This window comes from Dipodomys spectabilis, unplaced genomic scaffold, assembly GCF_019054845.1.
Source record: "Dipodomys spectabilis isolate Male_0828 unplaced genomic scaffold, ASM1905484v1 ptg000262l, whole genome shotgun sequence".
Classification (NCBI taxonomy): Eukaryota; Metazoa; Chordata; class Mammalia; order Rodentia; family Heteromyidae; genus Dipodomys; species Dipodomys spectabilis.
In genome coordinates, this window is record NW_024870939.1 from 79,969 (window position 1) to 224,147 (window position 144,179).

At 42.4% G+C, this 144,179-nt stretch overlaps 2 protein-coding genes and 1 pseudogene across 2 annotated transcripts; 1 reads left to right on the forward strand and 2 right to left on the reverse strand.

Moving 5' to 3' along the window:
- Nucleotides 1–10,879: 10,879 nt before the first annotated feature.
- On the forward strand, nucleotides 10,880–12,877 carry LOC122125178 (heterogeneous nuclear ribonucleoprotein M-like). Its single transcript, XM_042699746.1, has one exon. It carries the CDS (start codon nucleotides 10,880–10,882, stop codon nucleotides 12,875–12,877), a length of 1,998 nt encoding a protein of 665 aa, XP_042555680.1.
- Nucleotides 12,878–19,557: 6,680 nt separating this feature from the next.
- On the reverse strand, nucleotides 19,558–118,076 carry Tgfa (transforming growth factor alpha). The gene is made up of 6 exons (XM_042699745.1): nucleotides 117,962–118,076; nucleotides 83,133–83,186; nucleotides 32,311–32,428; nucleotides 24,553–24,702; nucleotides 21,817–21,926; nucleotides 19,558–20,274 (listed from the first exon to the last, which is right to left on the reverse strand). Exons 1-6 carry the CDS (start codon nucleotides 117,999–118,001, stop codon nucleotides 20,267–20,269), a joined length of 480 nt encoding a protein of 159 aa, XP_042555679.1. The 5' UTR covers nucleotides 118,002–118,076; the 3' UTR covers nucleotides 19,558–20,266.
- Nucleotides 46,816–47,262, reverse strand: LOC122125177 (annotated as a pseudogene).
- Nucleotides 118,077–144,179: the final 26,103 nt, after the last annotated feature.

Genomic DNA, 144,179 nt, shown 5'->3' on the forward strand with positions numbered 1-144,179 from the left:
GAGAGACTGTGAGACTCCTATCTCCAATAAACCACCAGAAAACCGGAAGTGGAGCTGTAGCTCAAGTGGTAGAGCACTCGTCTTGAGGTGAAGAGCTGAGGGACAGCGCCCAGGCCCAGAGTTCAAGCCCCATGACCAAAAAAAAAAAAAAAAATCATTGTTTGTATCAATATTTTGATGTTTCCCTATGTTTCCTTGTAGTAAGTTTAGTTTTTGAAGTTGCTTTTAGATCTTTTGTCTATTGAGTTTGTGTGTGTGTGTGTGTGTATGTGCCTATAAAGTTTAGATCTGAAATGTCCTCCAATGACCTATGTATTAAAGGTTTGGACACCAGCAAACATTGAACTATCTTTGCATCTCTGGGATCAGTCCTATTTGATTTTTATGTATTGTTGAATTCAACTTGCTAGTATTTTGTTGAGTTAAGGGATATTGTTCTCTTTTGTCTGTTGTTTTATTTTATTTCATTTTGATGTCTTCATGTGGTTTTGGTATCATGGTAATGCTAGCGATATAGAATAAGTTTGGAAGAATTCCTTCTCTTACATGTTTTTGAGTCACCTGAGAAAAATTGTTACTAGTTTTTTAAAAAGTTTTGTAAAATTCAGTAGGGAAGCCATCTGGGCTCGTTACTGTGTCCAGGTTTTCCATGTCTTCACTTTTTGTAGATTTTATTTGCCAAGAATGTATTCATCTCTTTTAGGTTTTTCTATTTGTTGGTTTATGGTTGTTACTCCCTAATGGCCCTTTGTATTTGTCATATCTTTTCTCTCATGTCTGATTTTATGCATGTGAGTTTTTTTGTGTCTTTTCTTTTTTTTTAATGGGTAGTCTGGAAAAAAGTCTGTTGACTCTGAATTTATTTTCAAAAAACTGACTTCATTTAATTGATAGATTATGTTTTAAAGTCTATTTTGTTTATTCATATCCCAATCTTTGTTATTTCTTTTCTTTCTACTAATTTTGGGTTTGATTTACTCTTGCTTTTTTAATTCTTTGAGTGATATCAGTAGATTATTTGAAACCTCCCTCTTTTTCTCTCTTTCCTCTTTTTTCTCTCTTTCCCTCCACCCATCGCTTAGGCTAATGTATTCCTCTTAGTCCTGCTATTGCTATAGCTAAAAAGTTTTGGTATGTTATATTTTCATCTTCATTTGTTTCAAGAAAAATTTAAATTTCCCTTTTGATTTCTTCACTGGCCATGAAGTCACTTAAGTGCATGTTCTTTTTAATTTTTTTTATTATTTTTAGGCAGTTGTACAAAGGAGTTTCAATTCAGTATGTCAGTTTATGAGTATAATGTATCTTGAACAATGTCCACATATGTACATTGACTATTATGAGTATATTTGTTTATTCTTCCTCTCTCCTTTTTTTTTTTATGTTTATGTGGTGCTAAGGAATTGAACCCAGGGCCTCAGGCATGCAAGGCAAGCTCTCTACCACTGAGCCAACTTCCCAGCCCCTAAGTGCATGTTCTTTAATTACTATCTCCTATATAGTTTACAAAGTTCCTCTTGTTGATATCTAATTGTTTTCTATTATGATCAGAGAAGATTTTTGATTTTTTTTCTTAAAAAATTGTTGAGATTTGTTTTGTGACCAAATATATGGTTTATCCTAGAGGATGTTCTATCTGTTGATGGATAGAATGTGTATTCTGCAAATGAAATGTTCTGTAACCATGTATTAAATCCACTTGGGCTATACCATAGTTAATTCTTGCTTCTTTATGATTTTTTAAATGATCTGTGTCCACTGGTTCAAATGTGTTGAAGTCTCCACCTATTATTATATTGAAGTCTATCAGTTCCTTTAAGATTGAATGGTGTTTCAGTGTTAGGCATATATATATATATATATATATATATATATATATATATATATATATATATATATATGCTTATAATTCTTCTGTTTCTTAATTATTATATAGTGAGTTTTTGTCTCTTTTTACAGTTTTTGACTTAAAGTCTTATTTGCTTGATATAAGTATTTACTGTTGCTGCTGCTCATAAATAAGCTGCTCCTCAGGGTTTTTTTTTTTTTTTTTGTCCGGTCGTGGGGCCTGAACTCTGGGCCTGGGCGCTGTCCCTCAGCTTTTCAGCTCAAGGCTAGCACTCTACCACTTGAGCCACAGCGCCACTTCCGGCTTTTTACTTTTTGCTTATGTGGTGCTGAGGAATCGAACCCAGGGCCTCGAGCATGCAAGGCAAGCGCTCTACCACTGAGCTACCTTCCCAGCCCCTCAGGGTTTTTTTTTAAAATTTGTTTTTGTTTAGTTTTTTTAAGTACTGGGGTTTTAACTCAGGCCCTCATACTTGCTAGCAGCTTGTGTATAATTTGAGACACAACCCTATCCCTTCTACTTTTAATTATTTTTCATGTGTTTTTGTTTAGCGCTAGCTTCAGTCTGTGATCTGCCTATGGCCTGAGTAGCTTTTTTGTGTGTGCCAGTCCTTGGTCTTGAACTCAGGGCATGGGTACTGAACCTGAGCTTTTGTTTCTTGATCCATGGCTCCACTTCCAATTTTCTGGTGGTTAATTGGAGAGTCTCACAGACTTTCCTTTCCAGGCTGGCTTTGATCCTCAATCCTCAGAACTCAGACTCTGAGTAGCTAGAGTTACAGATGTGAGCCATCAGCAACTTTTGATAACTTTTAAAAAAAGCTTTTAAAAGAGTTATTGTATTATTATTTTCAAATAATTGTACAAAGAGGATTCAATTTAACAAATCTACTTATATATATGATGCATTCTGATCATATTTAACCCTTCTATTAATTTTCTTGGGCTGGCCTTAACCCATGATCCTCTTGATCTCTGCCTTCCTTGTAGCTGGGATTTACAGGCATGAGTCACTTTGCTATCTTACCACTCACTTTTGCTTCCCATTTGTGCATGATATCTTCTTCATCCCTTCATGAACTTTCAGTAGATGTGCATCTTTATTAGTCAAGTGACAATACCCCAGTCTTCATTTTTTCACTGGGGAATTGAATCTATTTACATTCAAACTTATCGTTGATAGGTTAGGACTTCTGATTTTTTTTCTGGGGTTTTATATATTGTTATTTCTACTTCTCTGTTGTTTAACATTATGGGTAAGTTTCTTTATTGATAAAGTTTGATTTTTTTTATCCCTATCTCTTTTATGGATCTTTTCTACTAGTGGATTTTTATGCTTTTAATATGTTTGCATAGTGGCAATCATCACCAACCTTCCTCTTCTAGATCTAGGGCTCTTTTAAGTATTTCTGGTGAGAACAGAATGGTGATCAGTTCATTCCCTGTTTTGCTTATCTTTCCCTTCTAAAGGACAGTTTTGCTGGGTATCATATTCATGGTTGGCTCCCCTGCCTTCCCCTCCTTAGGACTTTGGATGTGACATTCAATTCCCCTCTAGCCTGTAAGGTTTCTGCTGAGATATCTGGTGTTACTTTAACTGGGAGTGGTGTTCTTGTATGTGAGTTGGTGCTTATTTTCTTGTTTTAAGAATTTTGTCTTTGACTTTTGACAATTAGACTATATTGGTCTCAGAGTTGCCATTTAACAAAGCAGTTTATGAATATATCTTTTTGGGGGTTGGTTTTTGAGCTTGAACTCAGGGCCTGGGTGCTGTGCTCTTTTTGCTCAATGCCAGTGCTCTACCACTTTGAGCCACAGCTCCACTTTGGGTTTTCTGGGGGTTAATTGGAGATAGAATCTCATGAACTTTCCTGTCCAGGCTGGCTTTGAACTGCAATCCTTAGATCTCAGCCTCTTGAGTAGCTAGGATTACAGGCATGAGCCACCAGCACTTGGTTTATGAAAATATCTTGATCATTGTCACCCCTTTAACATTTTTTACCCATTCCACCCCTACCCACCCCTTTGTCACTCTTTTTTTTTTTTTTAATAAATTTCTTATTGTGAAAATACTGTACAGAGGGGTTACAGTTACATGGGCAAGCTAATGAGTACATTTCTTATCAAGCATTGTTGCCTCCTCCTTTGTTTTTCCCCTACCATCCCTTCCTTCCCATCTTGTCAACTATACTTTCTCCTCCCCCCCACCACCTAAATTGTAAAGTTTGTTTTTCGACATAGCGTCTTGTACATCTCATTGTTGCAACGGGTCCACCTGTATCCCTATTTAAACAATTTGTTTTTTCCCTTCCCCTCCTGTCACTCTTCTTAATTATTATTCTTTTTGTATGTGTGTGTGCCTGAACTCTGTCCTTGAGTTTCTTTTTTTGCCCTACCAAAAAAAATCAGTCTATATTTGAGCCACAGCTTCACTTCCAGCTTTTTCGGTACTACACTGGAGGTAAGAGTCTTTTGTACTTTCCTGCTGGGCTGGCTTTGAAACATGATCCTCAGACCTCAGTCTTCTGAGTAGCTAGGATTACAGGCATGAGTCACTGGGACCTGACACTCTTCTTAAACATTGGATTATTGATTGCATTCTAACTCTCTTCTCTTTCTCATTTATCTACTTCTTTCCCCTCACTCCTCTTGAGTACATACTTCCTAGTGTTTATTTTGCTGTACTTTGAGTTTGCCTTTCTAAGGAATTACACTACTTGAGATCTCCCTTAAATCTACCATATTTCAGTTAATACATTTGAATGCACTTGCATACCACCCAATGTATTTATGAGTTTGTAAGCTCAATCTAGCTTGGCCATGTAAGAAAAAGCATGCATCCTTTGTCTCTTTGGGCCTGACTTTCTTCATTCAACATCATTTTCAAGGCTTTCCATTTCTTTACAAATGGTACAATATAATTTTTCTAATTATAGATAAGTAAAATTTCATTGTGTATCTATACCATATTTTCTTGACTCATTCAGTCCATTGTGGGGCATCTGGGCTGATTCTATATACCTTGGCTATGGTGAATAGTGCTGCAATAAACATGGTTGTGCTGGTGGCTAAATGCCCAACAGTGGAATTGCTGGATTGTAGTGTAGTTCTACATTTAATTTTTTGAGGAACATTACACTGCATTCCAGAGTGGTTAAACAAGTTTACATTTCCATTAACAGTGTAGTAGGGTTCCCTCTTGGTCACATCCTTGGCAGCATCTATTATCATTTGTTTTCTTGATAATGGCCCTTGTAACTGGAGTGTGGTAGAATCTTAATGTTGTTTTGATTTGTATTTCTTTTATGGCTAGAATTGTTGAGCATTTCTTCATGTGTATTGGCCATCTTGTGGAAGATTCTTTTTAGTTCATTGACCCATTTATTAACTGGGCTGCTGGTTTTATGAGTGTTTAATTTTTTAAGTTCTCTGTCTATTGTGGATATTAGGCCATTGTCTGATGGGTAGCAAAATTCTTCTTCCATTCTGTATATTGACTTTTTAGCTTCTCAGAAAGTTTCTACATGTGCCCAGGAGCCCTAATATTTTCTAATATCACTATCTTTATTTCCTATATTTTTTTCTTGTAACAGTTTATGGTTTCAGGTCTTACATTTAGGTCTTTGATCCACTTTGTTGATGCTGGTGTGAGGTGATACATGAGGATCTATTTTCAGTTTCCCATACGTGGACTTCCAATTTTTTTTTTTGGGGGGTCCGGTCGTTGGGCCTGAACTCTGGGCCTGGCCGCTGTCCCTCAGCTCTTCAGCTCAAGGCTAGTACTCTACCACTTGAGCCACAGCGACAGTTCCGGCTTTTTTCTTTTTGCTTATGTGGTGCTGAGGAATCAAACCCAGGGCCTCGAGCCTGCAAGGCAAGCGCTCTACCACTGAGCCACCTTCCCATCCCTGGACTTCCAATTTTGACAATCTTCTTTGTTAGACTATCTTTCAATCTATGTTTTTGGCTCCCTTATTGAATATTAAATGCTTGTTGGTCTATGGTTTTATTTCTGAGTTTTCTATTCTGTTCCATTGGTTTTTAGGCCTGTTTTTGTGCCAGTAATGGGCTGTTTTCATTACTATGGCTCTGTAATAGTGTTTGAATTGGTATTGTTCTTCCTCCAGGACTATTCTACCTGCTAAGGATTGCTTTTGCTGTTCAGGGTCTTTTGTTGTTTCATATGAACTTTTGAATTTCTTTTATCTCATTGAATAATAACCTTGGGATTTTGATGAGTATTACATTGAATTTATAGATTGCTTTCGGCACCATTGCCATTTTCACAATATTAATTCTTTAAATCCAGGAACATGGAAGGTCTTTCCATTTCCTTAAGTCTTCTGTAATTTCCTTCTTTAAAATTTAAAAGTTTTTTACTCTAGAGATCCTTTACATATTTAGTTAATTCCTAAGTATTTTATTTCTTTTTAAGGTTCTTGCAAAAGGAATTGCTTTATCTTCTCAGTTTTGGTATACAGAAAAGCTACTGGTTTTTGTCGGTTGATTTTATACCGTTAGTTTACCAAAGTTTTGAATCAGCTCTAGTAGCTTGGGGGATCTAGGAGCTTGGGAGAGGAGCAGGGTCCTTTATGTACAGATCATGTCTTCTGCCAAAAAGGATAGTTTTACTTCTTCCTTCCCTATTTGGATCCCCTTTATACTTTTCTCTTGCTTTATTGTTCTTGCTAGGAATTTCAATACTATATTGAAGAGGAGTGGAGTTAACAGACATCCTTGTTGCATTCCTGATTTTAGAGGGAATGGTTTTAGTTTTTCACTATTAAGTATAATGTTAGCTATAGGTTTGTCATACACATCCTTTATTATATTGAGGAAAGTTCTATGTATTCCCAGTTTCTCCAGAGATTTTATCATAAAGGGGTGTTGGATATTGTCAAACACTTTTTCTGTATCTATTGAGATGATCATGTGGTTCTTGAGTTTCTGTTGGTGTGTTTTATTACATTTACATTTACTGATTCCGTGTGTTCAGCCAACTCTGATTTGTTCCTGGGATGAATCCTATTTGATCAAATTATGATGTTTATTTGGTCAGTTGTTGAATTTGGTTGGTCAGATTATTATTGAGAAATTTTGCATCTATGTTGATCAAAGAGATAGGTGTATGGTTCTTTTTCTTTGATGGGTACCTATCTAGTTTTGGGATGAGTGTAATACTATCTTTATAGAATGAGTTTGGTATTCATCCTTCCCTTTCTGTTTCATTGAAGAGTTTGAGTATTGGTGTTAATTTTTCTTTTTTTTTGCAGATTTCCATTTTTTAAATTTTCAATTTTATTTTATTTTTTATTATTGTGAAAATACCATACAGAGGGGTTACAATTACATGGGCAAGATAGTGAGTACATTTCTTATCAAGCATTGTTGCCTCCTCCTTTGTTTCCCCATACCATCCCTTCCCCTCTCCACCCCTCTCCCCCATTGGTGTTCTCTTTGAAGGCCTTATAGAATTCGTCTGTAAGCACATCAGGTCCAGAGCTTTTCTTGGATGTGAGGTCTTTTACTGCCATTTTAAGTTTAATTTCTTGTTATGGGTCTATTTAACTGATTTATATCTTCTTGGCTCAGCTTAGGGATACTGATGTTCTCTAGGAATACATCCATTTCTGTCAGATTCCCCAATTTATTGGTGCAAAGGTTTGCAAAGTGTTCCCTTATATTCTTCAGTTTTTGTTTTTGTTTTTGCTTATTTCTGTTGTGATTTTACCTTTTCATCTTTAATTTATTTGGGTGATATCTTTTCAGTCAGGTCAGTTTTGTTAATTTTTCGCAAAGAACCAACTTTTTTTTTTGTTTTGTTCTTTGTATGGTTAAAAAAAACCATAATCTCTAATTGATTTGTTTCTGATATTTCTTATTTTTTCCATCTACTGGTTTTGGGTTTGGCTTGTTTTTCTAGGAGCTTGAGGTGCATCATTAGAGTATTGATTAAAGACTTCTCTAAATTGTTTATGTATGTACTCATAGACACAGACTTTCCTCTGAGAATTGCCTTTGCTGTGTTCCAGAAGAGCTAGTATTTCAAGTGTTCATTTAAATTCTAGAAACATTTGAATTTCCCTTCTTACCTCTTTGATGACACAATGATCATTCAGCAATGTATTGTTCAGTTTCCATTTTGTGTGATGGTTTTGCTGTTGAGCTCTAATTTTATTACTTTGTGGTCTGACAGGATATAGGGAGTAATTTTTCTTGGATTTTCTTTGTCACCTGGGATATGGTCTATTTTGGAGAATGTTTCATGGGCTTCCAAGAATATCTTTTGTGAGCTTTTGATGTTGCTGGATGAAAGATGCTATAGATGACAGGTTTAGCTGGTAAATACAGTTTTTTAGTTTTGAGGTTCCTTTGCTGGGTTTTTGCCTGGAGGATCCAGAGGTGACAGTGATGTGTGGAAGTCACCAACAATCAATGTGTTTGGATCTATGTGTGTTTTAGGTAAAGAAATATTTGATGAAGTTGGGAGCTACAGCATTCAGAGCATAAATATTGGGAATTTTTATGTCTTTCTGATGAGTTCCTTTTATTAATATATAATGCCCTTCTTTGTCTCCTCTTCCTAATTTTAATTTTAAGCCTGTTTTATCTGAAATTAGTATTGCTATTTTGGTCTGTTTATGAGGCCACTTGCCTGAAAGATTTTGTTCTTGTCTTTAACCTTAAGTAAATTATTTTTGTCAGCTGCGTCTATTGTAGGCAGCAGATAGGTGAGTCCTGTCTTTTGATCTAACTAGCCACTCTGTCTTTTCATTGGCAAATTGAGCCTACTAATATTAAGTATTAGAGCTGAGAGATATGTGATAGCTCTTGCCATGTTACCTCTCCTCTTAGGAGTTGTGTCTTTTCTTACAATATCTATATGCTCATCTGGTAGAATCTTTTTTCTCTGTCTATATCATGTTAAAAGAGCCAATCCTTGAACTTGAATTCAGGTCCTGGGTGTTGTCCCTGAGCTTCTTTTTGCGCAGTGCTAGTGCTCTACCACTTGAGTCACAGGACCACTTCTGGCCTTTTCTAAGTAGTTTATTGGAGATTAGCGACTCATGGACTTTCATGCTCTGGCTGGCTTTGAACTGCAATACTCAGATCCTAGCCTCCTGAGTAGCTAGGATTACAGATATGAGCCACCAGTGCACAGCCATGTGATTTTTGTATGCAGGACATCCTCTGAGTATCTTCTGTAGTGCTGGTTTGATGGTGATAAATTGTTTTAGTTTATCATGAAATGTTCTTATTTGCCCTTCAGATATGAATGAAAGTTTGGCTGGAGAGAGTTCTCAGTTGGTGGTAGTTCACATTCAATGCTTGGTATACATCATGCTAAGCTCTCCTTATGGTTCAGGTTTCAGCTGAGAAATATGCAGTTATTCTGACCAGTTTTCCTTTCTAGGTAGTCAATCTTGTTTTCTCATAGCTTTATGTAACTTCTCCTTGTTTTCTACTGAGCCTGTTTGAATCACAATGTGGTGGTGGGAGGTTCTTTTCTTGTCTGTTGGGTGTTCTAAATGCCTTTTGTATTTGGATGGACATTTACTTTTGAATGTTTGGGAAATTTTTGCTATTATTCTGTTAAATACATTTCCTATATCCTTAGTTGACTGCTCTTCTCCTTCCTTATTACCTTTCAGCTACAAATTAGGACTTCTGATAAAATCCTAATGTTCTTGTAAACTCATTTCCTGTTGCTTGGATTTTTTTTTTTTTTTTGGTTAAGATTATATCCTCTCCATTACACTACCCTGTCTTCAAACCTCAGACTCTGTCTTCCTTGTCATCTATTCTCTACCTTCTGCTTGGTTATTTTTCAGGATTTCTCTCTATTGCAGTCTTTAAAAAAAAAGACTGTATACTTCATCAATTTATCTGTGCCTTCTTTTATCTCTTTTAGTTGGGTGGCTGGTTTTTCATTGGACTCTTGACATCTTTTGGAATTCATTTAGCTTTTTGTGTTCTCCACGAATTACTCAATTATTCTTTGGTCAGTCTCATTACATTCACAGAATGTCTTGTATAGGTTTTCTGTTATCATCAATCATCTTTATCAGTAGTTCTTTTAGTCTTATGTGTGAAGTTTCCTCTAGATCATCGTCTTTCTGTTCTATTGTATGATTGCTGTTTTCTAGTTTTATATTTCTTTGATTTCTCATATTTCTTGTATTCTTAGCTTTATCCATTTGAAGGCCCTTTTGGTATTGACTTTCAGGTGCCTGACATCTTCCTACTGGTTTGTTTTCTGTATTCTCAGTTGACTAGGCCAATGATGCTTTGATGGGAATGCGTCTCTACTAGTATGGGGCATATGTCATCTTTGGTACTTTATCCCAATCTAGAATAGGTGAAATATAATCTATAGTAGGGCACCTTTTTTCACCTTTTCTATCCCTCCAGTCTTGATATGTTTATTAGACTCTCCTACTTGTTTAAGGCTGGGGAGGGCTAGACATCCACTGCATGAAAAGCAGACCTTCAGGCTCTATCTTTCTTGTGCAGATCCCAGTGGGAGCAGGCCTTTGGTTGCCTTCTGTGACCAGGAGAGGTCTTCAGCCTCTGCCTTTCTATGTATGATGCAGAGCTTGAGGCTGGAAGCCTGTGATTCTCTTAACTGTAGAAGCTTAGGTTTGGGGATAGATCTCTGAGATTAGAACCTTTTAGTCCCTGTCCCTTTTGGTTTGGAGCTCCACCAGAGACTGGCTCCTTACTCAGCACTGAGCTTGGGGGCTGGACTCAGATTCAGAGCACTGTTTACTCTGTGTCCTGTTTGCTGGAGGTCAGCCCCTCACTCAGCATTAGGGGCAGGCCTGGTTTGGAACACTGTCCTTTGGTCCCTATTGGCATAGAGCGCCACTGCAAGCTGGCCCCACACTCAGCAGAGAATATATTTTGATCAAATGTATTAGGAATCTTTTTATATTTCTTGGATCTGGATATCTGTATCTTTCCCAAGATTTAAAAACTTTTGTGCTTTCTTAAAATAATAGAATTTCAACAAAGCCCAGACACAGAGGAAATGGCATCAGGGGTTGAAGCAGCAGCGGAGGTGATGGTGACGGAGCCCAAAATGGAAGAAGAAAGCAGCGCGGCCTGCATGCTAAGTGACCATGGGGCTCTGGGTCCAAAGGTTGAAGGAGAACAATTGACTCAGAATGAGAAGAGGGAGGAGAAAAACATACAAGGAGGAGGCAGCCCCTCTGAGCCCTGTGCCAACCCAAGAAAAAGATACAGTGCTTTCGTTACCAACATGCCTTTGGATGTGAGATGGCAGTCACTTAAAGACTTGGTTAAAAAAAAAGTTGGTGAGGTCACATACGTGGAACTCTTAATGGACGCTGAAGGCAAGTCAAGCGGATGTGCGATTGTTGAATTCAAGATGGAAGAGAGCATGAAAAAAGCTGTCGAAGTGCTAAATAAGCATCGCCTGAGTGGAACACCACTGGAAGTCAAGGAAGATCCTGACGGTGAACATGCCAACAGAGCAATGCAAAAGACTGGAAGTCTTGCAAGCACAGTGTTGGTAGCAAATCTGGATCATAGAATTCGCTGGAAGAAACTGAAGAAGGTGTTTAGTAAGGTTGGTGTGGTGCTCCGAGCAGACATTCTGAAGGATAAAGACGGGAAAAGTCTTGGGAAAGGCATTGTGACTTTCAAGCAGCCCCTGGAAGCTCGGCAAGCGGTAGCTAAGCTTAATGGCCGGCTGCTATTTGATAGACCAATGCACGTCAAAATGGAGAGGGCTTTACCAAACAAAGACTTCTTCCTTCCTGAACATCCCCAGCAACTTCCCTATGGACTTGGTGGTATTAGCATGGATTTGGGGCCAGGAGGGCAGCCTATTGATGCCAATCACCTAAGCAAAGGCATTGGCATGGGAAACATAGGTCCTGCAGGAATGGGAATGGAAGGCATAGGATTTGGAATAAATAAAATGGGAGGCATGGAGGATCCCTTTGGTGGTGATATGGAAAACATGGGACGATTTGGATCTGGGATGAACATGGGCCGGATAAATGAAATCCTAACTAATACACTGAAGAGAGGAGAGATTATTGCAAAGCAGGGAGGGGGTAGAGGAGGTGGCAACATCCCTAGGATTGAGAGGATGGGCCCTGGCATTGACTACATTATGGGGACTGGCATGGAGTGCATGGGTGCTGGCCTGGGTCACGGCATGGATCGAATTGGCTCTGAGATGAGGCGCATGGGCCTAGTCATGAACAGCGTGGGCTCGGTCGAGCGCATGGGCTCTGGCATTGAGCACATGGGCCCCCTGAGTCTCGACCACACAGCCTCCAGGTTTGAGCATATGGGCCAGACCATGGAGCACATGGGTGCTGGCATGGGCTTTGGCCTGGAGCACATGGCTGCACCCATTGACCATGCGGGCCAGATCATTGAGCCCATGGGCTCCGGTGTGGAGTGCATGGGTCCTGCCATCGACTACATGGGCCTGAGCATGGAGCGCAGGGTGCCCGTGGGCATGGGGGCTGGCCTGGAGCACATGGGCCCCGTGATGGATCCCATGGCCACTGGCCTGGAGCGCATGGGTGCCAAGAACCTGGAGTGCATGGGCCTTGAGCGCATGGGCGCCAACAGTCTCCAGCGGATGGGCCCTGCCATGGGATCAGATTTAGGTGCTGGCATTGAGCACACGGGCCTGCCCATGGGTGGTGGTGGCAATGCCATTGGGATGGAGTGTGGACACTTTGGAGGAAGCTTTGCAGGATCCTTTGGTGGAGCCAGAGGCTATGTTCCCAGGGTGGCCAGAGAGGCCTGCCAGGTATTTGTAAGAAATCTCCCATTTGATTTTACTTGGAAGTTGCTAAAGGACAAATTCAGTGAATGTGGCCACGTGCTATATGCCAGCATCAAGATGAAAAATGGGAAGTCTACAGGGTGCGGCGTGGTTAAGTTTGAGTCACCAGAGGTAGCTGAAAGAGCCTGCCGGAGGATGAACGGCATGAACTTGAGGGGCCAGAAGATAGATGTTCGAATGGATAGAAATGCTTAAGCTGTTGCCTTTTTTAAACATCAATACCCGAATTTGTTTACTTGTTAACCATTTTAATGTTTTTGGCTGGGTGTATAAAGATGTTTTGAAAATTCAGTTGCTTTTGGGGGCAATTTGAATGACTTTTTAAATGACTGGGGTTCCATTTGACTGTTTGCATTGAGATTGCAATGTGTGCACTTGTTTTTGTAGTTGTGGCATCTTGACATCGAATATGACTTTGATAATAAATACCAGTTCCTGAGAAATTAAAAAAAAAATAGGATTTCTATAGTTAGTCTTTTCTTTTACTTTCAGAAAACTAATAATGCAAATCCTTGTTCACTTAGTGGCATCCTAAGGATCTCCCCCCCCTCCCCCCGCCCCCCGCCAGCATTGGAGGCTCTGAAAGGATAGCAATGCCTTAGCATAGCTGACAAAGCAGGGTTGCCTCCACACCCAGGCTTTGGCCTCCAGGTCTCCTTTCCTACAAACACCAGAAGCCCTGCACCCTGGCTGGTGAGTATGTGTTCAAGGGCTGAGGGGTCTTACTGCAGATGAGAAGTACAATTAGGGTTTCTATGATTCCATCTTTCTGTGATGTCATAATCCCAGAATCCCTCCTTACAATGTGCAAGGCAGACCGGCAGCTGATGGCCCAGCCTCAGGCTAGTGGAGCATTTCTCAAGTCCGGCTTTACATTTCCTCTCCCTTTTAGGGGCTCCTTGGCAGGGCTCAGATAGATGACTTTGTAACAGCAGACCCTGTCTGGTTCCAAAGCATCTTTGCAGCTGTACACCATCCTTGAAGCTTCCCTTGGAGCCAATGCCATTGCAAAGATGTTCCCTCTCCATTTCCCTTTCAGTTTATTTTTTATTTTTACTTCCCATGTTTGTTTGCTATGGGTCTACTTCTGCACATCCTCCAACACCAGCCACGTGGCTTTCCTTACAGAATCCTGTGAGTTTTCTCACTTCTGTACCTCAGATGAACCCACTTAAAAGGAAGACCAAGCCTCTATATCTCCCCAGGGGCTAACTTCTGCTAGACATTAAGGAATATAATTAAAGCTGAAGCAGGGTGGGATGTCCAGAGTGGGTACTAGACACTCTGAGCTCCAGACATACCCCTTTTCCTATACCACCTGCTCCCTGAGGCTTGGTGCATTCCAGAGGGCAGGAGAGAGTGAATTAGAATTATCTGGAGAGATTGATTGCCAAGCTCCACCTCCGTGTATTCAAATTCCTCACTTATCTGGACAAGAGCTACTACCCTAGTGGATCAGGCTTTATGATGCCTAGCTTCTGTCTGGGTGTGATTACTCTGTGTTTCTGGAGGCAAGCATCTGCAGCAGAGACCTCAGGGCCTGCTGCAGGTAGCATGTCCTGCAGAAAGCCAATGCAGAAAGTTTCAGGAGACAAGGTCAGTGCTGGCGCAGAGATTCCATGTAGCTGTTAAAGAAAGGAGCTCTGAGCTAGAGAGGAGGTCTGGCAGCCTGCTCTGACAGTATAGACCAAGGAAATTGGAAACAAAGCTTGGGCTAATTGGATCCTAAGAGGTGGATCCGAACATTCTAGAACATGGGTTTCAAGTTGTCTTCTGCATGTCACCTGTACAAGTAAGGAAAGATTTGGTTGTCTCTCACGTTCAGAGTTTGAAGATACTTGAAATTTATAGGTACTTTTTCCTGGAATAGTTCCTATTATAGATAGTCCAGTATACCAGGGGCAGCCCCTGGATCTAGGTTCTGGAAGGCACGCAGTCTCAGCAGGACTGGAAACAAACAGGGGAAGTAGTAGAGTCACACAGGTTAGAAACAAGGCCCTACAGATGTTCTTAAAGAGTGAATAGAATCTTGAGGAGAAAGACCAGCAAGAGTAGCAGGCTTTTCTCTTTCTTTCTGGTAGTGCTGGGGTTTGGACCCAGGGCCTTACACTTGCTGGGCAGGCATTCAACCACCATGTCCCCAGTCCTTTGTATTTTAGTTATTTTTTGCATAATATCCTGCTTTTTTTCTCAGTCAAGACTGGATTTCAATCCTATTTATTGTTCTTGCATAACTGGGATGATAGGTGCATGCTACCATGTCCAGCTCTTTAATCACTGAATGGGGTTTTCTGTATTTTTTGCCCAGGCTGGCTTTGATCTGTGATCCTCCTGATCAATTCCTCTTGAGTAGAATTGCATGTGTGAGCCACTGTGCCTAACTCCTTCTGTTGGGATGAACAAAGACAGACTATGGGACTAGGGACAAAGAATTGTTGGGTTTCCTTTAGCAAGTTAGGCTGATCTAAGCCTTCTGGGTCCTGTACAATGGGGTCTATGTGCTCATCACTTTCTACAGAACATGAACCTCCTTAGGGAAGGTTCATGCCATTGAGCTGTGATCTCCCCCTTAGCTTCCTTGCCATAAGCTGCTCATCTGTTGCATGCAACTCAGCAAGACCAGGTGGGAAGTGTGGAGGACTTATCATATGAGCTCAGATATTAGGCTGACAGTGCAGAACAATTCCTTACAGGGAGATCCTGGTAGTGGGTGGAGGTTGATGGGTTATGGCCAGGCATGTCTATCTTTCTGCTAGACTGATCCAAATAAATGCAGCTTCAGAAATAAACTTTCATTTTTATCCATGAGGAAGTGAAGTTTGCTTTCTTTGCAAAGGCTCAACAGAGCTTTTCCTAAAGTCATAGCCCCATGCAAAAATCTATCCCTATATGGAAACCTACGGCATGGTGGGTCTCCAGTTCAAGCATGTATCATAGCCAACCTTATTAACTCCATTAACACAAACTTTCTACTTTAAAATTGCATGATTTTTTTGAATTTTGTCAAGAATAACCCAGAATGATTTTATTTTTACAAGTCGCCTGCCTTCCCACTCAGATCTCAATTCCTGTGGGAAAGGGATTGTGTGTTGTCTACTTTCTCCATATTAGTCAGTATTGTTGGACACACAATCAATGATATAAATTAAGAAGAACTTGATTAAGCAGACAGGAGTCAATGATGGTTAATTTTTGGATTTCCACATTTTTGCAAAAGCGTATCAATTTTTTTCCTTACTCACATTTACAGAGAAAAATTTTCATTTTTTCTAATAATATCCTAAGTCCATGAAAGAAAAACTCTAGTCTTGATTTAGGAAAAAAGAGTTCATTCCTTCATCCTTCCAAACAAGGTACAGTACACAACTGAACAACAATGTATATTCCTGAAAAACACAACTATATCTAATATTGCTCTACTCTTTAAGTAAAATTCAGATATTAAGGAAAAGAGCCACTAATCACATGGACACATTACAGAAATCAAAATTAACTTACCACACAAAATAAATTAAAACATTAAATATTAACCTTTTCAGTGCAACATATACAGAAGTCAGAGTAATAAGTTCTTAAAAAAAACAGGGTTGTTACAATAAAGATAATGAAAACTTGAACATTTCAGTAAGTTATTACACTAGGAAGAAGAGCTGTTTTTCACCACACACCACTGGGTCTTCCAGAAAACTTGGTAATATCAATGGCTAGAGAGAATAGGTCTTAATGTGAGAAACACTAAAAACAGTCAGGCATGGTGGCTCAGGCCTGTAACCCCAGTTATATGTGAGGCTGACACGAGAGGATGGAGAGTTTGAGGCCAGTGAGATCCTATTTAAAAAACAAAACAAAACCACAAACAAACAAACCCCTAATACAACCCTAAACATGTGCTGTTTGTTGAACTTCCTTTGGTTCTGGGCTTTTGAACCATTTCCCTCTCCTTGACTTGGGAGAGATGAAAGCCCAGAACCTGCAAAGGGGTTTTCTTCTCCTGAGCAGCATTCAAGTGTCATTGGTACATCCTTGTCAAACTGCCTGGAAAAGCATCCAGTGGCCCGCATGCTTGGGAAAGTTGCTTGGAGACATCAGGCAGTTTTCTACACCTGTAGAAAACAACGTGCCCTGTGGGTGGTGAGCATCAGTTCCTCCTTTCTCAAACAGTGGGGTCCGGGGACCAGAGTGCTGGCTGCTGCTGGGACACTTGTTAATCTCACTCCTTGCTTGGTTCCATATGCTTCCAGGTGGGGGTCGCCTCTTCCAGGCTAGGGCTGGCTGGATTATGTCTTGCTATGTAGAAATGTTTGCTATCCCTATGCTTAAAGTCACAACATGAAGAGCACTGGCTAAATCCAGGCTCCCTAAAACTTTGGAGGCCTTTTATATAATTCATTCCCCACCCACACCCCCAATGGGGGATTTTCATGGTTTCTGAGCTCACTGTTCAGTGTGTGGCTGCTGCTTCTCAGCTTAGTTCTCTGGAATGGTTTTCTCTAATTATAACAACTTTTAAGAAACATTTGACTTTCTGAAGGGCAGGGACACAGGAATTCTGCAGAGATGGCCTAGGAGATACCCTATTTGGGGCGTGCCATTCCTAGGGCACTGTCTCTGAGCCTTTTTTGTTCAAGGCTAGTGCTCTATCACTTAGGTCACAGCTCCATTTTTTTTTTTGGGTCCAGTCGTGGGGCCTGAACTCTGGGCCTGGGCGCTGTCCCTCAGCTCTTCAGCTCAAGGCTAGCACTCTACCACTTGAGCCACTTCCGGCTTTTTCCTTATGTGGTACTGAGGAATCGAACCCAGGGCCTCAGGCATGCAAGGCAAACGCTCTACCACTGAGCCACCTTCCCAGCCCCAAAGCTCCATTTTTTTTGAATGGTTAATTGGAGATGAGTCGCATAGACTTTGCTGCCTGGGCCAGCTTCAAATTGTAATCCTCATATCTCAGCTTCCTGAATAACATAGATTGCGGGCATAAGCCACCAGTTTTTAGCTAGGAGATGTACATTTAACTTGGAAAGATAATTTTTTTTAATCTACCCAAAGAACTACCACTGCCATGAACGGTGGATTTGATCTCTAAAAGAGAAACCACCAAAGAAGTCAGATTATCATATACTGCAATGTGGACCATGGTTCAACCAGGTTATCTCAACCCAACCTCAGCCTCTGGCCCTTTTCAGACCTTCTGGTGTACCAAGTACTGATTTGGGAGGCACTTGGGAGGTCCATATTTGAGCCTAATCACCACCTGAATGTACTGGCATAAAGAGGGGCACTGGCAGCTGTGATTGAAAGCAGAGTACTGAGACACTCAACCTGAGATCCTCCCAGGAAAGGAGGATCCATCCCTGTGGGCTCCTCTGCAGAGTCTCTTGGATGCCAATCACTGGTACAGCCTTTACATGGGACATAGATCCTTTCATTTGCTAGGTGAAGAAAGCCCCACAAAGCATTTGCATATCAGTATACACTCTTTAAAAGCAATGGATCTCCAACAGACTTGAAAAGATCGTCTTAAACTCCCAGTGTAAACTGAAGTTAAAAACACATGATGCTCCTCCACTGTCAGTGATCTTTCTAAGCCAAGACCTCATACTCAGCAGGGTTTGATGAGAAGACTGAGTGTGAATTGGAATCTAAAACCAAAGTTAGCTGACTGGTCTCTGAACAGTTGTCTACAAGTCAAGTCTTGATCTATAAATCTTTCATGGCAGGATTTGCCCAAGGAATACAAAGTTAAATCCATTTTTGGATAATTTAAAAACCCTGCTGGGCATTTTAAAATATATTACATACCTGTAATCTCAATACTTGGGGGCTGAGATAGGAGGAAAGCAAGTTCAATGCTAGCCTGAGCTAGCCATAGTGAGATCCTGTCCCCCAAACAACAAACCCCACCCCTGAAGCCAAAATACATGGTGCTATGTTAAATATATATGTCGGGGCTAATTCTGAACAAATTCAATTTCTGAACTTAGTGCTTCAGGTATAGTAATGAGTGCCAAAGAGAAGACATGGGTCAGACAGAATATTGCCTGAACTGGAAAAAAAAGGCAAATCACATGATAGTTCATAGGAATAGAACTGGGAAGAATTGGAGGAAAGATAATATTTTCTGATAGAAACTTCAAACCAGCTTTCAGAGGTAAATTAGGTACACTGAAGAGCTACAGTAAGTAGAAATCTTTCATTTGTCAAATATTTGTGGATAGCTTCCTCATAAGAGTTTATATATTATTTCACTGTTATTCTAAGTTTTAATGAATATCTGAAGGGCTCCACCACTTTATACAGACAGACTCCATGGGTCAAACACTCTGATGCTCAGGAGAGCAATTTTGCCTTCTTCCAAGGGGAAAAACGAGAGGCTTAGAAGCATTTTCATTAAAAATGTCAGCATCCTGAATGGCAAAGGTGGGTGGGGTGGGGACACTGGAATAGTTCTCTTAATGCTTGAAAATAAATAGGAAAGTTAAATTTCTCCTTTAAAAAATAAAGCAACAAACCAACCAAGCAACCACATGGAAAATACAGGACTGGTCTCCTTTCATGGATTCAGTCTGAAATGCCCACAGCTCACTGCCCTAGCTGGGTGCATGAGGATGTGAATCTGTTTAATCACTAAGCAATGGAAGATGGATTATATTTACCCTGTGTTTACACACAGGCGGCCCTGTCCTCTCTCCCAACAGAAGGGACAATCTCTGCCACTGGGCTTCCTGGCCTTTCTACCAGAACATATCTGGAGATTGACCTGCTTTGTGTCTTAGATGGCATGGCCTCTGATCCCCAATCTCTGTGATCATATCATATCCTTAGGTTCCATCTCCATAGTTCCCAGGAGGTTTTCCCAAGCCTTGGATTGTCTCAAAGGCCATTCTCACTTTTCAGCCAGCCACATATATCATTAATACCGATGTTTGATGGAGTTTATCCTTTTGGCATGGGCTTAAGAGATGAAAAACAAAATCATTTTCCATAATAAATAAGACATTATCTTGGAGGGTGGTGATATCTGGGAAGATGTTCGTGTATCCATAGAAGACAGCCAGCTGGTTGGGGGTCTCATGACCAGAGAACATGGCTCCACTGACACTGTTATCTTCATATAACAATAGGATGTTTCCTTTTCTACTTTACTATGCCACTTAGCAGATCAGAGAAGGCAGTGGCAACAATAGCACCTCCAGGGTTCAGCAGGATTCTCTTGCCGGGAGGTGGCCCATTGGGAAGAAATACAGCCCAGAAGCTATGATGGACAGGAGGCAACTTGGCACATCTGCACTCAGCTGCTTACAGATGTGCATACCTGACGCAGGTAAACAGGAAGGGCACCCTTTGCAGTTCTTGGATGACCAGTCTTTAAGTTTGGACCACTGATTTCTTCTTTAGAGTCCCAAATGGACAGCGTTTTCAACACAGTCTCGAAGGCCTACAGTACACAAAAGGCTGTGCAGGTGATTGTAGGTGAGGAGGAGAGGTCTGCTGGCATGTCTCAGGTGTCCCCAGTGTTGCTGTCCTGAAGAAGGCCTTTTTTTTGTCTTTCAGCGGACTGCTTCAGGCCAAGTTCCTCCTCAGAGTTCCTCAGACTACTGGCAGGAAGGAAAAATAGGTTTAGCACTGTGGGCTAGCCCTCAGCCATACTGGGAAAACAAGCTTAGACATGGCATCAACCAATGTCACCACCTTCTCTTGGGAAGCTAAGCCCGAATCCCAGGTCCTTTGGTTCAACTTCAGTTACCTTTAATAACTTCTGAAATGGTGCTTTCGTGCTAATGAAAGCCAGCCAGGTCAAGAGGGAAATGAGTTGTAGCAGTGGGGGATGAGGTGGGGTGAGGGTGGATGCAGCCCAACTGAAGCTGTGAGGCTTCAGTTCAACCTAGCTATAGCCAGGGTAGCTCACAAGCTGGTTCAGAGCCTGGCATGGCTTCTCCCAAAATGAATATAGACACACTTCTTTTCAGTGTGTAAGTCCTGAGCGTCTTCTCTGTGGCTGCATAATGAGGCGGTATGGACATAGCCCTCAGCTTCTGAGTCCAGCTCAGCCTGGACATCTGTCTGCTCTGTTTCTTTTGGAGGTGTGCAGGAGAGTGTATAGTCTGGGGGTGAATCACATCAGTTCTAGGCCCTGCAGGCCCAAAGGTGGGCACACATATCAGGGACAGGAGCCTCAGTCTTGGAGGCCATCTCTGAATGGACCAGACCCTCTCCTGCCCCAAACTTCTCAAATGTGGGAAGAGAAGGGACATTCGCAAATAACTGCACTGGAAGTTCAGAAAAATGCTACAAATGACTACACATTTTCTTAAGAGACTTAAACTGTGTGTGTGTGTGTGCGTGCGCACACACGCGTGCGTGTGCACGTGTGCATGTGTGCTCATGCACGTGTGCCAGTAGGTAGGTTTTAATTTAAGGTTTCACTCAAGGCTCTTGCTCTACCTCTTGAGTTACACCTCCACTTTCAACTGGAAATAAGAGTTTCTAGGATTTATCTGCGTGGGATAACTTTGAACCAGGATCCTCAGATCTTAGCTTTCTGAGTAGGTAGGATTATAGATTGTAAGCACTGGCACCTGGCCTAAGCAATTTTTTATTGGTGGTATAAGAAAAAAAGATACCTTCCTTAGCACCTTTAGTGTTTCCTTTCCTTAGTGTTTCCTTTTCTTTTGTTCTTTTCTGGTTGTTTGTGGAGCTTGAACTCAGAGCCTGGGTGCTATTCCTGAGCAATTTTGCTCAAGGTTAGCACTCTACCACTTTGAGCCACAGCATCACTTCTGGTTTTCTGGAGACAAGAGTCTTACGGGCTTTCCTGTCTGGGTGGGCTGGCTTTGAACTGTGATCCACAGATCTTAGCCTCCTGAGTAGCTACGATTTCAGGCATGAGCCATAAGTGCCTGACTTACCATGGGTGTTTTCTCATGATAGTAAAAAGAGAAGCGAGTGGGGTCTTCAAAGGCCCTGGCTCTCACTCTCACATTCCCACTAACTCATGGTAGAACCCAAGCAGGCCTTCAGGGGACTCTGATTCCTCATATCACTCCTGGGTCATACTCCTTTTCAGCCTCCTGGCATGGGTGCCAGCTTGGAGTCACTTTCTCCAACCAGAGAGTTCCTTTCTCAAAGCAGCCCTTTACCTGTCTCTGAATGGCAGCAAGCAGTCCTTCCCTTCAGGAGGGCACTGGGTTTTTCATGCCGGCAGATGAGGGCACGGCACCAATCACAGTGTTTTCGGACCTGGCAGCAGCTGTAGAGACAGGAAATGATCTCAGGAGAGCCTGGCCTAGCAACTCTGGGATCCCCATCAATCTTCCTTTAGGGGTCCAGGTACAGTGGGGGAGCTCAGCGCCCATGGTGGTGGCCCACTGGGACAGATGCTGGCCAATAACAGAGACACCAGCTGGCTGCTCCCAAAGAACCAGTACCATTAATGATTGTAGCTTCTTGAGCTGGTAGAGGGGACTGGCTCCCACCCAGCTGCTAGCTCAATAAAATGGGTTTAGAAGTTCCACCAGTAAGGTAGGGGTCCCAGAACAGCCATCAGGCCTAGGACCAGTAGACACATCTGTCTTAGGGCCACAAGGTTGCAGGAAGAGTCATTTTTCAGGCCTGGCCAGTGGCAAAAGAGAAAATCTGGGTGGCTTGATCGAGTTGCCCATAAAAGACTGAGAAAATGATATCAACAGCTTTGACTACTTCTTTGAGCATGAATAGTCTAGTTTTACAAAATCTAACCATGTTGTAAAGCTATGGGTTTAAGGGGCTCTTGATTTCCTTTGTGGGCAGCAATGAGGACCATTCAGAGTTAGCAAGAAAAAAAAAACAAAACCCAAAAACCAACCAACCAAGGAGCCTTAAAAGAGTTGGGAAGAAAGCACCAAGATATCACTTACCTAAAGGCCATGGGATATAAGAAAGGATTTCATTCCAAGTACTCTAACATTATTGTAATACACACAAACACAACACAATATGTATATTCTATATATCCATGCACTGGGGCTGGGAGAAATTTAAAAACTGACATATGACAAACTGACAAATGAGCATCTGCGCCTTTCTCTTGGTGCTGGTGGCATTTCAAGATCCCCACCCCAGCTTTCTGCAATCTGGCTCTGCCTTGGAATATAAAGTTGGTTTCATATAATCTCAGAGAATGGACTTGACCTTCTTGCCTAACCTGTTCCTGATGCAGGTGGAAAATGTTAGGTCGGAGAAGTTGGCTGGGGCTCTGGACCCTCCTGAGCTACAGCATCAGGGTTAGAACCTGCTCAACACCATAGCAGAAAGATGGATAGGTCTAGATTCTAGCCCTGTCAGTAGCTCTAGCTTATAGCCAGGTACCTAGAGAGGACTTCCATGCTTACTTCCAGCTGGCAGTACCCTAGGTCGTGGGATCAAGGCCTCTAGACTCCTATAGCATGGGGTGAGCTGGTCCCAACCAGGATTCTATAACTCAGCAGGGCCCTAATATCCAGGCAGCCAGGGTGGTTGAGGGTTTGAGTGTGGCTTTTAGTGGAGTGGAGCTTAGACTCTGGGAGGGACGTGCAGGGAAGGTACAGAGGAGGGGTGGTTCTGGCAGCCTCCTTGGGAATAAAAGATGCTCTTTCGGTGTCTAGATTGTTCCTGTCTCTAGAGAAGCTAGCAAAATTAGTGTTTAAGTCCCTCCAAGAAGGTCCATATGGGTCCTAAGTCTTGTTCCTGAGGAGCTGGTACCCTTTTGGTCATAGGAACAGGTCTATGGTGACAACACACAGCTAAGCTGACCATGGGAAATGAGACCAGTGTCCTATTAGTGGCTCCTGACCACTTGAGGCTTGCTTCTGCCCTGTTTGTCTATGCTATTGTAGACATGTGTTCCTAGGACCCTTACAGGCAGAATGGATGTTGCTTAGGGAGGAAGGAAAGGCTTTCAACCTTTACCAGAGCTGGTTTGGTCTAGGAGAAGGGTATGAGCAGCCTGTGGCTAGTGGCAGGAGCTGGGTTTCTAAGATATGATCTCACTTATTGTCAGATCCAGAGGCATGTGCTTCAGATGTCTCAACAGCAGCAAACCAACAGGACAGAGTCTCTTATTTGTCTATGTGAAATCTAGGTAATTGTGGAGGGCACAAGTCTGGCTTCTGCATTGACACGGAGCTGTTTACTCCAGCCTTGACACAATGGCCCGTCTATTTCCTGTCTCACCATGAGCCAGTCCACAGCCCAGCAGCCTTTAACTGACCTATGAATTCCCTGTGCATCCAATTAGGTATAAAGAGCTCACTCTGTGACTTAGACTTCAGCTAGTTCCAGGGAAGGGAGAGTCGGGGGTGAGGGGGTAAATCTGGCCTTGGGCCAGGTTTTGGGACAAGAGCTCCGTGTTGCCAAGTCACTGACTCTACAGAGCTGCCTGATGGGTAGATGAGGCCAAGCAAATGAACTGGGTATGGGGCTCAGTAAAAGCTTCCTGGAGGATACAGGATTTTGAAGGACAAGGAGAGGCCAAGTGATGAAGGGGGAAACGGCTGGGAAAAGTAATGGTCGCCCGTCTGCAGTAATAGCAATAGTGGCCTTTGAGGTGACTTTGGGTTTTGTTTCTGTCCCAAAGAATGGTTTCTAGCTCTTCAGAGCATCTATCTGTTTAACTCACTGTTTCCAAGGTTCCAAGAACAACAGCAGAGGGGGAAGTGAATCTTTGGTTTGACACTGGCTTCCAGCAGTGCACAGGAACACAGCTGGGTCTGGCTGGGGATGGCCTAGGCCTTCGCATGGCCTGGCTACCACATTTAGCTTAGAGTGAGACCTGACAGCCGTGTACTGGGCTGACAAGGCCCTGTCACGAGCTCATGCTGTAGATGTCCCTGGTAGGGCTGGGGGCAGCAGATACTCACTGTATCAGCACACATGTGATGATGAGGACAGCCAGGGCCACAATGGAGACCACCACCAAGGCGGTGATGGCTTGTTTCTTCTGACTGGCGGCCACCACGGCCAAGAGGTCCGCGTGCTCACAGCGTGCACCGACGTACCCAGAATGGCAGCTGGAGAAGAAAGGAATGTCAGTCCACTTCTCCAGGGTCTCCTTTCCCCAATTTACTGTGCCAAATCTTGGGAGATAACACAGCTAATGTGTTTAGGTCAAGAAAGTCATCTTGGCAATTGAGAAGAAAAAATCTAGGTTACTATTTTTTAAAATTAAATGTGTGTTTTCAGAATTTCTGATGAGAGAAAGAAAACATACTTGTCTAATTGAAGACATCACATGACTTAGCCTTTCTGTCTTCTCCATCAAGTTTAATTAGCCTTGCCAGGATTTCCTGGATGGCCCAGTGTTCAGGGAACATTCAGCAGGACATGGGCAGGACTGGTGGTCACTAGGCTCCTTGGACCCTGGTGTCTGTGCATCTAGCAATACTGGCTGACCTCCAATAAGGAAAGGAGAGGCATGGGAAGTCATGAATGGCACTAGCACATTTGTTTTATCAATGCCAACGCTCCCCCTCCCCTGCTCCATGATTTTCCTCAATAGAGGCTACTTAGAATATGCACGGATCCCTTTTTTATTGCCATTTGAAAACATTTGACCTCAGAAGTCCCATAAAGGACTTCTGGGAGGGGCAGTCCCATATCACACTCTAGGTTTAATTGTTTCTCCTTTCAGAGATAACAATGCTAGCTATTTTCTTTTCTTGTTATTTTTTTAAATGACTCCGTTATGATTAGCTACTCTGTAACTTTCACTTGTAGATTAAAAGGCCTTGGAGAACAAGGAACTCTGAAAGAGGATTACTGAGCCTGGGTACCTGCCATGGTGCCAGGCCAGTGCCAGGACCTTTATATGTGAGATTCCCCTTAAGCTGGCCACCTCAGCTACCAGGCTCCAGGTATCATGGGATAGATGTGGTCTGTTTTCTGAGAGTCTGAGTTTTTCCCCGTGTTAAAATTTCCAGCATTTTGAGAGTGTAGAGAAAGGTATTATATAGGTTTAAGATTTATGGTAAGCAGGGATGCTGAAAAGTTGCTGATGGAGGAGTATCCTGGGATATAAGAGTAGACAAAGGAAATGTTTAAATTCAGGTACTGGTCCTTTATTTAGTGCCTGTACTAGGACTTGAACTCAGGGCCAGGGTGTTTTTCCATAGCTTTTTCTCAGAAGGCTGGTGCTCTTACCACTTAAGCTATAGTTTTACTTCTGGGTTTTTGTTGGTTAAAGAAAAGAATCTCATGAACTTTTCTGCCTAGGCTGGCTTTGAATTGTGATCCTCAACCTCCTGATTTTTTCTCCTCTGTCAGAAGCTGGGCTATTGTCAAGGACCAGGGCAGTCTCGAACTCATGTTCCCCTTTTCTGAGCTTCCCAAGTACTGGGTCACAGGCATATGCCATCATACCTACTTTTGCTAAAGCTTATTTTATTCTTAACATGTTTTCTCAATTCATCCTTGCATGAAAAAAATCAAGTCCTTCTGGAGACTTGAGTTTATAGCCAGGTCTGCTGCCTGAGTCTGGCTCTCACATTCTCTAGGCTGATTCACCTGTTTGCTAGGGAGACTGGGGCAGAAGTGTCTCAATCAGACCTGCTTTTTAGGTTAGCCTCTACGCTTGGAAGGGTAAAGTATTTGAGAGTTTTGAGTGCAGCGTGAAATGCTTGTAGTCTTTGGTAAATCAGGAAGCTGAGGAGGGCATGGGGGTGGAAAATGCTCATCAGTGTCTCTACAGCCTGGGGAGGAGAGACCAGGCCCTGGTAGTGGAGGCTCCGATGGGAAGACTTCTCTTGTTTTTTTTTTTTTTTTTTTTGGGTCCAGTTGTGGGGCCTGAACTCTGGGCCTGGGCGCTGTCCCTCAGCTCTTCAGCTCAAGGCTAGCACTCTACCACTTGAGCCACAGCACCACTTCTGGCTTTTTTCTTTTTGCTTATGTGGTGCTGAGGAATCGAACCCAGGGCCTCATGCATGCAAGGCAAGCGCTCTACCACGGAGCCACCTTCCCAGCCCTGGAAGACTTCTCTTGTAAACTGGGATTGGGATCTCTTACGTCTGAAAAACACTGACTCTCATAGTTCCAAGCAATGGGATGGGAAAGCTTTTTGTTTATGTTTATTATTATTATTATTATTTTGGTGGGGGTCCTGGGACTTAAGCTCAGGGTCTGGGGGCTATCCCTGAGCTTTTTTGCTTAAGGTTAGTGCTCTATCACTTGAGCTACAGTGATACTTCCAGCTTTTTCTGAGGAATTTATTGGAGATAAGAGTTTGGTAGACTTTCCTGCCTGGACTGGCTTCAAACTGGGATCCTCATATCTAAGTTTCCTCATTAGCTAGAATTACAGGTATGAGCCACCACTGTCCAGCTGTTTCTTTTTTTTTTTTTTTCCTGTGAAGTAGAAGCAGAAGCAGAGAAATAGCTTCCCAGGTTGGCACTGGCCCTTTCCCACTGAGGGGAGGAGGAGAGCTCCAGGGGACCATAGTGGAGGCTGGGAGGTGATCTGCAACTGTCTCAGGCATCATCTAAGCTGTCCATGTCTAAACAAAACTGCAAAGGGTTCCTCCAGCCTATCCTTAAGTTTTTACCTTGTAGCCAGATGCCTCTACCTTCCAGAGGAGCCCTATGAGGTGAGATTCCTCTGTGTGTAATACCCATTTCCTGCATGGTCCTAACCCCTAACTATCTAGGTTCCAGCCAGTCCAAGTCCTTTCTCCCTCATGCTCCCAGCACAGTGTTAAATGCACACACCAGACCTAGCAGAATACACAACCTAGGCACCTAGGATACACCTGTGGAATGTGCCAGGGGCTGCTGTGCACCTGCCCACTCAATGTCTGGTATCCTCTTGGTGTGGAATCTGATTCCTCTCCATCCTTAGACTGTGTGTGCATATTTGCGTGTGTGCATGCGTGCATGGGCACACATGTGTGTGTGTGTGTGTGTGTGTGTGTGTGTGATGCTGGAGTTTGAATTCTGGACTTCACATTTGCTAAGCAGGACTTCTACTTACTATTTGAGCCATATCTCCAGTGAGTTTTTTGAGATAAGATCTTCCTTTTTTGCCAGGACCAACCTGGCCTGCAGCCCTCCTATTTATACCTTCCACAATACCTGCATTCTAAGGCACATACCATCATGGCTAGCCTTTTCTGTTGAGATGGATGAGGAGAGGATTCCAAACTTTTCCTGGCTGGCCTAGAACTTTTATCCTCTGAATCTCACTCTCCTAAGTAGGATTACAGATGTGAGCTACTGGTGCCCAGTATTGTTTTTGGTACTCAGGAGCAAATGCTGTGGTTGTAGTCCCTCTATGTTAACACAAAGAACTAAATTGCCCATGAAATACCATTTTTCTCCTCTACCCAGAACTTGAGGGATTTCTCTAAGTCCCTACTTTACCTAGTTCACAGTATCCTACATTGTCATATATTAACATAAAGATGATGCATGTAAAGATATTTTTTCAAGCTGGGCCCAGCTGCTCACACCTATAACTCCAGGAACTTGGAAGGTAGAAATGGGAGGAACATTGGTTTGATGCCAAAAGGTAGCAAAACCTCCTCTCAACAAACAAGATGGGCATGGTGGCTTGATCTGCAATCCCAACGGTGAGGCAGGGGTAGGCAGGAGGATTACCACATGAGACCGTCTCTTGGTGTGTTTTGATAGTTTATATTACACTGGGATGGTCTGTGGTAGGGACCACTGGGAAGGTTTTCCTTGGCTGACTGTAATTTGTTGTCCTACTTCACTGTGAGAAAGCTGTCAGGGAATTCCAACACTGGAAACCTTTAGGACAGGTGAGAAACTTCTAATATGTCCTTCGATGACAACACTGGAACCCCTGACAGAGTCATGTGGGTGGCTTCTTGCAACCCTCTCCCTTTGTTTGCAGGCTTTGCAGCCAGCAGCCTGAGGAATCTTCCTGAAGACAAGAGTGGACTCCAAGCTGGCCTTTCCTGAGCTCTGCTGATACGCTAGGTCCTAGCGAGATTATCCAAGATGGTCATAAATGCTCACATCAACCATACGTGTTTGAGGATGATTTTCACAGCTTTGACCATTTCTGACTAGTGATTTTGTTGTCCATTTTCTGATTTTATAGGTTAAGTTTTCTGGAAACTTAAAAGACTATTGGTATGGAAGACAAAGTCTAAGAATGCCATTATTTTAGAAAGAGCATCCTCTTTTGAGACTACGGTCTTGACCCACTGTGGCTTCTGTATAAAGCTGTGACAGATGGGACCTTGCCTCAAGGTTATGTCAGTTTTATTGACCAGAATGTTGTCTGTGTCAGTTTGGGGTGGTTCTTAAGAGCAGGGACAGAATGTTCTGGCGTTCTCTGCACAGACCCAGAGTTTCTAGTCTGTTGGGAATTAGTTAGAACATTCTTCTAGTTGCTGTCAATACAAAAAGGTATAAGGTGTGGTCCTGTCTTATGGAGCCTCTGAGCCTGCAGGTGAGGAAGGGAGGTTAACGAAGCCACTCACCATTGCTAGGGGCTTGGCTTGCTGGGCTATATGCCCTGAGAACACTGCACAGGGGGATGGCATTCTACACTTGCCTCCTACCAACCTGCACTTTCAGAGCAAGAGTGATCTTCAGATGACCTTGTTAGGGGCTGGCCATGCAGCCTTCAGGGTCATGCATGTGAATGTAGGGGGCCCAGCCAGCTTGCATCAACATGCCATTGCTGGCAGCAGTGATAGAGACCAGCGTTTGTGTCAGGCAATGCAGGGGGAAGCTAGGAGTCAGATTCAGAGAGGATGGACTCTTATCTGGGGTGATGGGCGGGTGCACTTGAGTCCCAGGCCAGTGGCCCCATGTGAGAGGCCAGGCCCTGCATTGTTACTCTTGTGCTTATTGAAGAGTAGTTGGGCAACTGCAGGGAAGCCTGAAACCTGATGTCTGCCATGCTGATAGCTAATTAGAGCCACTAAAGAACAATGTGGAGCATCACCTACTGTGACACATCTGTCCCTGGGCCACCAAGATCCAGGGGACAAATGAGGTAAAGACTCAGGCACAGCCATGCCTCCCCCATGTGGTCAGCGTTTTCTAATTGCCAGGGCGTGTCAGTTGTCTTATTCTGTGCATATGGCCTATAGGAAGGACTTGCAAAGAGTCTGCAGTCAGAATCCTGAGCAAGAGTCACCCTAACCTTTCTAGAGGAAGGTTTATCTGCAGGGATATATCTTGCTTGGAAACAGGGGCTTAGTGATTTGAAGTGAATTTTGTAAGCTGATGATATGGGGTTGAAGGCTGGACCAATCGGACTGGATCCCACCTCTGCTATCAACTAGTTCTAAGGCACTGAGTAAGCCTCAGTTTCTCACTTTTATAGTAAGGCAAAAATCTCTACTATGCAGGGAAGTTCTAAGGCATCTTGGGGAAGTTGAATGTGGAATGCTGGGTACTAAGTATGGCATGAGCTATAGCTTTTGCAGAGAATTTAATATCACTACAAGAAATATTTATAAGCTAGGTACATGCCTGTAATCCTAGCTACTCAGGAGGCTGAGATCTGAGGACCACAGTTTGAAGCCAGCCCAGGCAGGAAAGCCTGTGATACCCTTATCTCTAACCACCAAAAAGCTGGAAGTGGAGGTGTGACTCAAGTGGTCGAGTGCTAGCCTTGAGCATAAATGCTTGGGAATAGCACCTAAGCCTTATGTTTAAATCCTAGGACTGGCATACACACAAAGAAGGGAGGGGAGAGGAAGGGGAGAAGGGAGAAGAAAGGAGAGAGAAGAGAAGGGAGGAGAGTGTGGGAGTAGTAGATAATTATCTTCCCTGAGCTAAGAACAGGATTTAGGAGGCCAATGAAAGAAGAGGAGAAAAGTCACACACCCTCAGTTCTTGAAAGCTCTAGAACCTAGTGGAGCCTTAGTTTGGCTCATCTGATGGTTCAGAGTGCCAGCTCTCTGAAAGTTTGTGCCAGCCCTTGATCTAGTTGGAAGCATGGAGTTTCTGACCCACTTGGCACTGGGGCTTGGCTTTTTCACTCAAGGCTAGAACTCTACCACTTAAGCCATACCTTTTGGTGGTTAGAGATGAGTATCACAGGCTTCCTGCCTGGGTTGGCTTCAAACTGCGATCCTCAGATCTCAGCCTCCCAAGTAGTTAGAATTACGGATATGAGTCACTAGCACCAAGTGCTGACCCACTTTTGATCCGAATGTGACAATGGCTTATTCTAAGTTGCCAGTGCATAGCCTAGCCTGGGCACTGCTGACAGAGAGAGTGTCATCTACCTATTAGCCAGGAGGCTTCAAGACATTTGGGCCAAGAGGTCAAACTCCCTTTGGGGCTAGTGTTTTTCCACAATGGCCTTGGTACTAATAAAAACAACCCCATTGGTCCCCCAGGGGCCCCTGTTGTTCATTTTAATAAGAATGATAATCATGAGTGATGACAGTGTCTACTATAATCAACGTCATTATGCTTTGTGTTTATGGGGTGGGGAGACATTACCCAGAGGAAGTTGGTCAGTATGCCTTTCTTCTCCAGGTGGGGCTCAGAGGCTCCCAAAGGCCATGTCCAGGCACACATAGCTCAGCTGTGATGGCAGCAGACTTATTTGCATTCCTCCTCCCAGGCCCAGTACATCTAATACCTTAAGCATCATACCTAAGAACTCAACTTCAAGAGCCAGAGTCTAAGCTCTGCTGTGTGACCTGGGCTAAGACTTTCTATGCCTACTCAGGAGTCAACACACGGATCGTGCTTGAAACAGAGCCTGGCATGAAGCAATAGTTCAGGAGATGCTGGCATCAACATTTCCTATTATTGACAGCTCTACAATACCATATGGTTAGAGCTCATGAAATGTCTAACTCACGACCATTTCTGATCTATAAAAATGACAATTCATGTGGACCACTGTTGCTTAACTAGTAAGTGATTTTTGTCCCCTAAGGGATCCTTGGCAATGTCAGGAGGCACTTTGATTGTCACAACTGAGGAGAGTGGTCCTGCTGCTGCTAGTGGGTAGCAGATGGCTAGCAACATTCAATGCATGAGACATTCACTGAAAATTATCTTGCTGCAAGTGTCGGTAATGGCTAGGTTGAGTATAGGTCTTCCTTACACACACACACCACACACACACACACACACACACACACACACACACACACATAAGAGAGAGAGAGAGCGAGAGAGAGAGAGAGAGAAAGAAAGGGAGAGAGAAAGGGAGAGAGAGAGGGAGAGTATTCTTTCAACTATGGACATATTGTCTTTAAACATCTTCCAACCTTATGTGGTTCCCACTGCCTGGATGTTAGAGATGCACTTCCAGCAGGCACTGGCCTCCAATCTTGTCTCCTCCCATCTCTGTGCTGTGGTCAGCAGACCTGTAATAGCTGGGCCTTGTCACATGATCTGCTCTATCTGCGTGCCCGGTAGTCAGATTCTGACTCCTGCTCTTCTCTGATGCTTTTCTTTCCTTATCTGGCTGATATGATAATCGCCAGGACTCACTTCCAGAGATTTGAATTCTGTATGTTAGGGTTTTGAAGCAGATGTTTCTAGGCCCGCTGCTCTGATCCTCCGACTTGTTCAGCTCCAGTGATCTCAGGAGCTTGTGGCAAGCCTTATGGAGGGACATGGTCTTTTTAACAGGATGCTTGACAGCCCCACGACTCCAGGAGATTAGGGGACACTTACACACATGCTGGCTTGTCCTCCTGCACCAAAAACCTGCAGGTCCCATGGAGGCAGAAGTGAGTGTGGGAATCTGGGCAGTCGTTAAAATGTGATACCACTGCTGCTGCCACAGGAGGGTCTGCTGGGGAGAGAAAAGATGCAGAGGTCAGCTCTGGGCCCAGCTGGCACATACGTTCCCATGGCCCTTACCTGCCATTCTCAAGACAGGTGGGGCCCCTGACTTCCTGTCTCCAACTAAGGGCTCATCCTGTAGAGCTCTCATTTGCTTCCTAATATCACGTGTAGGACCATACCCCTTCCATCAGGTGCCTTCTGACTTTTTCATGGTTAGTAAACCAGTGTTCCCCAAATTCAGTGCAATGATGCCAAAGTATTTTTAATCCTAGCTACTCAGGAGGCTGAGATCTGAGGATTTCAGGGAAGTCCATGAGACTCTTATCTCCAATTATCCACCAGAAAACTGGAAGTGGTGCTGTGGCTCAAGTAGTAGAGCACTCAACTTGAGCTGAAGAGCCCAGGGACAGTGCCCAGGCCCAGAGTTCAAGCCCCACGATTGACAGAAAAAAAAAGACAAGAAAAATAAATAAAAATAAATTCAACCAAGTAAGTTTCATTTTCGTAAAGTGATAGTAACCATTATAAAAAGACATCATTTACAAAAATCTATCTTCAAACATGGTACCAGAAGAAACGTTAAAAGGAGCCTACAAACAGTAAAAGAATGCAGAGGCAGAATGGCTAGTGATGCAGAAAGATATTCCTGATATACTAGAAGTGAAGCTACTTGTTTCTAGCAGGGTGTGTATAGTGAGATTCAACTGGATCTGAGGAAGTCTGGAGTGGCAGACATTGACCAGGGAGTAAGTAGGTCTTGGTGTGGAGCTAAGAGGAATTCCTTATATTTAGCAACAGGATCCATGGGAGTGAAGCAGAGTCCTATTGGAAAGTCCAGAGAAGGTGAGAGAAGAGAGACCCAAACTGGGTCTCCATCCCTGAGTGGGGTGTTCACAGCCTTGATGCTTGAGGGCTGAGGCAGGGGTACCCAGTCTATCAGGGACTTCCTCTTCTGGCTTTCAGACCATTCAGGAGCAATATCATGCCTACGGCCCTGATGGACCTGCTGTCCTACCCAGAAGGCATTCCACCCCCATGGCCAACTGTCAAGAGCCTCAGCGGCTCCCTCACAATGGCAGGTAGGGAAGAAATGGTCCCATCACCACTCCGCAGTCCATTTGTGCTTGCGTCTTGGGCATTGGGGGAAACGAGTCTTTCCCACTTATTCTTGGAGCTCTTGCTTTCTGAGGAAGGGCAGAACATTTTCTGTTGTGGCAGTTTACAGCAGCACTGACTTTTAGAAATCCCAGAATTCCTGTGAGAAAAGGAGAGGCTAAAAACGCAAACAGGATCAGAAATGAAGTGGGCAAGACTATGGGTACTGGTTAAAAGCAGGTACTTAGAAATCGTGGAGACCTGGGTTCAAATTCTGCCTCAGCCCTGGGCTTCTGGCTGCAGCAACTGCTAATGCTTCAATGGCTCTGACTGACTACAGTCACCAAGGCTGGGGTGGGCACAAAATGCGAGAACCTATCTTAAAAACAAACTCAAAAGCAAAAGGGCTAGGAACATGGTGAAGCCCCGAGTTCAACTCTCAGTACTACCAGATCAGTTCAAACACAGTCAAAAACCCTGGATCTGTCTCTTGGGATACATTTCTCCAAATGAACCTGTCATAGTCCTTTCCCCTCTACTGATGTGGACTTAGCCTCTCATACTAAATGGCTTGGGGAGTGCTTTATAAACAGGTACCAAAAATAAGGGATGCAAAAAAATAAAGGGGTGTGGTGGCAAAAGGGGTAGGGAGACCCAAGGTGGAAAGAGAGAGGAATCGGAGGGCAGGCAGGAAGAGAAGGGAAGAAATGGAGTTAGGGTAGGAGAAGCAAAAAGAGATGTTGTATACCAGCGGTTCACACCTGTAATCCTAGCTACTCAGGAGGCTGAGATCTGTGGATTGAGGTTTGAAACCAGCCCAGGCAGATAAATCCAAGAAACTCTTATCTCCAATTAATCAGCAGAAAGCCATGGTGGAGGTGTGGCTCAAGTGGGAGAGCACTAGCCTTGGTTAAAACAGCTAAGCGAGTGTCAAGGCCCTCAGTTTAAGCTCCAGTACCAGCACAAAAACTAAAAACAAAACGAAAACCCCCAGATAGTTCCTTTGAGAAAAGGCCCAAACAAAACATTGCGTATTAATTATATTCACTTTTGAAACTTTTTCAAATGCTTATTTCTTAATTATAAAGTAGTGTATTGGGCTGGGGGGTGTAACTCAGTATAGAATGCTTTCCTTTTCTTTCTTTTTTTGTTTAGGTCTGAGACTGGGATTCGAACTAGGGACTTGCCTCTTTTGCTCATTGGCTAGTGCTCTACCAACTGAGCCATACCTCCAACCCTTAGAATACCTTCCTAGCAGGTATAAGGCCCTGAGTTTGAATTGTAGTAACATACGCACACATACACACAAGCAGCAAATTTTTTGAATCTACCAATATATAACATCTTGTAACATATATCCCATGTTTAAAATCTAGTACTGGGCGAGTATCACACTAGTATACACACTGCACATAAACATGCACATGAGCTCATTATGTCCTCCAATACAATCACAAGCATCTTAAAAAGAAGTATTTAAGGGGCTGGGAAGGTGGCTCAGTGGTAGAGTGCTTGCCTTGCATGCCTGAGGCCCTGGGTTTGATTCCTCAGCACCACATAGGCAAAAAGAAAAAAGCTGGAAGTGGTGCTGTGGCTCAAGTGGTAGAGCGCTAGCCTTGAGCTGAAGAGCTGAGGGACAGTGCCCAGGCCCAGAGTTCAGGCCCCACGACCGGACCCCGACCCCGACCCACCCCCCCCCCCAAAAAGAAGTATGTAACCCAAGACACTGTGCTCTGTCCTGGCCCTACTCAAGTAAGTCCTATGTAGACAAGTGTGGGACAGGTCCTGTCTCCACTGGTGTGTCAGAAGTGTCAGGGCTTGTTCCAGGTTTTCAAACAGGGGGTATACTTGGAACTCCAAAGCATGTGGAGAAGGAGGAGTGCCATGCTGCAGCCACTCTGCTGTCACTCACCCATAGGGTGAGTTAGCCTTAGATGGGGAGGCATTGTGGCTCGTGGTCCTGACACGCTCTGTGGATTTATGAGCTAATGCACTTCATATGGTTTGGATATGGCTTGAGTGTGTGTCCCAACGCTTCCTGCACTGGAGTCTTGGTTTCTAGTATGGTAGTATAGGAAAGAGGCAGAAATGGGGCTGGGAAGGTGGCTCAGTGGTAGAGTGCTTGCCTTGCATGCATGAGGCCCTGGGTTCGATTCCTCAGCACATAAGCAGAAAAAGCTGGAAGTGGTGCTGTGGCTCAAGTGGTAGAGCGCTAGCCTTGAGCTGAAGAGCTGAGGGGCAGCGCCCAGACCCAGAGTTCAGGCCCTATGACTGGAAAACAAAAACAAAAGCAAACACAAAACAAAAAAAAAGAAAGAAAGAGGCAGAAATGTCCTCTGAAGTGATTAATTGTTCTCACAGGACCCCAGTATTTTCCCCTGAAGTGTGAATTGTGAGAACAAGAGCAATCCTGACCTCTCCAACTGACTGGCTTCATAACTGTAAGCTAAGTAACCGCATCCCCCTCCTCCACCTTTTTTTAAAAAAAGCTCCTAGCCTTGGACATTTTGTTATAGCAACAGAAAATAATCTAATACAAAGTGTGAAACATGCAGTGAGTAACAGGGAAGAAACTTTTCATTTTGGGGGGAGGGGAAAGTTTTCTATATAGATGTTTGTTGTATCAAAGAAAGAATACCCCCAACCCCAGGCATTGTCAGCCCAGACAGACAGGACTGTTGCTGGGGCTGTAGAGGAAGCAAGTAGGAGGGGTAGGCAACCATTTACTGAGTGCTTGTTGTGTGCCAGTGCCTTCCTTACCTCATTTGATGCATTGCTATAAGGCAGGTGGCCACCCAGGGACTAATTTGCCCAATAACTTTGAGAACTAAATCCTCCTTGAGGTGGGGGGTGTGTGTGTGGGAAAGGTGTAATGCTGCTTTCAGTTGTGTTATAAAAATGACTGCTATGAAGAAAACGCAGTTCTCAACATTTCCCCTGAGACTGAGTCTCTTAGACTCATACTTATTTTTTTCTTTTTAAGATGGGTCATGCTATGTAGCTCAGGCTGATCTCAAGCTTATGATCCTCCTATCTCAAGAGATTATAGATGCATATCACCACATCTGAGTTTCTCCTCTACATCTCTTCCCACTTCCCCCCTTTTCCTCTTAAGTTTTTCTTTTCCCATCTCCCCCTCTCTCTTTCTTTTCTTTTTTCTTTTTGTACTAGTACCAGAACTTGAACTCAGGATCTTGCTTAGCTTTTTCCATTCAATGATGACACTTTTCTACTTGAGCCACAGATCTACTTGCAGCTTTTTTGCTGGATAAGATCTAGGAAATCCTCAGATCTCAGCCTCCTGAAGTAGCTAGGATCATAGCTACTATCACCTGGTACCTGGTGTATTTTTTTCTTACTGAAAACTCAAGAAAATATCAAATGCTGAAAAGAAAGGCCTCTGGACTTAAAATGGAAATACAGTCAGGTAGAAAAGATGAGGGAATGCAGCCCAACAAATAATGCTCACAGAAAGCCTGTCCTTAAAGTGTAAGAGGAGAATAGGGCAGGGTAGCTCCAACCCTCTCCTCCAGGCACCACATATGATTAGCACTTGGGCTGATAAGAAAAGCAAATGTGTGGGTTTTCTATAGACTCCCGGCAGCTGGAATTTCAAAGATGCTCAGTTCCTGTTGTCATGAAATTTATGAGAGCCCTCCTCCAATCCAGGGACCAAACACATGTTCTCCAGACACCATTGTGCAGACACCATTGTTCTCCAGGGAAGCTATCAAAACTGCCCAGAGACCGCAGACCCACTAATAGGGCTGAGAGTCCAGTCTCACTCACAGGAAGAGGGTCTGGAAGAGCAATCCAGGGGGCAAAGAAGCCCCAGATTCAACTCACAGGAGGGAGTTCTCCTGTCTAGAAGAGCCAAGGAGATACCGTTTGGCCAGATGTGCTCCCAGAGGAGCAGTACCACATGGCTGAGCCCTAATTGGACTTCCTGTGGAGCCAGTGGATGATTGCTGGTGGTGGCTGTGGCTTTTCTCTCTCTTTCACAGATGTCAGAAGTCCTGGGTCCTGAGCTTACGTCATGTATAGCCATTTCATTAGCTTCTCAGAGTGCATGGCTCACTTTCTGACCATTTCATGACATCTGGCTCCTCTGGAGGAATGTTCCGCCAGGGATTCAAGCTGCCACCAAGTATTTTCACACATTACAATGGCAAGGCTGACTCATTCCTCTTCAGTGAAGATGGGTTTCCAAGCACCCCCTACTCCCCATAAGCCAGGACAGGAATAAACTAAGAGGCACCCCTGTCTTTCAGGAGTGAAACCCTGCTTTCACCCTAAGGCTGGGTGGTGTTTGCTATGGGTCTGGAGGTTTCCCTCAGGGCAGCAGCAGGCCTAGCTCAGAGCTCAGGAGGGAGTGTGTGACCCTGTAGTATTAACCAATAGTGAAGAAACAGCTGGTGCAGAGGTGTCCCTGGGAAAAGGGGAGGGGTAAGACCACAGGACTTAGAGGTGAGCCACACAGGACACAGGCCCCTCTTCAGTGGATGATAGGTAAGCTATTGCCATGTCTGCTCTAGGGCTGGGGGCTGGGAAAGAGGAAGAACACCATCAGCATTTAGTGGAGGTGATGACACATTTTTTTACCACATAGAGGAATCACCTTGAAGGTAACTCCATAGGAGTTACCGGCTCTCAAATGAGCAGAAGCCAGGGAAGGACTGAAGAGCGAGTCCCTTTATATTTACAGCACAAGTAGGGAATTCTTCCCATTCTGAAGTGCTGCTACTGACAAAGGAAAGGACTCAATTTTTTTTGTTCTGGGGTGCATCTGTGGTGCTGGAATGAGTGACACACCATCATGCAGTTTGTTCACCTTTAAAACCAAGAGCAGGATATATAACTTTCAAATAACAGATGTAAACTGGTCTGAAACACAGTGTAGAGTCACTATACTATCATTTAAAAGAGAAAGGGCATTCATTTTAATTATGCAACAAAAAGGAGAAAAGTGACTTTGTGCTTAATTTATACTGCCAATTAACTGACAGTGTTTCCCTTCAATTTCTCTTTCTATGGCAGAGGACAAAAGAGCCAGTTTTGTTACTCTCCTCCTCTCAGCCACAAGAATCGCAATCCACGGAGAGACCTCCTATCTTAGAGATCTACCATGATCCCGAACACAGGCCCACTAAGCCTTCAACAGTCACCTCCTACACTGACACTTCATAAGCTGGCTCAAGAAGGTACATGATCAACTCTCAAGTCATGTTGGCTCTGTGAGGAAGAGAACATGGAACCTGTCAAGCTGGTCATAGATATTGGAAGGGGACCCCTTTAAGAGAACCAAGAGGAAGTATTACTTTATTTGGAGGAGTGGGAAATTTAGACATATGGAACTTTTTATTCATTTCTTTTGAAAAAGATAAACAGGTCTAATAGAGATGTCTATTTGATCCATGGATGACTGAGGAGTAACAGAAGTTACTGGTTCAAGATGCAACTAGGCTTTCCACTAAACATGCCCCTACCTCCTAGCCAGTACCTCCGGGCAACATCATACAGGTGCCCAAGAGCCCAGGTGTTTTTGCTCAGGGTTGGGCTGAGATTTACTCCTGAACTGCCTTTGCAGCTAGGGGCAACTTCATTAAGGGAACACACGTGGGCCAGTTGAATTCCCTCAGAGCTTTTCCACTTGGAGCAAAACCCAAGGGTTATAATGGAACCAAAGTCAAAGAAGAATCTTGCTAAAAACAAACAAAAACAAATAACAAAACCAGATAACCTATTTTCTACTTTCTATACAGCCATGAGTGTGCTGGGAAGACAGACAGACAGACAGACAGACACACACACACACACACACACACACATACACACACACACAGAAAGCAAGAGTGGTGTCTAGCTAGGTACATCCTTGTACCTAGCTAGCTTGTATTTTTTAGTCAAAGACAGGGTTTGCATCACATTTGGTGCCAGTTTTTCATTCCATCAAAGAGAAGAAAATCAGAAAACATTAACGAAACGACTTTGCTGGGTTCATATTCCATCCAAAGTAGGTGGTGTGTGTGTGTGTGTACACATGCATGCAAGTACTCCTGCTTGAACTCAAGGCCTTACTACCCTGTCATTTAACTTTTTTGTTCACAGCTGGCAGTCCACCACTTGAGCCACACTGCACTTCTGGCTTTTCCTGGTTACTTGGAGATAAGAGTCTCTTGGATTTGTTTGCCCTAGGGTTGGCTTTGAACCTAGATCCTCAGATCTCAGCCTCCGTAGCAGCTAGGATTAAAGGCATGTGGCAATGGGTTTAGAGTTTTAACCCAATGTGCATTTTCTGAGGTTGGACTATCATGATGATGATGACTATTATTAATAGCATCTTCCATTAACACTTCCATTAATGCTGTCCTTAGCATTTATAGAGAGATTCCAATTTAATCCTCACAAAAATCCTGTCGGTGATGTCATTACCATCCCAGTGTTACAGATGAGGAAATTTAAGTTTGTTCCATGTCGCTGAATCAATAAATGGAGAGCTGAAGGCGAAACACATATTGGATTCTTTTTTTTAATTAATGTTTTTTTTTATTGTGAAAATACCCTACAGAGGGGTTACAATTACATGAGCAAGGTAATGAGCACATTTCTGATCAAGCATTGTTGCCTCTCACTTTGTTTCCCCTTACCATCCCTGCCCTCCCTCCCACCCCCCCCCCCACCCCCACCCCCCTGCCAAAGTTGTAAAGTTTGTTTTTCAATATAACTCTTGTTGCAATGGGTCCACTTGTATCCTTATTTAAACAATTTATTTTTTCCCTTCCACTCCCCAAATTATACCAACATCAAATACAGTGAAAACAGGAGTTATACCGTGGGGGAGGGACATACAAAGCAACAAAGAAATAATCTTATAAATATGTTAGAAACAATACAAGAAAGAAAAACCATTTGAGTCCTTATCTTGGGGTTCATTTGCCTAACATCAATTTATCTGAGCTTTTCTGCTTGTCTCAGACATATACTAGCTATTGCAAATAAGGGAAACCATGGGACCTATGCTTCTTTGGGCCTGACTTACTTCACTTAATATAAATTGGATTCTTTAAAGCTTTTTTTGTTACTTGTATACCATGCCTCATTTCAATGGATAAGCAGTCTTTACTGAGTACCTTTTGTAGCTCAGACAACTTTTATTTTTTAATTTTATTATCAAGGTGATGTACAGAGGGGTTACAGTTACATAAGTAAGGTAGTGAGTACACTTCTTGTTGAACTTGTTACCCCCTCCTTCATTTTTCTCCCACTCCTCCCCCCACGCCACCCAGGGTACAGAATCATTTCCAACATAGTGTCTTGTGAGTATCGCTGTTACATTGGTTCCCCCTTTGTCCTTTGTCTCACCATTTTGTTGTTTCCCTTCCTTTCCTTAATTCAGATAAATGTATATACAATACCCAGGGTATCAAAATCAAATACAGTGACAACAGGGGATAAATCATAGGGGAAAAATACTGAAGAAACAAGAAATCACATAGTACATTAAAAACAACAACAACAAAGAAAAATCTCTTGTGTCCATGTCAGACAACTCTTTCATTTGGAGAAAAACAAATCCAGGATTACCATGAAACCCTCTGACATATCTTAGAATTAAAAGGGTTGAGTGTCTAGGCAAATGGTTTTAATTAGCAAGGAAACTTTAGGAGTCAAATAAAATGCTAGTGAAATCATACAGCTGAAACAGTCTGTATGCATCCATTGGGTACTTGTGTTTCTTTTCTTTCATTCATTCACTTACTCATTCATATTACCTTATTTTAAGTAGTTGTACAAAGGGGTTTCAATTTAACATTTGGAGAGTATATGGATTTCTTCTTAGTCTTTTACCTGCATCCCAACTTCTGCTGTGAACACCACTCCCTCCCCCCAAAGGGCACAGACAAGGAAAAGTAGTTGACATTCCTGCCATCTGCATTCCAGACTTATGCATCAAAATGAGGTGCAAGCAGAAGGCACATTCATGGGACAGATAGCTTCTCCCATGGAGTTCTTGCTTAGCAGGACCCTGGAGCAACTAACTGTTCCTTCTAGCTTAACCTTAATAAAAAAGAAAAAAAAAAGACAAAAGAAGACTGCTGGTCATGATTTTGCTTTGAAGACTGAAGCCAAACCACCCATCTCTCTTAATATTTTAATCGTTTGATTTCAAAGACAGAGCATTTCTTTCTTTCCTATTTTCAAACCAGAAAGCCCCTTACTATAATTATATCCTCTTGGGTGTCAACCAGCAGTTTGAAAATACACTTTCAATTTCCATTCACAAAGTCAATAAGGGAATACCTGGGGTTGGCTCTGAATCAGAATGCAGAGGGCTCTAGGACATATGGCTGCTGGGCGGGGAATTCTGTTTTGGCTTTGTTGAGGAATAGTCCCGTTGGAGCTTAGGGCTACCAGCCTTTGCAATCTGTCTGCTGTCTTTATAAATACCAAAATTGTTAGGTAAAGTGGCTGGCAGGAAACCCTCAATCTACCCTCAGGTATAAATGCTTCCTCTTGTTGAGCCTTTAAATCCTAATCCCTTCAAACTCAATGGAGACGATTTTTCTAGAATGTTGTACATTGTATTTCCTTAGGATTTTCTTTCATTCTCTCCTTCCCTTCTCTTCAGCCCCTCTCCTCTGTCCCTTCCTTCCTTCCTTCCTTTCTTTTCCTTTCTTTCTTTCTTTCTTTCTTTCTTTCTTTCTTTCTTTCTTTCTTTCTTTCTTTCTTTCTTTCTTTCTTTCTTTCTTTCTCTTTCTTTTTCTTTCTCTTTTTTCCTTCCTTCCTTCCTTTCCTTCCTTCCTTCCTTCCTTCCTTCCTTCCTTCCTTCCTTCTTTCCTTTCTCTCTCTTTCTTTCTCTCTTCCTCTCTCTCTCTCTCTCTCTCTCTTTGCAAGTGTTCTACCAATGACTGTATTCCTGCTGCTAGTCCTCAGGACTTCTGACTGGTGCCTTTTTCACTTGTAGTCTGCAGGTACATTACCAGAGGGGCAATTGTAGTACTGCTCTACATTCTAGGTGATCAAACTGAAGCTCACAGAGGTGAATTTTAGGCAAAGCTCAGCAGCTTTAAAAACAGTTTTTATGTTGAATGTTCTAATTACAGAAGTGTTACAGGAGACTGGCTTTTAGGAGTCTGGATTTGAATCTGCATAAGAAAAACCATGTTTCCATCTCATACTCTCTCATTAAAAGGAGATGAGGGAAACAACATACAGTGGCTTCTTGGTAAACCCCCTACCGCAAGGATTCATTCCAGGGATTTCCCTCCTCACCCGCTGCTCAAAGTCCACGATGCTCTTATCAGAGAAAACATAGTAGTAGCTGCATATAACCTGTGCATTCCCATATATACTTTAAATCATCTCTGGATTATTTATAACATATAATATAATATAAATACAGTTATTACACTATATCATTTAGGGAATAACAAGTTTATATGTTCAGTACAGATGTATGTTTTTGCAAATATCTTTCACTCAAGGTTGGTTGAATCTGAGGATGTAGAACCCACAGATATGGAGGGCTGGATATAACTAGAGGAAACACAAGCGCGCTTCAGATTTTGTCTGTAGGGGCAGAATCCTCACTCTCTCCTACTACTAAGAACCACCAACCCCAGGAAGTCACAGCTTATTTGATCCGCTCTTTTTTTTTTTCCAGCCATTATCCTTGTGTCATTTTTAATCAAAAGAATTCTGCCTGCCAACTTCTGTGTGAGGAGATGGGGAAAAGGAGGAGGTTAGTGTCTGGGTCAGAGACTCCCACAAGTTTCCCTAAATCTAGCTTTGTTTTTCACCTGGCAGATGGGATGAGGTATATAAACTATATTTCCTAGCTTCTCTTACAATTAGATGTGGTCTGAGCATAAGTGATAGAACTCCAAAGGCATGGAGGAAGGAGGAGCAACAAGACGGAAAAGAGCTTGAGCCCTTGAACACCCACATGGAAAGAAGCCTGTAGGGCTGGCACACCTGCACAGGGTGACAGGATCAGGAAGTCAAAATCTTATGGGACATAGCAGGGAGTGTTGTTCTCATGCCAGGCTTTAAATCTGAACAGCATTTAGGTGTTAGCTAGAGAATTTCTGAGGAGGGAGAAATCCTCATAATATAGCATACATAGTCTTTTCTTCTCAGAAACTTACTTGAAACCAGTATGTCCTAAACTCAGAATCTAAAGTCACCATAGTCTGATTGGAAGGTTCATTTCAAACTCTTGCTCCTCAGTTTAAGGTAAATTCTTCCCATTTTCCATCCTGGCGGGGTCAGGTCAACCTCCTGAAATGTGTACAGAGGAGCTAAATCTTTAGGGGCAATAGTTCCTGTCCTTGGTCTGAATGTTTATGAGCTTTGGCTTTGTAATCTAGCAATGGCTTTGTAATCTAGCAAAGGACAGATGGACTGAGGGTAGCTGCAATTCTAAATCTCAGAGCAAAACAAAACAAAAAGCAGTCAAGACACAGATGTTTTGATGGATATGATACAGCTGATGTGAATTTGCTGTGTTCTCCAAATCCTCTGATAGAAATCATCACGGCAGGACATACTAGAGGTACTGGTGACTTCAGTCTTCTAGCCTTAGTGGACAGGTACCCTAGAGTTTCTCCAAATTGCCATGAGCTTGTATGAGGTCAGTTGCAAAATGTAAACAATGGGGAAAAAGAAACACATAACTGCCTATCTCAGAATATCTTGAGTTTACCTCATTATTCTCAGTGGTGGTATCCTTACATCCTTTAGTTTTACTGGGTAATGTATTATGCATAAAACAATTTTTATAGCAACCCCTACAAAAGGTTTTCTAATTTGTTTTAAAAAAGCAGCACCTGTTTATTGTGGAAATTTTTGAAAAAACACAAACAAACCAAAAAACAACAACCAAAAGTCCCAGGAAAATTGTTTGCATCGTGTCACCAAGATTAAAAAAAATACTGCCTTTACAGAAGTTTATACAAGGTTAGTTTTTCTAGTGCTTTTCCTTTTTTCTGTCCTGTCAGGGAATTGTTTCTTTAGCCACTACTTTCCTGATGTGATTTACATCATACTCTATTTAATCTATTGATGGTTATCTTTATTTTTTTAAAATTAAATTTTCCCTGTCAATGTTGAGGATGAAATGTCTCAACTAGATTAAATATTTAACATACTTTTATTTCCTCCTGTCTTTTGTTTTCAGTTATGTTTTGATGACCGCCATCTGATTTCATATCCCTATTACATTGTTTATACATGTAGCTTCTCATCTAATCATTTTTTGGCACCTGTACTTGTATAACTAAATTGACGCATTATTACTTGGACATATTATCACTGATTTTCCTATACCACATCTTCCCTATTTTGAGGATTTTCCCTTTGGACAGCGGTTGTTTAGCTGAAGAGGATCTTTGAACAGCCTTTGCCAGTAGAGCATGTAAGAAGCATGGTTACCTAACGAACTGTTCCACATCTGAGATGATATGCTGTGTTCTCATCCAGGCCCATGGCTATATATTTTAATTTGGGTCACAACCTATGGATCCCATAGGCCTTCCATCAGTCCTTCTGGCTTGTAATTGATGAACACTGGAAGCTAGATTTCTAATGTCCCTCTGTAAGGAACTTTTATTTTTACCTCCATGCTTGTAAATTTTTTTTTTTTTTTGGGTCCGGTCGTGGGGCCAGAATTCTGGGCCTGGGCATTGTCCCTCAGCTCTTCAGCTCAAGGCTAGCGCTCTACCACTTGAGCCACAGCGTCACTTCTGGCTTTTTTTTCTGCTTATGTGGTGCTGAGGAATTGAACTCAGGGCCTCATGTATGCAAGGCAAGCCTCTACCACTGAGCCACCTTCCCAGACCCTCCTTTTTTTTGTAATTAAAAACTAGGGTGCTGTTGTTTTATGACTGTAATCCTTGCTACTCAGAAGGTTGACATGTGAGAATCATGTTAGAAACCAGTCCAGGCAGAAAACTCTGAGACTTCATCTGTAATTAACCAACAAAATGCAAGACTGGAGACATGGGTCAAGTAATAAAACACCAGCTGTGAGTGAAAAAGCTAAGCAAGAGTGTGATGCCCTGAGTTTAAGACCTGATACCAGCATACATAGACAAACGAACAAACAAAACCAAGCTAGTTAAATTGCATTGACATTAATGCTTCCAATCGTAAGAACAAATTATTTTTAGTTTAAAAAAGTTCTCTTTTTGTTAGCTGTGTCAACCTTAGTTTTCTTTTCAAACTATCTGTCTATGGGATCTCTGACTTCTATTTTTCAGCTTTCTTTTCTTCTATTATTATTTTTGCCTTTGTTCCTTTCTGATTTCTGGAAAAAGTTCCCTGCTTATTATTATTTTTTCACTCATTTGATTTACTTTACTAACATCCAATCTGTTACTCATTGGTCCATGGAAAGTTCAAATTTCATCACTTTTTTCCATCTCTTTGTAGTTTTTACTTGTCTCATAGATTCAATATTGGTTTTAGTAATTGTCCAATACCTTTTTGTGTTTCCTAGGAGTAGAGACATTGAAATTCTTTGAGAATATTATTCTCATACAATGACTCTTCTCACATTGGTAAGCAATTGCTTGCATCATCATCTTTATGACGATCTCCTTTGTTTATATCGTGGTGAGTTAAGGTTGGTTCTGTTAGTGACTATAGGCTCTATTTAACATGTGGGGGCCCAGATACAGATAGAAAAGGAGAGTTAATTGCAGGTTTATTATTATTTTTGTGGTACTGGGACTTGAACTCAGAGCCTCATGCTTCCTAGGCAGGTACTCTAACCATTTGAGTACACCTCTTGCCCTTGCTTTTGTTATGTGTCAAACAAGGTTTCACTTATTGCTTAAGCAAACCTGGACCACCATTCTGTCTACACTTGCAGCTAGGATGACTGGGATGCACCAATGTACCCAGCCTTTTATTGGTTGAGATAGAGAGAGGAGGGGTGTCACTTTCTTGTCTGGACTTCCCTTAAATCACAATCCTTCTAGTCCTAGCTTCCTGAGTAGCTAGGATGACAGTATCTAGCTTGTAATTCTTTAAACTAAGAAATCTCTTTGGTAAAGGCAGGAGACAATAGCTATATAGCCAAGAGTTTTAGCTTTGTGCCTGGAGGTAGTTTGTCTTTTCTGTGTGTTTCTTCTCAGGCAGTCATACCATACCATGAGACTCAACTGACTTCATACCCACTAAGTAAGGCCCTGACTGAAATCTTTTCTTGAGACATTCACTGATAGGCTACACATGGTCTACTCATGCCACCTCCATCCCTTGGCCTTTGTTTTTTTATAGTCCAGCAGTCTTTTAGGCCATGAATTCATAGGGAATAGGTTCCAATAGCTCAGGCTCCTTTCTGTTGGTTCTCACTAAGTGTGCTTCTCTGGGTAGAGCTGGCTGGCGCTTCAGTTGAATCCAGATTCCTTTCTCTTTGGCTTCCTTCTTTTTCTGGTCATTTTCCTTCAATCAGTCAGGAAGCTATCTTGGCTCTTAGAGTGTTTAATATGCTCAATATGCACATTAATCCTCTTGGCAAGGATCTTGCCTTTAATTTGCTTGTTCACAACAAGGCCAACAGCATGCTGGGTAACATTATAGACCCTTCCAGTTTTGCCATGGTAACATTTATGGGGCATTCCTTTTTGAACAGTACCCATTCCCTTGATGTCTACATCAAGGAACAACTCCGTGTTTCCTGAAGGGCCTAGAGAACATGTATCGAGCACCTCTCCTCTTTCCCTTTGTGTTTGTCATTTTGGCAAGATGGCAGTTCTGCCTTGGCCTTTTTTTTTTTTTTTTTTTTTTGGTGCTAATCCTTCACTTGAACTCAAGGACTGAGCTCTGTCCCTGAGCTTCTTTTGTGTAAGGCTATTATGCTCCACGTCTGGCTTTTTTGTGGTTAATTGGAGATAAGAGTCTCATAGACGTTTCTCCCCAGGTTGGCTTTGAACTATGATTCTCAGATCTCAACCTCTTTGAGTAGTTAGGATTATAGGTGTGAGCCACTGGTATTCTATCAGCATTTCTTGGCCTTTTGAGGTTGTGCTGCTGATGTAATTCTGCTCATTACTCAGCAGTGGCTTCTGGACAGGGCTAGGATGGTTTCAACCTGCACCTTCCCTGGAAGAAACTGTAGAATTTCTTCTAGAGTTCAGACAGAAGTCTAGAAATCATGTCCTGTTCCACTGACCATTCATTTCAATGAGCCTAAAGAGCAGCCTGAGAGGGGAATGGCAGTGGTGTGTTCTAGTCTTCAATTTCTTGTGGACATTTTCTAGATTTTGTACACATACACACTGGCTAAGATAGAGTCTCACTGCCTTATCCACCAATGACAAAGTTTCTCTTGGAGGATGCTAGGAGAAATGAGTGAATTCTCAGCTCTCCCAGTAGAAATCCCCAGCAGAGCTTCAGCATACTGCTCACTGTTTCAGTCTCAACATGGAGTCTGGTTCCGTGGTGGATGTCTGAAACTTACCCAGCCAGAATCCCCCAAAGCTGCAACTGCATCCCTTCCTAACCATCTGTCAAGGTTCCCAGGGAGACAAACAGCGCCAAAATTCCTGCCCCTTCCATGATCTAAAGATTCTGCCTCATAAAAATGTTGGGAATTCCTGATTTCGCAGACTTCCCTCCAACCCCAGGCTAAATGTAAAGCAATCACCACAGAACTTTGTTCTTAAAAGCAAAAATGGTAAAGGGATCCCAGACACTGGAATCATTTTAGCTCTTTAATAGTTTCTCCAGGTCATACTGGTTCAGAAACAAAGACCTCATATTTCAATAATTTTTTTTCTTTTCCTTTCAAAGTAGAAGAAATGGAGCCAAGATGAGTTTCACTTCACAAAATTCTTTCCCAACCATGGAATGAAGTATCTCTTCTGAATTTGCAGCTAACCCAGAGCTCTGTGAGAGCTGTCTGAGAGGACAGTTCTAATATTTGCGGTTCACAATCTGAGGCATCTACTTTTACTTGGTGGAGTTCATTTTTGGTGCCAGTCCTGGGGCTTGGTGTCAAGGCCTAGGTACTGTTCCTGAGCTTCTTTTACTCAAGGCTAATGCTCTACCACTTGAACCACAACTCAATTTCTGACTTTTTGGTGGTTCATTAGAGATAAGAATCTCACAGACTTTTCTGCCTGGGCTGACTTTGAACCATAATCCTTAGATCTTAGCTTCCTGAGTAGCTAGAATTACAGGTGTAAGCAACCCCCAGCCATTATGGTGTATATTTAAGGTCCTTCCTTAAGCTGTGTTGACACTGGTTTTTCTGAAGCCTCTGCGTACTGGTTTGAATTCTCTACAGTGGTCTCCTTCTGTATCTGAGGTTAGCCACTGGATTTACTCTGAATCTGTGTGGTCCCAAGCTCCTGGTTAGAGCCACCCTCAAGCCATCTCTACCTCCTGGTGCCCACAGCCTTGTGAAGTACACTCTCAAACTGTCTCCAAGTGTTCTCTGTGAAAAATACTAAGGAAGGTATGTGACTTCAGAGGTTAGGTCATAAAAGGCACCGGAACTTCTGCCTGCTTTATGTGCTTGCTATCCTGGCCAATTCACTCAGAAAAGCTAGTTGCCAAGATACCAGGATGCTCAATGGAAAGGTGCATATGGTAGGACAGAGTTCTCCAGTCAACAGTCACAGGAATTAGCCACTCTAGTCTTGTCAGGCCTACAGAGAAGAGTCCCATCTCAACTGATGTCTTGACAGGAACCTCAGGGAGATACCCTGAGCCAGAGCCTTTGGCTTAGCTACTTCTGAATCCATTTAGAACTGGTGTTAGGAAATGCTATTGAGTTAATCTGCTAAATTGGGGAGTACTTTGTTACACAGAATAATAACTAACACTTTCATATTCTGAGTTCTATATTTTGTTTATTTAATGTTGGTATTGAGGCTTGAACTCAGGGCCTTGCATTTCCTTTAGCTTTTTTGCTCAAGGCCAGTGTCTACCACTTGAACCAAAGCAAACGAACAAACAATCCCTTCTAACCCCTGCTCCCCTCTCCCCTCAAAAACCCACCAAAAAAATCCCCCAAATCCTCAAAATAGCTAGCTCCACTTCTGTGTTTTTGCTGATTAATTGGAGATAAATATCTTAGCTTTGTCTTTCTGGGCTGGCTTCATACCTTGATCCTCAGATCTCAGCCTCCTGAGTAGCTAAGATTACAGGTGTAAGCTATCAGTGCCTTGTCATAGATATAATTTTTAACTTTTTAATTGTTATTATAAAGGTGATGTACAGATGGGTTACATTACATAAGTCAGGTAATGGGTACATTTCTTTTTGGACAATATCAACCTTTCCCTGGCTCTCTCCCAGTTTTTTCCTACAGTCCCCAGCCACAGGTTGTATAATTAATTTTCAACATAGTGTCTAGTGAGTACCATTGTTGCATTTGTTCATCTTTTGAAAAGAAAACAAAATGACAACAAAGAAAAAAATCTTCTAGTTTCCATTTCCTGGACTTCATTTCAATAACTATTATTTTATATGATCAGATGCACATAGGTATTGGGCCTTTCTATTCCTCTCCCAAGAGTATCCTTCTTTAGTCTCACTGTGAATAAATGCTTAGAGACCTGTATAAGTTATTATGTTTTGGTATATTTTAGATCAAGCTTCTACATATGAGAGAAAACTTGTGCTGTTTGTCTCTCTGAGCTTAACTTACTTCACTTAACATGATTTGTTCTAGGTCCATCCATTTCCCTGCAAATGATATAATATTATTTTCTCTAATGGCTGTTCTCTCTATGTGGGGTATCTGAGTTGTTTCCATAACTTGGATAATTTTTTTTCCTAAGTAAGTCTAAAATTTTTACCTCAAGACAAAGTTATTTTTTCTTAAGTGCATTTCTTAAAATACCTCACCACAGAGCAACAATGACAAGAACAGTAGCAACCACAACAAAAACCAGGTGCCCTCCTGTGCTGAAGGTCTTACACATACTATCTACGTTAATTCTTATAAAAACTTTGGGACATAGCTTTTCTTATTCTGCCTATTTGATAGAAGAGTAATACAAGTTTAGAGAGGTGTAGGGCTATTTCCAAAGGCCCCAAGCTAGAAGGGACAGAAAGAAATCAGAAATAGTCAACAGTATCCCAGAGGCACTGACTGACAGCTCAGGGCAAGAATACAGAAGGAAGTCATATGGAAGCTCTATGTTTAGTCTTTTGAGGAACCTCCATTCTGCTTTCCAGAGTGGTTGAACAAGTTTACATTCCCACCAACAGTGTAACAGTGTTCCCTTTTGGCCACATCCCTGCTAGCATCTCTTATTGTTAGTTTTCTTGATAATGGCCATTCTAACTGGAGTGAGGTGGGATCTCAATGTTGTTTTGATTTGCATTTCCTTTATGGCCAGAGATGCTGAACACCTCTTCATGTGCCTATTGGCCATTCTTATTTCTCAAATAATCACACTTGGACATGATTAAACAGCAGTCTAAATAGTCACAGAGTGAGAACCAAGAAGGATATTCTTAGGAGAGGATAACTAGGGCTCAATAGTCATATGCATATGATCATATAAAATGATGTTAATTGAAATGAACTTCAAGAAATGGAAACAAGAGGATTTTTATTGTGCTGTTTGATTTTTTTCATTTTCTTTAGTTTATTATCTTCTGTTCCTGTTTTTGATTGCTGTACCCTGTGTCTTGTATATATGTTTATCTGATTTGGGGAGGGGAAGGAGAGGCACAGAAAGTGTGGGACAAAGAGTGAACCAACTCAGCAGTGAAACCTACTAGGTACTATATTGGAAATGAACTATACAACTTGGGAAGGAGGGAAGTTAGGAGGGGAAAAACTGGGAGAGAATGAGGGAGGGGGTGACACTATTCAAAAGGAAATGTACTCATTACCTGAATACGTAACTATAACCTCTCTGTACATCACCTTTACAATAAAAATTAAGAAATTAAAAAAAGAATACAGAAGGAAGAATATCTCCTATGACCTGATTTCACTAGTGGAATTAGAATCTCCACCAGCTTTGCTGGCAGCCCTGGAATGCTGTTGAGCTATATAATCTTGTGGCCAGCTCAGGTCTAGAGCTCTTTTTTCTACCTCAACCTCCATCAACCTGGACTCACATGAAATCATTATTCTTAACATAAATACTCACTGTCAAATATGTTGAGGTTCATTTTAACCTGGCTGATTAGCTGTAATCCATTATTCTAGCCCAATTCTCCCCCCTCCCCCACTGACTCCTTTTGGATATTCTCTTATCCAACATTTATGCTACTGTTGTGGGTGTGACACACTTACAAATTTGAGAAATTTGTCTTACATGTCTTTAATTTGCTCACAAAATTCTCAGTGGAGAAGTCCCATGGGCACAGTCTGAAGTATCCCTTCAAGGTCAATACAACACATCAATAGATTAGTTTTTGAGGATGCTAGGGCAAAAGTTCATTGGTGAGTTTGTGTAGAGTGTGCATAGGGCTCTGCTCACTTAAGGAGATCACTATCATTGTTCCATGTCATCTACCAATCAACTACAAACCTTTTTTTTTTGGTCCAGTGGTGGGGTCTGAACTCTGGGCCTGGGCTCTGTCCCTCAGCTCTTCACCTCAAGGCTAGCGCTCTACCACTTGAGCCACAACACCATTTCTGTCTTTTTTTTCTGCTTATGTGGTGCTGAGGAATTGAACTCAGGGCCTCATGCATGCAAGGCAAGCGCTCTACCACTGAGCCACCTTCCCAGCCCTCAACTACGAACTTTTTTAAAACTCATATTTCTCATCCATATTGTTCAACTGGATGTGTTCACTTTGTTAAGTCCTTTGATGAAATCAAATTGTATTATCTCTGTAGCATCCTTGTAGTATTTTCCCATCCGTCTTTTAATGATTTTTTTTAAAAAAAGTAGCTAAACTTTGTTGTGATTTCTTCTTGGTGGATAAATGTAAGGACTTAGGTTTTCAATTTCTATCTGCTATAACAATTTTGTCTAGGATGTTCCTGGGAGTATCAACTTTATAACTTCAGATATTTTTACATATTTGAAGTTGAAACATTTGTCTTTTTTACTATCTGGGCAATTTTTTTACATTTGGTGCAATTTCTCAAAAATCAGCAAAATAAGCTTGATATGGTGGCTCATGACTATGATCTTAACTATTTGGGAGGCTGAGATTGGCAGGATTATGGTTCAAGGATAGCCCAGCCAAAAGGTTTGTGAGAACCCCATCTCTGTTATCTTTTCTGGTCAAGACTGCCTTCACAGAAGCAGGAGTCCCTGCCATAACTGTCACTGTCTGAGTAATCCTACAAATCTTGTTGAATTTATGGCATGCTGTGATTTCCAGAAAAATGTACTGATCTCAAGCTTGTCATCAAACCACGTTCTGTCCTTATTTTTCCTTTGAAAGCAGAATCCAGACAGAATAATTAGTTGGACGAACCATTCATCTATAGAATGATACATGATAATATTAATTTTTGATAGTCATTTTTGAAATGAACTTCAGCATCCATGTCTCTGTGAACACAGTTGTTGCTTTGGGGCTACCCAGCAAGCACTTCACTTTCTAACAGTACCCTATTGTTTCTGGGCATTACTTTTTGCCCCACAATTTTACTAACTGACTACCATGATCAAAGGCCTTATTTCCCTCACAATTGTTTCTCCTGAGTGTATGACTTGTAAAAGACAAAGAGAGAAATTGGGTAGAGTCTGTACATTACAGTATTGGTCTGCTGAACAGTTTCTGACATAAGATGGACTCTGTAATTCCTGATTCCTAGATCCTGGGAATTACCTGTCTCACTATTCACTCCCAGGTACAATTCTCCAGCTTTCCTGCTGGTTCTGGGAGCTCCCAACAGCATTTCAATGAAGTTGCTTTTGCTCATGTTAGCAGGCTTCTAACCATAGCTCAACCTAGTACAACCAAAGAATTCTACTTGATGTATACCAAACAAGGTAGAGTCTTCCCAAGGCTTATTGATTACAATGCTCTTCCTTCTCACCATATCACCACTGGCCACAGGATCATGGAATCACCTGTTCAACTCACCAGAGCCATTTATTTGTTTCAGTTTTGACAAAACATTTCCTTAAAAAAGTCCATAATATTGAAGCTGGATTGAAAGTTCAGGTTTAACCTTTTCACTCCCCTAAGTCCAGAGTTAGCTGAGGGCTCAAACAGACACACATCATGGCTATGTTCTGAATCCTCACTGCTCTTTTTCCTGAACTCAAGTTCATCCTTCCTGGGATGATAACTTCTGATTCCTTTTATTGTTTTGTAAAATTAAATAAGAAATTCTGTGTCATAACCGAGGATTGAAAAATCAGTCCTCCAAAGGACCCAATGCTGCCACCTCCCCATGATAGTCTGGCATTACAATTTGTTGCCTTTATCTTCTTTTTCTCAGATTGCTACTTAAGGACATACAGGTCCTTGGTGGCTCTTTTGCCAAACACATACTTACAACTGTATTCTTTTTTTTGCCAGTCATGAGGCCTGAACTCTGGGCCTGGGTGCTGTCCTTCAGCTCTTCAGCTCAAGGCTAGCATTCTACCACTTGAGCCACAGAGCCACTTCTGGCCTTTTCTGCTTATGTGGTGCTGAGGAATTGAACCCAGAATTCATGCATATGAGGCAAGCACTCTACCACTGAGCCACCTGTCCAAACCCCTTACTACTATATTCTTATATAGTATAGATCATTTCTTGCTAGAATCTGCATAGGCCATGGCTATATTTATATATTATGTTTGTGCAGGCAGCAACTCCAGTGTGGTGGCTCTGTGGTGGCCGCTTTCCATCACTTCTCAGATGGAGTCAGGAAAGACCAGATGCTTACTACTGAGTTACATCGGGGCAAAACTATCCTCTCCAGGAAGTCACATTTTACAACCATACTGCCAACTTCTAGAATTAAGAAGGATCACCTGTACATCCTGGGGGGCAAGGTGATAGTATTTGACAGAAGCTCACATAGTTAGTGTGGTAATGTGCTCTAACTAGAGTTTTCCTAGCACGCTAAGTTAGAAAGTTTTTTCCTTCCTCCCTCCCTTCTTCTCTCCCTCCCTCCCTCCCTCCCTCCCCTTCCTCCCTCTCTCCTGTCTGCCTTTCTCCTCCCTCTTCCCTCCCTTCCTTTTCCTTACTTCCTCCCTCCTCCTTCCCTCTTCTCTTCCTCCTCCCCTTCCCTTTCTCCCCTCTTCTCCCCCCCCCCCCCCACCTTTCTCTCTGTCTCATATCCTGGGGCTTGAATTCAGGGACTAAGTGCTATTCCTGAGCTTTAAAAAAATTATTATTATTTTTAAACAAGTCTAGCACTGTTTGAGACAACGCTCCTCTCCACGTCTGGCTTTTTGGTGATTAATGGTAAGAATCTCAAGGACTTTTCCTGTCTGGGCTGGTTTTGAATTGTAATCCTCAGATCTCAGCTTCCTGGGTAGCTAGGATTACAGGTGTGAGTCATCAGTGTCCAGCTAGGAAGCCAATGTTTTCTAATGCCCAATAGAATGAATTTTATTTTTTAACATATACATACTTGTGAGATACTTCCTGTATATACAGAAGGGTTAGATTTTTCTTCCAGTCAATGGAGTAAAAATGTTCTCTCTAGACCTTGATGGGGAAACAATGAATATTTGGATCTGTTTCTTGATGGCTTTTCAGGGAAGGGAGGCACAGGAAACAGGCCTCCTTTGATCCTTGTCTGGTTACCTCTAAGGTGTGCTTCTCTAGATGGTATAAGACTTCAGCCCTCAACTATCTGAATTGTCTCTCAACACACCTAAGCCTGTTTCATGAGCATTCTTACAACTGTACCTTCCTGACTTTATCTCTTGTTTTAAATAACTTAAAAACTGCAAAACCAATGTATGCTCAAGGCAGAACTCGAGAAGAACAGAAAAGTCCAAAGAAAAACCGAGTCATCTGAAACCCCATCATTTACAGACAACCACTGTCAGCTCTTTAGAATATAATGTTTTTCTTTATTCTGAGTCCCACTGTGGTCCAAACAAGGAATAAAATGAAATCATGAATATGTCACCAACTTGGAGATGACTACACTTAAGATTACTATAGGTAATCTGAAATGGTTTCAATGGCTGAAATTTTCCATTAACACACTGTGCCAAAATCCTATAGGAGGCTGAGGATCTCAGATACACTACTCAAAAAGGTAAGAAGTGAAGCTTGGGGTCAAGTGGTAGAGTGTTAGCCTTGTGCAAAAAAATTCAGGGACAGTGCTCAGGCCCTAAGTTCAAGCCCTAGGACTAGCAGAAAAAAATCCTACTACAGGGCATCGTGAAAAGTTCCCAGCTTCTATTATGGCATATAGAACTGGATAGCTAGGATTGTTTTCCTGGGAGTAGCTTACTGTGACAAAGGGAGATTCTTCTCTGAGATATATTATCAAGCTATGTTTCAGCTAGAGGAGATGTTTCTTGATATCTTCCTCTCAACACCGAATCTTACATTTCACTTCCCTGTCAGTTACATATGAGAATCTCTTATATTAAGTGGTATTTTTGACTATCTGTGCTACAGATTTTTTCCAAATAATTATTAGCAGTTGCATCCCATTTTGGTTAATTATCTGTTTCTATCTTTTACCTATTTTTTACAGATATGTTATTTCTTGTTTGAGTACTCTTTATAATATTAAGAATAATAACTATATACTATTATGTATATTCCAAATAATTTGTGGTTTGTGTTTTCATTTTTGTTTATGCAGAAGTCACCTAGGCTTTATAATTAGAAGCCTTCCCTCCCTTAAAATTATGTATTTACTTATGTGTTCTTCTATTATTTGATTGCTTATTATTATAAGCATTTATAATTTATTTTAGTGTCTGGTGTGTATGTTTACTATTTTCTAAACAGCTAACCAGATACCCCAACACCAAGTTCAACATTTCCTTGATCTGAAATGCTATCTTTGTTGTCCATTAAGTACTTGGTTTTCTGGTTTTTCTATTTCATTCCACTGAGATTCTGTGTATCTGTACCAGGATTAAATCATTCATTTATTCTAACCTTGTAATATGATTTAACATCTGATGATTCAATTTTTTGTGCTGCTCCTGGACTTGACCTGAGGGCCTGGGCACTATCCCTGAGCTCTTTTGCTCAAGGCTTAATACTCTACCACTTTAGAGCGCTAGCCTTGAGTTGAAGAGCTGAGGGACAGCGCCCAGGCCCAGAGTTCAGGCCCCACAACCGGACCCCCCCCCCCCCAAAAAAAAAATACTCTACCACTTGATTCACAGCTCACTTCTAGCTTTTTGGGTAGTTAATGAAAGAGTCTCACAGACTTTCCTGCCTGGACTGGCTTCAAATTGCAATCCTCAGATCTCAGCCTCCTGAGTAGCTAGGATTATAGGCATGAGTTACCAGTGCTGGCCTGACAATTCTCATTTTTGAAGACATTCACCCATTTATTATTTTCAGATGAATGTTGGAATCTTTTATAAGTGCTCTTCCCTGTTTCCGAATCTTTTGGGAACCTACATTATAAATCAGGGATAACTGACCCACTTACAATATGAAGTCTTCCTAATAACAAAATGTACTATGGTTCATTTATTCACATTGCTTTTGTGCTGGAAGCAAAGTTCTGTGGAAGTCCTGCATACAACCACCATTGCTGGAGTTTTTTTTTTATTTCTGTGAAAGTCTCTTGGCTTCTTGCTAAACAGTCCTGATGGAATCTGAAGAAGCCTCTAGCCCCTTTGGCCTGCTACAGTGCTGTGCACTGGGGGCTGAAAGTATGTACAAGGGATGAAAAGATGCAGCTAAAGGCCTGGTCCTAGTAGTGACTGTCACACCCCCCTCCCCCCACGCCTGCCCCCTCCCACAGCATGGAGCCACCAGCCAGAGAACCAGTGTGTGGCCACCCTGAGCTATCCACTCAGGGCAGAAGGACTCCATTCTTCACCTTGGGGGTCATGGATGTTCTCAGTGACAAGAACATGGCCAGGCAATATCTGAGAAAGAGCACCTGGGTGCCTACACCCAGGCCACTTGAATTCATCAGGGCCTGTCCCTGAGCCTCTTTGTGCTCAAGGCTAGAGCCCTATTACTTGAGCCACAGTGCCACTTCTGGCTTTTTTGAGTAGTTTATTGGAGATAAGAGTCTCACAGGGACTTTTCTGCTTGGGCTGGCTTTGAACCATGATCCTCAGATCTCAGCCTCTTGAGTAGCTAGGATTACAGGCATGAGTCACCAGCACCCAGCTTGTCACACCCACTCTTTATGACTTTGACTGAGTCCCTCCCTTACCTGTATCTGTTTACAGATACAGTTTGGTCTACATAGTTAAGGTTCAGCTCAAATTCTGATCCTATTGAAAATGAGACTGTGGGCAGGACAGTCCTTCTAGGATGACAGAACTCCATAAAAATTCAAATGTTGCATCTAGTAATAATGGCATGCTTAGGGGAGAAAGGAGTGAAGACTACAGGTGTGGATGCCTAAGTATGGCTAGTTTATAAAACTGAGCAAGGCTGAAGAGAGAGAGAGAGAGAGAGAGAGAGAGAGAGAGAGAGAGAGAGAGAGAGAGAGAGAGAGAGAAAGAGAGAAAGAGAGAGAGAGAGAGAGGAGCTTGACTTTGGTACCTTCCAAGGTACCACTCATATGGAAAGTCTCTCCACATAGAAGGCATGTGCAGAGCTGAGAAATCAGTGAGAGGCAGGTTAGATGTGATGGGACTGGAGAGCACAAACTAATCAGAATAGCAATGCAGGAAAATGGAGTTGAAGGAAGTTTTCATAGTGTGTTTCTTTTTGCAAACTTGTTTTTTGTTGTTGGCTGTGGGGCTTGAACTCAAGGCCTGGGTGCTATCTCTGAGCTCTTTTTGCTCTAGGCTAGCAATCTACCACTTTGAGCCACAGCTCTACTTGAAGTTTTCTGGTGATCATTGGAGATGATCGTTCTTGCTGGGGCTAGCTTTGAACCGCAATCCTCAGATCTCAGCCTTCTGAGTAATTAGGATTACAGGTGTGAACCACCAGTGCCTAACACTTGTTGCAAACTCTTGATGGTATTCCACAGACTCTATCAACTCAAAGGCAGAGAGTGGCCTGGCCCTAAGGTTCTCTCCATTCAACAGACGATGAAAGAACCCAATTAAATTAACTCAGAGATTTTGGCTTTGACTTAGACCTTTCCATTTGGCTGAACAAATGGATGATCTTTCCTGGCCCAGGAGACAGACCAGGGCATGAGAGCCTGCTGTGAAGGTTTGGGAGCTGTGAGCAGGAGCTGCCTTGTTCCTCTAAGCTGCTGGAGAGGCATAGACAGGCCATAGACAGATTGCTCTGTCACAGGAGCAGTGCTGCCTGCCTGCTCCCAGAAGGGATCTGGATGACTCTTGGCTCAGGGCAGAGGCTGCCTTGGCAGGTGAATGGCTTCTCCTACCAGCTGTTCAACAGAGGTGGGTGGTGGAATGCTGCTCTGAGGCACCCTGGCCACACTCAACCTGGCATTTCACACACCCATTCCTTAACCTCATTCTCTACCCATTCCATTCCTCTTCCCACACCGTGTTTACTAAAATCTCTTCTCTCCACCCAACGAAGCACGAGACCTGGGTTCCCTGGGCTATTTGGGAATGTTCCCACAGCATGGAGCCACCAGCCACTGTGTGGCCACCCTGTGCTAGCCACTCAAGGCAGAAGGACTCCATTCTTCACCTTGGGAGTCATGGATGTTCTCAGTGACAAGAACATGGCCAGGCAAAATCTGAGAAAGAGCACCTTTTCCTTTAAGGTTGACAAATTAAAAAAAAAGTCAAAGTGCCTTATAGGAAAAGGAAAGATAAAGGCTGTGTATCTTTGTTTTTTGTTTATATAGCAAGGGATAACATTATAAACAAGCAAAGAGCCTATGTGACATTTGAAGATCACTGTGTCTACAGTTTGATGTCTAAATGAATGTTTTTTTCCTATAGTCAAAGGTGAGAAATGCAGAATGTCAGGCCATATCTAGAGTTGCTGAACCTAAGTCCACATCTTGTCAGTACTATGCTTGTCTAAGTTTGATACCTGCTGCTCCAGCACCCTGCTGCTTAATCTGGACCATATACTGGAATCACCTCAGAAAAGTACCTGTGCCTGAGTCCACCCCCACACACCCAGACATAATGACTTAATTGTTCTGGTGTGCAGCCAGGACAATAAGCTTTAAGAGAACTTCCAGGGTGAGTCTAGTATAACTCCTGGTCTAGGATACATATAAATGGATTAAAACCAAAAGAAAAAAAAGAGAGAGAAATTCCTTCCTAGACTATAAATAGAATCAGAGAAAGCTTTGTGAACAACTAGAAAATCCATTGTCAGACAATAAACCAAACAGTCACCAGCCTGACGTGTCTGTACCATGTTGTGTCAATAAATGACGTACTTACAAAGAGAAAAGTAAAAACATAGAATTGTGCTCTTGGGTGGCGTTGAAAGATAACATTGCTTCTGTCCCATCCTCTGCCCACCTGTGACTATTGAAAAAAAGAAAAGCTTCCTCATATAACAATTTCCAGACCATGGCAAATGGGGGATATTTTCACGCTTCGGTTTTCTTAGCACAATTTTCTTTTTGCATTGCAAATTCCTGTCGGATAATGTGCTTTGCTGTGGGGTTCCCTAAGTATAGTGGATGCTCTTGTATTCACTTGTAGAATACAGAGTTTCCTTTTACTCACAACCTCCTTTAATGTAGTTGGACATCAATCTTCCTAGCTTAGAAAGGAGGTTTTATTTCACTGCCAGGGGATAGAACTTCCAAAAAACACAAATGTCTTTCAGCATCATGTTGAGTAAATAATCAAGGGTCTATGAATTGGTCTCTCTTTAACTTCCTGCCTTATTTTGCTTTTAACTCATAGGTGAACTATGAAAGGACATCTACGCTAACGTGCCAGCCACCTAGGCAGGACCTCAGCCCCAAAGACAAGTCTTGGCTTACACAGTTCCTCCATGTTTTGCATGTTATCTGCTCCTGTAGTTTGCCAGCAAAAAAACCAACATGAATACATGTCTATAGCACTTGGGCCATTTATAAAATTGCCTCTGGAAAATATACAGGACTCCTAGTTCAAGTTTCTCCAGTCATATATATATCAGTTTTAGACATGGTAGGACCATATTCAGTGGGAACCCCCAGGGGGAATAAACCTTAGTACTTGAGTATTCCAGAGGTGTCAGGAATTCCCATCCTTAGCTACCTTTAACTCCTTCAAGAAGGCACCATGAGCTCCTACCATCCCAACAAAACAAAGACAGCTTTCTGAGAATGGCATTGAGGACAATAACCAGAGAATGGATGGTGTTGCTTCCAGGCTATTCAGCAGCCAGGAGCAGGAGTGGGTTAGGAGAGAAGTGTACATGATGGTAAATCTCTCTTAACCTGTTCCTTGCCAGCTAGGCATCCTTCCTAGATATGGTAGCATAAAAAATCTCTTAGACATGACTATTGGCCTGTCTTCCTTCTCGGAGGGCTCTTCTTGTGAGGAAAAAAGGCCCTTTTTGCTCTCCTCCAGCCCCTTCAGGAAAGGTTCAAGTGGAGTAGAAGAAGAACAGTAGCTCTGACAGTTTCCAACTCTCACACTTGGCAAGTCCCAGGGTATCACTCCACACACCATAAGGAGAAAGGGCATTAGCTGCATGTTGATAGCATGTTGTACAACCCCTCTCTCCCCCCTGCCCCCCCCCCCCCAATCTTAACTGAGCTCTTTGTGCAGAATGTCTCCTAAATCCTGGAGAGAATACCAGATAAGTCATGCCCTATTTCACAGGCCCTTAGACATGGCTGAGGTTGGTACCCACACTCCAATAGGTGGTAATACAAAGGGGAGAAAAACAAAGGGATCAGAAGGGGAAGAAGTGGGGTTAGGGTAGGTAAGGGGAGCCAAGGATAAAGACAAAAACCTTGTGACCCACTACAATAAGGGGTTAGGAAAGGGAGAAGAGAAGGCAAGCTGGTCCCATACTGATTAGTGCCATTCCACAGACCCACAATGATACCTTAACAGATACCTGAATGTGACATTTCGGGCTAAGGGAGATTCTAGTGCAGGTATAACTCCTCTTTGGGTTGGCTCCTGGTCAGTTGAAGATGTTCTCTGCATCTTTGGCTGGTTGGTCACACTTAAGCTCAGGTATGGGCAAGATAGTTGGCTATATGTATCAGTTGTCACTCCTTTTTATTACCAGACAAACAAGTACTATTTTCTCATGTCATAGACAAGGAAATAGAATCAGAGACATTGACTTATCTAAGGCTGCTCTGCAGGGTGGCACCAGAGCCAAGTCAGAAATCCAAGGCGGTCTGTTTACTTAACCCAGACCTTTTTTCCCCCTCCTCTTAGTGTACTTACTAGGCTTTGTTTGATGTTCCTTGATATCCCTTTACGTTACTGAACTGACTGTGTGAAAAAGGGATTTTCTAATTCTCAACTTTAACTTCAAAACCCAGGTCCCATTTCATAACCCTTCCACACACTGGCATAACAAGTAATAATCCCTTCCTATACTCCTCAATTGCAGATTGTGCTTCAAATATACTCTGAAAAACAAACGTGTCTTTCATATGTTTCCTTGATAAAAAAAAAAAAAAGCCAAACAACGTAGCTTTTGGTGTGAATGCTGAATAAATGCTAATGTTTTTAGCAATTTTTTTTCCCCAGTAGTTAAACGATTGATTCATTCCATTTTAAAGTGTGGCCTATAGTGACTCCTTGTAGATACAAACACAGATTTGGGAATTAAAAGGTATATATTTTTAATATGTTCAGATTTAAATAATGATGAATATGAAGTTTGGCTCTTGTGCTTAGATAGAGTATGTGTAAGTTATCTTATGTTGAATGCACTCAATACAACCCTCAAATGTTGGTGTGCCATGTTCGTAAACATGTCATCCACTTTAGCATGAAATGATAATTCTATTGATGACTCAGTTCTCTTCAGCAACACTTACTGTGGTTTTAGTAGGCCAGAGGGAAGGTGGCACGGGACCCACCCTTCATTCTAGTCAAGTGGCTGTGGAGACCTGGGTCATTCACTGCATGCCCTTGGTGTGATGTTGGAGCCTCAAACTTCTTCTCTAGGTACAAACTTTGCAGTGATTTAAAGTCTGAATAGGAGCAATCTTCTAGACTATTTCTAGAGTGATCTAGACCACCATGAGAAACTTCAGTCCTACAGGCCTGATTTTAGGTATACTTTGGCAGCCATTTTTCATTGTTCTGATAGCTTTTACCCTCTGTATAAACCTTCATTTGCCTGCCTGGTACTCATTGAAATGTTCCAGGATCTTCTGTGCAAGAATACATCACTCACCTAGGCACACACCCCCAAAAGGAAAATGCTAACAATACTGTAGCTAGCTTCCAAAACAAATAAACTAAAAATCTATACACTAGCCTCACCCACACTTATCAGTGTCATAAGTATGTATCTAATGATGGTAAACAAGTATTTAAAGAGGAACACAACTTCAGAGCAAGGCAGGAACCCCTGGGGATCAAGAGAATGAGGTCTGCAGAGGTGACTTCTTTAGTATGTGACTAGAACCCAGATATGTGAGCTTATCACCAGGACTAAGTAATGTATAACTTTGACTCAAGTTCAAATTGGATGTTTCCTTCTTTTTCCAAATGTTTTAGTTTCTTATTGATGCTATAACAAATGACCACAAAGGTTTTATCTTAGAGTTTCTAGAGGCTGATTTGGAATGAATCTCAAGAGGTGAGAACCGAGATCATCACTACTAGGGCTGGTTTATTCCAGAGACTTCTGGGAGGAAGTCTGGTCTGGCCTTTACCAGCTCCTTGAGGTTGTCCAAATTCTTCTACTTAGGTTACATTTCTGCTTTCCCCATCACATCTCCTATTCTGAGTTTAACACTTGTGCTTTCCTGTGATGAGGGTCTTTGTGTTACAGCGGTCCCACCTATCCAGGATAGCCTTTTCATTTCCAAGATTCTTAGTCTTATCTGCTAAATTCCTCTGGCATATAATGTAACATAGTCACAGTTTCTGGGGAATAAGGGAGTGACATCTTTGAGATCAGCTTCTCATACCAAACAAAAGAATTTCCTTGTTTATTCAGTCATTTGTTTCCTATCCATAAGACAACAACAACAAAAGATTTCCTCCAGTTTGACAGCCCTTTTAAAATGCAAACCTGGGTAAAGCTGTGAGGGAGAGGATAGCTACACTTTTTGTTTGGATGCTCATGATCTATAAGCCAACCAAACTCAGAAATTCAAACACATGAGTCATGTCCCCAAGTACAAGCCAAAGCTATATGCGATGGCAAAACTCTAATTGAAAAAATGTGGTCCCAAATTCAAAGTCCCTTGAAAGGTAGAAACCTGAAAAACTCCCATGAAAACACAAAACAAAATCGTCAAACACTAAACTGCCAAATGTATCATTGCCATGACATGCAGTTATCCTTCAATGCTCAGCCAGGTATTGGAACACAAAACATTCTATGAGGTCTGGTAGTATCCAAACAGTACCAGTCTACTCACCTCAGGACAATCAAAACCTGCCTTTCACCCCCAACCCCCACACCCATATCTCTCTGACCACCTCAGCACTGGAGTTTTCTTGTGATGAACATTATTACGGTTATAATGAACATGATTACAGTTAAATCGACACAAGTCTACCCATGCTTGTTTCCTTAGGATTAATTCTTGGAAGAGCTATTTTTAGGTCCATGAGAACTGGACTTATTTTATAGCTTTATGATGAGTACTACCAGCTGGCACTCATAAAATTTGTAACCATTTACACACTCAACCTTATCTGCATCGATTTTTATCTTCATTGATTTGATCAATGAAAATAACCTCACCTTAATTTGTATGTCTTTGATGACTAACAAGCTGGGACATCTTTTTCTGTATTTGTTGGTCTTGTATAGTTATTCTTTTTGATTTGCCTGTTCAAATAATTTTCTTATTCTCTTACTAGCATATTAAAATTTTGTTATTGGTTTGTAGAAGTACTTAGTATAATAGGGAAATGAGGATTTAAATACAGGCAAATACTATGCATTTTCTTTACATTGGCTTATGCTAGTATTCTGAAAATTATAATTTTTTATGTATCTGTATTCTGTATGGTTTCTGTCTTATAACATTCTGGTTAGTTCTCCAGTTACTTTATTAGAGAAATTTTATGCTTCCATTTTTGAAAGATTTCAGTCAGCTGAACCTTATTTTATTTTATTGTCAGTCCTGGGACTTGAACTTAGCCTGGGCACTGTCCTGAGCTTCTTTTGATCAGAGCTAGCACTCTACCACTTGGGCCACAGTGCCACGTCTGGCCTTTTCTTTTATGTGGTATCAAACCCAGGGCTTCATGCATGCAAGGCGAGCACTCTACCATTAAGCTACATTCCCAGCCACTGAACTTTATTTTAGATCTAAATTTGCTTTTTTTTTTTTTTTAAGTGACTGGCCTACCATTATAGACTCATTTGTGACATTATCTACTCTTTCCCTACAGATGCAAAATGCTACTTCAATTGCAGGTCAGCTCATTAGTTGTCATTAGAGCCCTCCATGCTAGCTCCTGAATATAGCTTTTCTTTTGCTTGTGGCCCAACGCTTTCAACATTATCATATCTCTAATCGATGGTACAAAACTCTACTTTTTTTGGTGGTATGGTTTGGACTTAAAGCCTTGGGCTTTATCATTCTATCATTTAAGCCATACACCTTAGCTCTTTTAGTTTTAGGTTTTTTTTTTAAACAGGATCTCATAATTATGCCCAAGCTGGCTTGGAATGTTATCCTCCTGTTTATGCCTTCTGTGTAGGTATATGCCACTGCACCTAGATTTCTATTGGTTGAGAATGGGTGGGGAAGTGTCTCATGAAATTTTTGCCCAGGCTGGCCTCAAACCCTGATACTCTTGATCTCTGCTGCCTGCGCAGCTAGATTATAGGCATGAGTCACTATGCCTGGCTCTTTGACATTTTAATTGACATTTTCTTGTGCCTTCTTCTTTTTTTTTTTTGTGCCAATCTTGAGGCTTGAACTCAGGGCCTGGGCACTGTCCCTGAGCTTCTTTTGCTCAAGGCCAACATTCTACCACTTGAGCCACAGCTCTACTTCCAGATTTTTCAGTAGTTTATTGGAGATAAGAATCTCAGAATTTTCCTGTCTGCGCTGGCTTTCAACCATGATCCTCAGATCTCAGCCTTCTTCCTGAGTAGTTAGGATTATAGGCATGGAGTGTTCAGCTTGTGCTTTACTCTTAAAGGCAAGCTGCAGCAGAATTACCTAATTAAGTTTATTTCATTCGTTTTGATTCTAATGAAAGAGCTTAGAAGTGACAGATTTCAAAAGTAATAATGGAAAGAATAGCTTTATAATATTGTATTTTCTCATCAAGGCCCAGGTTTCTATGATTCAAACAAATTACCTTAAAAGGAAAGATAAATGGTATTCTTCAAATATATTCTGAACACATCTTCTAAAGATTATTCCTATATAGTCTATATTTTAAAACTATTTGAAGGTGATCGTTTCCAGCACTTTAAAAAATTAGTGCTATAATTGTTATTTGGGTTTTCCCCCTTAAATTTTTATGTACACAGCACAGTACTGTGGTATTTTTTGCATATGCATACAACATACTCCTGTCAAATTCACTCCCCTTAAAACATTTCCCCTTCTTAAAACGATTTCAGTATGTTCCACTGTTCTATTTTCTACATGTATATAAAATACTTTGACCATCTTAACCCCTCTTCCTCCTCTCCCTACTCCCATTGGTACCTCCCCCAAATAGAAGCTGTTGTAGCTTCCTAGCACTCATTTTTAAGGATTGCAGAATGCTTCATTTGCCATCCTCTGATGGCACGTAGGCTGATTCTAGATCTTGGCTATTATGTCTAGTGCTGCTATAAACATGGGTGTGCAAGTACCTCTATTACATGCTGTCTTATATTCCATTGGATATGTGCCCAGGAGTGGTATAGCAGGATCATATGGCAGTTCTATTTTTAGATTCTCAAGGAACCTCCATACTGATTTCCATAGTGGATAATTTACATTCTTGCCGACGATGTATAGGGTCCTTTTCTCACATCCTCACCAGCGTTAGTAGTATGTTGCCTTCATGACTGCCATTCTGACTAGGATGAGATAGGAATTTCAATGTCATTTTGAATGTGTCTTCATGTATTCATTAGCTTCTTTTGAGAACTATTCATTTGTCTATTTACTAATTGGGTTATTTGTTCTTTTGATATTTAATTTCTCGAGCCCTTTATATATCCTGGATACTAACTCTTTATCTAACTAATAATTTAATCTTGCCACTTTTTGATTATAAACTCAACTATGAACCAGGTATGGTGGTGCATGACTGTAGCTCTAGCTACCTGGGAGATGAAATTTGGGTAATCACAATCTGAGGCCTGGCACAGGCAGAAGTTCAAGGTCCTATGTGAAAACCAAACTAAAAGCAAAAGTGGTAGAACATTTTCTTGGTAAGTGCAAGGCTCTGGGTTCAGTCCCTAGTACTGAAAAAAAGAAAAAAGAAAAAAGAGTGTTTGGGAAGGTGAACAGGTGAGAAGTGACCACCAGCTTTTGAAAGCCAGTGGTGGCCTGTAACTTAATACTTGATATGACATCTCCACGGCTGAGAGGTTGGCCTGAGCTGTATCTATATCACAGCTCAGGATTTTTCCCATCATTTAAAAATTCAATTCCTACCAAATGCATCCATGTGTATTTCCTCATATGATATTGTATTTATTCACTGTGATGTACTTTTGCATTTTTTCTTCCTTGCAAATGATCAGATATGAGAAGAAAAATAATCAAAAACTGCATATTCACTGGGAGAGAATGAAGGAAGGGATAACATTGTCCAGAAAGAAATGTACTCATTGCCTAAGTTATGTAACTGTAACACCTGTGTATATCACCTTTATAATAATACAAAAAACAGGGGCTGGGAAGGTAGCTCAGTGGTACAGTGCTTGCCTTGCATGCATAAGGTCCTAGGTTCGATTCCACAGTACCACATAAGCAGAAAAAACTGGAAGTGGCGCTGTGGCTCAAGTGGTAGAATGCTAGCCTTGAACTGAAGAGCTGAGGGACAGCGCCCAGGCCCAGAGTTCAGGCTCCATGACCTGATGGCCAGGAGTGAGAAGATATGGGAGTACAGGTGTCAGATTGAACATGACCTGGGAAACATGTTGGCAGAGTGAAAAGCTCTAGGCTAACGTTATGTTTTCTGTGTGTGGCAGTTTTGAGGCTTGAACTCAGAGGCTAGGCACTATCCCTGAGCTACATTTGCTCAAAGCTAGTGCTCTACCACTTGATCCATAGCTCTATTTCTGGCTTTTGGGTAGTTTACTGGATATGAGAATCTCACAGACCTTTCTTCCCTGGGCTGGTTTTGAACCCTGATCCTCCATGTTCAGCCTCCTGAGAGGCTAGGATTACTGAGTCACCAGTGCCCAGCTAGATTAAATTTTTTGGGACAGTCAGAGGAAAAGAAAATCAAGGAAAGACGTTTTTCCTCAGTCGCTCTCCCCTTTATCATGAAGATAAGTAGAGGGGAGGAGAGAAAGAAAGGATGACTGATAGATTAACTATAAAGGAGGCAGGTAGGAGGGTGTAGTTTGTGTGTGTGTGTGTGTGTGTGTGTGTGTGTGAGAGAGAGAGAGAGAGAGAGAGAGAGAGAGAGAGAGAGATCTTGTCATATGGTCATATATATGTGACCAAGTATCAATCCAGTCTGTATAAAAGTCCACATCTGCCATGTAATGGGTGATATTTGTTCAGACTGTTGGGTAGGTCCTTTCACATTCATTGGATCTTTATTGCCACAGATGGTGACAAGTGAATCCAACACAAGCCAATTGTCAGTCTGTACCAGAGTCAGGATTCTATGATCTTTGCCTCCCTTCCAAATGGTGATTGTCCACTCAGATTGCATAGTAGAATCCTTTGAGGGTGATTTAAAACATACTCACACCTGGACTTTGTCCCCAGACCTTGTGAATCAGACTCTCTGGGGTGAAATTTACTTGAATAATGACATATTTATACTAACATTAGCCAAAATGGTAGAATCACTATAAGTTGTTGATTTTTGTGTGGTTGAACTCCAGATTGAACTCAGGGCCTCACACTTACTAGGCAAATGCTCTACCACATGAGCTACACTCTAACCCTTTTCACTCTATCTTTTCAGGCAGGGTCTCAAACTTTTGCTTTTGCCAACCTTGGATGTGATCTTTCTGTCTTTGCCTCCCAAGTAGCTGGAATTATAGGTGTGAATCGCTACTGTTGACTTGTTTTTGAGATAGGGTTACACAACTTTTTTCCTGGACTAACCTTGAGCCAGGATCCTATCTCTTCTTCCCAACTAGCTGGGATTACAGGCATGTCCCTAGATAATCATTTTTAATACACGAAATGTTTAAAATCCAATGGATATTGTCAACACATTTCAATTTGAACTAGTCACATGTCAAGTGCTCCAGAGCTATACATGGCTGCTGTACTGGCATGATAGTTATTGAAATGCACCAGGAGGTTTCTGGAGACATTCTCTCTCCAGAGAGTATACCCAGGCAAGTCACCTGAACATACTGGGATCTCTTTCTCTTCAACACAGAACATTCATTGAGCATCTTTTCTGGGCCAGATTTAAAATTATACCAGCCCTTGAACACTAATAAAAATACACTGATATTTTAAATAGAGATATTGTCAAAGTCCTTTCCCTAAACAGATCAGGGGTATTTACTCATAAAGCTATGCTATTTAAAATGAATTCTATAAAGTCATGTTATGGGCTGAACTGATGCACACAATGTGCTTTTGAAGAATTCCTTTGGCTAGATCACTTATTAACCAGTCTGTTCTACTTATTATAAGAGTAACAATTTGGATAGTCCTTTACCACAGCTATCGTTTACACTTGCCATGTGTTCAGTAGAAGGGAAGCTCAACCAATTTAACCCCTTCTTTTCACAGGTTGTCTGGTGCCATGTCGGCTATATCCTGAATGGAAGGGGTTCTCCATCCTTCCCTAGGAGCAGACTGTGGGAAGACGTACAATTCAGATATTTGAGTTCCCTACATAGAAACTTTCTTTGTAACCCTATGACAGATCATCAGGTATATGGTTTGCAAACATTTTCACTCATTTCCTATGCTGTCTCTTCACTCCGTTGATGGTTTCCTTGGCTATACAGAGACTTCTCGGCTTGATGTCATTCCATGTATTTAGTTTTTTACTTTTGTTGCTTGTGTGTTGGGGGTCATATCTGAAAAATCATTGTTTTGACCAAGGTGGTAGAGCTTTCTCCTCTGCTTTCATCTAATAGTACTCTCATAGTTTCTGGCCTTAACATTTAAGCTTTAAATCTATTAAAGTAGATTTTCATATATGATGTGAGATAAGAGTTGTAAGTATGTAATAGGTTGCCTATTGATTGCTTCCGATTGAGTTTGCTGTTCCACAGTGCATATACAAATATCTTGAAGCCTCATGAATTTATACAAGTTTTACTTGTCAAATGCTATTTGCAATAATAAATAATAATATCCTTCCAGAGTCCCTTCACCCAGAAGACAGTCCCTCCCCACACCAGTTTGCTCAAAACCTGGTGGAAGTCACTTAATTCAGGTCATGGTTTGCAGTTCTGCCAACCATAGTCACCACTTAAAGGAACCCAATGTCTATCCTTCATTCATCTCTGATGCCCAGCAGGACTCTGCAATAATCCCTCGAATTCACTTATAAAAATACTTTTTAAAAAGTCAATTTAATTGGGCCAAAGAACCCTTTAGTACAATAATATCCTCTTTCCCTAAAAGAACTTTCTTTTTGAAAAGATAGGATTTTCATCCATGCTGTCCTCTAGACAGTTTAGAATGTAATCCCAATAGCTCTAGTTCTTCAATTAAGCATATTCTCTACTTAACCAAGTAATTATTTCCCCATCTTTCTACCTTTCTACCACTTTGAATCTTACAGCATTAGCATCAAGAGAGAAAATTAGGATGAACTTTTCACACATACCTTGCTATAAATAGTCCCTGTCACTATCCTCAGCCTCTCTCTAAACCTTACAGAGTGCTAGCTACCTGCTCATATTTCTGGCGGCAGGGGAGGGCTTGAGAACATGACTTGTTAAAAAAAAAAAAAAGAAGCATGCTGTTTTTATCACCATGCATAGGTGATATGTGCTCAACACCTGAACAGGAAGCTAGATGGATCTCTGTGTTTTGCCTCACTGCCCATAGCATCCTTGGGGTGACCTTTCCATGTGTTTCCTGCATCTTGTTGCTCAGATAGGACCCAATAGATGAGGTCTCATAATGGCACCCAAGAGGCAACTGAACTTTCTCTGCATTTGGTACTGTAATTCTACAAGTAAAGGACAATTTTTACCACCTACTAGAACAGCAAATTCCCCACATCTTGCCAACAGGCAGAGCCAGGCAGAGCAAGACTGCCTTTGACCTTTTTTTTTTTTTGTCCTGGGGCTTGAACTCAGGACCTGGGCACTGAGCTTCTTTTTTCTCCTTTTTGCTCATGGCTAGTGTTCTACCACTTGAGCTACAGTGCCACTCCTAGCTTTTTTGCTATTTTTAGTGGAGATGAGAGTCTCATAGACTTTCCTGCCCTGCCCAGGCTGGCTTTGAACTATAATCCTCAGATCTCAGCCTTTTGAGTAGCTAGGATTACATGCGTGAGCCATCAAGCACCTAACTTGATCTGTTTTTGTTTGTTTGTTATCTTTTAAAGCATGTAGGGGACCTCCTTAACATTGAGCTAAGTGATTTATTCCATCAAGGCTCATTGTATCATGAAACTGTAGTGTCACCCCTGTCACCAGCTGGCTCAGATCATTTGGAGTTTGCAGATATGATCTCTTACAGGTATGTTATTGCTTTTTATTTCTGTAAATCTAACCAAAAAGCCAGACATCAGGGTTTACTCTGCCACTGGCTTGTTCTAACCACTTGTTGTCAAAGTGCTTAAGTAACTTGCCCAAGATCACAACCCCCAGGGGATATCATTAAGAGTTGAATTCCTGAGATCTAGCTCTACAGTCTAACCACCGTGCTATCAAATACTTGATGAGTTTTATGCTTGGGCACCTTTTCATCAAGCCAAAGTCAAATGATAAAGAAGGTGTAACTTGTTTACTTGCTAATGGGAAGTGTAGGCCCTAATCTAAAGTCTACCTGCATTTCATATATACATAGGCACAGGCACCTGGCACTAGGCACACCAAAGCTTGGCATGGAGGGAGGCTGAGCATCTGTGCAGTCTTATAGGTTCCCTTCCATGTGCGTCAAGTCTCCAAGCACAGCTACTGAAGCTGGATCTGTGAGATTGTGCTTAGGAAGCTCCTGTCTGTGACCAGACCTGAGCTGAAGCATTACAAAAAGAAGAATCTTAGCACTTCAGAGCCATGTCCACGGGATCTGAGATGGCCTTTGTTGAGTACAAGAATTTTTTTGCCTATATATATATATATATATATATATATATATAGTTATACATCCATACTCTGTTTTAACACATACACATTATATACATCATATATGCATATATACCAATACACACACATATATATGTATATATGTATATGTCAATACTGGGGCTTAACTCAGGGCTTCATACTCTCCCTTAGCTTTTTTTGCTCAAGGATGGTGCTTTGCCTTTCGAGCCCTACACTTCCACTTCCAGCTTTTTGCTGGCCAACTGGAGATTAGTCTCACAGAGTTTTCTACCTGGGCTGGCTCCAAATGATGATCCTCAGGTCTCAGCCTTCTGAAATTACAAGTGTGAGCCACTCATGCCCAGCATATGTCTAATTTTTAATTAAATGGAGGATTAAAAACCCAAGCAAGTAGCTTAACAATCTGTCTTGGAGATAGTAACAAAAGCCAGTGATTTACTATATGTAAATTCTCCTTAAATATACTATGTGTGGTCTGAATGAGAGTATGTGCAGTGTGTGTGTGTGTGTGTGTGTGTGTGTGTGTGTGTGGTGTTAAACCACAACAGTCAAGTGGTTGGAACTTTGCAGTTCAAATCCCACCTTTATCACTTTCTAAAAATGTGACTGGGAAAATTTCTTAATTTCTCTATACCTCACTTTGTCAAGGGTAAAGTATGGCTAATAAGAGACACTTCTTTGAGTTGTGTAGAAATGAAATGATATTTAGGCCAGGACATGGTAAATGTTTTTCATGTTTTTATTACATAAATTCTATTGCAATTGATAGAAAATAAATTCATGTGTTAACAGTTGGAAAGTATGTAAGAAACAGAGCTTTATACAAGAAGCCAGATTTTACAGAGGCATGACATAGCTTGTCACAATCAGAAGATCAGAAAATTCACTTGTGATAGATTTCATGAAAAAAGGTGATATATTTCTCTTCTGAGATATCAAAAACTACCTTCTTAGGTCTACCATGCATGTAGTGATGGAGGTCCTCAGAGGTCAGAGGAGAAAAGGCCAATGAGCTACTAATGGCCACCTGGGAAGAGAAAGACACTCCTACCAGGCTTCAGGCCACATAGTACCTGTGTGTGGTGGAACTGAGGCCCTCCATTCTGCCTCATTTTACCCATTTTCTTCTGTGTTTGCTTTTCAAGAAGTAAATGCAACCTGGTGACAGAAGCCAGATGTGTTGAAACTATCTTCTATAACATATTATGAAAGGGGAATTGGGCCATGACTTTCAAGACAGGACACGAAGAAGTGAGATTATAAACCAAACAGTTATAGAGCCTGCCAAGGGAGAAGGCTAGACATAGCTGGTTACAATTGCACACAACCAAAACTCTAGGCTGACCAAAACTCAGAAGCTGGATGTGAGCCTAGTCTCCCAGAAAAACAAAACCAATATCTTACCCCAAAGCTGTAGTATGCTTCATGTCATCCTAGCAAGGCCAAGAAAAGAGAATGCTTTGAGGTGAGGGCCCAGGTTCTCAGCTTTTAAACTCTCTGCAAAGCTCTGGGGAAGAAGTAGAAAGCCAGCCCCCAAACTTCCTAGAATTGAACCAAGGTACAGCAAAGGGCTGTAGGGATGGAAAAGTGTCACCAGAAGATGACGTCTACAAGGACATCAACTGCTCAGCCTCTTCTTCCCACTGAGTTCTAGCCAAATGGGGTAATGAATTCAGGCACTGGTAGCTCACATCTGCAATCCTATTTACCCAGGAAGCTGAGATCTGAGGACTGTATTTGAAGCCATTCCAGGCAGACAAATCCAAGAGATTCTTAACTTCAATTAATTAGCAAAAAGCTATAAATAAGTTGGGCGCTGGTGGCTCATGCCTGTAATCCTAGTTACTCAGGAGGCTGAGATATGAGGATCATGATTCAAAGTTAGCCCAGGAGACTCTTATCTCCAATAAACCACCAGAAAACTGGAAATGGTGCTGTAGCTCAAGTGGTAGAGTGCTAGCCTTGAGCTGAAGAGCCCAACCCCAGAGTTGAAGCCCCATGACCCAAAAAACAAACAAAAAAAAGCCAGAAGTAGAGCTATGGCTTAAGTGGTAGAGCCTTGAGTGGAAAAACTAAAGCAAGAGCATGAGGCCCTGAGTTTAAGCCCCAGTACCAGTGTGCGCACACGTGCACACATGCACGCACGCGCGCCCACACACACACAAATGTGGTTAAGAACTAAAAAATGCAGATTTCTGGGATATATGTGGATGGGTCCAGGAGTGTGTACTTTGTATGTGGGCCTACGTCCAGCTTTTTGGTGGTTAATTGGAGAGAACAGCCTCATGGACTTTCCTGCCTGGGCTGGCTTTGAACCCTGATCCTCAGATCTCAGCCTCCTTAGCAGCTAGGATTGTAGGTATGAGCCACCAGCACTCAGTGCAGCTAGGAGTGAGAACACTGCCTTAGGACTTGACTCCAGGGCATCAAAAGCACCACAGAGAGACAGTCTTGCTTCACTGTACAGGCTTTACTGGTAAGGAGAAGAGCAAGAGCAGCAGCAAATGCTGAAATGAGCTCACCTGTACACTCACAGGTCCTGGTGTTTGTGTACAGTAAGATCTTTATCCAGAAGTAGGTACTACTACTATTCCCTTTTACAGATAAAGAAACTGATACACAGAGAGGTTAATTAACCTGCCCAAGATCTCAAAGCAGGTAAGTGGCAGAGGTAGACTTTGATCTTGGCCTGTCTAGTTACTAAATATTCACAATTATGTGACTGGGTTTAGGGCCAGGGGGCCAGAAAGATCCAACCTTTGTTAAAATCAAGTGTTGCCAAATGCAGGCATTTCTCCTCTTACAATGGGGGTCACCTCCCCATAAATCATCAATTAAAAATATCTTAAGTTGCAAATGCATTTTCATGCACTAACCTACTGAATAGCATAACTTAGCCTGGCCTACCTGGAATACACATAGAACATTTCACACTAGTCTACAATTGGGCAAAATCTTATTGTACAGAGTCAAATTTATGCTAACATGAATATTACATGTCATCCATTAAAAACTGTACTGCATAAAAAACATTATAAAGTTGAAAAACTGTAAACAAAGCCATTGTAAACTGTGTTTAAACTGTCTGTGAAGTAGAGATCCAAGAGTTTTCAGGTCCACTGCAGAAGAGTTTCACTCAGCAATCCCTGAACTGGAAAGTAAAATGACGATTGATAGGGCTAACATATCCCGACAGTGGGATTCCTGGAGAGCTACTGTTCTGGGGAGCAAGCGAGGCCTGGGAGACAGGCTGCAGAGAACTCAGGTGGTCTCCATACTAAGCTAGCATGTACTCAGAGACAACAGAGCTATATGGACCTCGCTGGCTGCCATTGCCTGCACTCAGTGAAACTAGCCAGCAGACCTGTGGGGAAGTAAGGTGGTCACTGCTTTTGCTTTCTTTTTAGACACTATAGAAGGCCAGGAAATGAACATACCTATATTATCACTAACTAGAGATAATCAATGTTAACATTGTACTGCTATGTTTTTTTATGTTTACATGTATTGTTTATAACTTTGAATTGTTACATCTCCAATTTTGATTGGCTTTTTCCTCTCAATGCTGGTGCTACCACTTGAACCACAGCTCCACTTCTGTTTATTTTTCTGGTTAACTGGAAACAAGAGTCTTCTGGACTTTCAAGCCCAGTGTCTTAGAACTGTAATCCTCTGATCTTAGCCTCCTTAGTAACTCAGATGACAGGCATAAGCCACCAGTGCCTGTCTTCAGTGAATTCCAGTGGAAAATAACCTAACCTCTCTAATTATTATTTATAAAAGAGATCCTTAAATTGGGCCATAGTGCATGTGCAATTTTGAAGTTCTTGTTTCCTAGTACTATGCTATTAAGCTTACCATTAATGTGAAGCTGTTTTCCAGAAAGGTTATGCTAATCACTATATCCATTAACAAAATATGCAGCCATCTCAGGTCTCACACTAGTATTCAGTATTGCCATTCTCAAAGACATGCCTGGTTGATAAAGTAAAATACATTTTGTCTATCTTTCCCTGGAGAGTGTTAAGGTCTTTTGAGAACAGGGCCTAAGCACACAATAAATGCTCATTTACTGAACAAATTCAAAGGATCTGTCTAGACTTTACCTTTTCCATGACTAATGAGGACATCTGCCCTATCAAAGGCCCAACTGTCCTCTGGTCTTGTGTCACATTACAGCCATCCTCTCTCTTCACCCTAGCTGCTAGGAGACCATTCCAGGACAAAAAGCCAACCAGATTCTCGCTCTTAGGACTGAGCTGAGGTCCAGAAGTGAATAGTATTAGCATCATCTCCTATGGAAGGTTCAGAAGAATGGTCACAGACTGCTGCAGCTAAGATCCCCACAGTTAACTGTAGTGATAGGCGGCTGGGCCTTTCCTGGATCAGACCCTTTGAGGCTGACTCTTCAACCCCCTCTCACTCAGGTGCATGTGTGGTTGGGTTCTGACTCTGCACACTAAGTGCCTGCCTGGCACAGAGGTTATCTTTGGCAGTGTCACATAACAGCCACAGCCTAGTAAGTAAGTTCAGCACCAAACCGAGCAAGATGCAATTTAACAAAAGGAATAAAAAACCATGCAGTTGGGAACTTAGATTAAAAAAAAAAAGTTTGGACAGGTACCAGTGGCTCACACCTATAATCCTAGCTATTTAGGAGGCTGAGACCTGGAAGAATTGCAGTTTTTAGACAGTCTAGGCAGAAAAGTTCACTAGACGCCATCCTAAAAAATAACCACTGAAAAGCAAAGTTAGAGGCATGGCTTAAGTGGCAGAGTACCTAGTACACCTGAGGCCTTAAATTCAAAGTCTAACATCCCCACTCCACCGCAAAGACAAGAAAAGAAAAAGAAAAAAGAAAGCAAAGTTTTAATGGAACAAGTAGTTTCTTAAAAAAAATCCATCATGGTAGATCATGGCTTTGGCAGTATTCATGATTTACCCTGAGAATGTCAAAATCATCACATTATCTGCCTGACTTGATGCCCCGGATGGCAAGCTCAGGTTTCATTTTCATGGGTATCTCCAGGGCTGGGCACAATGCCTGGTTGGGGGCAGTACCTAATAAGTGTGTGTTAAGTAAATGTTCAAACTTAAAGAGAGAGAGAAAAAAGCAAGAATTCTATAGGCCTAGACTTTTTTTTGGGTAGTGCTGGGGACTGAACCCAGGGCCTGACATGTGTCTGGCAAACATGCTATCACTGAGCTGCATCCCCAGCTATAGATTTTTGTGTACAGGTCCTGAACCTTGAACTCTGGGCCCAGGTACTGTCCCTGTGCTTCTTTGGCTCAAGGCTAGTGCTCTACCACTTGAACCACTTCCAGCTTTTTCTAAGTAGTTTATTGGAGATAAGAGTCTCACAGACTTTCTTATCCAGACTGACTTTGAATGGTGATCCTCAGATTTTAGCCTCCTGAGTAGTTAGGATTACAGGCATGAGCCACCAGTGCCCAACTTAGACTTCTTTTAGATTCATGAATTTTGTCACTTACCTCGTATTTCTCTCAGAAATGATAGATGCTCACTTAACGGAGTTCCACCTATACCATGTCCTCTCCCAATCCCTTAACTCTGCATTTCTTTGCCAAAACAGCTAAATCAATGACCTCTGGATACAAAAGCTCAGTTAGAATACGTGTGTGTGCGCGCACGCGCACGCATGCACAGTTTTGGGGCTTGAACTCAGGGTTTTGGTGCTGTCCCTGTGCATTTTTGCTCAAGGCTAGCACTCTCTCACTTAAGCTATAGCTTTACTTCTAGTTTTATTTTATTTTTATGTTTTGTAGTTAATTGGAGATCAGAGTCTCACTGACTTTCTTGCTCGAGGTGGCTTTGAACCAGTCCTCAGATGTCAGCTTCCTGAGTAGCTAAGAGTTCAGGTGTGGCATTGGTTCTCAGAGAGGGTTTCACTTTCTATCATGATGCGTACTTGGACTGTGATCCACCTATTTTAAGTATTCTAGCTGGAATGGCACCATGTACCATCACACCTAGCTTCCTTCCATTAAGATGGAGTCTTACAGATTTTTCTGTCTAGGCTGTCCTGGAACCACAATTCTTCCAATCTTAGCCACCCAAGTAGCTTAGACTGTATGTCACTGTGCCCAGATATTGGGTTGAGAAAGACTCTTGTGTACTTTTCTGCCTGGGCTGGCCTCAAGTCATAGCCCTCCCATCCTCAACTTCCTAAATAGCTATGATTACAGGTGGGAGCTGCCATTGCCTGGTTCAGTTAAGTTAGACATTTACCAAGAGATCATTCTGATTTGTTCTTGAGTCTGTCTATGTCAGTTGTAGTCAGTATATTTGCATAATTTAATTACATATTATATAAATTAATGAAATGTCTGTGCATAAGAAAAAAGCTGTTGTTTCTATTAGTTGAGTGTTTTGGAAAGGGTTGGCAAAAATGGGTGCCTTAAAGAACTACTGTCAAGTTAGGGGTAGACAAGGCAACTATAAAAGTTTATAGAGCCAGGCACTGGTGGCGCATACCTGTAATTCTAGCTACCCAGAAGGCTGAGATCTGAGGACTGGTTCAGGAAAGTCTGCAAGACTCTTATTTCCAATTAATCACTAAAAAGCGGAAAGTGGAACTGTGGCTCAAGTGGTAGAATGTTAGCCTTGAGCTCAGGGACACAGCTCAGGCACTGCCGGTGCTACTCCCCACCCCCACCAGTCTATCAAAGTGTTGGGAAATGTAAAGGTCCTAAAAGGTTTATGATACTTACCCTGCAAGTGTTAAGTTCTTGTGAAGAAGTCAAATCTGGAAATTATGGAGGATGTTATATGGATGTAATTCATGTAACTGATGCAGAATGTCAATATATTAATTTATCAAACGCTAAAAAAATCTTGAAAACTTTCTTCTATATAATACACTCCAAATATCTCTATTCTTAGCAACTCAACAATTTTTAAAATGAAATACCATTTGGGCCCCAGTCAAAGTGATTTTGTAACTCAAAGTTTGAGCAGTCATTGACTTAATCCCATTCCTTCATTTTCTTGATGCGGGAACTGAGATTCAGGAGATTTAGGGCTTTTTAAAAACATATCTTCAGCTTGAGAGTCTGAATTCCAAACCTCGTTTCCATACTGAGTTTTTTCTACTACCCTGAGCAGCCTTTGCTAAAGAGGAACTGGCCCAGCCAAAAGCACAAGGTACAACAAGGAAGTGGATGACAGTGTGGAGATACACCCTGCATTGGGGAGGAAGATTTCTCATTCCATACCCTTCTGAGCAGGTGTTACAAGCGCATACACACACAGGTGTGTGCAGTTTCATCTCCAGACTGAGACATAGCAAGTCTCTTGTGCTACAGACACCTATTTGGAACAGGTAAACCATGTACCTGGGACAAACATGTGAGGCCTCTAATTTTAGAATGACTTCAGCTCCACGTGGGAAAGCTCTAGACAATGGAACGGGGAAGCAGTTTAAAGTTCTGAAAAGCTTTTGTTAGATGAGATGAGCAATAAGCAAATCCTTTGCTTGCTGGCTGATCCATGTTCTACCTGTTTTCCCAACAAGTAAAGCCTTCAAGGATTTTTTTCCTTATAATTTTTTATCTTATCTGCCTTGTTTCTGTGCACTCCAGTCCAAACTCACCATCTCAACAGACAGAAGTCCAGGAGGAACCCCTTCCTGCCCGCACCTGATCAGACCATCTCCCCAAGCAAGCTGATGCTGGTGGCATTTCTTTCCCATGAATAACTCCACTGTGAATTTTCCATGTTCTTTCATCATCTCTGGAAAGTCTCCTCCAGACACTAAATTAAGCAAACCCTCAAACACACCCTGATTCCAGGTGGGTGTCCTTAGACACAGGCAAGAGGAAGGAGCAGAAGTTCAGAGATCTAGAGAGCCACCCTGAGTTTGCAGATCATGCCAGGCAGATAGCAAAGGGAAACTTGGAGTCTGGCTCCCAGGCAGCTGAGCAAGGTCCTCACCACACCCCCTAGGTCATTAGAGTGAGTCTCATGAAAATATCAGAACCAGATGGGCAGCCTGGGAACTGTGCAACATTTCTGAGGGTTAAGCAAGCAGCCACCCAACAACTTTGTAACCAGGGTGCATTCTGTCCCTTTTCAGGGGTATTAAAACGTGTCTTTTGAAGATAGGTCATAACTCCTTCCTTTGGAGGGTGTGACAGGTGTTCTAAGCTGGGGTGCTGCCACCCTCTCCCTGCCTCCAGCTAATATTTCCCCTCATGCTTTACAAGTTGACAACCAACCAGATTAACATTTTTGTTTCTTAACTCCAAGGTTCTTGATTTCACTCTGTCTGGTAGAGATCATTTTTTAATGTCTATGGCAAGCAATCATCTGAGATAGCCCAGACCATCTTAATAAATTCCTATGCTCTCTTGTCCTTTGTAGGGTAGCCTCCTTTAGGACAAAACAGAAAAGGCTCACTTCTTGGGATGCTTCTAGCAATGAAAATAAAGTAGCATCTAGTTCCAAGAGCATTAAATATAGTTGCCCCTCCTCTGGATCCCTGGGGGATTTGTTATCATACCATTCTCCAACCCAGACAGTGAATCCACAGGCACTCAGGTTCATTATAGGGAATGGTGTAGTAACTGTATATGGCCTCTATTCATCCTCCTGCACACTGGAAGTCATGTCTGGATTACTTAGTATACTGAAAACAGTGGAAAGGCTTGAAAGGCTTCGTAAATTGTTCTACTGTATTATTTAGGAAATAATGATGGGGAGTTTGGCGGCATGTTCACCAGAATGGCAGTTTTCCCCAATGATTTCTGATCTGTAGTTGTTTGAATCCTCAGATGCAGAACTCATGAAGATGGAGCGCCATTTCTACATGGCGGTCATATACCACTTCCCTACACTGCCACCATGGCCATCAACTCAGCACTGCACTATTTCCTGCAACCCTGAGGTGTCCTCTGAACGCTTCTTCCCAGCAGGGCTTTCCAAGTCCTCTCTATCAATCTACCCAGGCCATTCCTGAGTCAAGTCCACAGGCGAGGAAACTAACCTAAACAGAAACCTGATGATTAACTTGCCTAGTGACTTGAAAAGACTGAGACCAAGTAGGCCTAAGGCCTTCCTTTCTTCCACTGTTCCACCCAAAGTAAATGTCTGAGACACATTCACTGATGACAATCAGTGTCCTATGTCTTTGGTATGATTTACCTCCTTTACCAAGAGGAAGAAAGAAATCAAGATATTTTAATAAGAAAGGCCAGGGCAACCATCAAAACATGATTAGATTTCCCTTGCCCCATCCCAGAAATTCACAAGGAAACCACATGGGATCGGCCCTTTGAACCCATGTGCAACCCGTGAATGGTACATGGAATTCACAATTTTCTCTATGATGCTCTTGTTTAATGCTAGGGCTTCATCTTGACTATCCCAACAGGCCTCTGGCTACAATGGTCAGTCAGGAATGTATCAAAACTGATCTTATGTTCATGATTGATATTTATAATATGGGTGAAGCTCTTACAGTTCCTGTCTTAAAATCGCCATCTACACACCATTCAATGGATGGCTCTACCCAGGACATAGGAGTTAGGAAGGACTCTGATGTGAAAGTCACTCTGCATATGAATGAATACATCTTTACAAAAATAGTGTGTACCTGTCAATAAATGCAAGTAGAAAGCAACATTAAAATAAATGCAAATTTAAAATGAAAGACAGCATCATCTACTTACAGAGTAAAGGCTAAATAAAGAGGTGCTGGTAGGAAGTACATTCCAGGAAGGGGGTTGGGGTGATTCTTCCATATGTTCGTGTCAGTGCCCTGTGCTGTGGGGGGTGGTTCAGAAGTGGGAGAACCGCTTTATGGAAACTGATAGGCCCTGCGCTCCCGAAGGACACCTTCAACTCCTTCTACTCCTTCCCACATTTCACACACCTCTGCACAAAGCATGACATAGAGGAAGAGATGGTGACATAGAGGTCATCATAGGCCACCAGGTGGCTTCACCACCTTTTGCATGACCATAACTATTAATGGGGGAGGGGAAGACAGAAACAATGGTAGCCAGGGGAATTGGGGGCATTGCCTCTGGAGGCTGTGGAAGGAAAGGTCTGGAAGAGGCAAAGAGTAAAGTACCAGAAACTGTGGGTGACTGGTTAGAATATCAGTGAATGCATGGAAATCTGCCCCCTCTCACAGACCTCTCTGATTACCATGGAGACGCAGCAGAGCAGATGGGAGTAGAAGCCAGGGAAATATGCCCTATGTTAACAAGGGAACAGCAAGACTTACAGGCTCAGGCCCTGCTAACCAGAGTTCACTGAAAAGCTGTTCGGCAGTTCCTATCAAGTATCTCCAAATGCTTTTGGAGGTATATATTGAGAACTAATCCACATAAAAGGAAATGCAGGAAGATACAGCATCATAACTGACAAAGCTGGAGACACCTTAAATATCCAGAGGAGAACACAAATTTCATGTGCCTATTGAACAGGATGTGGCAACATTTTAAAAAGATAGATTTCAGGATATTCCAATTACATGGAACCCCTGAGTTCTAAAAGCAGGAATTAAAATGACCAGAAGGGACCATATAAAAACATGAATGGCAGGAACAAAGGCTACAAGCAAGGTACAATCATAATAATGGTTACTTCTCTGCCGTGCTGGGATGACAAGGGTTTGCCTCTTATACTTCCCAAGCGTGCCAAATGGCTGATGGATAATTTTTAAAATTGAAAATAGAAAAGGAAACCATTGCTACAAATATCAAAGCATGAAACAGAAAATAACCACTAGGCAAAGACCACTAGGCAGAAGCAGAGAACACTGATTATTACATGAGCGAGATAAGCGTGGATGGTTCAGAACTGGGCCCTTTAGGCCCTAATTTCCAACACAACCAGTCTGCACAGTCAATGGGCAATGGGAGCAGGTGGCCCCCTAAGGGATCCAGCACAACTTCCCTCAGGCCCACAGTCAACAACCTTTCCATGGGCTCCTCTCTGCTTCCAAGAGAGGATGGAAGGGCTTGGGGATAAGCCAGGGTATGTGTGCAGGAGGCCCAGGAAAGAGCTCTTTAGGTGAGAGTTCAGGCCCCTCAGAAGTCACATCCACAGACCACACCCTATCTGCATCCTTAAAGGAGACTGAACTCACCGCTCAGAGGGGACGTGCTGTTCTCTAGAGCTTGACACACGGCCAACACGATACCTGTCAGGGAAGCAGAGAGAAAAGGTAAATGTCGGCTCAGCAAATGACTTCCTCAAGGCCTGGAGGGCAGGCCCTGTGAGAGGCAAAAACACATGGTAGTGTGGCCAACATGCAGGCCTGGCTGCCTCATTTAATGAGCTCAGTGGGAATTAAAATGTGGGACCCCTTGTTCAAAAAGCAGGGAGAAAGACTTTGTGGAAGGCAATGGGTTTCTTCCTGCTGCAGTCTCTCTCCAACTGTACTAGCATTGTGTTAAAAAAAAACCTCGTAAATATATATGTTTGGCGGGAAAATATCATAATGTATTGACCATGTTAACCATTTTTAGTGTTCACTGCAGTTGACATTAAGAACATTTCTGCCATTGTGCACATCATGCTGTTTTCTGATTGCTGTTTGCATCACTACGCTCCTCTGGGCAGGAGGTATGTGTAGAGGGAATACAGTCTTTCATAGGCTCAGTGACAAAGTGGACAAGTGGACAAGGGACCCATCGACTGCCTGATGTCCCCCATGAACCCATGCTGCTGAAACCATGTGCCATAATGCAGCTAGGGAGAGGGAAGTCCAGCCAGATAGCTGTCTCTTCTTCCCAAGGACTTGTTGCCCTAAGCTAAGGTGATACCACAAAGGTTTCACACCTCCCATTTCAGGATGCACTAATTACCTGGATCGGGGGAGACAGACAGGTTTGCCCTTCTTGAATTACCCACTGAACATGCTGCAGAGTTCCCAGTTCATGGTGACAGCTGCCACCATACTCCACCCTAAGATAAAAGGGGGTGCATGAACCTACTCCCAACATTTTTGTGTGTGTCTAGATCCTACTAGAGACAAAGCATGGCAGGAGCAGAGACCTCTTTGTGGGAGGTGGGGAGTAACAGGAAGGACCCCAGGAATCAAGGCTCTAGGCCTCACTCACATTCATTGTTCCATTGGACTTCCTTTACAAGACACAGATTCTAAGAACCCTAGGAAGGTCAGACTGTACTTGCAAAGTGCGAAACTCCCAAGTTCAAGGTCATTATGAACATGGGGTTCTGTGGGCACCCATGCCAACAGATGACCTCATGTACTCTTTTGTTACAGTACTGGAGGTTTCTGGAAACAAAGCAGTAAAATTCCAATAAAGAAGGAAGGTTTTCTGAGTTCTGCAAATAACATGAACTTCACCAAATAGAGATACAGAAAGATGTCTCCAAATAGTGATACAGAAAGATATCTCAGTAGTGACACAGATGAGCTGTGCCTCAGGCAGGTCATCCTAGGAGTAGATGCAAATCAGTGCAAAATACTAGAGAAGTCTTATTGGTCATTCCTCAATTGCACAGGAAGCATGCAGGCATCTTGTACTTCCTTACTTAAGTGTGGACACAGGAATCTGCTCTTGGAATACAGAAAGCCATTGCGCGCGTGAGCATGCACACACGCGCACACATACACACACACACACACACACACACTCACTCACTCACTCACTCACTCACTCACTCACATAAAGCTTCTGGCTTTTGAAATAAACATCCAAAGAGTTTTCCACTGCTGAACCTAGGGCCTGGCCTGGGCTTCTCAACTACTGCTATGGAGTGTGGACCACCGAATTGGTATAGGAGGTACCGGGAAAGAAATGGATGAGAAACCCACCTAGGTGGTCTTTCTTGTAGCCCCACAGATGCTAATTTTGGAAATGTAGTTCTTTCTTGGGGGGTCCCTGGAAACATTTCAAAAGGTAAGTTTCTAGTCCAATTGAGGCAATTGAGGCAAGAATCCCTGCCCTAGCCAGGAAGAGTCTTAGTGGCTTAGTTCCCTTGAAGCTGGGGAACAGGCACGTTCTGACTTTGCTGGCACTGCCACAAACCATTCTGGGCCCAAGTCAGCCAGTGATCCAGACCTGCGTCAAAGGATGATGCCATGGGGATGTTTTGCATGCCTCTGGAGGGGAGCGTGACTGGCCTGGCAGGAACTGTCCCTGAACTAATGAGCTCTCTTCATGTCTCCTTCCCACCCGTACCTTTGACAGTCAAGGTAAACACAGCACAGTTCCTGGGCCCCACGGCAGGCAGCCTCTGGCACACAGATGAGCTCCATCTCTTCAGAAAGGAAAGGGTGAACACTAGAGCTAGTTCCCCAGCCTTGGGGTGAGTCACTTTGACTTGTGCTGTGCACCTGTAAACTGCCAATGCATGAAGCCGTTTGGGGATTAAGATTTGCAAAATCACCATGTTCCATGGATGAAAGATGCTTCATTATTTTGAGCAATGCAAAAAGAATAGGTACTTTTGGTACCTTCATGGAAAAGAGATTTTTGGTGTCTTGGCTTCGTTCTGCTTGGTAAGGCCTAGGATCAGGAAGATAGGGACTAGGCCTTTGTGTGTGTGTGTGTGTGTGTGTGTGTGTGTGTGTGTGTGTGTGTGTGTGTGTGTGTGTGTGTGTGTGTGTGCGCGCGCGCGCATGTGTGCGCACGCGAGTGCATGAGCACAGGGAAGTGGGGTGGGGAAACACTAACTATGGACTGGTTATAGGCCCAGAAGAGGGGTTTGCATATATTGTCTTACTTGGTTCTCATAATCTCTCTGCCTTCCTGTTCAGCTGGTGGATATTGTACAGATGAGGAAACTGAGGCTTTAAGAGACTAAGGCATTTTCCTAAGCTCCCGTAGCCAAATTCAGACTCAAATCTGTCCCACTTTTGTGCTCAAGACAGTGTTGAATCATTACACCACACTGGTCATGAAACCCCAGGTATGTAACTAGGCATAACGCTTCGTGCATTAAATGACAGGCTCAGCAGGCCTCTCTCCTTTCTGGGAGCCACATTCCATTTGTCTCTTGGGTTTTTTTTCCTTCTATGTCAGTCTCCCCCATAAACCAGGACCACCGAGTTGCTGTCTAGGTATCTAGAACTCAGGCTGCATGGCTGTACTTAGAAAGCCAGAGTGTGCGAGATCTTCTAGGAACATATGGCCTTGGCAGGCTCTGGGATTCCTGAGAGAGAAAAGAAAGAGCAAGAAGAGTCTAGCTGCAGTGGTAGTTACAGCCACAGTGGCTCAGAGACACAGGTGTGGCAGTGGCAGCCTAGAGCTCTGCCATCTGAGTGTCCAAACCACTTGCTACTGGATCTCAGAAAAGAAGGCAGGCTCATAGGTCACCCAGCCCTAGTGGACATGAATCCCTTTTAGGCTACTACTGCCAGCATCTTATTTCTGTCTAAATAGCTCCCTGGGAAATCCCAAGATTGTAGACTTCTAAAAGCAAAAGAAGAGAGAGGAAGGTGTTGAGGGGAAAACCACATATAACGGAAGAAAAAACATTTATGAAAGCCTGGTCCCTCCTCTCACTCCCTGAAACAGAGTAGGAGCCAGGGCCTGCCCTCAAGACAGGACGAGGATTGCCATGCCTATAATTCATTTTTTGGAACGCAGACAAGTTTCCAACAGAAACCATTGTAAGAAGACGGACCAGCCTATTCATCTGGGAGTTCATAGAACTAAAGCCACCTTGAAACCCATCCACAGATGTGCTTCTGGGAAATGCCGTTGAGAGTTGAATGGCATTTACATTACCCTGGGTACCAGAACAGGGCCGTCCCACTCCTGCCCTTTGCTCCTGCATAGAACTGGCAATCTAGACAGGCACCTAGGCTGTGTCTTTAGCATCAGATGACCATGTCCTGCTTTGGCTTTAGTAGCAATCAGGATTTGATTTTAGGCTCCTGCCTACTTCACTGGATATCAAAAGCTGGAATATCAAAAGCTCCATGTCTCATCTGTGTTTGGATCCCAAGACAGGGTTCCTCCTTGAAGGGAGATTCCAGTACATCTGTTTGGAAGCAGGATGCTCTGGGTCCCAAGAAAGTGATGAGTGTAAGCCTGTGAGTGAAGAGGGATGCAGGGCAGAGGGAAAAGAGTTGGGGAGGAGGGAGCAGACATACTCAAGGAACTGCCAAGTTCCCCATTTTCTTCTCCATGCTGCAGGAAGTTGGCCATGAGAAACGGAGTCAGGAGCTTGGGAAGTGGTGGGCAGCAGGTGGGCATAAAAATCTTCAGAGCGAGAATTGATCAGGAAGGAAGAAATGGAAAGCATAGAGCAGACATGAACAAGGAGGGGAGCTGGTGGGACCAGGGTGCTAGGTGTGTGCCCCTGGAGACTTGTCCATACGTTGATTAGCATGTGAAGGCCAGCACTGGCCATGTAGCATCCTTATGGAAAATAGCCTGGTTCTCTCTCCCAGAAAGAGGTGACAGTTCACATTTGGCCCTGGTCCACAGGACAACAACCAAAGCTGCAAAGGAGTGTGTGGAGGAACTGGCCGGACAGGATTAGGAGAACTCTGGGGACAGTAAGGAATATGAATCACTGTGGGCAGATGGGCCTATGGGATACAGAGGGCTCTGTCACTACCCTAGCTTCTGGAAGACTCTCCTAAAACACAAGGTAAATGCTTGCAAAAGTTAGCATCATGCTTCAGCTGGTGGCTTCTGATGTATCACAAAGATACCAGTGATAGCCAGGCACTGGTGGTTCATGCCTATAATACTAGTTACTCAGGAAGCTGAGATCTAAGGATCACAGTTCAAAGCCAGTCTGGGGAAGGAAAATCTGTGAGCCTCTTTTTCTTCAATTAACCACCTAAAACTGAAAGTGGAGCTGTGGCTCAAAGTGATAGAGTTCTAGCCTTGAGCAACCCCCCCCCCCCAAAACCCTCAAAGACAGCATCCAGGCCCTGAGTTCAAGCCCTGCGACCAACAATCAAAAAGGAATCCAGTGATGTACAAATCCCCAGAAGCTAGTGAGGCCTTGCTGCCTGCTCCCACAACGGCTGAGTCAGCTGGGCCAACGTAAAGGCAATGGAAGGAGCCAGCTGGATTTCTTGATTTCCCACCTCCCGTGGTTCAGTTATGGGATTGTTATGTGGCTGATTTTTGATGAATAATAGTAGCGGTGACATTTGTGAGCACTGATTACCTGTCCTAAGTCATCTTATTCAGCACTTAGTGTGCATAATGGGGACTCTGATGTGATTATCCCTTATCCAAAATGCTTAGGACCAGAAATGGTTTAGATTTCAGATTCTCTGCACTACCCCCTGACCCCACCAGATTTTGGAGTTGTTAGGAATAAGATCCAAGAAGACTTCAACAAAAGGAGTTTAATTGAAGTTCCAGGGTTACTAGGATGGTTCTAAGCACTGACCTCGAAATATTAGACCTTTTAAGGGCTTTAAAACATTATTTTCTTATGTTTATTAATAATTTATTGAGCATCTCTAAATTCTAAAAAGTGTGAAAGAAGGAAACCCAAGGTCTGTGACTTGTCTCAAAGGGTCCAAGCCACCTGGGACAGAGAACAATGCCATCTTCCCCATTACAGCCCAGGCAGACAAGGATGGAATGTAGCCACTAATCTGTCCCATAGATGCTTCTCCTGCTTTCGAACCCTAAACACCATCTTCCACCCCATTCCTCTGTTAAGGCCTGCACCCCCAAAGTCTCAGGTTCAAAAATAAACTCATCACCACCCACCTTCTCTTGTGTTCTGGGCGGGGTTCAAGACACATCAGCACTTACCCTCCTACACACCCAGACTTCACATGACCATCTTATCCATCCTCTGCATCCCCAGGACCTGCCCCAATCCAGGCCTAACCATCATTCCCTGGGCTAGTACAGCAGTTGTCAAACTGGTTCTCCTAACAACAATGTTGTGTTGTGTTGTTGTTGTTGTTGTCTTTTATCTTTTGCTAGGGTAAGTTTGCTGTACTATCTCCTTCCTGCTTCTTCATGAGCTCCACAGAGCTCACAACTCAGCCCAGAAACAACAGAGTCCTGGGCAAAGATTTTTAATACATAACTTGGTCTGAGACTTATTTCCCTTCCTTTTGCATGCACTCTCTTGGATTCTGCTCCCTCCCCTGCCTCAACCTCTGCATACAGGCTGCCCTTCCCCAACTCAGTGTCTTGGGCTCCAGACACTGCAGAAGCTTGACTTAAGTCCTCTGAGCTAGCGATCTTTGTGCCCAAGCCCACAAAAAGGTGAAAGGTCACGGAGGTATCATCTTCTGGACAAGCATATATTATTTATTTATTTATATTGTGAAAATACTGTACAGAGGGGTTACAATTACATGGGCAAGATAATGAGTACATTTCTTATCAAGCATTGTTGTCCCCTCCTTTGTTTCCCCTTCCCATCCCTTCCCATCTCCCCCCCCCTTCCCTCTCCTCCTCCCCTACCCCGCGCCAAAGTTGTAAAGTTCATTTTTCGACATAACGACTTGTACATCTCATTGTTGCAATGGGTCCACCTGTATCCCTATTTACACCATTTGTTTTTTTCCCTTCCCCTCCACAAATTATACTAACATTAAATGCAATGAAAACAGGGGTTATACCATGGGGGAGGGACATACAAAGCAACAAAGAAATATCTTATAAATAAAGCATATCTTATAATACACAAGACTGTGCATTGTGCACATTGTAACCATGAAACTGTTATTAATTACTAGTTATTAATGTGATCCCGAGTGTTTAAGGTGATAGGAACATTAATTATTCAGATCTGACTTTATACAATGAACACATTGTACCCTAGAAAGATATTTAATTTTTATGTGTTTTGAAAAATTTAGATCTCAAGTTGGCACACCCTCTCATTTACTATTTGCCTGTCAAAGCCTGGCCCGAATGTCAGAAGTAATTATCCCTTTCTCAGAGCAGTCCTTCCTTTATTCTACCTTGTGGTTAGGAGATGCTCGCATTTTTTCTGGCTGTCCCCTTAATGTGGCCAGGAATGGCTTTTTCTCCCCCTCTGTCCTCACAATTGGCCCAATGTCTGCTGCCTTGTTGGGTTTTCAGATAGGTGAGACTGTTTTTCTCTAAGGAAAATCAGAAGTAACTAGCTTGGGAGGAGAGTGGGAGGGGTGAGTGTGGAAAGCATGCAGAAGGAGAAATGAGGGAAACCAGCTAAGTTCCTATGGCTCTAGGCTTTGCTTCTTGTTCTAGTAGAGGACAGGTGAATCCACTCATTCACATGCTTACTGAGAATTTATTATGTGGAAGATTAGATCTTGGAAAGGAGGGACCAAAGTCCTTTCTCTTGAGGAAGAATGATGGAAGGAGTGACACTAATCAAGATGCATTGTACTCATAAACTGACATGTTGAATTTTAACCCCTTTGTACAACTAAAGACAATAAAATTATACTAAAAGTAAGAAATAAAATAAGGCTCCTTCTCTTACAACCTCCTCTTCCTGGGAGAAATACTTTTTGTAATCCTTGAAAACCATTACATTGAACTCCGTTATAAATTTCTGCCTATCTCACCATTCATTTTAGTGGCGAGTTAATATATGCCTTTCATTTATTTTTATTTTTATTATCTTTAAATAGTTGTACAAAGAGTTTCCATTTAAAAAAGCAGTTTATGAATATATTTTGATCACTGTCACCCCTCTCAACATTCTCACCCATCCTTCCCCTACCTACTTTTCCCCCCACTCTTCCTAATTTTGTAGTGTATATATTGGATTCTTGTCTGCATTTCCCACCTCTTCCCTTCATTTGTCTACGCTTTCCCCTTTACTCCACCCTACCTCTTTCAAGTACCCATTTCCTGGTGTTTTATTTTGATGAACTTTGATGTTGCCTTACTAAGGAATTATACTATTTGAGTTCTCCCTTGAGTCTACTGTATTTCAGTTAATATATTTGTATACACTTTCATATCACTCAATGTCTTAAGAGTTTGTAAGTTCAATCTGTCGTCTATATAAGGGAAAACATACATTCTTTGTCTCTGAGAGCATGACTTACTCTACTTAATATAATTGTTTCCAGGTCTTTCCATATCTTTACAAATGGTACAATATCCTTCTTTCTAATGGATGAGTGAAATTCCATTGTGTATCTATATCACATTTTCTTGATTCATTCATTCTCTCATAGGGCATGTGGGGTAATTCCACACCTTAGCAAAAAGTGCTGCAATAAACATGGTTGTGTTGGTGGTTTTACTGTATTCTGGTTTGTAATCTTTTGGGTAAATGCCCAAGAGTGGAATTGCCAAATCATATGTTTAATTTTTGTTTTGAGGAATCTCCACACTGCTTTCCAGAGTGGTTGAACAAATTTTCATTCTCACTAACAGTATATTAGGGTTCCTTTTTGGCTGCATCTTTGCCTGCATCTGTTATAGCTTTCTTTCTTTCTTTCTTTCTTTCTTTCTTTCTTTCTTTCTTTCCTTCCCTCCCTCTTCCCTCCCCCCTCTCTCTTTCTCTCTCTTCTTCTTTCTCTCTCCTTCCTTCCTTCTTCCCTCCCTTTCTTTCTTTCGTTCTTCCTTCCTTTCTTTCTTCCTTTCTCTTTCGTCAATCTGGAGCTTGAACTCAGGGCCTGGGCACTGTCCCTGAGCTCTTTCTTTTTTTTTGAGGGGGGGGGTCCGGTCATGGGGCCTGAACTCTGGGCCTGGGCACTGTCCTCAGATCTTCAGCTCAAGGCTAGCACTCTACCACTTGAGCCACAGCACCACTTCCGGCTTTTTTTTTTTTAATTTTCTGCTTATGTGGTGCTGAGGAATCGAACCCAGGGCCTCATGCATGCAAGGCAAACGCTCTACCACTGAGCCACCTTCCCAGCCCCTCCCTGAGCTCTTTTGTTTCAAGCTAGTGCTCTACCACTTTGAGCCACAACTGCAATTTTCAGTTTTCTGGTGGTTAATTGGAGAGACTCAGCATTTTCCTGCCCAGGCTGGCTTCAAACCATGATCCTCAGATCTCAGCCTCCTGAGTAGCTAGGATTACAGGCATGAGGCATCAGCATTCAGCTTTTAAAGGTGTAGCCCAGGCTGATCTTAAACTCATGGTCGTCCTGCCTATCCTTCCCCTTGATTACCTATGTGGGCCTCCATGGCTGGCTGTTTTCTCCATAATGACCATTCTAACAAGGTGAGATAGAATCTCATTGTTGTCTTGATTTGCATTTCCTTTAGGTGCTTCCTATTTAAATAACAATATAAAATAATCCCATAGAATACAGAAGGTCGGTGGAGGAGTGAATGCAGTGTTGTACTATCTGAGCCTGGAGTTAGGTCTGTTCAACTGGGCCCAGTTGGTCCTGAGTTGTTTGGTCACTGGATGAGATTACCCGTGGATTTTTGTAATTTTTTTCGATTCTCATTTAGCTGATTCTCCCTGAAACTTCTATGAGAAAACATAAAATCCTGTGCTGGGAAGCTCTAAGGAGGCCTGAGTACCTCCCAAGGAAAGGGGAGGTGCAAAGGGATGTGGAAAAGAGATATAAAGCAACTTCAGTGGCTTTGTATCAACAGTTCACCTAGACCTAGAAGTACCCTAACCCTAACCACCCTAACCCTAACCCAAGGCTCTTCCAGGAAAGGCAGCACACTCTAGACAAGGAGACCTAACTGGAGCAACACATGCCAAGGTATTCTTGTCAGTGTCCCTGATGTTTCTTATTCAAGCTTCCACCAAATATGTCTATCTGACCCAGGTCTCCTAAACACAACCAGGTCACTCTCTAGTGTTCCTCCTCATTTCTTCCTAGCTTTCCAACCCAGTCTGACCCTCACATTCCCCTGTCCCCCACCACTCCAGCAGGCTGGCGTTCTTGACACTCCTTGCGCTCTGTGAGGCTTGTAGGCCCTGGTGCCAGGAGTAGGTCACCCACTCCAGCTGGGTCACCCACAAGGGCCACTTGGGGTTCCCTTCTCCTGCTTTCTACCCACACCCCATTTCCCATCATCTTTGGTTTAGAAAAACTGATTTTATCTTCAAGGGACAGGTGAGAATACTTGCCAAACACTTTGAGCTATTTAGAGTTGATGCTCTAATAACACCCAGAACTGACACTACACAAACAGTATTAGCAGAATGTGACAAAGTTGAGAACAGAGATGACATGTGCACTTCCTGACATCCAGAAAAGCATGCAAAAGAATAAATAACTGCTAAGCCACAGAGACCCTCCAAGAAAGAGACTAGTACTTTCCTGTCCAGATAACTTGGTTCTTAAGGCCTAACAGGTTGATGAGACACTACTCTGAGACAATTTCCCCTAGTTAGTTATTCCCCACCCCCACCCACATCTAAATCTGCACATAGCACAACCTACCCACTGGTGGAAGCTCTAGGTAACACATCCTTGGCTAACAATGAATTTCCCAGGAGGCCATGCACCCAGCATCTCCTGCAGTTGAAGGAGGGTAAGGAAGGCCATGTGCTCTGCCTATCAGCTCAGATCTGTGCCTCCCCTCGCCCCTTTTTTTTGGCCAGGAGGAAGCAGATTCTTCCACAGAGTTAAGGCTTATCAAAGACCTGGCCCTGGGCTGGGTACTGAGTCAAACTTCCTCTTCCTTGGGGCCTGCTCCTGTGCAGGGAGTTCCTGGAATGGGTAGGCAGCAGGGTGTTACCAAATCCTCTTTTCTCAGGCTGGCTGGAGTTTCCAGGTTGCTGAATCACCAACTGGCTCTACCAGGGTAAGCTCTGAGCTTACAAAGACTGTGCCAAGCTGGGACTGACCCTGGGATTTGAGACTTGTGTCTCTGGAAAGGCCTACACTTTACTTTTCCAGAGTCCTAAAGGGAGGAAGAAGTGCCCTAGGAGTAGATAAAGGACAAGGTTGAGAACTAAGCGGCACACACCATAGCCAATGCACTGTACCCTGGGTCCTCAGAGCTGGAACTAGCTAGCTAGAGTGTGCTCACTTCCAGGAAGTACTTAAAGCAAACATAGGAAGGTAACGAGTCCTTCTCCAGCCTGTGTGGACACATTGGGCTTAGCTCAGCTTCCCTGACCTGGTGGTGGTTCCCAGAATTGCCATCCTGTGGGTCTAGGACAGCAGTGGTTTTTCTCATATGAACCTAGACCAGCAGAGTGAACTTCTTGGCAACTCCAGCCCACCTAGGCCATATTTAGACATCCCTCCTGGTAGTGGCTTGGAAGCAAGGTGTGAACAGGAAGGTGACAGAAAGAAGCAATCCTTAAACTCTGTCCCATTTCCTGTGTCAATGACAGCTCATCTCTCCCACTGCTCTAGACATGCAGGACACCCTGAAACACTCCTCAGAAGACATTGCAAGGGTTAGAGTTAGGGAAGACCTAGGTACCAAGGTGACTTGGCATGAATAATCTCCCATCAATGTAGCTTCAGCCTAGGTATGGGGACAATTTGGGGGAGGGGACACCATTGCCCCAATGCTTAACCTCCACCCTCAACCATTGCTTTTTTTGACCACATAAGGCGGCTGATTAAGAAGCAAGTCAGACTGAGCAGGAAACAAATCCCCACAACTATGGTTTCCTGGTGTATTTCCCTTAAGGGGTAACACCCTTAAGTTCTTGCAGTCCCACATTTCTTAGCCCACATGACACTGTAAACTAGCAAAGTTAGGGGTGTAGTGGGAGGGGAAGGGAAGAGGAGAAAACAAGTAAGAAAGCCCTGCTTGACAAGCCCAGCCACCAGCTACTGATAGCTAAGACTTAATAGCCTTTCAACTAGGTGTTGCTGGCTCATTCCTGTAATCCTACCTACTCAGGAGGCTGAGATCTGAGGATCATAATTTGAAGCCAGCCCAGGCAGAAAAGTCCATGAGGTTCCTATTTCCAATTAACCACCAAAAAGCCAGAAATGGATCTGTGGCTTAAGTGGTAGAATATCAACCTTGAATGAAAAGCTCAAGGACAGTGCTCAGGCTCTGAGTTCAAATCCTTGGACTGAAAGGCATGCGCATGTGTACACACATGCACACACACACACACACACACACACACACACACACATACATACACATACCTGTGCACACAGACAAAAGACATCATGCTTTCTAGTAGGAGACTTGGGCTATGGATCACTAGATGTAGCCTCTCATACTGCTCCCCACACACCCCAGCACTGATCTAGTCACATAGTCGAGGACTTCTTATGGCTAGTGGTATACCCACAACCTAGCCCTGATTCTGTATTTGTTTAATTTTCTGCCTTGTTGGGATCAAGTGGGGGTGGGGCATGTGTGGGGAAGGAATGGTTGTTAGTTACATTTGAGCACAACATTATGAGGACCCTGCAGAATCCAGATATTTTTGTACCTAGTTAGAACTTCTCTGTCATAGAAATTCTCCAAGAAGTGAAGCAGACCCTTGAGTGTTTTCCTCATTGTGTATGTGCATGTGCGTATGTGTGCACACATGTGTGTGTATATATGCGGTTACCATGAAGATAGTTACCATGGATGTCCTTTTTAAACAAGTGTCATCTAATAGAAACCTAGGTAAAATCAGGGATCCCACTCAAAATAGCTGGTGGAAGAACATCCAAAGCAGAGAAGACAGCAAGTGCAAAAGGCCCTGGGATAGGGCCAAGAAAGAGCAGGAATGCTAGTACAGCTAGAGTAGAAACAAGGCTGGAGAAATGCCAGGAAGGATACCTCCCATGGGGAATGGGGACATTACTTCCTGTGGGGCAGCCCCTAACAGATGCTGAACAGAACAGAGATGTATGTTGAGTCACTGTGATCACTGAAGATAGGAGAGGCATTAACGGGGCAAGAACAGAAAATAAGAGATCCAGAAAAGACCACTACAGAAGTCCAGGCAAAGGATGAGGATGACAGACAAAAGGCATGAGAAGTAGCGGGATGTGACTATAATAGAGACAGAGTCAACAGGCCTGCTGACCCCCGACTATGGGAAGGGCACCTCACTCATCTCTTCCCTCTACCTCTATCTGAACTAGACTCTGCCTTCTTCTCACTGTCCAGGGTTGTGATCAACCTTCAATGTTGGTTCAATCTGGGCACTGGTGGCTCACATATGTAATTTTAGCTACTTGGGGGACTGAGAACTGAAGATTTTGGTTTGAACCTCGTTCGGGCCGAAAAGTCCATGAAACTCCTATATCCAATTAATCATTGTGGTTCAAGTGGTAGAACACTAGCCTTGAGCAAAAAAGCTCAGAGACAGTGCCCAAGCCCTGAGTTCAAGCCCCAGGACAAGCACGTGCGTGTGCACGCGTGCACACACACACAAGTTAGTTCAAACATCAGTGTCTTCAAGAGCTTTACCTGACTTCCTCAGATGGAGGAGTCTGTCTACCTCAACGAGTTAAAAATCAAATGAATGAATAAGGCTTAGACACCCATCAGCAGGTTTGACTATGAGAGTGAGCTACACAATAAATCTTAGCCTGATGACCTAACATCATTAAAAAGCTCTTTGCATAGGTTGCCTATTATCCTGGAGTTCTTTCAGGGCTTTAGTCAGGGGCTAGGAATCTTAGGTCATCTAGGGTAACTCTGAGCTCTTTGGAGACCTGCATGAAGCCCCCAGCTTAAGTTAGCCTTCATAGGAAGATGCTCAAGGCTACACAAACCTAGAGACAATGCTCAATTCTGGGTGTCTGTGGCCCATGTGCAATGCCTCCGAGAGCAGGGTCCAGGCCTTTGCCTCATTCACATCTAGAGAAAATTAAATAGGCAGCTGACCCCATAGATGTGGGTGTAATAAGGCTGCCATGGCGACAGAGGCTGGAGCACTATGACATGCCACAAGCCTTCCAGGGAAAGAAGTCATTCCCTCTAAAAAAAGACTGATGTTTCTATTGACTAGGAAGCATGCAGAGTGCTTCTGTCAATCACTCAGTAAGGGATCAACCAGGGCCACTGGGAATGTCAAGCCATGGAGTCCTATACCCAACATGAGCTATGCTATTCTCTCCTCTCTTCTGTTGAGGGAAGCAAAGTGTGTCCTGAGAGTGGCAGGACACATCTCACAGGCCGATTCTGGGAGTCCAGTCCTATCTAGCAGGCCTCAGCAGTACTTTTGTATGGCTATAAGATTAGATTTATAGACTTCCTTTGAAAACTCAAGTACTATTTAAAAAAATAACAAAAAGGCATTGAACATAAGCAGTCTAAGTATGGACACTTTAGTTCTGGAAACACAAGGTTTTTTTTCTTCCTCAAATTCTTAAATCATCTGTTGGCTCACACAAAAATGTAAATATACCGCACACACATCACCTCATGCTGAACCCATAGCAGGCATTATTCATGGATCACAGCACCATTTACCACTGCACTTGAATGCAGCCTCCAGTCTTTCTAAAACAGCCACTTCCTAAGGGATCATAGTTGGATTCAAAGATGGTACTAATGTTCCACTTAAGGTATCTGCTGCAATTGGGTACAATGGCTCCAGAGTGCAATCCTACCAACTTGGGAAGCTGAGATCAGGAAGATCATGGTTCAAGGCTGACCTAGAGAGTTCACCAGTAACACCCCTTCTCAACAATTAATGGCATGCACCTGCCATCTCAGCTATGCAGATGCTGAGATCAGGAGGATCTAATTTCTAAGCCAGATCTCAAAGAAAAAAGATCCACGAGTCTCCATCTCCAAGGAAGAAGCTGAGTGTGGTGGATGAGCCTGTAATCCTAGCTGCAGGGGAATGCAGAGAAGGACTGCAGTTCAGGCCTGGGCCTGGGAAAAAGTAAGACCTTATCTCAAAAGTAATCAGAAGCTGGGAACTGGTGGCTCACACCTGTTATCCTATCTACTTTGGAGGCAGAGATCTGAGGATATTGGTTTGAAGCCAGCCCTGGCAGGTAAGTCCAGAGACTTTTATCTCCAATAAATTACTCAAAAAGCTGAAGTGGCTCTGTGGCTCAAGTGGTAGAGCAATAGCTTTGAGCACAAAGAGGCTCAGGGATAGTGACCAGGCCCTGAGTTCAAGCCCCAGGACTACCCTCTTTCCCCCCACAATCCCTCCTCACCCCGCCCCACCCTCGCCCCTATCCCCCCCTGCAGAAAAAAGTAATCAGCAAAAATAGTTGGAGACATGGCTCAATAGCAGGGCATTTGTTTAGTAAGCACAAGACTCTGAGTTCAAACTGTAGTATTAAAAAAAATCTGCTGTAACTTCAATGTTGTTCTGGGACCCAGAGGCAAAGAAAGAAAATACACAGGGGGTAAATTGTCACCCATAAAAATGATCAAACACTACTGCAAAGGCCAAAAACAGGAACAAAAAGAAAGGCGAAATAAAAAGTTAACCAAGTTGGAAATGAAACCTTCAGATAAAACACACACGCGCACCTTCACCCTCACCTACTCACACTGAATTATTGCCAATGGAATGAGAGGTTATCCAGAAACACATGTTGGTATGAATATGAAATGAAAGTGAATTATATTTACCCTCTCTAGAGGGAAAACAGTATGTAAGGACATACAAGCTGTTCTATACAGATTTATCCATCTCCTCCAAGCAAGAAGTTTTCATAAACAAAGTCCCAGATTGTCAGAAATGTTTTATCTGCAAAACTTCTGAAAATAGCTTCTTAGGCGATAAACAGCACAGGTGCAAACAATGCCTCAGCCATTTATGCAAGAAGGCAGAATGGAGCAGAGTGAATGCAGCCAGCAGTTAGGGCGAGGCATTTTAGCAGAAATTCACCAGAACTCTTAGTGCTTTCACATTTTGCTGGAAGCCTGAGCAGTGCTTTTTCTACAGAAGTTAATGACTTTATCTTCAAGGGCAAACTAGAAAGTCATATATCCACTTCTGCTTTGTTCAGATGTCACCATAACCCCAGTGGGGCTGAAGCAGGACCAGCTTCTGGGACTTGACAATCATAGAGAAGGGGACTGTGTGTGCCACATGAGCATGTGGCTAACCCTCCAGCTGAACCCTCAGTCCACTCACAAGTTGAGGACTTGCCTTGTTTAAGAAAGTACATTCAAGGCAAGATTCATACAACATCTTAGTTTCTGGGATAAAATACCTACCCCCTCCCCAATACCTGTGGTTCCTTTTTCAGGGCTGGGAGCTCAGATAAATGGTTCAACTTTCTCAGCCTACGTCTGTCCTTGCCCTGTAAACAGTTTCCTGCTGAAGCTGTGCCCTCTTTAGGAGACTTCCCCACATACACTGGAAGAAAGCAGAACAGCCAGAAACATTATTTCCTGATTATAGGAGAAACTCATCTTATGAATGATTAAGTAAAGAGATACCTTTTCTTTCTTTTTGTTTGGCTTTACTGGGATTTGAACTTAGGCCTCACACTTGCTGGGCAGGTGTTTGAGTTATATCCCTATCCCTTTGATTTTTCAGCTAGGTTCTTGCATTTTTTGCTCAGCCAGCCTTGGACTGCAATCCTCCTATCTGGTCTTCCAGAATACTAAGATACCACCATGCCCAGCTTGTCTGTTGAGATGGGGTCTTACCATTCTCACCTGAAGAATTTCCCAGGCTGATGCTGAACTACAATTTATTGAGTCACTGAGGTGTTTTTATGTATTGTTGGAAAGTGAGGCTTATTTCACACAATTCAGGAGTGTTCTTTATTCTTATTTGGTCAAGTCAATAGAAATGTCATTGCTCAAGTTGGGGTGAACAGTCTGAAACATGGCAGCTATTAGCAAGTGTGCTAATGCAGGTTCTATCTTTAGTTGGACCATGAAGAATTGGATGTGCTAATGCAGAAGTGCTAAAGGCACTGTAGACTTCTGCTATAATTTGAGGACAGCATTGACAGGGAAGTGTAGAATGGGGGCAATGAGGCCGGCACCCCAGAGGAGCCAACAGGTCACAACTCTGTGACTCTTTGACATGTTACCTATTGGGAAACAGACTATTTCAGTGGAAGAGATCTTCCTTTCCCCTTCCTCTTTCCCTTCCCCTTTCCTCCCTCCCTCCCTCCCTCCCTCCCTCCCTCCTTTCCTTCCTTCCTTCCTTCCTTCCTTCCTTCCTTCCTTCCTTCCTTCCTTCCTTCCTTCCTTCCTTTCTTCCTTTTGTCCTTCCTCCTATACTGAGCCTTGCACTCAGGACCAGGCTGCTCTTGCACAGTTTTTTTTTTTTTTTGGCTCATGACTGGTATTCTACCACCTGAGCCATGCTTCCAGTTCTAGGTTGTTATTGGTTATTTGGAGATAAGTCTTATGGATTTACCTGCCTGGGCTGACTTCAAACCTTAATTCTCCAATTTCAGCCTCCTAAGTAACTAGGATTTATAGGCATGAGCCACCAGCACCAGAATAGAAAGGGTCAGTCTTTAAAACAAGTATCTGAAACAGGCTCTCAGTAACAGATTTAGTAGATACATCAAATAGCATATGCCACGTGATTATTTGAACACATAAACTCTTGCCTGAAAGAGGGCAAAAGCCTTCTATTATCAGTGGCAGCAGTTTTTCTTTTTAGTCAGTAATGGGTAAATGACCTGCAGGGGAATTACTCTGTATATGATTTTTTTTTTAATGTCAGGAAGCTGATTACATTTTCCACTGTCTGCTCTAACACATGACCAACTGCTGGCACTTCTGCATCCACAGTTTTCTATGACTGACATGAAGAATCAGAATGGTGGGGTGGTTAGAAAGATGGGCAAGGGCTCTAGATATAAATCCTGCTCTGCCACTGATTGGCTGTAGGTCAGTAACTTCTTGGGCAAGTTAACCTAACATCTTTTTGTGCCTCCGTATCTTCATCTGTCAGGTGGGAATACTTACTACATGAATAATACTGCTAGGTGGGTTAAAGACCTTTGTGAGACACGGACGGCCCTTCAAGACTTAACTGTGTGCCAGGACCCTCCTTACTGTGTTGGCTTGCATTATCTTCTCAAACAAGTATTCTCACTTTTCTTTTGAGCCCAAGATGCGCACTGTATATAGCTCATTTCCATTCATTAAAAAAAGAGAAGAAAAACCCCCTCCGTGTCTACTTCTGTCACGATTATTTACCATCTCTAAGATATGGTATCAACCCAGATGCCCCTCAGAAGATCAATGGATCAAGAAAATGTCACACACACACATACACACACACACACACACACAATGGAATTCTATGCTTCCATCAGAATGACATTGCCCCATTTGTAAGGAAAGATTTGGAAAAAATCATATTAAGTGAAGTAAGCCAGACCCAAAGAAACATAGGCTCCATGGTTTCCCTCATCTGTAATAATTAGTACACTCCTAGGATATTCCTAGCAGAGGATCATAATAGCTCAATAGCTATATACATATGACTTTATTAAATGATGCTAATTGAAATGAACTCCAAGAGATAGAAACAAGAGTTTTTTTTGTGGGGCTCAGTGGTAGAGCGCTTGCCTTGCATGCATGAGGCCCTGGGTTTGATTCCTCAGCACCACATAAGCAAAAAGAAAAAAGCCAGAAGTGGTGCTGTGGCTCAAGTGGTAGAGTGCTAGCCTTGAGCTGAAGAGCTGAGGGACAGCGCCCAGACCCAGAGTTTAGGCCCCACGACCGGACCCAAAAAAAAAAGAAAGAAAGAAAGGAAGGAAGGAAGGAAGGAAGGAAGGAAGAAAGAAAGAAAGATAGATAGATCACAGCTCTTGTACCATCATTACTCATTTCCTATCTGGGATGTTAGCTGAGGAGGCCACATGCTCTGTTCTTATTATTAAAAGAGAAACACCTGCCTTTCATCTGAAATCCAGAAAATCTGATTTAATTGAAAGGGCTGTTTTGTTTGCTTTTCTCTTGTTGCACAGTAAGGGAAAGAGCCCTTCACAAGCCGCTAAGCTCGCATTACACAATGAGTTGATGTTTTCCTAAGCGTGAACCTCTTTAACTTTCAAGTGGTTTACTGGTGCGGAACCAGTCCGTTAGCCAAAGTGCGCTCTACAGCCCATACAGGGTTCAATAAAGAAATTATTTGAAATCATGGCCTCAATAGAAGAGGGTCCTACCATTTTGGCCTGAATAAAGAATTAGTCCAGGAAATTGGAGCAAAGCCTTTTCTCCCCGCCCCCTCCCTACAAAGAAAGTCAAAATAGAGCAGAGTTCTGTTTAAGTCAGGAAGACAGCTCAATTCACAGGTAATAATGGAAACATTACATGAGCAACTGGTACCAAGTGGGGATATAAAGTTTGCCAGTAATGACTTTCAGCTTGTACACACCCTGAAAAGGTTTCGACTCATTCACAGTGAAGGTATATAATCTCTAAAGTTTACATCTGCCTAACAACAGCATCAAAATCCATGAGAAAAAAAGTTAATAGAAAGCTAGACATCAGTGGCTCACGCCTGTAATCCTAGCTACTAAGGAGGCTGAGATCTGAGGAGCACAGTTCAAAGCCAGCCTGGGCAGGAAACTCCTTGAGACTCTTACCTCCCATAAACCACTCAGAAAACTGGAAGTGGTGCTGTGGCTCAAGTGGTAGAGTGCTAGCCTTGAGCTGAAGAGCTTAGGGACAGCACCCAGGTCCAGAGTTCAAGCCCCATGACCACCAAAAAAAAAAAAAAAAAAAAAAGTTAATAGAATCCCAGGGAAGCAGGTGAATCTGGTTATTGTGAAGACATCACTCCTGCAGCAGAAATGCTTGCCAGCCACAATGGCTCATGCCTATAATCCCAGATACTTGAAAATGGATAGTGGGAAGATACTGGTATGAGCCTAGCCATTGAAAAAGTTAGCAAGAGCCTATCTCAACAAATAAGCTGAGTGTGTGGTGGTTACAACTATAATCTCAGCTATGCAATAGACATCAGTAGAAGCATTTCAGTCCAAGTTCATCCTTACGCAAAAATGAGAGACCCCTATCCCCAAAATACCTAACATAAATAAAGGCTAGAGTTGTGGCTCAAGTGGCAGAGCACCTACCTAGCAGGCCCTGAGTTCAATCTCCAGTACAAGACAGAGAAAAAAAAAGAATCAACTCCAGCAGGCAGAAATCATGAAGACACAGCTGAAGTAAAATATACAATTAATCAGTTGTATATAAAGGGCATCAGTAGACTAAGCCTTCCAAGAGCAGAATACACACTTTTCTCAAGCTCTCATGGAAAGTTCAGCAATACAGACCACATTCTGAATCATAAGACACAACAAATTTAAAGTAATGGGAATCATATACTACATGCTCACTACCACAGTGGAACCGAATTAAAAATCAGTAACAGAAAGATAGCTGGAAAATCCCCAAATATTGGAAATTAAACAACCTATTTCAAAATAACACTGGGGTCAAAGAAGGATCTTAAGTTAAAAATATTTTGAAACCAATGAAAGTATAGAGCCCTTACTGAAATTTGTGAGTTACAGAAAAAGTAATGTGTAGAGAGTAAATTTTAGTGCAAAAGAAGATCTAAAATAAACCTCTTTTTTGTTTGTTTCCTGAAGTGGAAGCTTAGAAGTACACATTAAATACAAAATAAAAATTTTAAAAACTGATAAAGCTGTGTATTTTGCTCACTGTTTCACTCTATTCTGAGTATTGGAGTATGGCATCCACGTGGGACATTTCTTCTCAAACTTTTTCACCAACACCCCAAAAGAGCAATGAGAGCAAACTTGTACCTTCCCCTGTAGATTCTGGGAGCATAGTATGAAATACCCCAATTGGGGGAAATCACGACCTTTTATGTTTCATTGTGTTTGTCTTATCCTAAACAAGCATTGATGTTTCAGGTGTTTTTTGTTTGTTTGTTTTTGTTTTTTTTTGTCAGTCATGGGGCTTGAACTCTGGGCATTGGTGCTGTCCCTCAGTGCTTCAGCTCAAGACTAGTGCTCTACCACTTGAGCCACAGCACCACTTCCGTCTTTTTCTGCTTACATGGTGCTGAGGGCCTCATGCATGCAAGGCAAGCACTTTAACAGTGAGCCACCTTCCCAGCCTATGATGTTTTTTTTTTGGGGGGGGGGGTTCCGGTCGTGGGGCCTGAACTCTGGGCCTGGGCGCTGTCCCTCAGCTCTTCAGCTCAAGGCTAGCTCTCTACCACTTGAGCCACAGCGCCACTTCCGGCTTTTTTCTTTTTGCTTATGTGGTGCTGAGGAATCGAACCCAGGGCCTCAGGCATGCAAGGCAAGCGATCTACCACTGAGCCACCTTCCCAGCCCCCAGCCTATGATGTTTGAGTCTTACATTCTATTCACTAAGATATCTGAGTTTATTTTAATCTAGCAAACAACAATGTGCCTGGTCAGTGAAGTTCCTTTTGATTATCCAATGAATCACATTCCAGAGAGATCTACCAGGTCTGTTCTATGGTTCCAAACATGCAATGACATGCAAAAACTTTATAGGATTCCCATATAGGGAAGAAGAATTGAGCTAGAAAGCTCCATTTTCAGCCTCTAGTCAAGCCAAGAAACCAAATTAGCCTTTGTCTCCAGGAAGAGAATTGTGGTAGGCAATTCCTCCCTCTAGCACCACCTAGGTGAGAAGTGATGAGAATCCACCTTCATCCACTGTTTATCTTCCTGGTCCTTAGCATTCCTGACCCATTTCCCAGGGCAGTAATATGTTATACCCAGGAGAGTGGGTATTACAGCCATGATCCTCACTCACATCAGTAGAATAGAACAGATACCACAGACCCAGGAGGAAAAATGCATGTGATTTGAGCTTTAAAACCAGTGAGTGAAGAAAAAATATGTATTAGATGATATTAGAAAAGCTAAAACATTGACACAAGGCAAATTAGATCTTTACCTCAAAGCTTACACCCAAATGCATTCCCAAAGAATTATAACTTAGATCTGAAAAGGAACATTAGAAAAATACAAGAGAAAATTAGATATCAAAGAGCCAAAGAAAAACCCCTTCCTACCTCCCGAAACTATGTATTACACAAAAGCAGAAATTCTAAAGGAACAGTAAACAGACTTTAAGTCTTTCAAAGTGAAAACAGAAAATAAAACCACACTTCTGTAGATCAAAACACAAAATATCAAAATGTTTTAAAGAAGATTTTTACTTTTGAAAATTCTATACTTAGCTCTTTTATGTAATTTCTTTTTTTTATTAGTATATACTGTAGTCCAAAGGAGTTTCATTGTGATTTTCCCCTCTAGGCACATAATGTCTCCTGATCAAATTCACCCCCTCTACCATACCCCTGCATCCTCTCCCCATTACAAAAAAACAACTTCAACTGGTTTCACTGATATTTTTATATATGCATACAAAGTACATGGACAATATTTAAGGAGTTTTCCCTATCCCTCCCACTCTATCTACCCTCTAACAGAGCCTGTTACACATTTAGTCATTCTTTAATGACTTTTTTTAAACTGCTTACAAACTATTAAGAAATAACGAACCACCCAACACATGGCCTAAAGACAAATAGGTAACAAACAAGAAAACTATTTCAATTGTACTAAAATCCAAAGAGATACAAATTAAGACATTTTGATGACACTTTGTACAGCTTACAGAATAGATAATATTTGCCACAGGCAACTGTGCTGACAAGCAACCATTTACACATAGGTGACAGGAATATAAATTTGTGCAGTTTTTCTCAAAGGCAGGGTGTCAAAACATATTAAGAGGCAAAAATGTAAACCTTTTGACCTAAATCCCCATTTCCGGAGACTTAGTCATAGAAAAAATTCAAATGTGCTGGTAATGATTTAGCTGTAAGAATGATCATTTCAGGCTTGAATATTGAAAAATTTAAAACAGTCTGTTTCTCCATTAATAAGGGATGAATAGCTAAGTGATAGAATTATATAACAGAATACATTGTAACCACAAAAATAGATTAATAGATACATGTTTGCCATCGAAATATTATTCCATGCACTGTAAATAAAAGCAGATTTTAAAACAGAATCTGCCAGATGTCATTTTGGGAAGAACAAAAGCGAGTAAACAAGTATCTGTATCCATGCCTAGAAAGAGGGGCTGGTAGGATAACTGGTAGCTAAATCTGGTTATGATTTATCTTTGTTGAGTTGGATTTGGGGATGATTTCAGATTCTTTTGTTTGAGGATTCTAGCTTCTGTATCTTTCTGGAAGAATAAACAGGACTTTACAGAGATGTTGTTGGGAGAGGAATATGTCCTGAACAGTCCACCTAGGGAAGTGGCACCCAAGCAGGAGACAAGTTTCAGACAGGAAGTAGCCTTCACTATGGCCAATACTGGGAGAGAGGAGTCTTTAAAGGGCAGGTAGTGGTTGATGAGAGGGAGGAGAGCCCAAATACAGAAGGATTCCCTATCTGTATGATCTAGAGGTTGACCTTACATCCCTACAAACTGCTCAGGCCCCAGGCTTGCTTTCATTCCAGTTCAGGGATCTATGATTCATCTCCTGAAACCCTAATTATAACACCCAAGTCTGCTATGTGCAAGAAACATCTGTCATTGTTTAAATCTGCTGCAGGGAGTGTATGCAGCAGCAATCCAGCCTGATGATGCCTTCTTGTAGCACAAACCTTCAATCGAGAAAGCAGCACAAGGTGAGAAGGGGTCAAGCCAGGGGTCTCTAACCAAGTCAATGAACAGGTTGCGTGGTGCCAAAAATTCATAGGACCATTGCCATGGCAAAAGTCACAGGTCTTAAGCTCTTTCTCAGAACTGAGCAAAGTCTTCTAACCTTGTTTTTCCTTCCAAATCTTGGCAGGGAGTAGGGAACGGTGTGTGTAATTGCAATCCTCATTTATCAGCTGCCGCTGCTATTGTGTCACCACATTACTCGTACCACTTAGCCACTTAATCTCCTGGACCTCTCAGAGGCGCAGTCATTACACAGAGAATGTGGCAGACCAGGCAAGAGATGACAAAAGACCAATGAAGCCACGTCTGTCGTCTATGGGCCCAGGAGAATTGTTTACTGATCTCCTCCAAAGTCAGATAAAAGCCCTTAAGAACCCAAGATGAAGAGAAGGGCTCTCTCTAGGAAGCTAATATTTTTATTTAGAAACACTGATCTTGAAAACAAAAGAAATAAGGAACAAGGGAACAGACTGTCAGAAATTCTCTCATACAAACCCTGGCCATGCTACGTACAACAGCATCTAATGGCCACCGTAGTATTTGGGGGAGGTTTCTAGGCTTTCTAATGAAACATCCAGATGCTACTCATTAGTCTCTGTTAGAAATCACAATGCCAGTACCCACCAAATCAAAGATGGCTCCACATACCCACTTCAGTATATATGTAATATAAATAAACTAGCTATTTACCCTGGCATATAGAATGATATTCATTTTATGAAACTTGTCTTTGAATTTTGTTTAATGGTTTAAAAGAAATACACCTGTCACTGTAAATATCACCCAGAAAAACAAATTGTAAATTTTAATGAAGGGCTTGGGATGTGGGTCAATAGTTGAGCACTTAAGGAGCATGTATAAGGGTATGGGTTCAGTCCCCAGCATCACCATTTTTTTTCTGGTAGAGAAAGATCCTTGTGTTGACTTTTACTTTGTTAAAATTCCATTAACTAGGGATGCAGATACAAAAGAAGTTCTTTTTTAACAAAAAGATTATAAATCCTTGCTAAAAATTTAGAAATCAAAATGGAATTGTAAGGACAAGTTATAATGATCAAAATGGAATAAAAAAATAGAAAACTTGAACTAACCATTAACAAAGGACAAGGTCTAGAAGTTTCACAAACCATTTCCCTCAAGTTTCACAAAACTGTCTATTTCTATGACATTTTGACTACCAGGGAATAAAAAGATGGGTACTTTGCAATTTGTTTTATAAAGCTGTTATAAAACTAATATTAATAACTTAAAAAGGAAATGAGGCCCAGAACACCTCTCAAAGCAGAATCTACAGAGAATAAATAACGGCACAAAAGGTTTAAGAAGGATTTAACAAAATAGAGCCAATAAATACCCTTAAGACATTTGAAAAGCCACTGAATTTTTTAAATTGTTTTTTTTATTATAAAAATACTGTACAAAGGGGTTACAGTCACCTGAGCAAGGTAATGAGTACATTTCTTATCCAGCATTGTTGCCTTCTTTGTTTTTCCCCTACCATCCCTTCCTTCCCACCTCCCCGCCACCCTCCACCCCCCATCCCCGGGCCTAAATTGTGAAGTTTGTTGTTGTTTTTTTTTTATTGTGAGAATACCGTACAGAGGAGTTACAATTACATGGGCAAGATGATGAGTTCATTTCTTATCAAGCATTGTTGCCTTCTCTTTGTTTCCCTTTCCCATCCCTTCCCATACTTCCCCCACCTCCCCCACCTGATCCTCCCACACCCCCCCCCACCAAAGTTGTAAAGTTCATTTTTTCAACATAACGACTTGTACATCTCATTGTTGCAATGGGTCCACCTGTATCCCTAGTTAAGCGATTTGTTTTTTCCCTTCCCCTCCACAAATTATACCAACATCAAATACAGTGAAAGCAGGGGTTATACCGTGGGGGAGGGACATACAAAGCAACATAGAAATCATCTTATAAATATGTTAGAAACAATTGCATGAAAAAGAACATTTGAATACTTATCTTGGGGTTCATTCCCCTAACATCAACTTATCTGACCTTTTCTGCTTGACTTGGACATATACTTGTTAGGTCCCATGGTTTGCCTTATTTGCAATAACTAGTATAAGCCACTGAATTTTGTATGTTGATTTTTGTGTGCATCATAGAAAGTGTTGATTTGATCTAAGAAGTGGTTGTGTGTGTGTGTGTGTGTGTGTGTGTGTGTGGATGCTGACACTTGAGCCCAGGGTTTCTGTACTCTTGCTTGGGTTTTTCCCTCAAGGCTGCCATTCTACTACATGAGCCACAGCTCTACTTCTTGCTTTGTACTGGTTAATTAGAGATGAGAGTCACAAGTTGGACAAGAAATGTACTCACTACCTTACTTATGTAATGGTAACCCCTCTGTACATCACTTTGACAATAATATTTAAAAATAAAAAAATAGAAATAACTAAGTTTAAAGTGAAATCCAAAAAATAAAAGTCTCACAGACTTTCCTGCCTTGGCTGGCTTTGAACCACAATCCTCAGATCTTAGCCTCCTGAGAAGCTTGGATTACAGGCAGGAACCACCCACATCTGACTGCATCATCATCATCATCATCATCATCATCTATAATAATAATAACAATAATATAATAATAATTATTATTATACAGTAGATATCCTTGGGTTTTTTTCCTAAGCAAAAATGCTCAGGGACAGCTCCCAGGCCAGGCTCAGAGTTCAAGCTCCAGGACTAGCACAAACAAAACAAAACAAAACAAAACAAACTCCTTTAGTTCTATTTAGCACCACAAGAGAAAGTAAGAATAGGTAAGAAAATTAAAATGAAAAAGGCAACGTCATCATTATTCAAGATTATATGATCATTGACCTAGAAAACTTAAGAGAACCAATTGAAGGAATATTAGAATTAGCAAAGCCATTAAGACATACATACACTTGAAAAAGCAAAATGAAAGTTGTTATATGCAAGCAACAAAGAATCAGAATGGACAGAAGGAGAAATGTCTCCTCTTGGTAAGAACAAGTATGTAAAGATGGACTCTTTCTCTCTCTTATCAATTTCCCTAGCATCAAAAGTGCCCAGCACGGCATTGGTACTCCATATACAGAATAAGTGAATGAACAAATCCACAATAAGGACAAGAATACAAAGTAATGGAACGAAGCTGAATTTAGCCACAGTTAGATTCAAGTACTTGTAAGAACCTAGCATATGATAAAATGGTCTTTCAACTCTCAGGGAGAAGGATAGATTATTCCACAAAGAGCAACTAAAACAATAGCTGCAAGACTGTTTGTTTTTTTAAATAGGTTTTTTATTGTGAAAATACTGTACAGGGGATTACAGTTACATGAGCAAGGCAATCAGTACATTTCTTATCAAGCATTGTTGCCTCCTCTTTGTTTTTCCCCTACCATCCCTTTGCTCCCACCTCCACACTACACTCCCTGCCCTCACCTAAATTATAAAGTTCGTTTTTCAACATAGTGTCTTATGCATCTCATTGTTACAATGGGTCAACCTGTATCACTATTTAAACATTTTGTTTTTTTTCCCTTCCCCTCCCCAAATTATACTGACATCAAATACAGTGAAAACAGGGGTTAAGACTGTTTCTTAAAAGGTAAGTATTTGTACCCAACACCAAGCCTAGAATAATTGGGCAATTGCAAATGGCTGGTGAGGGAGAAGCTAATTGTTGACAATTTATCCTAAATAATCAAAGATGTGACAGGTATTTCTGTATAAGAATGTTTGCTGTTTGCTTTCTCATCCTTGACTTTAGACATTGTAAGCTTGACACATACTTGTTATAACCGAAAAATTAGCCAGTACAAATAGGTGCTGGTGCCTCACACCTAGAATCCTAGCTACTCAGGGAGATGGGATGTGGAAGATCACAGTTCAAAGCCAGCCTGAGCAGAAAAGTCTGAAAGGTTCCCTCACCAATTCACCATCAAATACCAAATGAGAGAGCATGAGTCCCTGAGTTCAAGTCCCGATTTAAAAAAATTAATTATTTCAAATGAAGGCACAGTAGTATAGAACCTGTCTTTTAAAATGTCATATATTATGCAAATAGCCTCTTAACTAACTACACTGTAATGACTGCATCAATACATGAAAGAACTTATTTAAGGAATCTCCATAAATAACTACAGCAGTGTGGTACTACTGGCAATGATTCAGTAATCACCATCTTTTACATTTTTTTAATATATGTCAACAAGCATTTATTAGAACATTTCAAAAAGTGGGATGGGTGACTCAGAATTTATATCTACTTAAAATTGGTAACTGTGACCACAATGGCTTCCAAAAATAGTGTATTAGTACTATTCGCAACAAAACTGAGTGGATTACTTATAACAGTGGAAAAAGCCATTCAAAATTGCATAAATATCATATATAGTACATATAGGGAGGATTTCTCAGCCACTAGACACAATGTCACAATCTCACAATCAATGACAGAAGGGTGTTTATTATACCTTATTGTTAAGTAATCAATACAAATAAATTAAGAGGAGTATGAGTCCATTAAAATTCATGTACACTTCTTGGTGCCAGTCTCCTAGGTGTAGTCCCTGAGCTTTTTTTACTCAAGGTTAGCTCTACCACTTGAGCCACAGCTCTACTTCCAGCTTTGTAGGAGTTTATTGGAGATAAAGAGTATCACAGACTTTCCTGCCTAGGCTGGCTTCGAACCTTGATCCTCAGATCTCAGCCTCCTAGTAGCTAGGATTTACAAGCATGAGCCACTAGCACCCAGCTTTGTATACACTTTTATTTTATTTTATTTTTTTGTCGGTCATGGGGCTTGAACTCTGGGCCTGGGCGCTGTCCCTCAGCTCTTCAGCTCAAGGTGAGCACTCTACCACTTGAGCTACAGCGCCACTTCTGGTTTTCTGGTGGTTTATTGGAGATAGGAGTCTCACGGTCTCTCCTGCCCGGGCTGGCTTTGAACCGCGATCCTCAGATCTCAGCCTCCTGAGTAGCTAGGATTACAGGCGTGAGCCACCAGCACCCGGCTGTATACACTTTTAAAGAACATCATCCAGGTTCTTAAGCAAAAATGTTAATCATGGTTTTCTTGTGGTGGTAGGATTGTGGGTCATTAAACCATTCTCTTTCAGGCTTTCAGGCTTTCTCTTATTTCCCAAACATTCTAGAGAAAGACACATACAGAGAAGATATGCTTTTGCAATCATAAAACATTACATCATACTCTTTTTTTAAAAAAAAACAACAACAACGAGAGCAATATTCTGAAGCATTGGTGATGTAAGAATTTGTATGCAACCACCCTGATTATCATAATAAAGAGGTATTCAGGATGAACTGTAACAACACAGGTGTTTGGCAACTGAGCTATATTTGGTGTATCCTGAACTAGACACTCCATGAGGTCACACTCAGAGGTCCCCAAGTCAGGGATGAAGACAAGGAGGAATGAGATCAAGCACTAACCAAAATGATCTCCTGACAGACCTTGAGAAACTAGGGCTCTGCTACTGGCTGGGCTTCTCAGCTAGAACATTTTTTTTAATTGTGAAAATACTGTACAGAGGGGTTAAAATTACATTGGCAAGATAATGAGTACATTTCTTATCAAGCATTGTAGCCTCCTCCTTTGTTTCCCCTTCTCATCCCTTTCCATCCTCTCCCCCTCCCCCAACCAATCCTCCTCCCCTCCCCTCCCCCCCCCCCCCCCCCCCCCCCCGCCCCCAGCAAAGTTGTAAAGTTTGTTTTCGACATAATGACTTGTACATCTCATTGTTGCAATGGGTCCACCTGTATCCCTATTTAAACGATTTGTTTTTTCCCTTCTTGTCCACAAATTATACTGACATCAAATACAGTGAAAGCAGGGGTTATACCATGGGGGAGGGACATACAAAGCAACAAAGAAATAATCTTATAAATGTGTAACATATTTAAAGATTAAAACTGAAAAGGCCAAGCACTAGTAGGCTGATTGTTACATAAGGGAATTATGTGCCCAAGCCCTTTTTGAGAAATCCTAACTATCTATATATACTTGAAGAGTGCCAACAATTGTGAAGAAACAAAGCCTTGTGCAGCAGACAATAAGAACTTAAATGCCAGCTGGTATGGTGGCCTATGCCTGTAATCTTAGTTAAGAGGAAGGTGGAGGCAGAGGTAGAAGATCATGGTCTGAAGCTGGCTTCAACAAAAACACAAGACCCTAACTTAAAAATAACTTCAGAAATAAGCAAATAGGGTGGGGGTAGGGTAGTATGACTTAAGTTGCAGGGTACAAGGCCATGAGTTAAACCTTACTACTACCAAAAATATTAAAACAAGGCCAGGTATATTGAGTGGCACATTTCTGTCATCTTAACATCCTGGAGGCCAGAAAAATTCAGAGTTTGAGGCCAGCTTGAGCTATATAGCCAGGTCTTGTCTTACCCTGATCTCCCCCAGTAAACCTTAATCTAAAAGAACATATAGACAAGCACACTAGTAGTAAAAGGCATGAAATCCCATTAGAAAAACTTTCCATTTTTTAAGCCTAAAATTTTTTTAATGAATATACTATGATTATTTTAATACAATTACATTTTAACTGTTTATGTCATATTTCATACATCACATCCCCATAATGCTTCAAAAGAATTGACCTAGATATTTAGAGTTAGGCACCAGGGAATATACTCTGCACACAGAGAACTCATAGAGATGGTTGTAGAAGTCTGGATTTCTGACTTTCTTGACTGCAGATAAAATTTTTGTCTTTGATAGAGAGCACACAAAAGCTCACTTAAATTAAAAGCCACTATACAATTTCCCCTAATTCTTTTGTATCTCCAAGCAATCTTAAATATGTTTCCTTTAGCAAAGAATTAAGTTCACTTTTTAAAATTCAGTGATTATAAATATTTGTGTAACAGGAAAATGTTGTTCAAACTTTGACAATTGCACAAAGAAAAGAGAGACATGACTGGCATTGGTAAGTTTGAGCACAGGATCTGTGCATCTTCCACGGATAAAGAACAAGAGTGCTTAGGACAATTAAGAGCTCTTAGCTAGGGCTCTAACTGCTCTGGTCAACAAGATAGGCCTTCAAAGTGCCTTTAATAGGGGCTCATAAATCTACAGTAGCATTTATCAATGTCAGAATATACTCTAGGTACAAAGCAACAGCAACCGACTGAGGAACAGAGACTTTCAAACTATCCTCCTTGCCTCCTCCTCCCCTCTAGCTACAGAAGCCACACTTGGGAACTTGGTGGGCTTGCAAATTCTCCTATCTACCGAATTAGAAACATTGAGTGGGCCCAGCAACTCCCTCAAGCGACTTTGATTGAGGGACATTGCTAAGAAGATTCTACAGTGAAGCAGGGCTCTGGTGGCTCATTCCTGTAATCCCAGCTACTTAGGAGGCTGAGATCTGAGGAGTGTGGTTCGAAGACAGCCCAGGCAGAATGTGTGTGAGACTCTTATCTCCAAGTAACTACTAGAAAACTGGAAATGGTGCTGTAGCTCAAAGTGGTAGAGTGTGAGCCTTGAGCAAAAGAGCTCAGGGACAGCACCTAGGCCCTGGGTTCAAGCTCCACGACTGACCAAAAAACAAAACAAAACAAAACAAAACAAAACAAAAGATTCTACAGTAGTTTTGAGAAAAACATGAGACACCTAATTGACTGTGGTCAAACCATTCTCATTTGGTAGATTCAATGCCAGTCCCTTTTAGTGGCAGTCTAGACACTAGGATCTTGTTTAAAACACACTTTGAAAAGGTCCTTGCAGATAGATCCAATGGAAAAAGCAAGTATTTTTCATATGTTACCAGAGTAACAGTAACAGGAAGCATCATTCACTCCTGTGAGGGAAGTCTTCGTTTCAGGGGACTTGGAGTATTTACAGAAAGATCATTTTATCCTGGGAAAGCCAACATTTAGAAAAGCAAATAGGGGAAACTCAGCCTTGAAGGCTTCCACATGCACCTCTGCAGCCCACACATTAGGTGAACACTCCCTAATTATGGCTGCCCAGTGTGGAAAACGTGTCCCAGGCAAGTCTCCACTGTGGACCCTGAAAAATGACATTTCCATGTACTGGAGTAAAGAAACATCTCAGTTCAGTTCCTCTACAGATCCTTCAGTCCTGAGTTCCAAAAGGAAGGTGACCTTTCCCACCTCTGCCATCCTTTCTATATTCAGACCTGACTTAAGGAGCTGTTCATACCTGTATCATAAAACATTTTGTTATATAGCCTCTTCCTTTTTCTTTTTTATAGTACAGGGGATAGAACCCAGGGCCTTATATGTTCTAGGTTAAGTGCTCTACCATTAGCTATACTCCTAGCTTAATTATTTTTCATAGTTTATAAACAGCTTCCATGTTTATAGTATCATCTGACTGTCAGGGCAGCCTATGAGATTGAGTTTAATGTTCCCACTTTGCAGATGAGAAAACTTGAACTTTAATAAGCTGATTATTGAATATTAAAAGGGAATTACAAATGCTTTGCTTTAAATATTAGAAGAATTCATGATGAGCCAGGTGCTAGTGGATCATATCTGTAATCCTATTACAATTCTAGCCACTCAGAAGGCTGAAATTTGAAGATCTAGATCCAAGGCCAGCCCAGGCAGAAAAGTCTATAGATTCTTATCACCAATTAACCACCAAAAAGCTAAAAGTGGTAGAACACCAGCCTTGAGCACAAAAGCTCAGGGACAGAGCCCAGGCCCAGAGTGTATACTCCATGACTGACACACACATACACACACAAAGGAGGAGGAGGAGGAGGAGGAGGAGGAGAAGAAGAAGAAGAAGAAGAAGACAAAGAAGAAGGAGGAAGAAGAGGAGGAGGAGGAGGAGAAGGAAGAAATTCATGACATCTAAAAGAACTCATACTTTCTTGAGTTTATCATCTACCAGATGACACTGGTCAGAAATCACCTAGGTAGGGTTTTAGGTTGGGTGATATTTTTCTGGCTTAGTAAGGGCGAGGAGCAGGGAGATAATCAGGTAAAATAGACAAGCTCCTATAACCTGTAATCATGCCTGGAATTCTATGGAGTCCCAGGTAACAACAACAATGATGATGGTGCCAAACCTAATTCAGTTCTTACTACATGCTAGGCACCGTCTGCATATATTAAGTATAGTCAGTAATCCTCCTAATATCCCCATTTTCCAGATGGCAAAAATAAGGCAGAGAGAAGCGAAATAACTTTTCCACATCTTCATTGGCTTCTTTTTTGGCTGTGGAACTGAAATGCCAAGTCCCAGTCAGGTCTACCCATTAGCAAGGAAACTCGACATGAATGGCAGTCACCACAGGAGCCATTTGGGCAAAAGTCTCCACATGCTGTCACTCAAAACTAATCAGTGCTCAGCCTCCAAGTAATCAAGCATCAGTTCAGACTCCTAACAGCCAGTGCCGCCTCAGTCCATCATCAAGGCTTTCTACAATCTTGCTTAGCAATTGAACACTGACTAAATTGCCTGGAGCTGCCTTCAACTAATTTAAGAAAAATTAAAGAGGAAAGCAGCTTTGGAGGAAACACAGCAAATTAAATATGTATGTGGGAGGCAGCAGTTCTCATAAACGCACAGACTTAACAGCTCTGATTTCTCTTCTAAAGAGTATAAATAAAAAGGAGTCCTTATGGGTGTAAATTACTCCTACGTTTTCCCTCTCCCTCTACTTTATTTCAACTGCTCACGTTTAAAAACTGCTGGAGCCAGCCAGCTTTTCCGTATTGATCAATCTCTTTATGTTCATACCTCTTTTTCTTAAGGAAGGAAATAGATGGAGCTGAACACTTGTCTGAGAACACTGAGGCAAAAGAGGAAAACATGACCCCAAAGCTGAATGTAGCCTTCAAGGCTGAGCCTTAGAGGATGGAGGCTGGGGGTGGGGCAGATAACTTTCAAAGACTTCCTCCAATTTGCTTGCCTTCACTAATTTTCTGCCTCTAATTTCCACTGAATAACCACTTGGAAGTCAAGGAGCTCATTAGGGAACCCAGTTTAACAGCAAGATCCGGGGTACTTGACATAATTTCTCCTTAAAGCAAAGTCCTAAGACTGAGGAATGAGACTATGTGTCCTCGTCTCTTCCATAGTAATAGTCCCTATCTAACTACTCCTGTGGACCCTTGTGGGTCTCACCTCCCATTCTGCAGCATGAAATGATGATTCTTGCTCAGCTGGATGTGGTAAAAACAGAATGACTTAAAATACTAGAACCCTGAGCGTGCCTACAGTGGTGGCTATTATATTACTGGCATTATAGTACTCTACCCACTAGGCTTCCCACTGTGGCTAGGTTTCCTTGCTTTTTAATGTTTTTGTTTTAAAATGAAAACACACACACACACACACACACACACACACACACACACACACACACACCACGTTCTTGGATAGGGAAGGAGGAAAGCCAACTGTCCACAATGTCACCTGTTGGTGAGAGGGCGCAGCTTGGAGCATCTCCTTGAACAGTCCCCTTGAAGAGGGTGCCTCTCCTCCTGCTGGGGCTCATGCTCAGAGTTTCCAAGGCAGGATTACGGATAAACCCATGAATCCCCTGCGACCCAGAGGAACCTGGGCCAAGCTGCAGCTCTGGGTATATTTTAGGGAGGGGTCCCCATGCTTCTCTGTCAGATCCTAATGACCCGGTCACCACCCACCAACAGGCTTTTCAGGATTTAACTTAAGAGTATCGACAGGACAACTGAATTCACGGAAGGCTGCAGCAGCAACCAAGATACCCAGGCGGTTCATCAGATTCCACCAACCAGAAACACCCCGCAGACACCGAGAGGGCCAAGAGTCCGCGCGGCACTGCGTCCAGATAGACCTTTGAATTTCACCGCTGAAAAACGCACCCGCGACCCCTACCTGCCTCAAGTGTGCGGGGGGGGGGGGGGTTAACCTCCTCTCCCCTCCCCCATCTTCTGTTCACTTCTAAATTCAAATTCGAAGGAAAACGGGCCGCGATCAGTCTAGGGTTTCACTCCTTCCCTCCGCTGACACTGAAACCACTTCTCGCAGGGAAGTTAATTAAAAGAACCCCTAATCCGCACAAAAATCCAAAACCTATCCCAAAGCTCGAGAGCGCCTTGAAGTTACAAAGAATAAAGGCGTCTCAGTGGATTCCGAACGCCTGTCGGTCTGGTCTGGGGCTTGGGGACAGCCAAGGGGGCACGGAAGGGACACAGGCCAGGGCCAGCCAGATGACCGGCTCAGAGGCGGCCAGGTAAGCACAAGGTGTGGGCATGGGTGAGCAGACGCACGGTCGCGGCGGATTAAAGTTCACGCTCGGTCGCACGGCCCCGGGAGGCCACTTCCCAGGGAGAGCCTGGCCACTCAGCTGTCCCCTCTTTGTAATTCTTTGGGGTCTCTCCTTGCTTCCCACGCTCCGACCTAGGTGAAGCCTTCGCGTCCTCCCCCCCGCCCCCCGCCACGGATGCAGCAAAGCCCCCAGAAGAGAGACATGAAGGGGTCACAAGGAAGCGGGGTGTCGCGGCGGGCGCGCGGCAGACGGAGTACGTACCCAGCGCGAACAGGGCGAGCTGTCCAGCCGAGGTGACCATTTTACGCGCGGGCGGCGGGCGGGCAGGCGGGCGGCGGGCGCTCCAGCCTCCGGCCCTCCCTGCGGTGCCCGACTGGCTGAGCGGCGCCGCGGCGCGCGGGGGGGGAAAAAGGCGCTGGCGGGGCAGGGCCGGCCCGGCGCGGGCGGGCGGGCGGAGGCGGAGGCAGGACCGAGCGCCGCGGCTGGCACTCACCCCTGATTGCTGCCGATCGGGCGGAAATAGAAAGGAGGTTACCGTCACCTCTCCGCCACTCGAGACTGGGGTACGGCGGGCCACCCTCTTGTCCCAGTGGGGGTGTCCCCCTAAAGGATCTGGGGGCGGGGGGTGGGATCTGGGGGCGGGGACGCTACCAGCTCGCAGCCAGGCGCGGGTGGCGAGGCGGGGAGGGGCGATCCCCGACTCCCCGAGTCCCCGCAGCGCGTGCCGGTCACCCTGGCCAAGGAAAAGGCAGGAAGCGCCTGACTTCAGAGACCAGCCCCAGAGTGCCAACGCCTCGTGCCCGCGGGCCCCGGGGTGCGGGGTCGCCGCCCGCCGCGCAGTCCCTGGCGAAGTGGCTGCTTTTAGACTCTAGGCGGCAGAGCAGAGCCTCCCAGGCTCTGTCACCTGTGCCAAGGGCCGCTCCCCAAGCGGGACACTGGGGACGCTGTCCTGGAGGGGACCTGCGAACAGAGCCAGCCACCTGCTAAGACTTGGCCCAAGGAAAGACGCTCTCTAAAATCAAGCTGGGAATTTTTTTTTTTAAACTAGGTTTCAACCACGCCCCTACCCTCTTCGGTTCGGGGAACACCTGCCACCCACAAAGCCACTTCACGTCCTCTGGCTGGCACATTGTGGAGACCAAGGAGTCTCTGCGTCTCCGAACTAATGCTGGTAATGAAGATGGGTCTGTCTCCATATGCCAGGCTACCTCCATTGTCCCCGGGAAGCTGGACCAAAAGCTCCCGGGGTGGCAGGAGGCTCCCAGGGGGTCCTTTCAGGATTTGGTGGCTTTAAGCTTGTCTCCTGAAGGATTGGAAAACCTTTTTTATCCTGCACACTGAGAAATACCCAACTCAAAATAGATAATGGACCTTGGAGGAATAGTTAGATATTCTAGGTGGCTCATCAGTGCCTTGGGGACCATCCATAGAGAACAAGAGCTCAGTACATCCTAGATCATCAGTGGCTGGCCATGGAACTCACAGACTGACCCTTTCAGACTTCTTGGCTTAGCTACTCCAGGGTAGACCTCGGAGGAAAATCTCTTGCAGTTTATTTGGCAGGAGGTTCACTCTCAAAGACTGCTTGTGTCCATCTGTTTCATAGGAGAAGAGAAACCTAAATTCAAAAAGGAAACATCACCATATTAGTGTCAACACTGTGTGACTCAGCTTACTATGTGATAAAATACCTGTGATAAGCCACTTCAAAGGAGGAAAGATTGAATTTGGCTCACAGTTTCAGTCCATGGTGACTTGGCCCTGTGGCAAGTCAGAACATCATGACCAAGAGTTTATGGCAGCCAGGCACCAGTTGCTCCTACCTACTCAGGAAGGTGAAATCTGAGGATCCTTGTTCAAAGCCAGCCTGGGTTAGACAAATCTCAGACTCTTATCTCCAATTAACCAGCCCAAAACTGGAAGTGGAGATATGGCTCAAGTGGAAGAGTGTCAACTTTGTGAGATAAAAGGTGAACAGGAACACAAGGCCTTGTGTTCTAGCATAATCAGCACATATATACACGTTCACATGCAAGCACATACACACAAAGAATGCATGGCAGCTGGGAAGAAGATAGATAAAGCCTGGGGTCCTAATGTACCCTTCCAGGGAACTCTCCCAATGACATAATTTCCTCCAACGAGGCCCCTAATATTTCCACAACCTCCCAATAGTGCCATGAGTTAGCACCTGTGTCTTCAACACATGAGCAATGAGAAGATAACTTAAGGTCCAAACCATAACAGTTAAAAAGTACCAATTTTGAAAAGGGATTGAAAAGGGTATATACATTTACACTGGCAAACTATAATCTTTATTCCATTTACCAGAGAATACTTGGTTGTTCTTCAGCCCTTAATGATCTGTATTGACAGGTGAGGTTTTGTGGGCAGTCTTGAGGTGTGTCATTTCCTTAATCCATCACACAGGAGCTCCTTCCTTTCAGCATCTGAGGTTTAGCTCTTTCAGCTTGGCCCTGATCTGTCCTGATGTTTTTCCTGTCTTCCTTCCCAGATTAGTTCTTGGTGGCCTGAGATAAGGAATCATGAGCTCTCTCACCTCATCCATCTGGAGTGTGGCTCTGGCTAGACTGGCTGTCCAGCTGTCTGGGAGTTAAAACAGCAGTTTCCCTTTCTTTCCCCCCCTGTCTGTATGCCATCCAGGAAAGTAGCAACAAAATCAAACCAATGAACTTGAAGAACTGGAAAATCTTTTTGATCAAGAGACAATTTGCCATCTTGTAGAACAACAACAACAACAACAACAACAAAAATCCAAAATAACTTAAAAATGAAAAAACATTTATGTCTTTTCTTTTTTCTTTTTTTGTGGTTCTGGGGATTGAATTTGGGTTTTAGGACATAAGATGTCCCAGTAGCTAGAAGCTAAACCTAAAATACATGCAATTGTATATACACACACACACTAACACTATATGATTTTAGGGGAGAGAAAAGGGAAAGGAACAAAGAAAGAAGAATAATTTTGCAATACATTGCAAGTATATTTAGAAAACAACAGTATAAAGAGCTTCAATGAAAGCTGTTGATCAATATGGGGATGGGTATAGGGAAAAGGAAATAGACTACTGGGGGTATTAGGATGAATACCATCTAAATAGATTGTTCGCAACTGTGCAAATAGGACAATGAAAAGAAGGACAAGGAGAAGCAATAGAGATGAGAATGATTGGAACATATTGTAAATTTGTGTGGAAATGTTAACAATGAAATCCCCCGTTGTATAACAAATGTAAACTAATGAAAGAAAGGCAAAATGAAAGGAAGGAAGGACAGTACTTGGAATGAAAAGAGAGATTTCAGTAACTTTGTTCAGGCTGGCCTGGGATTATGATCCTTCTACTTCTGCCTCCCAAGTAGTTTGGACCACAGGCCTGCATCACCATGCTCTACCCTCGAAGTACATACTAATTCTTGAAAATTATTAATTCTCTACCAAGGTCTTCCAGAGCTGGTCCATATCTGTGGTCATATAACTTTCCAATTTGTTCTTGTCAAACAGGTAATCAGAGGTTGAGTTTTGTCTTGGTGTTAAATATTTTTGGTAAATGGAACTTATAAGATTTTTGAACATTTATTTGTAGAACCAGGAGGAGGCCTAATATCCTAAATGGCTGATGCTCTGGCTGTGGTACTTTATGTGTCTTATTTAATTCTCACAACAACCACACCTTGCTAAGGGAAAGAGTTTCACATATAAACCAAGATCTATGATTTTTTTTTCTTTTTGTGGTACTGGGCTTGAACTCAGGGCCTGGCACTTACCAATGAGGCACTCTACCACATAAGCCATGTTCAGAGCCCAGAAATCAGAACATTTTTGCACTTTACCACTACCCAACACATTGTTCTCTGAGCAGAGTGGAATTTTGGCATAGCTCCTTGAAGCTATGCACAGGTTCTGGTGTATTCCTTCACCTACAGACATTGTACCTGTCTCTCGTGGTCATGGAGACTTGCATCTCAATGCGCATGTGTGGCCTTCCCTCCAGGAATGCACCGATTGCCTTGCACACCCAGGCTTCAGCTGCCCTTGAGCTGGGCTAATCCCAGCTGTAACAAGCCAATCATGCCTGTCCTCCCTGAGCAAACAAGAGAGCTGTGTCATGTGTTAGGCAGAGGCCAGTAAATCTCACTGTCAGTTTTCCTTTCCTTTCGTCCATGTGCTTATTATAGAGTGTATGTTTAAGCGGCCCCTCTTCACTATAATCAGCCTCCCCCTCCTTCCTGGCTCATTTGTGCAGGTCATTGTGGAGCTGTAAACACCAGCACTTCTCTGAGTGTTCAGGGCAATGGATCTTGGTGGTTATCTCTGTAGTTGCTGGAGACAGTCAAGAGTAAACAGCTAGAGTTCTTACCAGGAGTCACAGCATCAGAGGAATCACATTTCCTGCAAATAAGCCTCAGAGCCAGTGTGCAGAGCCAGCTCCTGGTATCCCAGGAACTTCCCTTAGGAGCAGAGACAGAAGCACCTGGCACAGAGGGCAAGGTCAGACATTATCTCTGTGTGTGTGTGTGTGTGTGAGAGAGAGAGAGAGAGAGAGAGAGAAAGAGAGAGGTGCTTTATGAATGCCTCTGGCTTTGTATAAGTAAGGGAGGAGATTTTAATGTGGTAAGAGATTTAGGAAAAGAAATAATCAAAAGTGAGGTACTGTCCAAGTATTTAACTCTTCTCCCCCACCCCCCGCACCATGCAGCCTCAACTGTGACTGTATTGCTTATCTGAAGCTGAAAGCAAAATAGGAAACCTAATGCTCAGCTCATTTTGATGTTTTTCATCATTAGCAGACCAGACAGGGTTAAGAAGCAATAAGAATCATTTGCTTTGCTCTCAGTGATCTGGGTGATGATCGTTGCCAGCGTTGACCAAACACTAGGGTTGCCAATGTTTCCTATCATCCTCTTCCCAGCACTTGGGTCTACCTTGAGAGTACACATTAGAATTGTAGGCTAAGCCTGACTCCTTGCTTCCCAGAGCTCAGAGTTGGGCTTAGAGGTTGGTGGTCCCATGGTCCTGAGCAACACCATATCCTAATCAGTACACTGGATCAAAGTTTTCAGGACTTTAGAATGAAAGACATCATCTCCCACAATAGCTCATCAGCTTCCTAGCTACCAGGAGAGGTGCAATGCCACTGAAAGATTCAGCACAGCTCGTGCTTAGAGGCAGAGAGGCTGTCTAGTTGGACATTGATGGCTTGCATTCCCTTCTATCTCTTCTCTTTGTTAATAGCCCCACAACCCTGCTGCCACACTCTTCTGAATACTAGGCAACGTAGTCTCTGGAGTTCCTATGGGCAAGTCCTACCCAATGCGCATGTGTCCTTTGTGATGAGCATGGAGATAAGGTGGTGAGACACAAGAGAAGCACGAGAGACAGGAAAGAGAAGTGGTTCAAAACCAAGGAAAGGGGGCTGGGAAGGTGGCTCAGTGGTAGAGTGCTTGCCTTGCATGCATGAGGCCCTGGGTTCGATTCCTCAGCACCACATAAGCAGAAAAAGCTGGAAGTGGCACTGCAGTTCAAGTGGTAGAGCACTCGCCTTGAGCTGAAGAGCACAGTGATAGTGCCCAGGCCCAGAGTTCAGGCATTCTGCCACCTATCAAACATTGCCAGAAATTTCTATAAAACAGTACAGAGGAGATGAATTGGATAGAAAGGTCTGACAACCTTCCATTCACACAGATGAAGGATGGAGGGACTCTACTGGAAATCAGCAGGGCTTTGCAGCTGGCTATGAGAAAGGTTACCATCCACAGGTGCTGGTGGCTCAAACCTGTAATCCTACCTACTCAGGAGCCTGAGATCTGAGGATTGCAGTTTGAAGCTTGACAGGTCAGGAAAGCCTGTGAGACTGTTACTGCCAATTAACCACCATGGATCAAGTGGTAGTGCTAGCATTGAGCAAAAGCAGTGCTCAGGCCTTGAGTTCAAGCTCCAATACTGGCACAAAAAATAAAACAAACTAAAAACAAAAACATCTCCCTCCCTCTACCCCCCCCCCCCAAAAAAAAAAAACAGAAACAAAAAAACGACCCAGGAATGTGAGATGGCATTCATCTCCATTCTCTCTCTCACTCTCTCTCTCCCTCCGTCCCTCCCTCTCTCCCTTTCCCTCTCTTTCTCCCTCTCTCCCTCTCTTCCTCTTTCTCTCCCTCTCTCCCTCCCCGCCCCCTCTCTCATACCCTGGTCCTGAGTGCTGTCCCTGAGCCTTTGTGCTGAAGGCTAGCTCTCTACCACTTGGACCACTGCACCCAGTTAGCTTTACACATTCAATATGAAAGCAAAAGCTGCTTCCTTAGAGGTCCCCAGAGACAACTGGCTCTTAAATGTGTGGGTTTTTTTTTGTCAGTAGTGAGATTTGAACTCAGGACTCTGTACTTGTTAGGCAGATGCTCTACAACTTGAATCACACCCCTGACCCTTTTTTTTGGGGGGGGTTCTGGTCATGGGGCCTGAACTCTGGGCCTGGGCGCTGTCCCTCAGCTCTTCAGCTCAAGGCTAGCGCTCTACCACTTGAGCTACAGCGCCACTTCTGGCTTTTTTTTTTTCCTTTTTGCTTATGTGGCGCTGAGGAATCGAGCCCAGGGCCTCAGGCATGCAGGACAAATGCTCTACCACTTTCCCAGCCCACCTCTAACTCTTTTTGCTTTGATTATTATTTATTTATTTATTTTGTCGGTCGTGGGGCCTGATCTCCAGGCCTGGGCGCTGTCTCTCAGCTCTTCAGCTGTAGACTAGCACTTCACCACTTGAGCCTCAGCCCCACTTCCGGCTTTTTCTCCTTATGTGGTGTTGAGGAATCGAACCGAGGGCCTCATGTATGCAAGGCAAGTGCTCTACCACTGAGCCATCTTCCCATCCCCTGCTTTGATTATTTTTGAGCTAAGTCTTCACTTTTTGCTCGGGTCAACATGGACTTTGATCCTCTTATTTCTGCTGCCTAACATAGCTAAGATGACAGATGTAAAGTGACAAACCCAGACTTTTCTGTTCAGATGAGGGTCTCATGCATTATTTTGCTCAGGCTGGCCTGGAAACATGATCCATTCTCAGCCTCTGCAAGCTAAGATGACAGGTGCATGCTACCATGCCCAGCTACTAATGAGATGAGGTCCTTTGAATTTTTTGCCTGGGCTAGCCCAGTACTGTGATCCTCTTGATCTCTACCTCCTAAGTAGCCAGGATCACAGGCATGAAACTTTAACACCTGCTTCTTAATTGTTTCTTTCATCTACTTTTCCACACCATCCCCGGGCAAGCCCCTCATGTTCCAGACACGTGGTTATGCATGAGGGATTCAATGATGGGGAGTAAATCATCTTTGACTTTGGAGGGCCAATCAAGGGAGAATTAGGATGTTTCCAATAGGAAAAACATTCCTATTGACATTTGCCCCACAAATACCAGAGATAATGAAGTAATATCCATGGAATTTTGAGAGGAAATGACTGTGACACAAAATTCTGTTTCTTAACTAGTGAGATAAGAAGCTATGAAAACGTAACCCATTCACCACCCCGACTAAAAATATTCCACAGAAAATATTCCAGCTAAGTAATTAAACCCAATAATATTATATGGCAAAAGCAATGGCAGTGAATAAAGAAAGTGGTAAAAATGTTGAGCCCAATTTCAGATCTTTCATATGTTGTGGCACTTAGTGTTTTTGCCAAGAGGATGGACATTTCCTTCCTGCAAACCGAAGTCCAGCTTTGTTTTCTCCCAGCATGCTTTGGCGCACAGGACAAGGCAAGATAATCCCTTGGCCTTTGTTGATGATTAGCCTACAGGAGGACACGTGACTAAGTCTGGCCAATGAAATGTCAAAGTGAATCTGTTTGGCTTTTTGGGAGAAACTTGGCTTCTCTCTGTGTCTCTGTCGCTTTGTTTTTAAAAATATATCATTTAGCAACAGGAAATGGGGATATAATGAAAACTAAGTAAAGATACATCTAGGTAATTTAAGGGAATTAGTTTAATATATACAAACCAGAACTGTTCTATGCTATGAATATGAATACATTTATTTCAAGGATTTTTAGAAGATTTTAAAGAAGTGCTCATATGCTACTTTGCACATAAAACCTTAATAAACTCAAGAAGAAAACAATATTTTGGTCATAGTTTTTGATTACAATACAATTAAATGAGAGCTTACTATCAAAAAGACAACTTAAACATCAATCACGTAAAATTATACAAAAGATCTGGATGCTAGTGACTCACCTAGCTACTTAGGAGGCTGAGATCTGAGGATCACGGTTCAAAGACAGCAGAGGCAGAAAAGTCTGTGAGGCTCTTATCTCCAACTAACTGGAAGTGGCACTGTGGCTTAAAGTGGTAGAGCACTTGCCTTGAACAGAATAGCTCAAGGACAATACCCAGGCCCTGAGTTCAAGCCCCACGATAAACAAAAAAAAAAAAAAAAAAACCTTGTAGATAAAAAAGCAAAATTAAAACTATGTTACAAAATAATTACAAGAATAAGAATCAAGACATTTGAGATTCAGCCAAAGATGTATACAAAACGTATTTTTGTATGCACATATTTTTTTATTTTGATGATACAGTCCCTTGTGCTTAGTAGTCAAGTGCTGTACTTGAACTACACCTCCAGCACTTTTTGCTTTAGTTCATTTTAGTTCATTCTTTTGCTTGACTATGATCTTCTTACTTCCCTCTCCTGCATAGCTAAGATTACAAGAATACAATACTATGCCTGGCACACAAATTTTCTTTTATTATTAAGAAATAATAAAACTAAATGAAGTTACCATCTAGTTGAAGAAGAAACAAAGGAATAAAGTAAATCCAAGGAAGGTAGGAAAATGAGGTTATAAGACAGAATATGACTAATTAAAATAAAAATCAAAAAATGAATGTATAAGCATCGTTGTAAAAAAAAAAAACCAACAAACCAAGGCAAGATCAATCATGAATAATACAGAGAAAATTTCAAAAAATTTACAGTGCTGGGAATAAAAAAGGGATAGAACCTGTGTGGAAAGGTTAAAAAAATTTCAATGTTGATTAACTTGAAATTGAATTTGTTTTATGTACCTGAATAAAATTTTCTAGAAACGTAAAATTGGCCAAATTGATTCAGGAAGTAGAAATGTCGATTGCTAAATAATGATTACTCTATAAAAGATTTGTATTCCATAGACTTACATAGTAAATTCCTATCAACTGTCAATTAATTTAATGTTTTTGCGATTTAAAGTATCCCAGGATATAAAAGAGGATGAATGCAATTCCTAATTAAAAGTGTTTTTTGGCACTGATCCTGGGGCTTGAATTCAAGGCCTGGGCACTGTCCCTGGTCTTTTGTGTTAAAAGCTTACACTCTACCACTTGAGCCACAGCTCTACTTCCAGCTAATATAACTTAAGAGCTCGGAAGGATGGAGAAAAACATTTTAAAATGCTAGGAAGTTAATTTTTATTATTTCTTTCTGTCTACTGGTTTTGGGTTTGGCTTGATCCTATTTTTCTAGGAGCTTGAAGTGCATCATTAGAGTACTGATTTCAGAGTTCTCTAGATTGTTGATGTAGGCACTCATAGCTACAAATTTCTCCAAGTACTGCCTTTGATGTGTCCAGGGGAGCTGGTATTTCCTGTCTTCATTTACCCTGAACTCCAGGAACATTTGGATTTCACTTATCTCTTTAATGACCCAATGATCATTCAGTAATGAATTGTTTGACTTCCTCAAGTTTGAGTAGTTTCTGTGATAGTATTTGATATTGAGCTCTAATTTTATTCCTTGATGGTCTGACAGGGAGTAATTTTGATTTTCTTGAATTTGCAGAGATTTGCTTTGTCACCTAGGACATAGTCTATTTTGGAGAGTGTTCCATGTGCTTCCAAGAATGCATTTTGTGATGCTGCTGGGTGAAAGTCTGTAGTAACTGTTAGGTCTAGCTTGTCAATGCAGTTATTTAGTTCTGAGGTTTCTTTGCTGATTTTTACCTGGAAGATCTATCCAGAAGTAACAGTGATGTGTTGAAGCCACCAACAATCAATGTGTTTGAATCTATGTGTGTTTTTAGGTCAAATAGTATTTGATGAAGTTGAGAGCTCTCGCATTTGATGCATAAATACTGAGAATTGTTATGTTCTCCTGGTGGAAAGTTCCCTTTCTTAATATATAATGTCCTTCTTTGTCTCTTTTTACTAATTTTAATTTGAAGTCTGTTTTATCTGAAATTAGTATTGCTATTCTGGCCTGCTTATGAGGGCCATTTGCTTAAAAGACTTAGTTCCAGCCTTTTACCTTAAGTGGATATTTGATTTGTGTCAGTTAGCTATGTCTCTTGTAGGCAGCAGATGGATGGGTCCAGCCTTTTGTTCCAACCATCCACTCTACTATATCTTTTGATTGGAGAATTGGGCCCATTAATATTGTTAGAACTGAGAGGTATGTGATAGCTTGTGTCATGTTACCCCCACATTTTCTTCCATTATAGGTAATCAACCCTTTCTCTCTGTCAGCTATAAGTGAAACTGGCACGTGTAGAAAACTGAAACTAGATCCTTATACATTACCCACCAGTGTCAATTCAAAATGGATTAAGACCTCAATTTAGACCATGAAACTATTACAGAAAACAACAGGGGAAACATTAGGGCTCCTGGTCACAGGTAGAAACTTCCTGAGTAAAGATCCAAAAGCATAGAAAATCAAAGAAAGACTTGATAAATGATAAGACTAAAAAGTTTCTGTATGGCAAAGGACATAGCCAACAAGCTAAAAAGATAACCTACAGCTGGGAGCTAATGGCTCATGCCTGTAATCCTAGCTATTTAGGAGGCTGAGCTTTGAGGATCACAGTTCAAAACCAGCCCAGTCAGGAAAGCCCATGAGTCTCTCATCTCCAATAAACCACTCAGAAAACCAGAAGTGGCACTGTGGCTCAAGTAGTAGAGTACTAGCCATGAGCTGAAGAGCTGAGGTACAGCACCAGGCCCAGAGTTCAAGCCCCACAACCGACAAAAAAATAAAGCTTACAGAATGGGAGATTTTTGCCAGCTATACATAGTTTTCTCCAAAGAAGAAGTAAAAATGGCCAATAGACACTTAGAGAAATGCTCAACAAACACCTCTGGCCATAAAGGAAATGAGAATCGAAACAACATTGAGATTCTACCTCACCCCAGTTAGAATGCCATTATCAAGAAAACAAACCATAACAGATGCTGGCAGGGATGTGGCCAAAAGGAAATTCCAACACACTGTTGGTGAAAATGTAACTTGTTTAACCACTTTGGAAAGCAGTGTGGAGGTTCCTCAAAATATTAAACATAGTACTACCCTATGATCTAGCAGTTCCACTCCTGGACATTTACCTAAAAGATTACAAACCAAGATACAGTAAAACCACCAGCATAGCCATGTTTATTGCAGTACTATTCACCATAGCCAAGGTGTGGAACCAGCCTACACACCCCTCAGTGGACAAGAAAATGTGGTATAGATACATAAGGGAATTTTACTTGTCCATTAGAAAGAATGAGGTTGTACCATTTGTAAAGAAATGAACATACCTGGAAAAACATTTGTTAAGTGAAGTAAGTCAGTCCCAGAGAGACAAAGAATGCCTGTTTTCCCTCATGTGTGGAAGCTAGAATTCGATTATAAACATAAGCAAATACATTAGGTGAAATGTAAGTGTCTTCAAATATGATGACTGAAATATGGTAGATTCAAGAGAGACAGCAGTGTAATTTCTTAGAAAGTCCAAATCAAAGTTCAGTAAAATAAAGAGGAAGTGGGTACTCGATAGGGCTGAGGTGTTAGGGCAGCGAGGGGTAAATGAATGAAGAGAAGAAGGAAATGCAGACAAGAATCCAAAGTACCTCCTACAAAATTGAGAAGAGTGAGGGAAGGGGTGGATAGGGGAGGGATGGGTGAGATGGTTGAAAGAGGCGGCATTGATCAAGATGCTTTGTAAAACGGCAACTCCTCTGTACAACTTCTTAAAGATAATAAACAATAAAAAGTGCTACTCACTCAAGACCCAGTATTCCTAAAAGTATAACCAAGTAGACTTTGTTCCACTAATTCAGGCAATCCTCTATGGCTATAAATAAATTACCTTTCAAAATCAAAGATAAAACTTAAAACTATCTTCAGAGTTCTAGGAAAAGTCCTTAATAAGGCATTAATTGATGTAAGCAGTACATACCTATGTCAAATCATTATTAAAAACATTCTTTATATTAAAACATTAGAAACAGCTGGGAAGGTGGCTCAGTGGTGGAGCGCATGCCTTGCATGCCAGAGGCCCTGGGTTCGATTCCTCAGTACCACATAAGCAAAAAGAAAAAAGCCGGAAGTGGTGCTGTGGCTCAAGTGATAGAGCGCTAGCCTTGAGCTGAAGAGCTGAGGGACAGCACCCAGGCCCAGAGTTCAGGCCCCATGACTGGACCCAAAATAAAATAAAATAAAATAACACATTAGAAACATTCCTCTTAGAAGCAGGAACCAAATAATTTTACAATTATTTTGTGTCAATATTGGAGCTTGAAGATTTTTTCTATTCATAATTAGTGCTTTACTGCCTGACTTCCATATTTTTGCTGGTTCATTGGAGATGAGTCTCATGGATTTGTTTGCTCAGGCTGGCTCTGAACTTCGATCCTCAGACCTTAAGCTTCCTGAGTAGTAGGATTATAGGCATGAGCCACTTGTGCCTGGCTATATTTTCTAAAGAATTCGATTTGGTGGTGAGGAATCTTAAAATTCTTTCCCTTCTGATCAGAAGTAATTTTGTATTTTGTAATTATTCAAGTATTTTATATTCTTGATCTCACCTACTCTCCCATTGCATTCTGTTTTAATGATTTGTTGTTTCTGCCCCCAACTTCTTGTTGTCTTGCAGTATTTTCACTTTGTTATGCATGTTTAAAAATTTATTGTTATTGTAAAGGGGATGAATAGAGGGGTTACAGTTACCTAAGTCAGGTAATGAGTACATTTCCTTATAAACAGTCATCCCTTTCCTCACTTCCAGTTTTTCCTTTTTGACCCCCACCACAAGTTGTATAGTTCATTTTCAACAAAATGTGTCATGAGTACCACTGCTGCATTTGTTCACCCTTTGTCCCACCATTTCTGAGCTCCCCCTTACCCTCCCCAAGACAGACAAACTTACATCAAAGACAAAAGGTTCAGAAAACAAGAATGACAAAAGAGAAAAAATAATAAAGAAACAAAATACCAAAACCCCCTCTGTTTCCATTTCTTGGAGTTCATTTTGATAAATATCTTTTTACATGAGCACATGTATATAGCTATTGAGCCTTTGTGATCCTCTTCTAAGACGATCCTCCTTTGGTCTCCCTGTGTGAATGGCTAGTGTATTTTTTTGTCTTTTACTATCTAGTGTGTTTACTAGTAGATTTATAGGCATTTTTTTTTGTCAGTTGTGGAGCTTGAACTCAGGGCTTGGGCGCTGTCTCTGTGCTCTTCAGCTCAAGGAGAGCATTCTACCACTTGAGCCACAATACCACTTCAGGTTTTCTAGTGGTTTATTGGAGATTAGAGTCTCACAGACTTTCCTGCCTGGCTTTGAACCGTGATCCTCAGATCTCAACCTCCTGAGTAGCTAGGATTACAGGCATGAGCCACTGACACCCGGCTACAGGTACTTTTTAGTTACAACGAACGAGGGAAAACAGGCAACCTATGTTTCTTTGGGTTTGGCTTACTTCTCTTAATATGATTTTTTCCAAGTCTTTCCATTTCCTTACAAATGGGGCAATATCATTCTGATGGAAGCATAAAATTCCATTATATATATATATATATATATATGCATTTTCTTGATACATTTTCCATTGAGGGGCATCTGGGTTGATTCCATAGCTTGGCTATGGTAAACAATGCTGTGATGGTGGCTTTAGTGTGACCTGGTTTGTAGCCAATTGGATAAGTGCCCAGGAGTGGAATTGCTGGTTCATAGGGAAGCTCTATGTTTAGTCTTTTGAGGAACCTCCATTCTGCTTTCCAGAGTGGTTGAACAAGTTTACATTCCCATCAACAGTGTAGTAGTGTTCCCTTTTGGCCACATCCCCACCAGCAGATCCTGGTTAGTTCTCTTGATAATTGCCATTCTAACCTGGATGAGGTGAAATCTCAGTGTTGTTCTGATTTGCATTTCTTTTATGACCAGAGACGTTGAACATTTCTGTATGTGTCTATTGGCCATTCTTCTTAGAGAAGTCTCTCTTTAAGTCGTTAGCCCATTTATTAATTGAGTTGTTTCTTTGAGGGTTTATTATTGGGGGGTTTAATTTTTTGAGCTCTAAGTATCTTTTAGATATGAGGTTCTTCTCTGATGCATAGCTAGTAAAAGTCTTCTCTCATTTGGTGGGCTATTTATATTGCTAGCTATGTCTTTTGCCGTGCAGAAACTCTTCATTTATCCAGTCTTTCTTTGATTTGTTATGATTCTGAATCTTAGAAGTTTCGACCTGTGCCTAGGAGCCCTAGTGTTTCTCCTATCCCTCCCTGTAATATTTTCAGGACATCTGCCCTTACATTGAGGGCTTTCATCCATTTAGAATTGGTTCTGGTGTAGGGTGATATATAAAAAACTTGCTTCAGTTTTCTGCATGTATCTAGCCAATTTTACCAGCACCATTTGTTGAAGAGGTTATCTTTCTTTCAACCCTATTTTTGGCTCCCTTATCAAATATTAGGTGGCAGTAGGTCTGTGGGTTCTTTTCTGGGTCTTCTAACCTGTTCCATTGGTCCTCAGTCCTAGTCTTTTGGCGGTACCAAGCTGTTTAAAAAATATTACTATAGCTTTGTAATAGAGTCTGGGTATTGATATTCCTCCAACACTGTTCTTCCTGCTAAGGATTGTTTTTACTATATAATGTGTCCTAATGGCCATTTTAAAACACATACACTAAGGAGTCTGTCCTACAGAAAAGTTTTCCCAATCAACATTCTTATAGCTGCATGGTAGGCTGATAGGAAAACATTGTGTATTTTCCCTTGATCCAAATGAATATATGTTACTGGATCTATAGGTCACATGTATCTTGGAGAATCTAAGGAAAATATAAACTGTCTTCCCTGCTGAGCCCAGATATACTTTTATATCTATATCCATATCCATGTCTTTTTTGGGTTGCTTTTGTAATCCTGGGACATGAACTCAGCGTCTTGTGGTGATAAGATAAGGCTCTTGCACTGAAGCCACACATTACCCCCCAAGTCCCCTTTTTCCCCTTCAGTTTTTTAAATAGGGTCTCAAGCTAACTACCTGGGCTAATCTTGAACAGTGATCCTCCTCTTCCCAAGTAGATGGGACCACAGGCGTGGACTATCACCCACGTCTCTATCTATACATCTAATTGTGCATTATAGGTGCTAAGTGTCTGTTTGAAGCTCATGTTGGAGTACAGAGTCACCACAGCTGAAGCAAATATTTATCTACCTTTACCCCAGAACTTTCACACTTCATTCTTTAACCCAGTTGAAATTAATTGGGATGGATTATTTATAACACACCTTTGAAGAATGTACAGTATGATCCAAATTCAGCCCCCTCCCCTATAAGTATATTAATACACATGAACAGAAAAATAGATTATAGACATACCAAAATATTTTTCTATTTGTATCTGGATGGCAAAATTAAGTAGTTCTTTGTCTATTCTTTGCTTTGATTTTCTTTATTTAATTCTGATCATCACAAATTTATTCCACTTTTATAAAAAGAAATCAATTTTTGGGGGGAGGAGATTTACTTGTTCATTAATGAACAAATTTTTGTGAATCAAAATATGAGAAGAAAAATTTTCTCAATTCTCTATTTTTTTGGTGTGTTACTGCCATGTAATGACTTAGACTCACTATATTTAAACTTAATTTTAATGAACCTTTCCTTCTTTACATTCTTAATTACAGACAAGCAACAAAATAAGAAACCAGGTTGTGATTTATACCATTTGCCAATTTCCATGGGGCAAGCTTTCCCTTCCTGGTGAGTTTTAAGGTAGCCACGTTAAGCATTGAACACAAGGTAGGTTATTGGACCGTCATCACATACTATTTCTCCAACATGAGTAGCATAAATAAAAATAACCTTAAGAACAAAATACAAAGAAATTCAGAAATGCGGGGGGGGGGGGCAGTTTGGTGGGATTGAATGAGAGCTGAGTGCGTCTCTTCCCCCCCCCCCCTCCCCGCCAGATATAGAAATGGATGCTCCCAAGAGGTCAAGAAGATGAAGTTTGAGTGCCAACTGTTAGTGCTGTACCCCATCAGAGAAGGAACCACAGGCCTTCGGGCCCCATCTCATTCCCTGGACACAGGCACCTCAGTGTGAACTGGACTGTGACAGGCAGATACTGCTTTCTCCTGGAACAAGGGCCCTGTGTCTGCCGCTGTCCAACACAAAGGACAGCGGTCTCCTGTTTACTTTGGATTAGATATGTTAAAATGGGATACAGCAAAAACACTTGAGTTTTCCGTTTTTTCAGTTTCCAACAAAAAACCAAATTGTAGTCTATTGCAGATGTTTTTGGCATCTTCTGTGAATAAAAAAATCAGAGTAGATTGCTGAAGGAGTCTTGAAGAGCTTCCCTTGTTTACTATTTGTTTTCAATTTCTGGCTTAGAGGTTAAGAAGTAGCAGCTACTGACCAGGCTCCTGTATTGTCCATTCATTTCCTAGGAAAAGGGGGCGTTTCTCCTCCCTGGGTCAGCTGGATCAAGTGACCTTTGATCTTTTTAATGAAACTCCATATAGGCTGAAGCATCCACATAAATCATAACCATACATCTCTCCCCTCCCCCCCATCTAACCTCTCACATAGCCATATTCCTTTTCTGTCAGATACGCATCCAAACATTCACCTCTTAGAGAATTAGATCTTCTGAGTGACAGAAGTTTTATTAGACATAGCAGTCTAATTCATAAGAGTCAAGGTGGTCCTACATTGAAAGACTGGGTGAGATTGTGGGAAGTGAGCCGCTAAGACTACTGCGACATGGTGCAAACTGTATGATTTGATGTCTAGTTTCGAATCCTAGCACGGCTGGTGGCTTCAAAAACAACGTTCTAAGCATTTCTGATCATCAGTTTCCTCACCTGTAAAATGGGGTCATCATAATATCAAGCACACAGTCATTGCAAAAGTGAAGCGGGATGGCATGAGTGAAAAGTCTACATAAACCAGAGCCTGAAACTGGGAAGCCAACAGTGCATCATGGCTGTTTTCACTGCTTTGACTTGCAGCTGTCATCACATTGTGGTATAACAGGCAGTTACAAGGTTTTTTTTAACTTAGGAAGATGGGGTTAAATCAGTACATGTTGAGGCAGAGATTTTGTGTCTGATGCTGGCTTGTTCTTGAGTAACTATCATGCTATCAGTAACTGTCAAAGGAGGGTAGAAACAGAAGTCTTGAAGAAGGGCCTTTTCACTCCATGCCTGATGCCACCCTTGGCATCTGACATGCCTTTCCGGCAGTATGAGATTGACAATGGTCCTCTGTGTTGGCAGGAGTGTGGTGTGCACATGAATGGGATGGAAAGGGGGAAAGTTGAAGCTACTTGTTGCACTCCATTTTCTCGTCATCTGTCTTAACAACGCTAACCTGTGAATGACATCATCCAAGAAGGTATTTGAAGCAACATTTACTTGTCAGATTAAAAAGACCACATCATAAGATTTCTTGGTGTGATGATTATTTTTATATACCCACTCTTGACTGGGTTAAAGGATGTCCAGGTATCTGGTAAAATATTTGTTCTGAGTGTCAGTCTGGAGGGTGTTTCCAGAGTGGAGAAGTCTCACCCTTATCAATGTGTGTAGACTTTATCCAATCTATTGAAGGCTGAATAGAGCAGATGTGGAGGAAGGGTAGGTTTTCTTTTGTTTTGGAGCACCCAACTCTCCTTCCCCTGGACTGTGTTCTTCTTTCTTGTGTTTTCCATCTTGAATAGGGATTGACATAACCAACCCTCAGTTCTTTCATCTTTGGACTCATTAGAAATTAACATCTCTGGTCCTCAGTCCTTTAGGCTTGAACTGAATCCATACCATCCTGAGCTCTAGCTTGCAGATCTGAGACCTTTCAGCCTCCATAGTGGTGTGAGACAACTTCTCATAATGAATCTCTTCCTAAATATCTCCGTATGATCAATTAGGGAAACCTGACTCATACACTTAGCCTTAGAAGTCCTATGCAGAATTGACACTCCAAGGATCTGATAGAAAGGAATCCCTGTGTGCCACAGCAGGGGCTTCCTATTCCTTTGCAGCCCTAGTGTCTACTGGCCAGAAACATAGAAAAATAAGGCAAGCCATAATTTCTGCCAGCAGGAACATAGAAATAAAGTAATCTGGCAGTTTTCAAGGTCTAATGGAAGGCCCTGAAGACTACATGTAGAGTGTTTGCCTAGCTTGCATGAGGCTCTGGGTTTCATCCCCAACACTGCAACAATAAATAAACAAAATTAACCAAGATCACACAAAGGAATCCTCCACACTTCAGTCATTCCTTTACGTAACACATTTTCAGAGTCTCAGTAGAAATTAGCATTTACTTCCCATACAGGTAGGTAAGTGAGGGTTAGGTAGGGCAAAGGGGACTTCTGAGAAGTCATCGTAAAACCAGTTGGTAGTCGCAGGAGCTCCACACAGAGCATGCTCACCTTTTATACCGCATCACTCCCTCTCTCCTTTCCCCTCTCTTCCCTGAATCTTTTTCCTGCTTACATTTTCCTACCTTTCCCCCCTATTCTCTGCCTTTTCCTTTCTCTCTCTGTTCACCAGAAACAGGAACAAAAACAAAGCACTCATGTGACTTGATTTCATTTTAGTGAGGAAGATTTACTATTTAGCCTATATTTTAAGGGACTATGTGGATATTTTACCTTATTTTAATGAAAAGCACTAAACTTGGATCATCTTTTCCATGTATGATTCACCAGGCTTTGTGTATTCCTTTTTAATGTCTATAGTGTTCTTGATTGACAAACATGATCAATATTCTTACCAAGAGTAAGAAATAAGTATCTTATTCTTAGTTGGCTGGATTTGAGGATTTTAATTTTTGTTTCTTATGAGCATTTACAAAGTTATGGTATCTGTTAGAATATCTTAGTAGAAAAAAACAGCATAATCCAATTTCTGACCATGACACAGCCTTTACCTGTGCCCTGGAACTGCACCCCAGAGCTCAGAAAAAAAAATGTGCTTATCCAGGCCTTTGTTTTAATATCACTGGAGATCTGGCCAGCCAGTGATCACAGACCTGTGGATGCCAGATAGGCAGCCAAGTGACCTGCCTCTCCAGTTGGGCAGGACACTGGAATTCCCCTGGATGGGATAGGTTCTCTGGTATTGCTGTTGGATCACAACAAATGAAATAACCATAATTTCCATCTCCTGTTACTGCTTACAAAGAGCTATACTTACTCCATGTGATCCTTACACCCATGCTATGAAGTGAAGGCACTAATATCACTCATTTTACAGATGTGAAACTGACACTCAGAGAGACTAATTGTCCAGAGTCATCCAGCCAGCAAGTGTGAGAGTAAGCATTTGAGAGATTCTCCAACTCTAGGGCCCAGTGGAGACTCAGTCCCCATTAGTTCTTCCCATTACACCTGGCATGCACCAATGGAAAGCAGTAATTGCCTGTCTTACAGCTCCATCTCTCCAGGGGAGAACAGCGCCACCACCAGGACAAAGAGGAACTGGACATGGTCCTGTGGTGAGCTTTATCTTTCAGATCCCGATCCCTTTGGAATTTCCCTTGCTAGCTCAGCTGTTTCCTGTATTGGCTACCAACACCCTCACCCCCTTCCACCCCCCCCCCCCACCCCCCCCCCGCTCCGCCCCCCCCCCCCCTGCCCTCCACACACACCTTTCCTTGCAAAGTATGGCAGGCAGGACTCATGATCACAATTTAATAGAAATATTAGCACACAGAGTCACATAAACGACGGAGTGACCCTTTGGCCCTTCTGTACGATAGCCTGTCCTTTCTGAGGTTTGCTAGCAAGTGGAGGAGTAGTTTCTGACAAGAGCTGGGAAGCTCTTGCTTGTTAACTACAAATGGAATTGATGCAATTTGGTATCAATATAAACACTGTACTCTATCTCCATTTAACTGTGAAACTTGGCTGGGGACTTGTGGCTCATGCTTGTAATCCTAGCTACTCAGGAGGCTAAGATCTGAGGATCACAGTTCAAATCCTATAGACTCTTATCTCCAATTAGCTACTAAAAAGCTGGAAGTAGGGCAGTGGCTCGAGTGGTAGAGCACTGGCCTTGACAGAAAAAGCTCAGGACAGTGCCCAGGCCTTGAGGTCAAGCCCCACTACCAGAAAAAAGAAAAAGTAAAGCTTTATTGGTGAATTCTCAAGTGGGTGAAGGTTAAGCCATAGTTTTTCATTTGTTTTACATTTTTGTTGTGAATAGAAACTTGGCTTTGCCCATTCTTATTTTAAAAACTTGGAAGAGGAAGAGGAACAGGAGAAGTGGGGAGTAGGAGAAGGTGAGGAGAAGGAAGCATGATTGTTGAAAGAGACAAAAGTGCAGGTAGAGAACCTGGTGACTCAGGGCTGGAGGAATGAGGAGAATGTCTTCCCTTGGGAGGGGTTCTACCTGCACACAGTCACACAGAGGAATCGCAACACCAAATATGTTCTCACATGCTTAAGGAGCCACTGGTGAGTGATTGGAGAGAATCCAAAATTAGAACAAAGAATAGTCTGGAACATATTCAAAGATTTACTTGTAGAGAACCTTCTAAATAACCCAAAGTTTGGGAGACATCTCTGAATTCCCTAGTTCTTACACTAACAGCCAACTCTTGCTCCCTTAGGATTTTCTCCAGAAGCCTGAAGAAGATAAGAAATATCTAGAATATGAGATGTAAGTGAGTTATATTACCAAGCTATATTCACCAGCAAAATGGCTTCTTTCTAATTCTATGAACTTTATACCTTTACCTTACCACATTTGTCCATGTCTGTCTGCCTTCTCTCCCTCCCTCCCTTCCTCTCTCTCTCTCTCTCCCTCTTCCTCTCCCTCCCCCTCCCTCTCTCTCTCACACACACATCCCTTTCCATGCCACTACTATGCCACCAAATTTAAATCTTTCCTGGGTAACTCTTACCAGTCCTTTGAGGTTTAGTCTCTAGGCAGCCTCCGTCATGGTCAGGACCAGGGGTGAACTCTGATAGGGCTCTGCAGATTCCCAGGGACATTTGTGGCAATACCTTTGTTCCCATCTCAGTCTTCTGTCTGGTCCTAAAGTGCAGGTATGGATACTTTCCCACCTATAGCATCTCCTATTAGAACCTCTCAGCCTCGCAAGTATCCTGGGTATTAAATAGGAGGAGCTTCAGAAGGATGTGGAGGCTGTGGGCCCCCTGGACGGAAGTGACAGCCAGGGTGGGTATTGGAGCCATGGAGACAGGGCTTAGAGGAGAAAGTTATGAGTCTGTGAGCCCAACCCCATGGTGCCATTTCCCCCACAATGCAAAACATAAGGTGGACAGCCAATGAAGTGTGTGGAGTTCAGATACTAAGTCTGCAAACTAGAGTCATTCAGTGGAGACTCAATGTGGCCAAACTTAGGAGGAGAGAATGGGGCTTCTGGAGAATGGGCTGCAAGGTAAGACAATGAGGGAATGACAAGAGCCAGCCAAAGCAGGAGCCCTGCAGCCTGAAAACAAGGGCCTATTCCATGTTCCTGACATTAGCCCAAGGATAGCACTGATTATCCGATGACCTACCTGAGACAGTGGCTTCTCAGGCAATATTTAATTAGACTTTGGGAAAGTAAATGGTCTTTTCTTTCACCTAAATTCCTGTAATTCCCATTTATACCACAATTATAATTACATAATGACTTCTGACATGGTTGGGTTTTATGTCCTCTTTCCCCTGCTAGAAGTTTATGTACCTAGTACAAAATCTAGAAGATTAGCTGGGCACCAGTGGCTCATGCCTGTAATCCTAGCTACTCAGGAGGGTGAGATCTAAGGATTGTGATTTGAAGCCAGTCCAGGCAAGAAATTCCGTGAGATTCTTATCTCCAGTTAATCACTGGAAAACCGCAAGTGGTGCTGTGGCTCAAAGTAGTAGAGTGTTAGCCTTCAGCAAAAGGGCTTAGGGACAGTGTTCAGGCCCAGAGTTCAAGCCCTATGACTGACAAAAAAAATCTTGTTTTTCAGTATATATTTATCCACTGAATAAGTGAATTAATCTTTAAAAAATATTTCAGTAATTGAACATCTTTTTTTTTTTTTTTGTCATGGGGCTTGAGCTCTGGGCTTGGTCGCTGTCCCTGTGCTCTTCAGCTCAAGGCGAGCGCTCTACTGCTTGAGCCACAGCTCCACTTCTAGTTTTCTAGTGGTTTATTGGAGATAAGAGTCTCATGGACTTTCCTGCCCAGGCTGGCTTTGAACCGTGATCCTCAGCTCTCAGCCTCCTGAGTAGCTAGGATTACAGGCGTGAGCCACTGGCGCCTGGCTGAACATCTTTTTGTTAAGAGCTTTTGCCAAAACAAAATCATAAAACCAATACTACTCACATCTTTTTGAGAAATCTGTGTCAGCCCTAAAAGTCTGAAATTACATTTGTTAAAAAAGATTTTTTAGGTGCCAAATTTGGTTTTGAAATTTTATTGAAAATACACTTGCCACTAGAACCTATAGACATAGTTAGGAGCTTTTTGAAAAGAGTCCCAGGGGTACCTCAGATAGGAGAGAGACTTGAAATTACACCAAAATAAAAAGTTTCTGCACAGCAAAGGACATAGTTGCTAAACTAGAAAGACAGCCAACAAACAGACTGGGAGAAAATCTTTACCAGCAATATATCTGACAAAGGCCTAATATCCAATATAGATAAGGACCTCAAAAAATTAACCCCCTAAAACTAACAAACCAATCAGTAAATGGGCAAAGGAGCTTAAGAGAGAGACTTCTCCTAAGAATTAAGAATGGAAAATAGATATATGAGGAAATGCTCAACCTCCTTGGTCATAAAAGAAATGCAAATAAAAACAACTTTGAGATTCCATCTCATCCCAGTTAGAATGGCCAACATCAAGAGTATGAATAACAAGAAAAGCTGGTGGAGATGTGGGGAAAAAGGACCCTAGTGTACTGTTGGTAGGAATGTAAACTAGTACAACCACTCCAGAAGTTGGTTTTGAGGTTCCTCTAAAAAAAACTAAACAGAGGCTGGGCAGGAAAGTCCATGAGACTCTTATGTCCAATTAATCACCTGAAAACCGGAAGTGGTGCTGTGGCTCAAGTGGTAGAGCGCTTGAAGAGCTGAGGAACAGCGCCCAAGTCCAGAGTTCAAATCCCATGACCACCACCACCAACAACAAAAATTAAACAGGGATGGGAAGGTGGCCCAGTGGCAGAGTGCTTGCCTCACATGCATGAGGCCCTGGGTTCGATTCCTCAGTACCACATAAGCAGAAAAAGCCAGCAGTGGCAATGTGGCTCAAGTGGTACAGTGCTCACCTTGAGCTGAAGAGCTGAGGGAGCGTGCCCAGGCCCAGAGATCAGGTCCACGACTGACAAAAAACAAACAAGCAACAACAACAAAAAAAACCCAGCAAACTTCTTTACGATCCAGGCAAACTATTCTTGGGCATCTACCCAGATCATTACCTGTACATGTCAGGCAATGATATGGTAAAGACATGTGCATATCCATGTTCACTGCCGCACTATTCACAATGTCATTATGGAAATGGACCAGAGGCACTCTAACAGGTGAGTGGATCAATAAAATGTGGTATATACACAATTTTACTCATCCATTAGAAAGAATAAGATTATGTCATTTGTGGGAAATCATGTTAAGTGAGAACAAATGGCACATGTTTTCTTTCCTATGTAACTGGACAAGACAACCTATATGGAACTCTAGGCTTTCACACACTAGAGTAAAGGAGGATATGCTTAGGGGAGGAATTCAAAGGTGTACCTTCTTTAAAATACTATTTATTGGGGCTGGGAAGGTGGCTCAGTGGTAGAGCGCTTGCCTTGCATGCCTGAGGCCCTGGGTTTGATTCCTCAGCACCACATAAGCAAAAATAAAAAAGCCGGAGTGGTGCTGTGGCTCAAGTGGTAGAGCACTAGCCTTGAGCTGAAGAGCTGAGGGACAGCGCCCAGGCCCAGAGTACAGGCCCCACGACTGGACCCAAAAAAAAAAATACTATTTATCAAAATGAATTCCAGGAAATGGGAGCATGGTTTTCTTTGTTGTTATTATTGTTGGTGGTAGTAGTGGTGCTGTGTGTTTTTGCTTTTGGTGTGTTTTTGGGATGGCAGAGGAGCGTGCAGAAAGGGAATCAGGAAGGGTGAACAAACACAATGCTGCTATTCAGTATACAGTGATCCTGCACTGATAGTGGGAGTTATGTTCCAGAGACCACAGCAATAAATGAAAATCCGTGAAGTAGCAGCTTTATACAGTTGTCCCTTGCTATATTGCAGTCCACTTAGTACTAATTTGTGGATTTTCATCTATCACAGGGGGCTCTGAAATGTGATTCCCACGATAGGTGAAGGATCACTACTTATTTTAAAAAAATCAGGTGATTCAGTGAAGCCGCAATAAGGGAACTGCCATATAGAGGGGGATGACTGTTCACTATGTGGAAAATGAACTATGTAAATTATGAGCAGAGACAGGAGGAAGAAACTGGGTGAAGCAAAGGCAGGGGTGACATTGTCCAAAAAAAGAAATGTACTCAGTATCTGATTTATGAATGGTAACCCCTTTGTACACCACCACCACCACCACCACCATCATCATCATCATCATCATCATCATCACCATCAAATTATATATAAAATACATTTGCAAACAAATGTTAGATTGAACAAAATGCACATTTTGTCAGGCCCCAGTGGCTCAAACCCATAACTCTAGCTACTCAGGAGGCTGAGATGTGAGGATCATGGTTCAAAGCCAGTCTGATTAACCAGCACAAAGCTGGAAATAGAGATGTAACTGAAATGGTAGAGCTCCCACTGTAAGCAAAAAAGCCAAAACAAGAGGACAAATCCATAGGTTCAAGCCCCAGTAATGACAAAAAGTGCTTATTTTAAAATGTAACAGTATTTGCAAACATAGACAAATGATATAAATCCACTCAATTCTAAGTGTTGAAAATGCAGTATTGTACTCATATAGTAAGAACGTTGTCATCCCAGGGCTATTAGGATGGTTCAGGGAGCTGAGAATTCAATACAACAAAAGTCATAACAGTCATATGACCAAAGCAGTGATACAAAATAAAGATAATTTAAAGCATGTGTATCCAGCTGGGTGCCAGTGGTTCATGCCTGTAATTCTAGCTATATTGCAGGCTGGTTCTGAAGATTGCTTCTCAAAGCTAGCCCAGAGAGAAAAATCTATGAAACTGTCTCTAATTAACCAGCAAGACACAGGGCTGAAGGTAGCATTCTCTGATGTTTGACTCTATTGCTTTACACCATTCTGCTAAACCAAAACCAAGCTGATATCTCAGATTTCTAGCAGATTGTTTCTTTCTACTCATGACAGTTCTAAGTACATATCTAAAAGTGGGTGCTTCCAAATAAATGAGTTCTGCCTTTAAATACCATTTTGCTAGAACTATCTCAGGTATCTCCTCCCAACTTTTGTTATATATATATGAAAACAGAGAAAAAAGACAAACCATACCAAAAACTTGCAATTAATGACTTACCAGGCTCTTAGAGACCTGTTATTAAGGTAGGATATAAGGTGGGACATATCTGGTTAGTATGAAGCTGTACAGGTTGGGCTTCATATAATAGGGGTCAATGGGAAGGCAGGTGCCTTTGCTTGTTATTACAGATGCAGAGATCCAAGGTAGAAACAAGTAGGACACAGGACAGGCACCAATATGCTTCTGTAGTGCTGCTTTTTGAGGATGCTAATACTACATCTGTTTAGAAGTAGCACTTCCCAGGAAATAACTGGTCAGGAAGTGTATGTCTGTGTGGGGGAAGTAGAGAATCAGCAATTTTGTACTGTATCCTGGGTGTGCAGCTTATATAAGTCAAACACCATAGGCAAGGGTAGGAACAGGAAGATCCTAATAGTAGCATGCACTATCAATTGCAGCTTTGCATGTGACTCCATGTTCAGAGAACAGAGAACAGGTAGGGGAATGTGCTACTTCAGGAAAATGTACTGTGCTGGTTGAAGGCCTGCTAAAAATTGAAAACTGGTCTGGACCCAGGCATGTCTGAAAAAGAGGATGTAGAAAATTCAATCAAATGTATAAGTAATTTGCAATAACATGTGACTTTAGCAAGGATTCAGAATGAAAGGTGAACTAACTTCTATGTAATAGCAATTAGTAATTTATAATAAAGTAAAAATATTAGTATCACAGCATAAAATTATCAAATACTTAGGAATCAATATTATAA

Excerpts from the sequence above, each read along its gene's own strand:
- LOC122125178 (XM_042699746.1), top strand. The coding sequence starts at position 10,880 with ATGGCATCAGGGGTTGAAGCAGCAGCGGAGGTGATGGTGACGGAGCCC.
- Tgfa (XM_042699745.1), bottom strand. The coding sequence starts at position 118,001 with ATGGTCACCTCGGCTGGACAGCTCGCCCTGTTCGCGCTGG. Across the intron at positions 83,187-117,961 it reads GCTCGCCCTGTTCGCGCTGG|GTATCGTGTTGGCCGTGTGT; the intron begins GTACGTACTCCG and ends CTTCCCTGACAG. Across the intron at positions 21,927-24,552 it reads ATCACATGTGTGCTGATACA|CTGCTGCCAGGTCCGAAAAC; the intron begins GTGAGTATCTGC and ends CTGTCTCTACAG.